Below are 144179 nucleotides of genomic sequence, written 5' to 3' on the forward strand. Positions count from 1 at the left end.
AATCACAGAGAAAAATATTTAGGATAGCATGCGTCAGTGTTGTGTGCGAGTGGTATTCTGTGGTTCCTTTTCATGACCAATTTGCTAAGAATAATTAATCCATCGAAGACAAAAATTATAAAAGCTCTGATGTACGATCTGTAATTTTAGTGATATGAACTCAACTTACAGTCAAAATTATTACACTATGTCAGTAGGAATTCTAGTGCAACTTGAACAAAATAATTATCCAGGAGAAGTTGTAGTATGAATAATGCATTATACACGTGTATAATATTGTCAGTATCATTTACAAAATCAAATCAATGCAACTGCAAAAAAAAAAAAAAAAAAAAAAAAAAGAAAACAGAGTGAATTCAAACTGCAGAATACCACAGAGTATCGTATCATCTATATTCATTGCATTTGTCCATGTTGACGATAAACAATAACTGCCACACGGTGCTGCACCTTTCTTCATTAGTTAGTATTATACATGCTGTCCAACGCTCATATACATAGAGTGTTAAGAAAAATTCACGTACTGGACTTCGCAGCATGATTCTTCACGTACTAGTAATTCAAAAATGTATCTCACAATATTTCTACCTTTGCATTTTCCGGTGGTAAATGGACGATAGATATTGGTAATGTGGCAACACTGTTATCACTTGAGCCAATGGCCTTGTTGCAGTGGCATCACCGGTTCGTGTCAGATCACCAAAGGGCTTGACTAGCACTCATATGGGTGACTGTTCAGTCCGCCAAGCGTTGTTGGCAAGTTGGGTGGACACAGCCCTTGTGAGGCAAACAGAGGAGCTAGTTGACTGAGAAGTAGCTGCTCCAGTCATGAAAATTGCCAATGGCCAGGAGAGCAGTGTGCTGACCACACACCCCTTCATATTCGCATCTAGTGACACTTGTAGGTTGACATTGACATGGTAGTCGGTTACTACCATTAGGGTCTTTCGAGGCCTGTTCAGGTGGAGTTAATTACTCATATGCACTGTAACTACTTCTGTCAGTGTATGGAAGCAGTAGTAGGTGTGTACATTGAGTGCAGTAGTAATATTCAGAATCAGTGATATAAGCAAACTGTAAATATATTATCTGAAAGAATTGAGTGTGCTAACTCTTAGTTTTGGATGGCTGATCATGAATTTGATTACATATGTATATTTAAATTCACTTTCTGTGTGTGCATATTTTATATCTTAGTGTGGTGAGTATATCCACATACTGCTGCTATCGAGATAATGCAATTTTCGTGAAAAAAGTTTCAAAGCCACTTACTATTTCACTTGTACAACCAAGACAAAAAAGGACAAAACTTTTCCTAACGAACGCCTTCCACTCAGTGATGACCAATTCGCTCACTGAGCTGCAGACCTCTGTCCTCCTGAACTTCGGCGCGTCATGGAGGCCTGCTTCTGAGTTAACAGAGTGCTCCTTTAATTTGGGCTCAAACACATCATTCTCCTCTTAGAACAGGTCTTAAAACCCACCTGGGAGATGACAATGAATTGTTCATAAGCGAAGAAAAAAAATGATTCGTGTAATATAACATATATCAAACTTCTCGAGATAATAGCCGCATTCTTCGATCAAATATCTGTATAGAGTTTGACAGAGTACAGTAGCTTGCAGCTTGTATATATAGTTGATATTTGATAAACAAAGTTGAATCAAATTAAGTCATTTTGAACAGTTTATTTTGGATGAAAATACATTATTTTCTTTGCATTAATTGGTTTATTTGAGTACCCAAAGTGTAAAAAACATAAAAACCAATATTTTACGTGAAAAATGAAGTATATTCCTGCAATGTTGTGAATGGAAACAACCTTAGCACCATCTCTAAAGAACTTAACAACTAGTAAGCGAACGGTACAGCCAGACTGTGAAGTGAAATGGAGCAAAAACAAGAAGTTGCGGTCTTGATAGCTAGAGGCAGTGTACTGAAGAGCTACATCAGTGCATGCTTCCAGCTGTGGTCAGTCGAGTTAGAGCTCTTGTAGAAGCAGGAGCTACTCTTTTTTGTTCAGCTGAGCACCGCACAGGACGCAAAAACGTAATTTTACAGAAAGATGCCTTTCACTCATTTAACATTCCATTACTTTTTTGCTTCATAAAGCAACTTCAGAGACAAATTTAAACAAGTTGTTATTGTACAAATAACTTTTCATAATTTTCACACATTTATTTATCGATAAACCTTGAATAAAATATTAAACATTAAATGATACAGTTTCAAACAGCAAAGGTGATTGACACCCTTGTACTATCTGTATCTAATGAACAGGACTTTTTTCATAATTGTGTGCAGTGGTCCAGGTAATAAATGTTAAAACCGTTATCCTAGAAAACCACATCCACATAACAATCAAATATATAGATTCAAAGATTTTCATAATCATATTCTGAATATGTATAAAACTACTAATGAAAGAGTGCAGATGTTTATGTTTAAGCCTGATGAAATGGATTGTATTGAAAAGTTTGAGATATTTAACAGATGTTGCAGAGGTAAAATTTTACCTTACAAGTATATATTGCAAAGATAATAGAGTTGTTAAATATTGATCATCAAATAAAAGTATGTAATACAAAATCTAATATTAATTTATGGCTACGATTTTTATGCATGAATCCTTTCGATTTAATAAAAAAAGGAAATTGATACATACTTGGATGCTCAGTTTAGAGCTCATAAAATACCTGTAAAACATGATGACCTAGATTGATCAGTATTAAAAATTTTCATTTCGTATGCTACATTGTGCGTCATAAGGTAGATGTTTCTTTCCACACATAATTCTCTAGGGAAGTGTATCATCTGGTATTTTATTATTGAAAGTAGCACATTATTATATTGTTGCTTTTTATGTAGCTACTGTGTTTTATGTGTCATATTAATCACTTACGTTGGATAGTTCGCTACAAAATTATATGGTTTTATATCAATGTCTGCTTCCAGTTATGTAACACCTTTAATTCGCAAAATGCATCATAAGCTTTCAAATAATCATATAATGGATCTAAATTCCACATTTCTTGCGGAAATACTACATTTTACCCATTTTTCCAATATAATGTACACAGCATTACATGGTCATACAATGATGATAATCAACTGATTATTTTTTCGCATAGTTTGAAACACAACAAACACAAAAAAAGGCATACCAAACTCTACTGAATTATAATTGTTAATGAAATATAGCTCAAAATATTTCTTGCCATATAAGCCAGCTACCCCTGTAGTTTGTAGTTAATAAAAGGATATCGGAATTCTTGGATTTTTCAATATACTTTCTCTTTGTTCCAGTTGATAATTAGGTTCATATTTGCCAATTGGTACACGAATTCCATATTTTCTAAAACAATTTAACCTTTATTTGGTAATGTATCTTCACTTCAATTGCAGCATCATTGTAATCAGCTGATCTTACTATAGCATCTCCAGAATTGGAACTCTCTATAATAATTATAGTAACATCACCTTCAGAAATTTGCTCTTTATAATCTTCGATGAATTCACCTAACTTTTTCAGTGGATATAATACTTTGTTTTTCTTCTTTCTTATTTTACCATTGTCTAATATATGTCCTTCCATACGTATTTTATTAGCAGCAGACGACATTAAACTCAATAAAACTAATCATGAAATTAAAGGATGTTCAGTACTAGATGAAACATTATTTCCCCTTCTCCTGGTTATGAAGTCAGGTGCTACATAGTTACCAAACAGCTTTTTATTGGATTTTCTGTCAGATATTGGATCATCTGTGCCATCAGCTTCAACAAACCTAAAGTTCATCTACAACTGAGAATGATTAGAATGCACTGAACTAACTCCAAAATATATGTTAATTTCTGTATCCCTCCTGCAAATATTTAACTTATTTTCTGTATCTCATGTAAAGTAAATGAGTAAAACTGACAGCTTTCAATTTTGTTCATTTATTAAGAACAAAATTCTAAAATTACTGTTACATTAGCACCATTGAAATCGATTCTATCATCATTTTCATCAATTATAGTTATTACTAAATCCTGAATTTTATCATGAATTGGAATAAATAGGGGATTATTTGCTCAGAGTTTTAAGTACCCCATTCCTCCGTGAAGGGTGGTGGCAGCTGTCTGTGGGCAAATACAGATCAGTGTGCGTTGTCTTCCGATACACCCCATGAGCTAGGGTGCCGTCAGCCCTTCTCTTGACCAAGACGTCAAGGAAAGGTAATTTACCCTCCATTACAGTCTCCATATTGAATTTCATGTTGGGGTGCGCACTATCTGTGACGCAGAGAGTCTACCCCAGGAATTCGAACATCTGAGAACTGTATTTCGAAAAAATGGGTACTCAGAGTGGCAGATTCAACGTGCTCTCCGCCCAACCACTACAGCACAACCTCTAGAGATGGATGAAATCACGAGGGAGGAGGTGGGCACTGCGTTTATTCCACATACAGGCGCACTCTCGGGGAAAATCGCCCGCATTTTGGAGAAACGCCGGGTCGGAACTGTGTTTTGTCCTCCGAATAAAACTCGTGCACTCTTGGGGAGCGCCAAAGATGACCTCGGTTTGAGGAAGGCCGGTGTGTACCAGATTCCCTGTCAGTGTGGCAAGCCGTATATTGGTCAGACGATGCGTACCGTCGAGGATCGATACCGTGACCACGAGAGGCGCACTCGACTGATGTATCCGAGCAAGTCGGCGGTCGCTGAACATTGTTTGTCGGAAAATCACACTATTGAGTATGAATGCACGAGGATTCTGGTACAGACGTCTAGATACTGGGACAGCGTTGTTAGAGAGGCCACAGAAATTCGCACCATTGACGACCTCATAAACCGTGACTGTGGGTATAATCTTAGCAAGGCTTGGGAACCAGCGATTGGGTTAATCAAGAGTAAATCGAGCAAACGTATAGTTGTGACGACCAGGGCGTACAGAGCCATCACACCGACGTCATCTCAGATGCCATCGCAATCTGTTCCACAGCGTGACCGTGGCGCGGGGCGCGGACGGCGGAGGGGGTGCGCCGCCGGCAGAGGGTAATTAAATCAGCCGCCGCCGCGACCGAACCCAGTTCCCCCTGGGCAGCCATAGCGTACGGATCTCCGCACCGGCACATTCACAGGTGGTCAGTCCGTCAGTTCACCTGATGATGGCGACATGTATGAGCGCCGAAATATTGTGCCCGTTGGACGCTGTAGACCGGCAGTACACCCGTGGATATTTTGATTATCAAATACGCCAGGAGAAACTCAAGAATCACAGATTTTGAATAATTTACAACACACATTTTGGAAAAGTGAAAAATGTGGAAAAGGATAAGTAAACACAGTAAATAAAAATGGCCATTCGATATTCATCTACCAGGATATAATTATTGTGACACAGGTGACAAATTAGATGAATACTAGCATTCTTAGAATCATATTACTGTAGTATATGCAGAAGACATATAACAACGAAAATAGACAGATGTAAAACAGAAGAAAAAGTGTGTATATTATGCAACAGTGAAGAATACAATACAACAGAAAATAAGACATACTGTGAAGACCATAATACATACTGTCACATAGAAGAATGTTTAAGCTGTCATCAATCTTTTTTTGGTACAGTGTATAAATGTGAAGAATGCAAACAAATTAGTTTAAGATCTGAAGACATAGTTGTGGTTTTGAAAAATGTCGAAATTGTCTTATTGAAGTTCAAATTAAAAATCATAAATGTTACATGCTAAATAAAGAAAAAGGTGACGAATGTGGATTAAAGATAATTGATAATGAATGTAAAAAGTATAACATCATTGGATGTCAGAAATGTAGTAAAACTCTTATATTGTTAATGGTGAAAATGAAAACCATGAATTACAGTGTTCCAAATGCTATAATGTAGTTACAGGTGAACAATTTGAATATTGTGAAGATGCTGACCCAATGAAAATTAACAGTTGCTACACAGAAAGCTATATGTGGTTTGTTTATGAAGCTCAACAAGAGACAAGAATACATATTCCAAATCTCATAATAGTTCACAGTTTTAATGATGGTATTGTTTATAAATTTAAGACAAATGATAAATTCTGTAGGTGGATGGTATCTGAGGAACTTCAGAATTTTACTTTTATAGCTCCTTACAGTAACGGATATGATTCACAACTTATTGAAAATACAATAAAACCTTATAGTATCCACACAGGCACTAAGAGAATTATAGATATCAGTAACTTTCTACCATGTACACTTTGCAAGTTACTGGAAACATCTGGTTTTAAAGAGCTAAAGCAGGGAAATTTCCCACATTTGTTCAACACATGAGAAAATGAAAATTACATAGGGCATATTCTTGATATAGATTATGATTGTGCTGACACTACAGAACCAAAAGAAAGGGGAAAATTTCTCAAATGACATAGCCAAAAAGTTAAAGAATATTCTGTATTCACTATGACTACAGAAATTAATGATTACTGTAATCCAGATATAGATATATTGAGAATATGCTGTTTAGAACCAAGGAAACAACTTCTAGAAATAGCTGATATTGATCCATTCTGTTATCTAACACAACTGCTGGAGTTTATATGGCTACATACAGATCAAAATATTTGCCTAAAGGAAGAATTGCTGTATCCGATAAAGAACGAAGGGAAAATTATAGTAAAGAATACCTAGCTTGGTCAAACAGTTTAAATAACAACAGTATTCAAAACGCTTTTAATGGTGGTGAAGTAAATATAGCTGGAGCAAAAGTAGATCATTTTGATAAAGAAGTCAATACTATTTAGCAGTATTATGGATATTTGTGGTGTGGTTGTAAACAATTTTTTAAACATATATTGGTAAATTCCTAGTATCAACGAGACATTAACAAGAAGTGCTGAATTTTGAAAATCAGGATATAATTTAGTGGAAATATGGGAATGTGATTGTATTTTATCAGCAGAATATAAAAATCTTAAAAAATTCAAACAGTTACCTGAAATTATTGAACCATTGAATCCAAGAGATGTTTTTTGTGATGGTCATACAAATGCAGAAAAATTAAAAGCTAAAACTGATGTTGGTAACACAAAAATGTAATATATTGATGTGTATAGTCTTTATCGAACTGTACAATATTATGATTATCATCCTGTAGGTCATCCAACAAAAATATATGAACCAAAATATTATATATATTATACTAAAAATCGTATGTGTAATATTAGCACTTGGGGGATTGTATTTTGCTGCTTTGCCAGTACATACAAAAAATTTAAAACTTATTAATTCCTTTATCCATAAAATGTGCAGAAGAAAGAGTAAATAAATCTAATCATAATGATGAAGACAGAAGTTATGTTGGAACTTGGACACCTGATGAAGTAAATAAAGCTATAGAAAAAGGATATATAATTATAGACATCTATGAAGTGTGATATTTTAAACATAAAACAAGAAGTTATTTAAAAACTACATGAAAAAGTTATGAAAATAAAATTAGAAACCAATAAACATACTTTTGAAAACAATGAGACATACAAAATTGGAATCAAAGAAAAAATGGATATTGAATTAGGTTTGGATAATATAAAAGAAAATCCAGGAAAATGTTCTGTATTTAAAACATGTCTTGTTTGTTTATGGGGAAAATTTGAGCAACAATACGAGTAAAATTAAGTATGTTACAGATTTACAAAGGTTTTGTGAGATACTACTGGACAAATGATTAAATAATATAGAAATAAATTTTATTAATAATAATATAGTTCATATGAATTACAATTTCAGGGGTTATTATAATGAAACTAATACAGCTACAAATATTTTAATAGCAGCATACATTACATCAAATGTAAGACTTGGCTTGTATGATATAACTAGCAGTTATTTATTTTATAACGATTCTGTAGTATATACTGATAATGGAACAAATACAGTGGAAACAGGTTGCATGTCACGTGAATGGAATGATGAGTCATGAGATAATAAATGGATTGCCATCTGGCCTTCGTCTGGTCCTAAAAGTTATATTTACGAGAAAAAGGACGTAGCTAACGGGCTTCATTTTAAGCTATAAAAACCTGCAAGAGTTCAAGGGTGAATGTGTGATATGATTAAATGATAGTGAAGTGAAAGAAAATATACAATTAAAACACAATCAGGTAGCAAGAGATGATAATACTAAAAATTTATTAAAGATGGAAGTTAAATAAGAATTCTCATTTGAGTATAATAAAAGAGTTGGTCTAGAACATTATGGTGGCTTCAATATGGGTATTACATGAAATATCATCATCAACTGTAAATATGTATATATATCAGTAGTAGGTGGGTATGTTGAGTGCAGTGGTAATATTATTCTCAATCATTATTGTGTGCAAACTGCAGATACACTGTCATTGCTTGAGATTTAGCGTAGCACTCTTGAAAGCTTTAACTGTGCTAACACTTAGTGTTGGATGACTGATGATGAATTTGATTTCGAGTATCTATTTATATTCGATTTTTGTGTGTTCAGATTTTATATCTTGGTGAGCTCAATGTACCCACATACTACTGGGAGCCATGCTGTGCTGCTGGTACAGTGGATTACGTTTTGTGTTAGCATTCGAGAGGTGCAGGATTCTATTCTGGGTCGAGGAGTATTTGTTTTTATTTGCTAATTGTAGTCTGCGTTGTACAATATCTGGAATCTTAATCGTCATAGAACGACTACAGTGAATCTTCTACAAAACAAACGCACTTACGAAATATGAACAGAGAAACGGAAGATGAATCGTTTCAACAGTCAGCTTTTAAAGAAACCATTTAAGAACTGTTTCGCTCCACTGTATCTACCAGATTCCATCCTGTTTTCTGTGTACTCTCCGCCAACGGTCCCACAGATGAGTACCACAACGGTCCCACCGATGAGTACCAACAATTATTCTTGCCACGTTCAGGTCCATTACGTTTCATTAGGGCCTTACGTATTTGTACATATACCTTGTTTTCTAAAACAGTGCGGCCGACGTACGGCATACACAAATGATGTGTATGTGATGAAATCGTTTCGGGTTATCAGCCGAGTCAAGACATTGTTCCGCAGGAACGTTTCAACAAATTTCCTACTTGCCATGTTCAGGCGATGCGTAGGGTTGTGTTGCTGTCTCTCCTTTGGCGATCTTTCCCTGCTCGGCATGTTGAGGAGTGAAAGCATGAAAATGATGTTCCTGTTCTCCTGCGGAGAAGAAAAGAAAAGAACCTTACCTATACGAATTGTCCTTTGGCGACTTGGTGATGGTATCCAGGGTCAGCTGTGAGAAAATTATTTCCGCAGTAGGTCAGGCCGTCGTGTTGTTAGCCTATGGTGTGGTTGGTGGCCCAAGCTAAAGACGAGCCGGTTAAGGAATCTCATAGGAGGACCTCGCCATGATCTTGAATATGTTCTTCAGGAGCCGGATGCCTGTGTCTTCATACAGCAGGCGAGTGGCATATTCCCTCAGAAGAGGTATAGCGGTCTTCAGAGATCGATTCTGGATCCTTTGCAGCGGACGATGAGCGAATCTGCGGCCTTACCTCACACCATAGCTGCGAATTCTAACAATGGTTTAAAAATGGTGCAAATTGCTCTAAGCACTATGGGACTTAACATCTGAGGTCATCAGTCCCATAGACTTAGAACTACTTAAATCTAACTAACCTAAGGACATCACACACAACCATGAACGAGGCAGGATTCGAACCAGCGACCGTAGCAGCTGCATAGTTCGGGACTGAAGCGCCTAGAACCGCTCGACCACAGCGTCCGGCTAACAATGGTCTGATCAGTGAAAGGTACATCTTGATACCATGTTGGGTAAGACGACTGCTGGTTTAGCAACTTGTAAAGAGCACGAAGGCACCCTATGGTCCTGTTTTTAACATCTCGGACACAAGTCGCCCAGGAGAGTCTATGATCCAGGGTGACATCTAGGTACTTCACAGACTTGCTGCATGGGATATGTGCTTCCCGGATCTCGACGGACGGGAGATCTGGTGGCATCAATTTTCCGGTGAAGATTACTGCCTAGCTCTTCACTGCACTGAATTTCAGCCGCCATTTCGTTGACCCTGAAGCCAGGGTGCCGCACCCAAGTTGGAGATGACGCGTCTGCTCGTGCATTCTACGCGTGTACAGCGCTGTGTCATCCGAGTAGGGACCCAGTTCGACTCACGTCAGGTGTGGTATGTCGGCAATCTATATTGAGCACAGCAGGGGACCGAGCACCGGCCCCTGTGGAACCCCAGCACGTGTCTGTCGGTCTGTGGACGTACTGTCGTCTGCCCTGACGTGGAATGTCCGCTTCAATAAGTAGGACCTCAGGAGGACCGCATGTGATATAGATACCGTACTATAAGTAATCTGTACACGAGACTGTCGTGCCAGACGCAATCTAACGCTCTGGACATGTGGAGGAACACTGCTCAAGGTATTCACTTGTTTCCAGTGCTCTCATCGCCGGCTCTACCAGTCACAAAAGCTAGTGAGTAGTAGAAAGACTGCTACGAAAACCAAACTGCCCGTCTGGAATAACTGCCTCATGGGTGACGTGTTCTATCAGCCTTTTCGCGCACAGCGTCTGGAAAACTTTCGATAAGGGTGGGAGCAGGCTGATGGGTCGGTAACTGGTGACCTGGCGTGGGTCTTTGCTGGTTTTCGGGATGGCCACAACTTCAGCGTGTTTCCGCGCTGACAGGTAGCTGCCTCTGCGAAGTATAACATCGAACACGTCAGCTAAATGTTGGTGTGCTTCTGATGGAAGATTCTTCAGCAGTTGGTTGTTCATTCAGTCGCTGCGACTGCTTTCCTGGTGTTCAGAGAACGAAGTTGTACCGCAACTTCTTCCTGTGTATACGGCTCAGTTATGTCTTCTTCATTCCTTGCTGCTGGGAAGATCGTGAACTGCTCATCGACTGCGCCCGATGCGAAAGTAGCAGCGACACCGGCCGCAGCCGCTGTAATTTTACAGGAGGGAAGCTTGTCGTGTGTTGACTGGGAACCGTCCGCCCAAGTGTAACATTACAACAGCTGAGGCGGCTGCTTTACGTTCACTCAGAATGGACCCTGATATTGTTATTTTATCTGCGAACAAGAGAAATGCCACGGTTTTGTTGAACAAGACGATTACATTCAAAAGATGCAGTGTCTACTTTCTGATCCGGCGTATCGCAAAAGCGGTGATGACCCTGCTAAGAATGTTAAGAGAAAGACTAATGTCCTCCCCAAGAAAAGTTCTTTGTCACAGGAGACTATCAAAGAGTCTTACTGTACAGTACCACCTAGATTATATGGCCTCCCTAAGGTACCAAAAGAGGCTGTCCCGTTTAGGCCTATTGTTTCTAATACTGGTGCTCCGGCATATCGTGTAGCTAAACATCTTGCTAGTTTCTTGAGCCCACTAGTAGGTAGGTGTGAACACCACATTAACGTCTTACGTCGATTGCAGGGATTGCGTTTGAATGACTCTGATATTTTAGTCAGTTTTGATTTGGTTTCTCTTTTCACTCGCGTTCCTCTCTTTAATTCCTTGCAGCTAATTGAGGTTAAGTTTGGTGTCGAGTTAACAAATTTGTTTCGACATGTGCAGACTTCCACTTACTTTTTATTCAATGGTCAGTACTACGAACAGACTGATGGAGTTACAATGGGAAGCCCATTGTTACCTATTGTGGCCAATTAGTTTATGGAGGTCTTTGAGGAACGTGCCTTGAAGTCAGCGACCTTGAAACCTGCGTGTTTTTCGGATATGTAGACGATACTCTGGTTGTTTGGCCTCATGGTAGTGAGAATTTAAACCGGTTTCTGGAACACCTGAATTCATCCCTCCCCCCCCCCCCCCCCCCACAATATTCTGTTCACTATGGAGTTGGAAAAGAATGGATGCATTCCCTTCCTTTACGTGTTGGTCAGAAGGAAGACTGATGGTACGTTAGGACATTCTGTTTATAGGAGGCCTACGCACACTGACTTGTATCTGAGAGCTGATAGTTGTCACCGTCCAGCTCTGCGTGAAGGAGTACTTCGTACCTTGGTTCACAGGGCCCAAGTTATCTCAGACCCTGAAAGTTTGGCAGCTGAGCTATCACATCTCGAAATCATCTTTCATCACAATGGTTATAGTGAGAGGCAGATCAAACGTGCGTTCCGCTATCAGCCTTCTCTGCAACGGGTGAGTGACGATAGCAACGAAGTGGCACCTAAGTCTACGGCTTTTTTGCCTTACACAGGAAGCATTTCCAACAGGATTGGCTGTGTTTTGCGGAAAAAAGTTGTGAAACATGTTTTTCGATCACCTTCTAAGATTAAGGCCCTGTTGTCGTCCGTAAAAGATGATCTTGGTTTGCGTATTGCTGGTGTCTATCGTATTCGTTCCAGTTGTGGCATGTCATATATTGATCAGACAATCAGGACTGTGGAAGACGGGTGTATTGAACATAAGCGTCACACATGCTTACAACAGCCGACAAAAACCGTTATAGCGGAACATTGCCTTGACACCGGTCATCCTATGGAATACAAAAAAACGGAGAATCTGGTTTGCACGTCAGCTGTTGGGATAGTGTTATTAGGGAAGCCGTTGAAATCAAACTATCAAGCAACTCTATAAACAGAGATGGTGCATTTTGTTTAAATGCTGCTTGGAATCCGGCTCTGTCTCTCATCAAAAAACAGAGGGACAGAATTAGTGCTACCTCACCTGTTGATTAATTGTCACTATCGATACTTCTGATGTTCGTTACCTTTCGTTGTGTGTTGACTCTGCGGTTACTAGTTCTGTGTGTGGTATCTTCCTTGATTCTCCTCTGTGAACCGAGGTATTAAATTCCCTTGCTCATTGCTTCCACCTTGCAGTTGTGCCTTGAGAATGGCAGGGTGTGATCCAGTCGAAATATCGGCGGTGGTCGACCATGTCACCTGCCAGCAAACCCGTAAGTTATTTGAATTCTGTGATACTGCCACACAAAACAATAAAGGGTGCAGGCCCCATCCATGAAAAACACGATCACACCATGACATCACCGCCGAAGAATTTTACTGTTGGCACTACACACGCCGGCAGATGACGTACGCCTGGCATTCGCCATACCCACACCAAGCCATCAGATCGCCACATTCTATACAATGATTCGTCACTGCACAGAACGTTTTTCCACTGTTCATTCGTCCATTGTTTACGCTTCATACACCAAGCGAGGGGTCGTTTGGCGGTTTGCGGCGTGATTTGTATCTTATGAGCAGCCGCTCGACAGTGAAATTTAAGTTATCTCACCTCCCGCCTAACTACCATGGTAGTTGCAGTGGATCCTGATGCAGTTCGGAATTCCTGTGAGATGGTCTGGATATATGTCTGCCTAATACACATTGTGACCCTCTTCAACTGTCAGCGGTCTTTGTCAGTCAAGAAACGAGGTGAACCTGCACGCTTTTGTACTGTACGTATCCCTTCACGTTTCCACTTCACTATCACATGGGAAACAATGGACCTAGGGATGTTTAGGAGTGTGGAAATCTCGCGTACAGACGTATGACACCAGTGACACCCAATCATCTTGCCACATTCGAATTCCGTGAGTTACGCGGAGGGCCCCATTCTGCTCTCTCATGATGTCTAATGACTACTGAGGTCGCTGATACAGAGCACCTGTCAGTAGGTGGCAGGACAATGCACGTAATATGAAAAACGTATGTTTTTGAGGGTGTCCGGATACTTTTAATCACATAGTGTAGGTGCGACAACCGCAACGGCCAAGACCGCGACCGATGCGTTGGGGTGGCACAAACCCGCCCATTCCGGATGAGGGGATGGAGGTGTCCCAAACCTCGCGTAAGAGCAATGCCGTCGCCTTAGCGGAGTCCTACCGCACTCAGCCCAGCAGCCCCAAGCAGGAGAAGAAGAGGGCGAAGAGGAGAGGTCGTGCACATCCGCATCAACCCGATGAAGACGCCTCATTGCTCCCGACAGGAAGCACACTGCCAGAGCTGTTGAGCTCCATCAAGTCTGACCTGCTGGTGTGGAGGCTGTGAAACAGTACGGTGACATGCTGGGGGCAGCCGACGAGTACAGGACGACGCTGCCACAGCTGAAGAAACCACCATCCGGTGGTCTGAAGGGTACGCACACTTCTGGGAGAAGATATACTCCGTAGTCAAACCCCATGGCGTTTATCCGACCGGAGTGTATCGGTGACTATTAAAAGCTGTTGAAGCTTATGGAAGATGAAAAATGGCATTGCTGCACACACAATTCTGAGCTGCAGAAGGAACTGGAGGTGATCTTCCACCACCTTCCAAAGAAGATGGAATCGGTCTGAAGCCGCAACTCGCTACTCTGCGTTTCACAGTTCGCTCTGCAGGCCTGATGAAGTTACCTAGGACACACAGGAACATGACTCTGTTCGTGGTTGTCCTGGCCAACAACGTCGAAATTGGAAAAAAATTCTAGGTGAAAAGGATGCAAATTTTTCGTCGAAGGTTGAACCCTTTCGTGAAAAAGTTAGAAGAGCCCCGTGCTACTCCTGCCCATACACAAACCATGTGGCATGTTACTGCCACATGCCAGCCTGCTGCACGAAGTATACCAGACCGCACCACACCAGGAAGTGCGGCAAGAAGAAGCAATACCCGCTGACTTGCTATAACTGTGGCAGACCTCATGTGGCAAGCTGAAATGCCTTCTGCCGAAAGATAGCCACCAGAAGTGTCCAGCCGGGATGAAGATTTGAAGACGCCGCCATGGGGAAAGCGCCACCCGCGAACAACATATCTGCGCCGCCAACTGCGCCACAGACTGCAGGAGGGGCCGCGGTTGTCAAACGTTGCAACGCGCCACCTCTCATCGTGTAGAGCACATGCAGCAGACAGAACACCAACAACGAAGAACGTCGCAGCCGCCGGAACAGACTCCAGCGAGCCCACAATGCTCGTGTGAGCACCGAGACAACTTCCAGCACTCGTCCAAGCATCAATGACGACCCTCCAAACCAACACCGTAAAAATCCAGAGACACCATGGATGATGCTCATATAGATGATTTGACCATCTGCACGTTCAGTAGCAACGGACTGTGTTCCCAGCAGCGAGCGTTCCTATGGGACGAGTATGTTGACACCTCTCTGGTGCAGGAACCATTCCTCAAACCCGGTGTGAACGTGCGATGAATGAACTACTGCTGCTACCGAGACGGCAGAGCCACTCACAAAGGCAGCACTGTCGTCTACGTCAAAAAATCGCTGCGACGTCATCGAGTATACCTGCCGGAGTTCGTCGTTTTGGAGGTCAGTGGTGTGGCCGTCAACACCACCACCGGAAAGATTCTGTTCACGTCGGTATATCGGCAGCCCGAGAGACGTATGCACGAAGCAGACTTCAGTTCTCTGCTGTCCCTTGAGGGACGACGTAGCATTGTGGGAGATTTCAGTGCGAGAAACCCTGAATGGAACTCTTGCCTCAGCAACTCCAATGGGTGCCGGCGCTCCCATGTTGTTCATCGAAACGGCGAAGTCTGCCCGGTGTCATTTGACCTCACACACTTCCATGCCCAAGGCCGACTGGTTGTGATCGACTTCGCACTAGTGAAGGACATCTCTAGACAGGAGCCACGTCTCAACGTCAACGATCGTGTGCTGCGAGACACGCAGCTGCCTTGTTACGCCACGTGAACTTTGCTAGGTTTCACCTCCAGAATCAGTCCCTCAGTAGCTGGAGTACGGTGAGTTCGTGGACGACCACTGTCACACGATGGTGGAACAAGAGAACCTGTCCCCTGAAGGCAAAGCTCCAGACGACGAAACACATTTTAATCTGAATGACGACCACCAGGATATCCAGCAACAGATTCACGGGCGGCAACACTTGTCCGGTTATGAGATGCAGCAAGGACAAGAAGCAGTCCACATATTCATCGAATTTAGACTTTCTTGGTGAATCTTGAAGATGAAGCCTTCTTTGGTTATTGCCCAAGTCAAGGCGTCTTTCTTCGGCAAGTCTCTAAAAGTTTCCTACTTGTCATCTCCAGGCGAAGTGTCTGGCTCGCGTCGTTCCATTGGGAAGCTTTCCTTGCTCAGCGTGTTGGACAGCGTAAGCATAAAAAAGCTGCTCCTGCTGTTCCTATGAGGAAGAAAAGAAAGAAAAGAACCTTACGTATACGAATCGTCTTTGATGATATCTGGTGTCTGCTGCTAGAAAATTATTCTCGCAGCAGATCACGCCAATGTGTTGTTGGCCTGTGGCTTGGTTGGTGGTCCAGGCCACGGGCGCGCCGATACGGGATAGCACTGCATTCTCATAGAAGAATCTCGCAATGATCCTGAATCTGTCCTTCAGGAACTGGGTGAATATGTCCTCATGCAGCAGGCTGGTGGCATATTCCCTCGGAAGACGTTCAGTGGTCCTCAGAGTTCGATTGTTGATCCATTGTGGCGTTGCGATGAGCGAATTTGCGGCCTTTTCCCACACCACAGTTGCGTGTACTAACACTGGTCGGACCAGTGTTAGGTACAGCGTGATCCAGTGTTGCGGTGGCAGTGCCGACTGTGGGTTCAGCAGTGGGTAAAGAGTGCGGAGGAGCCCTATGGCTCGGCTTCTGACGTCTCGGATATAAGGCGCTCAGGAGAGTTTTTGGTCTAGGGTAACACGTAGGTACTTCACCATCTTGCTCCATGGGATAGGTGCTTCATGGATTTCGAAGGACGGCAGATCTGGCGGCAACATATTTATGGTGAAGATCACTGCCTGGCTCTTCACTGCTTTGAATTTCAGCCGCCATTTCGTTGACCCCGATGCCAGGGCGCCGCACCCAAGCTGGAGATGACGTGTGTGCTCGTTCATGCTGCGGGTGTACAGCGCTGCGTCATCGGAGTAGAGACCCAATTCGACTCGCATCCCCTGCGGTATGTCGGCAATCTACAGTGAGTACAGCAAGGGGCCGAGCACCGGCCCCTGTGGAACCCTAGCACCTGTCTGTCGGTCTGTGGACGTACTATCGCCTGCCCTGACGTGGAATGTCCGCTCCAATAGGTTGGACCTCAGGAGGACCGCGTGTGATATCGGTACCCTAGTACAAAGAATTTGTACCGAGACTGTCGCGCCAGACGCAATCTAACGCTCTGGACATGTCGAGGAACACTGCTCAAGGTATTCACTTGTTTCCAGTGCTCTCATCGTCGGCTCTACCAGTTACAAAGGCTAGTGAGTAGTAGAAATACTGCTACGAAAACCAAATTGCTCGTCTGGAATAACTGCCTCCTGTGTGACGTGTTCCATCAGCCTTTTCGCGAACAGCCTCTCGAAAACTTTCGAGAAGGGTGGGAGATGGCTGATGGGTCGGTAACTGTTGACATGGCGTAGGTCGTTGCTGGCCTGCGTGATGGCCACAACTTCAGCGTGTTTCCACGCTGCCGGGTAGCTGCCTGTGCGAAGTATCTCGTTGAACACGTCAACTGAATGTTTGTTTGCTCCTCGAGGGAGATTCTTCAGAATTTGGTTGTTTATTCAGTCGCTGCCCCTGCTTTCCTGGTGTTCATGGAAAGAAGTGGCACGGCAACTTTTTACTCTGTACTGGGTTCTATATATCGTCTTCACTCCTAGTTGCTAGGAAAAGAGGGAACTGCTCGTCGGCTGTGTGCCTCGCCCACGACGTCGGCCACTGGCGTGAAGTTTTTGGTGAATGCGTCGGCCATCACGCTGGCTTTTGCATCTGGCTCACTGAAGTATTCGTTGCCGATTTGTAGGGGTGGGGCGCCCCTTGAGGTTATTCACCATCCTCTAGGTGCTATCGTCGTCTGGTTGAGCAGGACACTAAGTCTGCCCACTCTCCGTTCCTATGTTTTTCGACTGTTGCCTTTACCTTTCGTTGCATGCTTTTGACGCGGACTTCCGTTAGCGCTTCGAGTGGATTGCCATTCACGAAACAGTCGATTCTTCTCACTGATAGCTGTCAGGATGCGTGGCGGTAATTGCCGCGAGAAGTCTCGCGATTGCTCCTGTCGTCTCGGCTGAGTTTGCTGCGTCAGCTCTGACTACTGAGGGGTTAGCAGCCTCTTATGGAGACTCCTGTATTTTCACTTGGAAATGCTCGCAATCCTAGTTTCTGTAAGTTGGGCGCTGATCTGGAAGGGAGGCGGCGATCACATCCATATCGTAGATGACTTGAACACGGTCGGATGATATGGCGTTCCGCGTTTCGGCATATGTGAATTCTCCGATGCCCTCCAGTAGTGCGAAGTCGATCACATTCAGTCGGCCTCGGGCATGGAAGTGTGTGGGGTCAAACGGCCCCAGGCAGACTTCGCCGTTTCGATGAACAACATGGGAGCGCCGGCACCCATTGAAGTTGGTGCGGCAAGAGTTCCATTCAGGTTTCTCGCACTGAAATCTCCCACAATGATACGTCGTCCCTCAACTGACATATGTGAAAATTATAGAACTATCAGTTTAATAAGCCACAGCTGCAAAATACTAACACGAATTCTTTACAGACGAATGGAAAAACTGGTAGAAGCCGACCTCGGGGAAGATCAGTTTGGATTCCGTAGAAATACTGGAACACGTGAGGCCATACTGACCTTACGACTTATCTTAGAAGAAAGATTAAAGAAAGGCAAACCTACGTTTCTAGCATTTGTAGACTTAGAGAAAGCTTTTGACAATGTTGACTGGAATACACTCTTTCAAATTCTAAAAGTGGCAGGGGTAAAATACAGGGAGCGAAAGGCTATTTACAATTTGTGCAGAAACCAGATGGCAGTTATAAGAGTCGAGGGACATGAAAGGGAAACAGTTGTTGTGAAGGGGGTAAGACAGAGTTGTAGCCTCTCCCCGATGTTATTCAATCTGTATATTGAGCAAGCAGTAAAGGAAACAAAAGAAAAATTCGGAGTAGGTATTAAAATCCATGGAGAAGAAATAAAAACTTTGAGGTTCGCCGATGACATTGTAATTCTGTCAGAGACAGCAAAGGACTTGGAAGAGCAGTTGAATGGAATGTATAGCGTCTTGAAAGGAGGATATAAGATGAATATCAACAAAAGCAAAACGAGGATAATGGAATGTAGTCGAATTAAGTCGGGTGATGCTGAGGGTATTAGATTAGGAAATGAGACACTTAAAGTAGTAAAGGAGTTTCGCCATTTGGGGAGCAAAATAACTGATGATGGACGAAGTAGAGAGGATATAAAATGTAGACTGGCAATGGCAAGGAAAGCGTTTCTGAAGAAGAGAAATTTGTTAACATCGAGTATAGATATAAGTGTCAGGAAGTCATTTCTGAAAGTATTTGTATGGAGTGTAGCCATGTATGGAAGTGAAACGTGGACGATAAATAGTTTGGACAAGAAGAGAATAGAAGCTTTCGAAATGTGGTGCTACAGAAGAATGCTGAAGATTAGATGGGTAGATCACGTAACTAATGAGGAAGTATTGAATAGGATTGGGGAGAAGAGAAGTTTGTGGCACAACTTGACCAGAAGAAGGGATCGGTTGGTAGGACATGTTCTGAGGCATCAAGGGATAACCAATTTAGTATTGGAGGGCAGCGTGGAGGGTAAAAATCGTAGAGGGAGACCAAGAGATGAATACACTAAGCAGATTCAGAAGGATGTAGGTTGCAGTAGCTACTGGGAGATGAAGAAGCTTGCACAGGACAGAGTAGCATGGAGAGCTGCATCAAACCAGTCTCAGGACTGAAGACCACAACAACAACAACAAGTGACAGCAGAGAACTGAAGTCTGCTTCGTGTACAGGTCTATCGGGCTGCCGATATACCGACGTGAACAGAATCTTTCGGGTGGTGATGTTGACGGCCACACCACTGACCTCCAAAACGACGAACTCCGGTAGGTATACTCGATGACGTCGCAGCGATTTTTTGACGTAGACGGCAGTGCCGCGTTTGTGAGTGGCTCTGCCGTCTCGGTAGCAGCAGTAGTTCACCCGTCGCACGTTCACAACGGGTTTGAGGAACGTTTACTGCACCAGAGACGTGTCAACATCCTCGTCCCATAGGAATTGTCGTTGCTGGGAAGAATGACTAACGCGTGCACAGTGACAGACGGTCTGAAGCGGGTTCAGTCGAGTACGTAGTTCTAATTTTAAACTGTTAGAGGACAGCACTGCAAAGGCACACTGAAGAAACAGGTAAAGAGAATGTTTTTGTGAACAGCTCTGTTTATTTCTTGATAGCTTTTTTGTTTATTTATGTTTTTACAGTTTTGTATACGCTTTTAGTAATGTGAATGAGGCGTGAATGTGGTCTAAAGTAAATATGTAGGTCATTGTTTTACTGATGAACGCTGTACGAACTAGTGTGAGAAAGTTTCAAGACAGTGTGAATACAGGCGATGGGGAATTTTATATCATAATTCGTAAAATAATTTTACTGTAATAGGAAAGGTAATTCGAGTGCAAATGAAAGTAGTTAATAATGTAAAAGATAAATAAAATATCAGAATGTTAAATATTTATTTCCGAAAAAAGTACAGTTAGAAAGTGTGTTATTTGTTGATTGGTTAGCCACGAAAAGCACAGAATAACGCGGGAGAATAATGTTTTTCTATGCCCCTTAAAGAAAGTTGACCAATCAGAACGGAGTATTCTTCATGTGTCTTTTCTCTTGGAGATATAGAATGCTTACAGGAATCCAAAGTAGCCCCGCCTTTCAATGATATGGTCGTGTGTAGTATAGCTCCGAACGAAACTATATTTTTCCGGTGTTAGTTGTGGTATATGTTTCAAAAGTGTTTTAAAGTGGAGGCATATTTATTCCGTTGTGTTTTTTTAGAAAGTACGTATTTTTAAGTAATTTTGTGTATGGCAGTATACGTATGTGACAGGAATTCCGCGTGGCATAATGAGCAGGCTGCCGACTAAAAACTTGAGTGCATTAGCCACCAATAAACTTAATACACTACTGGCCATAAAAATTTCCACACCAAGAAGAAATGCAGATGATAAACGGGTATTAATTGGACAAATATATTATACTATAACTGACATGTGATTACATTTTCACGCAATTTGGGTTCATAGATCCTGAGAAATCAGTAACCAGAACAACCACCTCTGGCCGTAATAACTGCATTGATACGCCTGGCCATTGAGTCAAACAGAGCTTGGATGGCGTGTACAGGTCCAGCTGCCCATGCAGCTTCAACACGATACCACAGTTCATCAAGAGTAGTGACTGGTGTATTGTGACGAGCCAGTTGCTCGGCCACCACTGACTAGACGTTTTCAATTGGTGAGAGATCTGGAGAATGTGCCGGCCAGGGCAGCAGTCGAACATTTTCTGTATCCAGAAAGGCCCGTACAGGACCTGCAACACGCAGTCGTACGTTATCCTGATGAAATGTAGGGTTTCACAGGGATCGAACGAAGGGTAGAGCCACAGGTCGTAACACATGTGAAATGTAACGTCCACTGTTCAAAGTGACGTCAACGCGAACAAGAGGTGAACGAGACATGTAACCAATTGCACCCCATACCATCAGGCCGTGTGATATGCCAGTATGGCGATGACGAATACACGCTTCCAATGTGCGTTCACCGCGATGTCGCCAAACACGGATGCGAATATCATGATGCTGTAAACAGAACCTGGATTCATCCGAAAAACTGACGTTTTGCCATTCGTGCACCCAGGTTCGTCGTTGGGTACACCATTGCAGGCGCTCTTGTCTGTGATGCAGCGTCAAGGGTAACCGCAGCCATGGTCTCCGAGCTGACAGTCCCTGCTGCTGCAAACGTCGTCGAACTGTTCGTGCGGATGGTTGTTGTCTTGAAAACGTTCCCATCTGTTGACTCAGGGATCAAGACGTGACTGCACGATCCGTTAAAGCCTGCCATCTCGACTGGTAGTGATACGAGGCCGTTGGGATCCAGCACGGCGTTCCATATTACCCTCCTGAACCCACCGATTCCATATTCTGCTAACAGTCATTGGATCTCGACGAACGCGAGCAGTAATGTCGCAATACAATAAACCGCAATCGCAATAGGCTACAATCTGACCTTTATCAAAGTCGGAAACGTGATGGTACGCATTTCCCCTCCTTACACGTGGCATCACAACAACGTTTCACCAGGCAACGCCGGTCAACTGCTGTTTGTGTATGAGAAATCGGTTGGAAACTTTCCTCGTGTGAGCACGTTGTAGGTGTCACCACCGGCGCCAACCTTGTGTGAATGTTCTGAAAAGCTAATCATTAGCATATCACAGCATCTTCTTCCGGTCGGTTAAATTTCGTGTCTGTGGCACGTCATATTCGTGGCGTAGCAATTTTAATGGCCAGTAGTGTAGTATGGCGAGCATTTCCATTTACGAACAATCCGTGCTTAGTAGCTGTTCAGTTTTCGGGAAATACATTACCATAAACTTGCTAACGTGAATGAAAGCGTTTGTGCATGATCGTGTTAAAATTAGTACGGTCTTGGCAGTATCGAGGTTCAGTCAGAAGTTTTGTCAATATTTCCACCTTTCATTCAAAATTAAGACCTTTTCCCCATCTTTGGAATAGTTACGTTGTATGCAGCCTGGTGCGAATTGCAGTACGTAGGTTTCTCCTAGGCTTTCCTACCAGCGATCTGCTGCAACGAGTTCACAGGTAGGTGAAGGTAAAGGACTCAGGGAACCGCGCCGCGGCAGCGTGCCGCAAGAGCATTGGGTGCACCCCTGTCATTATTCTTTAACGCAACACGTGCACTCAGCAGATTGCCGTCTGCAGAAGCAGTTCTGTGAATGGTTTCAACAACAAGATGAGGCCAACGACGACTTCATAAACACTGTGATATGGTCAGATGAAGCAACGGCCACTTTTGAGAGTGTCTTTAGTATGCAAAATGCCCACTATAGGTTTGACGCTAACCCGCACGTCAATCGTAACCGTAGATTCAAGTTCTTTTTGGCAGCAATGTCTGGGACGGAATATCGGGACATAGGAGTTTGGGTCCCTAATTAGTGCCCGATTGGTTTACTGCACGAAGGTATCATGCATTTCTCTCAAACTATTTGCCTGATGCACTGGAAGATATTCCATCTCATGTTCGGTAGAAGTTATGGTTCCAGCATGTGTGCACATCCATACTTTGAAATTAATGTGCGACGGTATTTAGACGGAACATATCCAGGGAAATGACACTGGCGGAGACGTCCAGTTTTATGGCCTCTGCCTTCCCCTGATCTAAATCCCCTAGATTTTTTCCTATGGGGATACTTGAGGAAGCACGAATGTTCTACTCCGCCGAAACATGTGGAAGATTTGATACTGCGTATTCGTACTGTTCTTTTGCCTATGGATGCACTCACCATGCGGAGATGCCAGAGCTGTAGGTTCCAGCGGGTCGCGCAATGTTTGGAGGTGCTGGGGAGCTGCTTTTAGCATCTACTCTGAGGGTAACGTATTCGCTTGAATACGTCATGCTGTCATCAGTATGTAAATTATTATTGTCACTGGTTGCTAATGTGTTACATTTGAGCACATGTACAGCATGTATTATGAATGACTAGCGGATGTAGAGTTACTTTACTGTGCAATCATCAGTAGCAATTCGAAATTTATATGGTTCTTGTAGTTATTATATCTTATGACAGGTCATTTGTCTCAGCTGTCTATTTATGACTTGTCCGGTCACGTTTTTGTTACGTTCGTCGTTGCAAAACACTGTACTATCTAACTGACGGATAAGCGTGGCTTATGTATTATATGACAGAATGAAATTAGCTGTAACACCCCAACCGTCACTTATCAGGATTTGGCGTCTGCTCACCCCAGCTAACTGACTAACGGATCAACAGCGAGTGCAGAACTGCCGCAATATCGGATTACGCAAAGAAAGTAATAAGGCTGACTCCTGATCAAACTGCGGTGGCTGTGTTGACAATAATTGATTCAGAATTGATCACTTTTCAATAAAAAAGGGGTGTACATTGATTTTATATTCAGCTATTGAACACCAGATGCAAATGTCGAACATAAAATTAATGAGGAAAGTGACTTGGGATTCCAACTACTTGACTGAACATAGATGCAGTCGATTAGCACAAATTTATTTTAACTCCCGACCTTCAATCATCACATTACATGACTCTCCTATCACGCAGTGGTAATTAATTGCATTTACATGGAGTAAACCGCGATAAATCAAAATTAATTCCTATTGACTGAGCCAGGCGTAACGCAAAGTGCGAGAAGAATTCCCCAATACACAGCCCATGAAACCCTCGTGGAAACTTTGCTGATGTGATCCAACAAATTAATCAGTGGCCTAATTCAAGCCGGAATGGGCGCAATATCACCGAATTCAGCGTGGGGGGGCGTCGTCGTTGTGAGGACATCAGCCGGCCTCATGGTGCTGCAAGGCTGCGCTCATCTATTCACTCCTAGCTATCTTGCTCAGTACATAGCTGAACCAAAACTTTCTATCTCCAAACTCAATCGTTCCATTTCCTAAGTCCTAAACTGCAGAGATACTCACTGATTCTCAGGTAAGCTGAGAACAGAAGACCTCTACGGAGACTTCTCCCAGTCCACTCTACACCTCGGTTTTCCCTCCAGCAAAATCACTTTCGCCAATTGCAGCGCAAGTCACATTAATTATGCGTCGCTTCCCTGTGCTGACCAATGCCTGCTCTGGGAAGTGAAGAAAGTCCCACAAAATTTCCCTTCCTCTCAACTTCTGCTATTTAGCTCCTCCCAGGCGACCCATCAAGTTCAGCATCTGCACAAAACACCAGTTTTTCCCGGATTCTGACTCCCAGAAGAGTACTTCAAATTCCTTGGTCCTACGTTCCCATCGGAGGCGGCCGTATTTCATTCTGTTGCTTTTCACCTGATTTACTTCAGACTCTGCGGACCGTGAATTCAGCGTGAAGTTGCTATAGTCACAAACACGCATATTTTGGCCTCTGTTGACCGCTCCACTGTAGCTTTGCGCAGCTTTCTCACATGTTTCACTGAAAACGGGACGATGGACATTTGTCAACAGGCATACAAGTTCTCCGCCTGCTTCCCGGTACACCAGCATGGGGTCAACCATCCACTCACTGTCACTCATCTTAAGGCAGCTGGAAGCCGCGCCCCATTACCAATTTCTCAGACCTTGAGCCACCCTAAGCTGCCTATTGCCACTTCCCTTTGCCGCTTCCCAGTCAGCCACCGTCAACTCTGAATACTTCCCTGCGATAAACTAGCCACCAGTAAATCGACGCATTTCAACGAAGTTTTCATGTCGTGTGAATTACTTTAAAACCATCACCCGACGTTAATTATTCTAATACTTCTATACCATACCCTCTAAAAGATGCATTGTGCCTTGTCAGTCATTTTTGTTCAGCCCTACTGCTCGCACTTTAATTACTTCATGTAAAGCATGTAGTTCTTGCCATCTTACATAGCAAATAAAAACAAATACGCCTCGACCCAGAAGCAAACCCAGACCCAAAACGCTCTCCACTGCACCAACCGCACAGCAATGCAATGTTGACAAAGATAGTTACTACACAAGGAATTACAGTGTACGCAGACTGCCAGTCCTTAACGTCCATTTACTACTGGAAATATGCACAGGACTAAATTTTGTGACACACATTTTTATATTGCTAGTGTGTGAGGAACCGCACTGAGAAGTCCGAAGAGCGAATTTTTCTTCATCTATATATATATATATATATATATATATATATATATATATATATATATATATATATATATATATATATATATACACACTGCTGGCCACCGTAAATGCAACACCTAGAAAGACAAGAGGTAGCTCAACAAAATTTATTTTGTAGATAACATGTTGACCACGTATCAAATGATTATGTTTACAGACGTCTGTGACATGTGGCTCTTGCCAGAATCAGTAGCCAGAGTAGCCGCCATTGTTGGAGATCACCGCTGCCACACGTCTGGGCATTGAGTCAAAGAGACGTTGGATGTGTTCCTGGGGTACAGCAGCCCAAGCAGCTTCCACACGTTGCCAAAAATCATCTGGTGTGGCAGCTGTGGATGTAATCTGGGTCACTCATTGAGCAACCATGGACCACATGTTTTCTATCGGTGAAAGATCCGGAGAGCGAGCCGGCCAGAGAAGCAATTCAATCTGGTTATTGACGAAGAATCTTTGGACAATGCGTGCCACGTGTGGTCGCGCATTATCCTGTTGAAATATGGCTGTGGCCGAGCCCTGAAGGTAAGGAAGGACAACTGGCTCCAGCACCTCGGATATGTAGCGCCGGCTATTTAAAGTACCGGCAATGCGTACTAGAGGCGTGCGAGAGTAATATCCAATACCGCCCCATACCATAATACCCGGTGCAAGACCAGTGTGGCGGTGCATCATGCAGCTGTCCAGCATCCTCTCTCCACGGTGTCTCCACACTCCAATCCGACCATCGTGGTGCTGCAGACAGAAGCGTGCCTCGTCAGTTAAGACAACGTCATTCCATTCTGCCGTCCACATCCGTCTGTCATCACACCATTGGCGACGGAGACGTCTGTGGTTCTGCGTCAATGGTAGACGAAGCAATGGACGTCTTGCGGACAGACCACTCTGCTGTAAACGGCGTCGAATGGTACGTGCAGACACTGGATGATGCGTTACAGACGCGATGTGCTATGGTTCGGGATGTCGCTGAGCGATCCGTCACTGCCATGCGCACATTTTGCCTATCAGCACGTGCAGTGGTGCACCGAGATGAATGCGATCGACCACGTCGGTCCATCGTACCCTTCTGCATCCAACGGTCACATATCCGCATTACAGTTGTTTGGTTTCGTCCAACACGACTAGCGATTTCTCTGTATGAAAATCCACAATCTCGGTAAGCCACTATCCTTCCTCTGTCGAACTCGGATACTTGATCAAACGATGTTCACTGTTGTCTACGAGGCATAACTGATCGTCTTGTGAAACAACCACAAGGTAAACACACGTGCCGCACGTACACTCGTCGAAATCGCCAAGCCTTAAATGGAACTATGAGGTGGCGCCACAGGCGCGCGTGATGTGCGTCTGCGCTGAAATTCTAATCAGTTGCATATCTCATCGCTGCAAACCCATGGTGTAAATTTCACTTGATTCGGATGCTTCCTTCAGGGTGTTGCGTTTACGGTGGCCAGCAGTGTATATAGGTCCATTGATACTGACCGGGCCAAATATTTCAAGAAATATCCATCTAACGAAAAACTACAAAGAACGAAACTCGTCTAGCTTGAAAGGGGAGACCAGATGGCGCTATGGTTAGCCCTCTAGATGGTGCTGCCATAGGTCTAACGGATATCAGCTGCGTTTTTTAAATAGGAACCCCCATTTTTTATTACATATTCGTGTAGTACATAAAGAAACATGAATGTTTTAGTTGGACCACTTTTTTTACTTTATGATAGATGGCGCTGTAATAGTCACAAATGTATAAGTACGTGGTATCACGTAACATTTCGCCAGTGCGGACGGTATTTGTTTCGTGATACATTACCCGTGTTAAAATGACCGTTTACCAATTGCGGGAAAGGTTCGTATGGTGTTGATGTATGGCTATTGTGATTAAAATGCCCAACGGGCGTGTGCTATGTATGCTGCTCGGTATCCTGGACGACATCATCCAAGTGTCCGGACCGTTTGCCGGATAGTTACGTTATTTAAGGAAACAGGAAGTGTTCAGCCACATGTGAAACGTCAACCACGACCTGCAACAAATGATGATGCCCAAGTATGTATTTTAGCTGCTGTCGCAGCTAATCCGCACATCAGAAGCAGACAAACTGCGCGAGAATCTGGAATCTCAAAAACTTCGGTGTTGAGAATGCTACATCAACATCGACTGCACCCGTACCATATTTCTATGCACCAGAAATTGTATGGTGACGACTATGAACGTCGTGAACAGTTCTGCCACTGGGCACAAGACAAATTACGGGACGATGACAGATTTTTTGCACGAGTTGTATTTAGCGACGAAGCGTCATTCACCAACAGCGGTAACGTAAACCGGCATTATATGCACTATTGGGCAACGGTAAATCCACGATGGCTGCGGCAAGTGGAAAATCAGCGACCTTGGCGGGTTAATGTATGGTGCGGAACTATGGGAGGAAGGATAATTGGCCTCCATTTTATCGATGGCGATCTAAATGGTGCAATGTATGCTGATTTGCTACGTAATGTTCTACCGATATTACTACAAGATGTTTCACTGCATGACAGAATGGCGATGTACTTCGAACATGATGGGTGTCCGGCACATAGCTCACGTGCGGTTGAAGCGGTATTGAATAGCATATTTCATGACAGGTGGATTGGCCCGCACGTTCACCGGATATGACGCCCCCGGATTTCTTTCTGTGGGGAACGTTGAAGGATATTTGCCATCGTGATCCAGCGACAACGCGTTGTAAATGCATGTGCGAACATTACGGAAGGCGAACTACTCACTGTTGAGAGGAATGTCGTTACACGTATTGCCAAATGCAATGAGATTGACGGCCATCATTTTGAGCATTTATTGCATTAATCTGGTATTTACAGGCAATCACCATGTAACAGCATGCGTTCTCAGAAATGATAAGTTCACAAAGGTACATGTATCACATTGGAACAACCGAAATAAAATGTTCAAACGTACCTACGTTCTGTATTTTAATTTAAAAAACCTACCTGTTATCAACTGTTCGTCTAAAATTGTGAGCCTTATGTTTGTGACTATTACAGTGCCATCTGTCACAAAGCGAAAAAAGTGGTCCAACTAAAACATTCACATTTCTTTACGTACTACACGAATATGTAATAAAAATGGGAGTTCCTATTTTAAAAAACGCAGTTGATATCCGTTTGAACTAGGGCAGTGCTATCTAGCGGGCCAACCGTAACGCCATTTGGTTTCACCCTTCAACCTAGACATGTTTCTTTCTTTGTAGTTTTTTCGTTTGACGCTTATTTCGTGAGATATTTGGCCCGGTCACGATCAATGGACCACCCAGTATATTTTTATATTGAGAGAAATACAGGCCTCAGCCGCATTTGGGCACACAATGAAGTTCAATGGCGACAAGTCAAAATTTTTTCCAGACTTGGGCTAGAGCCCAGGTTTCCTGCTTTATGCGATCGGTGATCTTCGGTGTTCCGGTTATCCGCATACACTCATCTTCTCCTTGTTCGCAGCTTTACCCGATTCTCACTAGAGTTCGGACCTAGTGTGCGTCTGCACTGAGGTTACCATTACCACCATGGCGAGTAACGTAAATTACTAGCGGGGAGCCCAGCGCTGCCCAGGTAATTGCCTATTAGCTGTGTGTCCACGGCTTAACACGCAGCGTCTGGCCTTGTGCGTAATGTCTATGACGTCATATCTCCTGAACCATGTGTCATACAATGATAGAATTTTGTAGGTACATTCAGATTAATTCGTGTGCCGGCTGCAAAATGTGCTGTGACTGGAGTTAGTACCACGAAGAAGTAAATTTATATGTCACGCGTGATGTGGCAGTTTTTCACACATCTCACTTAGTCGTACAATGGTATAACTTTGCTAGAAAATTCAGTAGGACATGCAAATATTGTCTGCAAAATGTGTCACGAATACCGTTAGCAGTAAAGAATTAATAAATTATAAAACGTCATGCCTCATGCAGTACTTTTATCGCGTGAGCAGCAGAAAAGTATTGAGCGATAAACGTTTTTCCTTTCATCATTTCTTAGGGGTTGTCAACTGGAAACAGTTTCGTCACGGATTGAAAATATGTGTAAAGTTTCATGCAGATCGCTAAGAGCTCTCATCCTCAAATACTGGATGAATAAAATCTGTGAATTCATTTGTTGCAGGCTACGTTTCTTTTTCACCCCCACCCCTTTTATAGGCAGAAGTAAACAAGTGCTACATGCATAACTGTAGACAGAAATGTTCTTCATGTTTTCCAAGTTAACGGATTTACACACACATTTCGACAACTGGTTAATGCGCTCAGTATGGTGTGTGGCCACCTCTGGCAGCAATACATGCCTGACAAAAGACGGGCATGTTGTGAATGATACCGTCAATCTCATGTTGAGGCAATAACGCCCATTCTTCCTGCAGCGCTGCTGGCAAGTCTTGGCCGCGCGGGATTAGCCGAGCGGTCTTGGGCGCTACAGTCATGTACTGTGCGGCTGGTCCCAACGGAGGTTCGAGTCCTCCCCCGAGCATGGGTGTGTGTGTTTGTCCTTAGGATAATTTAGGTTAAGTAGCGTGTAAGCTTAGGGTCTGATGACCTTAGCAGTTAAGTCCCATAAGTTTTCACACACATTTGAAAATTTTTGGCAAGTCTTGGAGAGTGGTTGGTGGCTGCTGACGCAATACAACTCGTGTCCCTAGTCCATCACATACGTGCTCTATGGGATTCAAATCGGTGGACTGAGAAGGCGACGCCACGCGTGTAATATCTTCCGCTTCCAAGAAAGCATCAACCACATGTGCTATACGAGGTCCAGCATTATCGTCCAGCAATACGAAGCCTGGGCCCACAGCACCTCGCAACAACCGCATATGAGGTCCCAAGATCTCGTCACGATACTTGACAGCAGTTAAACCTTGCCGATTTAACTGTACAATTTCATGAAGAAGTGTTCGTGTGGTCAATGTAATCCCTGTCCACACCATTAGGAATCATTATCGATATCAGTCTCTTTTTCACAATGGTGGGGTCCTGAAATCGTTTCCCACGTTCCCTCCAGATGCGGATCCATTGCGAATCATTCTCCAGGTCAAATCGGGACCCACCTGTGAAATGAACTTGGCCCACAGTTCGACCATCCAGGTGGCATGTTGACGGCTCCACTCTAGACGCTCCCTTCTGTGAAGACGCGTCAGAGGTACACGTACGCCAGGTCTCCGAGAATAAAGGGCGCTCTGCCGAAGCCTTCTGTACACCTTTGCCTCGCTACAACACGTCCAGTGGATGCTGCGAGGTCCGATGCCAGTTCTCGTGCAGTACTAGGGCGCTACTTTCGTGCCCTTATAACCAAATAACGGTTCTCTCTTTCTGATGTTACACGTGGTCGGCCCCGTCCTAGTCTTTTGGATGCAGTTCCAGTCTCTACAAACTGTCGCCACGTCAGAAAAACAAAAGAAGGATTCACATTAAGCCATCTGGCCATATCGGTTTTCAACTGTCCTGTGTCCATTCTACCCATGGCCCTCAATCGCAGAGCGCCTGGTAGCCGTCTTATCTGTCCCATAATGCACTCTAAAAGAAATGGCTCTGAGCACTATGGGACTTAACATCTATGGTCATCAGTCCCCTAGAACATAGAACTACTTAAACCTAACTAACCTAAGGACATCACACAACACCCAGTCATCACGAGGCAGAGAAAATCCCTGACCCCGCCGGGAATCGAACCCGGGCGCGGGAAGCGAGAACGCTACCGCACGACCACGAGCTGCGGACTAATGCACTCTCTGTGACTATGTACGCAGTGATTGTGGATGTGGGACTAGCCGGGGAGCACTATGCCGTTTAGCAGGTGCCCTGATGTCATCGTTGGTGTGGTTGTTCGTTGACCAAAATGTCATCTTCCGTGCAGAAGACGATCATAGGACATCTGGTTGGCAGTTCGTGTATTTATATCGTGAATTAGGCATGGGACGGGGGAAAAGCGGTTTGTTGCTTCTATTTTGGACACCAGTGTATGTAGCATGTCTACATAGTAAGGTAATGTATGCTTAAATACATCTCATGTATCTTTCATTTAGAAGTAAAGGTTTCGTAATGTTTGCGGGGTGCTCCTGTTAAACAAAGCAACGCTGTCAAAAATTGAATAACATGTTCCAATCGGAATTTGAGCTAGTGTGCGGACAGGATTTGGAGGTCAGTGGAAGGCAACGGGAAGCCACCACTGAAATCATCCCAAGAAAACCTCATATCTGTACTCAACTCAAAATGTTCCGGAGTTACAAATTCCCCGTTGAATGTCCAGGGAATTTCTATCGAATAAGTGAAACGAGGTGGACCGCCATGGGAGAATATGCTTCTATTGGCTATACGGTATGCTATTCTGGACAGGAGAAAAACAGAAGCAATGGTGTGGCTTTCATAGGTAGTAACACAGTTAAAAAAAAGCTGTAACGTGGTGCAATTATAAAAATAATCGAATCATGTCCATCAGATTTCAAGACCCACTTATTAATAGCACAATCGTTCAAGTTTGCACGCCAACCACTGATGCTGGGCAGAATGTTATTGACTAGTTCTATGGAGATTGCAAAAGTTACTGCTGTTGATGCGAAGAAAGGACGTCATCTTCAGAGTTCCAGATTGGAACGAGTGGAAATGAGACTACAGAAGATGTGACAGGAAAGTTTGGTCTTTCCGGAAGAAATGAAGCAGGACAGAGACTTTTAGATTTCTGGCAAGACAGTTCGCTGGTTATAACTAATACACTGTTCCAGCTACCCAAACGAAGCCCGTACACCCGCATTTTGCCAGACGGCCAGTACTGGAATCAAATTAAATGCATACTTGTAATTAGAGTTGGAAGAGTGCTGTCCAGTCAACTACAACAAAACCTGCAGCTAAAGGCTGAACGTATGATGAGCTATTAAATGCCAAATTTCCGCTGCATTTGAGGAAAGCAGTCGAAGTTATTTCATCTTATAGAAACGACTATAACAGTATTCTTTCTGATTATAAGTCACAAGGCAAGAACAGATTTAATGTATTACAAATAGAAGATGAAGTACCACAAGATCTGTGGATAGAAGTAGTCTACGCAGCCAAGGAGGTAGCAGAAACACACATTTCCAAGGGAGAAAAAAGCAAAATGGCAAGATGTTTATCGGCAGAGCCATTGTAAATTACACAAGAACGAAGTAAAAGAAAATCAAATGGAGTAGATCGGCAATTTTAAATTAAAAGCAGCATTTCGGAAATTAGTTAGAAGAGACAAGAATGTCTTCTTAAATGAACAGTGCACTGAAGCTGAAGAGAATAACAGAATGAAGAAGGCGAGGGCTCTTTATAAGAAAATTAAGATATCAAATAATAATCCCAGCTGAAAACTATAGTGATAGAAATGGTAACTATCTAACTGAAGCAGAGGACATTAAAGAAAGCTGGGCAATATATGTAGAAGATCTACTTCAGAAAAAATTATACACTGAGGATGATGATTAATGGTATTTTAGAACTAAAGCCAGATATTTTGGAGAAATATGCCAGAAAATATGGAGAATCCATCAGTGGCCAAAAGACTGGAAAAGGTTAGTATTCATTCCAATCTCGAAGAAGGGAATTTTTATAGACTGTTCAAATCACCGAACAATCGCAGTTGCCACACATGTTAGCAAAGTCATGCTTAAAATCTTACAAATTAGGCTTCCCCCAGTACATACACGGAGAAATATCTGAAGAACAAGCTGGAATTCGTAAAGGAAGAGGAACCAGTTATCAAATTGGCAACATCCGATGGATAATGGGGAAGACAAGTTGACTGAGTCGAGTGCAATAGATTATAGAAGTACTCAAAAACATGGGAGTACAAGGTCATCTTATTTACCTCATACGGAACTTATACTTTAACAAAGAAACCGTGGTGAGGACTATATATGGAGCAACTGAAGGGTTCAAGATTCAGAAATAAGTGCGGAAAGGCTTATTTATACAATGTCTTTGCAGGCACGTTATGATGAATGCTGGATTAGATGAAGAAACATGAATTAAAATAGCCCATATAAATGTAAATAATCGTACAAATACAGATGTTACCATACTGATGGCAGAAAGTAAAGAAGAGTTAAGGATACTCTGACTGAAAGTGAAAGAAGAAAGTGAAAAAGCTGGTCTGGTGTTAAATATAAATAAAAAGAAAATTATAGCAAATACAACTTTCACTTCACTGCAAATAGGAGGAGGAACAAGGAAGATAGTTTCTATGTTCAATTACCTGGGCTCACAGATTTCTGCTGGTGGTGACGGTAGCCACTAAATCAAGAGACGGGTGTTACTTGGAGAAAAGCAATATCGAACGTTGACAGTGTTTTGAGGAGCAGAGAAATAACTTTACCAACAAAGATACCTATAGTAAGGTTATGATCTTTCCAGATGTAAAGTATGGATGTGAGACCAGCACATCAAGAAAGACTTCACGGCGTAGAGACCTTTCAACTGCTACTTTGAAGGAAACTCTTTAGAGCTCCATGGACCGAAAAGACAAGGAATAGTTTAGTATTACAGCAAATAAATCAGATTACTACTTGGAGCGTACTGACACTGAAACCAAAACTGACCTGTTTTAGGCAAATGATGAGAAGGTGTGATTCGCTCGAAAAGACGTTAATGCTGGGGAAGATTCAAGATACAATTAAAAGAGAGAGGTAAAGGTTGAGAGGGATCAATGGCATCTGAGAAATAATGGACTCCATGATGGAAAGTCTGCAAGAGAAAGTGCTGGGCATAAGAAACTTCTTCAAGTACAGTTACAGATGAATTGGTGGTTTTACACTTGCATTTTCCTGCATGAAAGAACCATACACATTTTCTTTCATTGGCAGTTTTCTGAGAAAGTTCGTGTTTGTAATTGTTAGAGATACTAGTTAGGCGGAAGTACAGCGGTCGATAAAGAAATTAATGAGGCTGCACTGGTTGAGAGAGTATGCAAGTGATTACAAAGTTGTCACATTAACTAAAAACTTCGCAGTGGGAGCCCACTTATCAGTGACACAATGCACCTCCCCTGACCTGGACGCAAGCAATGAATCGTTTGGGATGTATGCCACAGAGTCTTTGTTTCATCTCCTAAGGCACGGTATAGCAACAACTGCAAACTGGTCATTGCTGTTCTGGGTATTAGCACTGGGGCGGAATTAGCGTCCGAATTGGTCCTTTACATGCTCTGTCGGGAAGAGATCTGACGATCTTGCTCCCGCTGGAGAACTTCAATACAACGCAGATAGTTCATAGAGACACGTGGCGCCTGTTGATGAGAATAGTCCGGTTGAAAAGTGTCGCCATGATAGTCTCGTACGAGCTCTGACACATGAGGACGCAGCGTGTTCGTTCCATATCTTTGTGCCATCAGAGTTAGCTCAGTCACTACCTGACAGCAGCGGTAGTTATGCCCTGCGCCTCCCCACATCATGACGCTGGAAGTAGGAGCACTGTGCTTCTCCAAAACACTGGAAAATTAGGCCTTCTCCCCAAGCAGCCACCTCACTCATCGACGATGTTCGTCCGGGGTAGTGCAGAAACTCGATTCAACGCTGTACAATGTGTTACGCTATTCGTTAGCAGCCCACGCTTTCCGGTCACGGCAACATCCCAAACGCAGCCTTTTGGGTCGAAGTGTGTTAACTGCAGCCTACGTTTGGGACGTGAACTGCCTGGTCCGCTACTGCTAGTCTCCGAGCAATGGAGCGGTATGACAAAGAATGTTGCGGGAAGCCCGTTACTTCTTCTTTGGTGGTGGGTGCAGGTGTGTAGGGGTTACAGAGTGCTTGGTGCACAATACGGCGAAACTTACTTGTCGTTGTCAGACATAGTGGGCAGGATTATTGAAGGCGAGTATGCCCTCAATCACGTTTCCATGGACTCCAACATCGGGTTGCGGTCGTACCCCAATGTCCGCATTATCTCATTACTGTACAATTAGACTAGCCGATCAAATGTAGACCTACCATTACTTCCATTTCAAACGCTTTCAGATGCTTTCACCGATATCTGGAAAGAGTAAACGTCACGTCTGTGTCTTTCACAGTGACCACTAGTCACCGCACGCTGTTCACGGCCATTATACACCATCCCGTCACATTAATGTCATTATCGCCATGTCGGAGTCAACTTGCAACAAAACTCACAGCCGCCAGCTGACAGCACTAACAGAGGAGGATATACGAAGCGTGGCAGAGGGACGCAAAAAAGAAAAAAAAAAAAGCAGATGTCGTGGTCGTAATGTGGAGAAAGGTCGATTTATTTGACGTCCTAAAGACGCAGATGTCGGAATGCGGAAAAAGAGCCATTTATCTGACGCCCAAAAGTGTATGATTTGGTTTTCGGGCCATGGTGGAAGCATATTTGAAACGGCTACGTTTGTAAACTGTTCGCGTGTCACCGAGATTTAAGTATACCGTGAAAGTTACAACGGCGCTACCCAAAACTGCTACCGAGGAAAAGGTTCTGCACCGAGGCCCACTGATGACAGGCGTGAATGACGGCTGTAGACATGTGTACGGGCGAATAGGCGCGCACCTGTTGAGCAGCTGACCGCCCAGATGAACCAAGAGGCTACGAACAGTGTTTTCTCAAAGACCATTGAGCACAGTCGACGGTACAATTGAGCAACACAAGTATGCATCTATCCTTGTGAACCATTTCCACCCCTATATGCAGTTTGTTTTTTCCTTGGTATCTACCAGCAAGAAAATGCAGCATGTTACACAGCGCGCAATGTACATGCGTGGTGCGGAGAGCTCCTGGATAAGTTTACCATAGTCCCCTGGTCACCAAACTAACCCATCTAAATCCAGTCGTGAATCAGGAGGACCACCTCGTCCTGGCAGTTGGGCTACAGATCCTCAACCGAGAAACCTAGATCAGCTGCCCACGGCACTGGAGTCGGCATGGCTCCATATCCGTGTCGGAAACTTCCAGAACCTCAAAGACTTTCACTCTGCACATCCACGCTCCAAAAGATGCTTCTTCTACAAAGATGGTTATATTAATGTGACTGAACCGCGTATATCGTACCAGGTCTGGTAACAGTATTAAACAGGAGCAACACTAATGGCCTTTAGCCATTCTATACGTCATACAGAACTGTAATGGCTCTGAGCGCTATGGGACGTAACTTCTAAGGTCATCAGTCCCCTAGAACTACTTAAGCCTAACTAACCTAAGGACATCACACACATCCATGCCCGAGGCAGGATTCGAACCTGCGACCGTAACGGTCGCGCGGTTCCAGACTGTAGCGCCTAGAACCGCTCGGCCACATCGGCCGGCATACAGAGCTGTAACTCTAATCAGTTACATGCCTGCTAATGGTGTCTACACATAGAAAGTTACTTTGACACCTGACAGTATCATCTGGGTTCTTCACTTTTTTTTCCTCAGTGTATATCGGTCCAAAACGCCACACTCCTGTTTTCACACCAAGCGGAACCTGCTAATTTCATTGATGAGGGCATGAAGAACTTCAGTGGTGAGTGTTCCGCGAACTCACGTACCCTGAAAAAAGCATCCATGCTGCATCAGAAAAAAAATAGTAATCTCAAAATGAACCACGCCATCACATCCAGATTGCAATAGACAGCTGCATAACTGATGTCGACTAGTAGCGGCTGAATTTGTTAGCGGATGCACTACCATTTCAGTTTGGATTTTTCATAACTCCGCGAGCAGATGTAGCTGACATAAGAGCGTGGAGTACTAAATGTAGCAACGTTTTATCCGAATTTCTTCCTCAGTCCTCTGCCAGGACTTACAGTTTGTTCTCGGCTAAGCCCGGTGCGTCTCACAATGTAAGAGCCCGAAGAACATGCGTGAGCGGCGTGTGATGGTGGCAGCCTACCTTTAGGAGTGTCGGTTTCCCGTTGACGACGAAGTCAGTGTTTGGGTCTTGCCTGGAAGTCCCTTTCTTTCGAGAAGTGTATTAGTTCTTTCTAAGAGCTTTTTTTTTACCGATTTCAACCATAACGGCTAACAATATGTCCTAGAGGACGACATAGTACTCTTTACACAAGAGTGTTTGATCCCAAGTGGTACTAGGCGCTAAGAGGGTGGATGCATAGGATTACTCTGTCAGAGACAGTCAAATGGAAACGAGACAGATGGAAAAATGTAGGTAAGGTATTAATTATTTCAAAAGTTACCACCATAATTGTTAATACATTTATCCCACTGTGAGACCAGACGATCAGTACGTTCATGGAAAGATGCTTGCGGTTTTCTATAAAACCGTGACTATACAAAGGCGTGGACCCCTTCGCCCGAAACCAATGAACGGCCACAATTTCTTTCTTTAGGGCTAGGGATCGGAACTGTATGGAGGATGTTTGAGGGTTTCCCAGTGAAAGTTCTTCAGCACAGTCGAAACTACCTTGGCAACGTGTGGACGTTCTGCACCCTGAAACACAATGTCGCCGTCCGTCAAAGTTCCTGAGCATCTGGACCTTCTGATACGGTTGACTTTCTGCAAAATATCCTCGTATCGTTGTGCGAAAACTATAGTACCAGAAAGTCAATGAGAAGCGGGTTCTTGCTCTCAACGAAACAGGTCATCATGACTTTTCACGGAGCTGGAGTGCCTGTTGTCTCGACGGTGCTGCAGAAGTTTGGCTGGCAACTCCTTGCACATGGTCCATAGAGCTCCGACCTCTTCCCATGAGATTTTCGCATCTTCGGACCCGTGAAGAAAATCATCCGCGGTCATAGATTTGCTTCGAACGATGAGGTGCACACCAGGGTGCAGTGACGATTCCGTAGTCAACTGGAAACATTTCTCCATGAAGGCGCCGATCGTCTTGTGTCAAAGCGGGCTAAATGTATTAACAGTAACGGTGAATACTGTTGAGGTAATAAACAGTTTACTTACTTTATTACCAACAGTCTCGTTTTCATCTGACTGCGCCTTGCACACTTTTCAAAATAATTAGGAGAACACGTATATCAGCGTGTGGCAAGTTAAACATATTTTGATACAGGCGGTACCCGTGATCTTATTGCATGGCTTGGGATCTTCGCTTCCAGTGTAGGCAACAATTAAAATCATTCGCCATCTATCGGCTGTGTCATGCGGTACAATGTCAGGTGTTGGGTGTCGGAGGACTCCTCAGAAGGAAGCAAGTACCGGTGTCTCACTGTTTTCTAGCGAGCTACGTCATTGTCGACGTTGTATTCAACCAAGCACATGCAATGTGACATATCAGTTCAATGTAAGCTGCAATGGCGGTTTGCTTTATCCAAAAAGGGTCGACTTTCATTCGTGTTGCGCAGATGTCAATGGCTCTCCATTTGTCATCCATAAGTCGTGAACAAACTACAGGGTGACAGGTCAGTACACAAGGCGGGTTGGATAAGGTCGCCGGCGCATTACAACCCCTCATGAAGAGTTTTATCTGAGCATCTCTGCGTTGTGGCGTCGTTTGGATAGCGCCAGAGCTCTATCACACCATCTCAGAAAGGCCACTGGTACCGCTGTGTCTGAGCAGAGTATGATGAACAGGTTATGAAACAGGACCTTGGGACACAGACGTCCTGTTCTAGTACCGCGATTGGCACAACAATATATTGCAGCTCGTCTTCAGCTTTGCCGTTATCATGTCCACTGGCAACTTCGCCACTGGCGAAACCTGTTACTGACAGACGAGTCCACATATATCCTGACGCGAAGTAATGGCCATGTTCGTGTGCGGAGATCCGTGGTGAGCGGTATCTGTCAAATGTTGCCCAGGAAATCGACAGATTTCCAAAGTTCTGTGACATTGTGGGGAGGTTTCAGTGTTAACAGCCATGCGGATCATGTCGTTGTCCATGGTCGCCTTATTCCTAGACAGTACATAGTAAAGAACCTGTTGGAAAGTGTAGTGGCTGCTGCATATGCTGGTGACTCCGAATTATTTCTAATGCCGGTGCCTATGTACCGGCAGGGATGTCTTGCGAAAACTGGACACTAAAGTAATGGAATGGCTGGCGGTGAGTACCGACCATACCCCTTCGCGCATATGTGGGACATGCTAGGCAGACGACTTCGTTTTCGTCCTGTTCCACCACAGACTGTCCAAGAAGAGTTCCTAGATAACAGAACGCAGCATGCCATTCTCAATGGAGAGAAGTATTCCGAAGTAAGAGTGATTTCAGGTGAGCCGCAGGGGAGTGTCGTAGGACCGTTGCTATTCACAATACACATAAATGACCTTGTGGATGACATCGGAAGTTCACTGAGGCTTTTTGCAGATGATGCTGTGGTGTATCGAGAGGTTGTAACAATGGGAAATTGTACTGAAATGCAGGAGGATCTGCAGCGAATTGACGCATGGTGCAGGGAATGGCAATTGAATCTCAATGTAGACAAGTGTAATGTGCTGCGAATAGATAGAAAGATAGATCCCTTATCATTTAGCTACAAAATAGCAGGTCAGCAACTGGAAGCAGTTAATTCCATAAATTATCTGGGAGTACGCATTAGGAGTGATTTAAAATGTAATGATCATATAAAGTTGTTCGTTGGTAAAGCAGATGCCAGACTGAGATTCAGTGGAAGAATCCTAAGGAAATGCAATCCGAAAACAAAGGAAGTAGGTTATAGTACGCTTGTTCGCCCACTGCTTGAATACTGCTCAGCAGTGTGGGATCCGTACCAGATAGGGTTGATAGAAGAGGTAGAGAAGATCCAACGGAGAGCAGCGCGCTTCGTTACAGGATCGTCTAGTAATCGCGAAAGCGTTACGGAGATGATAGATAAACTCTAGTGGAAGACTCTGCAGGAGAGACGCTCAGTAGCTCGGTACGGGCTTTTGTTGAAGTTTGGAGAACATACCTTCACCGAAGAGTCACGCAGTATAATGATCCCTCCTACGTATATGTCGCGAAGAGACCATACGGATAAAATCAGAGAGATTAGAGCCTACACGAACAATACGAGATTGAAATAGAAGGGAGAACCGATAGAGGTACTCAAGGTACCCTCCGCCACACACCGTCAGGTGGCTTGCGGAGTATGTATGTAGATGTAGATGTAGATGTAGATGTAGATGTAGAACTCTCATCGGGTCTCATTGAAGAATTGGAACGGCTACCACTGGGTGACCTCCGTAGACATATACTGAGCATGTCACGTACGTTCACGGATGGCATTCACGCTAGCCAAGCTGTCAGAGTCCAATGAAACGCACCCAGGATGACGGTATAAATGACTGTGTCCACTTTGTTTCCGACACCTGTCAGACATTTCAGTTCATTTTATGTAAACGACTGAGGATGTAATGATGTTTTGGTGAGTACTTAATTTGTAAGAGGCAAAGGTATATTATGGTAACTTATCCAGGCCTCGATTATTACTCAGTGGCGTGGGGCAGACGCCAGAAGTCGTTTTCCTCTAATTCGTCTGAGCAGTGTAGTACAGCTTAGTTGCTGTCGTTCAAATGAGGCAGCCTTCATCTGGCTGCCGACGCAAGCGGTATGAACGCCTTGTTCGAATGTCTGCAGGTATCGGACGGACTCATCATACGTGAAACATTTAACACGCATCCTCAGTCAGTAGTTCAAGGAGTTGAGATCATGCGATCGGACGATCAATGGAGCTAGTGTGTATTTTTCGATTCGTAAGCTAAGAAGACATCGTCAGTGTGCCACCTTCACAGTAAAGACGATATACACAGCGAATCAGTGTGCAGCAGTCATAGGTCTGCTAATAATGACAAAGGCACTGCCTCGAACAGGGCAGGTAGTGCGTTCCGCATCATTCGCAGATAAGCCGCCTTCGTGGAAGGATGAACAGTTCCACAAACCCGTCTATAGCTTCCTCCCACAAACTGCTACGGAACATGTTCTGATGGTGACAGGATTCGAGGATTCTGCGTAGCATCTGAATAGCAGCAGTCAAAGTGATGAAAACTTCCTACAACTAGCGCATATCGCCAGCAGCTAGGATAGCTGATGTTAATCCTGTAATTGAGGTGACACGATGAACAAATTTGCGGCGAATTTGAGCCCATTCATTGTTAAACCATTAAGAACAATAGGGTAGTTGTCTGCTACGGAATGATAGCTGTCACACGCTGAACAGGATCCAGTAAGATATGAATAAGAAGGCCTCTGCCAAGGAATCACTACATATCCGGACGTACGGACACGAGCTATATTACCGCAAACTCCCGGTGATAACGAACAATTAACACTGCTTGAAGTGAAGAAGGCACTAGGCCCTGACAATGAATGTGCTAGATAACTCTAAGACAAATAATAATAACAATAATAATAATAAAAACATACCATGAAAGAATTATCTGAATGGGACGGAAATCGGAAGATACGATGTACGTATACAGGCAAACAAATGCTTACAGTTGCAGAAGAATTGGGTGATTTACTCAAGAGAAAGAGCTTCACAAGTTGAGCAAGCCATTCATGTGTTGACCCTCTCTGGCCGTTAGGCAAGGAGTTGTTCAAAGTAGCATTGATTGATAGAGTTGTTGGATGTCCTGAGAGATATCGTGCCAAATTCCATTCAACTGGTGCGTTAGATCGTCACAATCCCGAGCTCGTGTGAGGGCCCTTACCATAATGCTCCAAACGTTGTCAATTGGAGAGAGATCCGGCGATCTTTCTGGCCCAAGTAGGAACTGGCAAGTATGCACGCAAGTAGTAGAAAGACAAGCAGTAGAAACTCTCACCCTGTGCAGGCGGGCACTATCTTACTAAAAGTAAGCCCAAGATGGCTTGGCATGAAGAGCAACAAAACGAGGTGTATAATATCGTAAACGCTACGCTGTGCTGTAAGGGTAGCGCAGATGACAACTAAAAGGATCCTGCTACGACATGAAATAGCATTCCAGATAATCACTCCTGGTTGTTGGGCCATATAACGGGCTAAAGTCCATTTGGTACCCCGCCGCTGTCGCGGGCATCTCCAGTCACATTTTCGCTGGTCATCGAATCACAATCCGAAGCGAGACTCATCACCAAAGACAATTCTACTCCGCTTGTTGAGGTTCCAGGCCAAATCTATGATATTCTACGCCTCGTTTTGTTGCCCTTAATATCAGGCCATCCTAGGCTGACATTTCAGCAATATAATAATTTCCCGCACACTTATCTTCGTGCTTCCTAAACCTTACTTTCGCCATCACGGCCGCCGGATCTCTTCCCAGTTGAGAATGTTTGGAGCATTATGGGCAGGCCCCTCCCACCTGCACGAGAGTTTGAAGATCTAACATGCCAATTGGACAGAATTGGGCACGATGTCCTTCAGCACGACATTCAACAGTTCTATCAATCAACACCAAGCCGAATAACTGCATTGCATAAGGGGCAGAGGTGGACCAACGCGTTATTGAGTTGCTCAGTTTGTTAAGTTCTTTCCATTGAATAAATCATTCAGCTCTTGTGAATTTGTAAGCCATTGTTTGACAACAAATGTACATCACATCTACCGATCTCCGTCCCATTCTAGTAATTCCTTCGTGTTGTGTTACTTTTTTTTTCCTTTAAGATGTCATACATTAAGTACCTTGCGGCGGCATTAGCTCATATGCGGAGTCATATTCATGAAGAATATCTCGCACAGCGAAATAACCAGTGCGACTGAAAAGGAGTGCAGGTTACTCCTGTTTACAAAGAGGACATAAACTGAAAGCACTGCCTAACAGACCACGTCAAACTGTTGCAGGGTACTGCAGCATAGCCTGAATACAAATACTTTCAAGTTACTATAGGAAATCAAACTTATCTCAAAGAATCACTACGGATTCAGGAAAAACCAATATTTTGAACCACACCTTGGATTACTGAGACACTGCATCTCGCAAACAAATAATTTAGGTAAACAGGCTGATTCCGTCTCCCTAAGTCTGCAAAATATGTTTGACAGCGTATCAACCGCCGACTACCATTGTGAGTAACTCGTGGACCATTTGATAAGTATAACACTATACATTTTATTGGAGACTGAAGTAACATGTGCCTCAAAGAAGCACAATGGGGTTTCTGCTGTTATCAATGTACATAAACGATTTATCATATACTACTAGCAGTACTTAAGATGGTTCGCTGACGGTGCTGCTGTATCCAGAAAAGTATCGTTAGCGATTGAAAGGAATTGCATAAGTGCATTGGGCAACATTTTCATTGAATGGCAGTTGGCTTTGAATGTGGATACGTTTCAGATAATGCCTTAAACAATGAGAAGGAAGTAAATAGTATATGATTACAAGATCTGTGGTGAACATCTTGAGCACATTACATAGTGTAACTATTGGTGACTAATACTAGTAAGTGATGTGAAATGAACTGATCACATAGCATCAGTATCCCCGAATGTAATAACAAGGAAATCGAAAATATCGCACGATGTACCCTTCCCCATGAGCTGTACAGAGCCTTAAGGTGTACGAGTGTATAGTGTGTGCAAATTTAGAAGCTGAAAATTAGTAGTAATGAGCATGAGACATTGTTTACTGTTTCAACGTAGTGAATAAACATTCATTTTTTCATCACGCAGAAAATGTGGTTTCCATTATTTCTTTGTTTTTATACAGAGATTTAATTCCTATTTTGGGCGACATTTTTGCTAAATGAGTATAGAGTTTTAATTTAAACTGTTCTATCGTAGCAATAACTGTAATTTTAGACCGAATATCTCTCATTTTTATTTCTTTTGTCACATCTACAACTATAAACAAAAAGTTATGACCACCTTATTAACTGGAACTGATCAACCTTTGGAACGCAGTACAACAGTGATTCTTAGTGGCATGGATTCGAAAAGACTATTGCAGGTTTGTGGAGGTGTTTGGAAGCAGATGTCTACGGATGAGTCCCGCAGTTCCCGTAAATAACGTTTCGTTTGTTTCTTGGGGTGGAACTGAGGCGCGATAGCGCTCCTGATCTGATCCTTCCGGCACAGGTCAAGTAAATCTGGTAGGCAAGTCATCAACCTTAGTTTACTGTCATGTTCTTCAAGCCATTGTAGCACTATTTAGGCTATGTGAGACACACAGTTATCCTGAAGGAAGATGACATCGCCGTCGGGAAATACATCAAGGATTCCGTGAGGCTGATGATTCACAGTAATGTCCACGTGCGCACGATGCCTGCGACTACAAACACAGGTCAAATGAAGCCCAGGTGAATGTGACCCACAGCACAATAGTATCCTCACTGGCCAGTGTCCATTCGAATGGAAGGTTCTTTCCTTAGACGCGAAGGTCGACGTGCTGCAAAAAGGAAAGTGATTCATCCGTCTAGCTTAAACGTTTCCATTGATCCACGGCCCAAGCTTGATCCCATAACTACTGCGACCGTGATCGGCGATGTCTTTGGACAACATAGGATCCCGTAGGAGTCGTTTGCTGCGGAGCCCACTTTGTGTTGAATGGTGTGCTCACGACAAATTGTGCCTGCTCCAGCACTGTACTCAGTCACCAGAACTGCCGTAGAGTCCTGCCTATCCTGCTTTACAGAGAGGGCTGACCGCGTTCTTAGATGAGGCGTGGATGTCCAACATCTTCTCACATACTTGTGATTCCACCACACTTCAGCCACTTTCCATAGATGCTCACAACAGTAATACGTTAACAGCCGACCACCTTGGTCGGTTTCGAGGTTCTCGTTCCCACGTACTGCGATAAAATATTCCTCTCTTTATCGAAGTCTGTTACGGTAGTGGATTTGCCCATTAGTGGCGCGTATAGTCGCTAGCATTACACCAAGTCGTTTCTGCTTCGCATAAATGCCTTCGTTGCCGCACGGCACGCCCACAACGCCAGCAGGTGGCATTCAGTTTCACCATGGGTAGTGGTCATAATGTTTTGCCTCATCAGTGTATTTGTATCATGCAGAGACGCAGATCATCAGTTTTCACCCACCACTAGGTCTATTGTTCATTTTTTGGTGTGAACTGACCAACACACGTCTCACAACACCAGTGTCATACTTTCTAAGACGTTGTTTTTTATCAGAGGATAGCTGACGTTTTGGTATAAGTAAATAAAAACAAAAGCTATCAACACAAAACTTTATTTACAAAGTTACAGTACATTACTCTATTTTTCAGTGTAGTTGCCATAACTGTCAGGGTACTTATTATAGCATACTACCTTTTTCAGTTCCAGTGTTGTACTCCTCTACACCAAAGACTTAAGACACTTTGTCAGTGCTCGTTTGCCTTCATCTTTTGCGAACTGTTCTACTCTCAAAATTTTCTTACGTTTCGCGAACAGAAGAGAATCAAATGGTGCCAAGTCAGGCCCGTAAGACGAATGTCCAAAATTTTCCAACTTTCTGTACTAAATTGTTGCTGTGTTCGTGCTCACGCATGAGGCCGTGAATTGTCATAAACCAAAAGCACCTTTCCCGACGACATTCCACGTCGCTGAAGACTCGTTCGTTGCACCATCACCATAAACATTCCTTATTTGTCTATAAATTTCGATAGGCCGAACGATCTACATCTACATGCACATATATACTCCACTAGCCACCAAGTGGTGTGTGGCGGAGGACACTATTCGTGCCAGAGTCATATTTCCCCCCTCCCTCTGTTCCACTTGCGAATCGCACGAAGAAAAAACGACTGTGTGGACGCCTCAGTGCGACCTCTAATTTCCCTCACCTCTGAATGGTGATCATTTTTCGATCTGAAAGTTGGTGGTGATAATATATGCTGAACATCCTCGGTAAAGATCGGATCTCGGAATTTAATGAGCAGGCCCTTCCGTTTAGCGCGTCGTCTACATGTAAGTCTAACCTACTTCAAACTTTCTATGAGATTTGTAACGCTCTCGCGATGGCTAAATGTAGCTGTTACGAATCTAGCCGCTCTTCTTTGTGTCTTCTCCATCTCTAGAATCAGACGCAACCAGTAAGGGTCCCATACAGACGAAGAATACTCCAAGACTGGACGAACTAACGTATTGTAAGCAACTTCCTTCGTTGAAGGACTGCATCGCTTCAGGATTCTAGCAATAAACCGCAGTCTAGAGTTCGCCTTGCCCGGTAATTGTGTAATCTGACCACTCCATTTGAGATCATTTCGAATAGTCACACCCAGATACTTGACGGATGTTACCGCTTACAAAGACTTGGCGTTTATTTTGTACTCGTACATTAATGGGGATTTTCGCCTTCTTACACGCAGTAGGTTACACTTACTAATATTGAGAGATAAGTGCCAGTCATTGCACCACGCATTTATTTTCTGCAAATCCTCATTGATTTGTTCACAACTTTTTGTGATACTATTTTCCTGTAGACTACAGCATCGTCGGCAAATAATCTAATGCCGCTGTCAGTACCATCAGCCAGATCGTTTATGTAAATCGTGAAAAGCAGTGGACCTATTGCTTTGCCCTGGGGCACACCTAAACCTACGCTTGTTTCTGTTGAAGTCTCCCCATTCAGGACGACATACTGCTCTCTGTCTGTTAGAAAACTTTCTATCCAAACGCGTATGTCATCGGATAGACCGTACGCGTGCACTTTTTGACGCAAGAGACAGTGCGGAACTGAGTCGAACGCCTTTCGAAAGTCGAGAAATATGGCATCAACTTGGGAGCCGGTATCTAGAGCCTGTTGTACACCATGCACAGAGAGGGACAGCTGTGTCTCGCATGACCGCTGTTTCCTAAAACCGTGCTTGTTTCGGCAAATGGGCTTCTCAGAGTCTACAAAGGTCAGCATGTCTGAACACAAATTATATTCCATGATTCTACAGCAAATCGATGTCAGTGAAATTGGCCGGTAATTATGGGCATCCGATATATTGAAAATAAAGCAGCAGACGCGTTATAAAAACCATCATCTATGAATAATTTTCTTTCATAATAAACGGTCCAAATAAAGTACACTGAAACAGTAGGGGCTTAGCTCAAAGAAACTGAACGAAAGATGCAGGAAACACAATCATTTTAAAATGTCCAGTAAATAAACAAATCGTAATCATTTTAAAATGTCTAGAAATTAAATACATTAAGTTGAAAATATTGACTCTTGAGTCACGCAATATCGCTACATACAGAAACGTAGCAAAAACATTTGATTTATGTCAATGGCTAAGATACTTCAATATTTCCACCATTTTGCGCACTGCAGCTCGAATAAAACTTTGTGACAGGTTGCAATGGAGGCGGAGAGTGGTTTTGCAACCGTACAGTCCGCCATGCTTGACAAAGCTCTGCACGTATCTCCGAATAAGGCAACACGTCAAGTAACTGGTGTTCAAGAAGTAACTAGATTTACTGGTGGCTGGCCCCGTATCACTCAAGTCACAGAAATGCCAACCACAAAATTATTTTAATCGAAGTCTGTAATACATCATTTATTTTTCTTACATCGAGGGGGTATCTCTCTACACTTAGAACCCTCTCCCTAGGACAAGGAGAACACCACAGTCACGCATGCTGACGTTAAAGGTACGCTTTCTCGAAGCCGTTGCATAATTTTGGCGAAAAGGGTAAGCGAAAGGAGTCGGTCAGTCTGGGGAACGATCTTGATGAAGGCGACGAACCACTATCGCTTTACCGCGAGCTTTGCCGTTCAGAAGTATCATGTCGGTGTATTCTGGGAACATGTACTCGGCCACGTTGCTCTAACACTGTGAGACACGTGAATGTGATTCGAACCATGTCAGTGAGGTAGGACAGACATCAAACGCCATCAGCCCGTCCCATGTAACCACCATCCAACCATCCCCCACCATGACTACCCTGTTGCATACCTACTTAGAAGGCAAGTTTTCAGACGGCTGTACCAAGGATATGGTACGTTTCCCGACATGGGTTCATGTTCAAAGTGTTATGTACTCACTCCCCTCTACAAATCCAAGAAATTTGTAACGGGAATTTCCGAACATCCTGTTGAGGTGCGCGTACACGTGCAGAGCCCTCTACCAGGCAGTACTCTTAACCCACCGGCACACGGACCATGCATCCGAAAGTTGAGAGCTGAGCGTGTCGAGTTTCTCACTTGATAACGTGGAATAAGACGTCGGTGAGCCTCCCGAACGTGCAGGGCATATCTAGCATGTTATATATTCTGAACGTGCGTTTCAACGTTGACCAATGATATTGCAGAGCCCCACCTACGTCACATGCACGCCATCTCCCTTTAGTGCAGAGTTCTGAGGCGCCATATTCGCTTCCAGTGGAAGCCCGTATGTATATATGCCGTTTCTGAGCACCAGCAAACTCGGGGTCTGTCTAAAACCCTCCTTTACTTGTATGATTCGTTGTAATTAAAATGATGGGAAACGTTACTGTTGTATCCACGGACCCAACCAACCAACCAACCAACTCGCGCACGCGCGCCCTGACCGTGACATCGCTGGCCGCAGTTACTGTCGCGGCCGTCAGCGTCTCAGGGCGTTACCGCCGACGGAAGAGGTCGCTCCATGGCTGAGCTCGGGTCCGCAGCGCCCTCTGCCTTTCGCATATGAGGAGGAGCGCTGGCCCCGAGACGGACAGTCTATTGTCGATTGCCTATTGCTTGCCTTTCGTGGAGATTATAGCGGAGCCATTGCAGTGTGATATTTGCTATTGTATTCGACTAGGCTCAGTACACTGATTACTCTTGGATATTACTTAGACTTGTATTGCTGGAGCACGTTTCGTCAGAAATAAAGTTATCTCTTCATTCTATCTGGCGCAATTCTTGTCATTAATTATTTTTCGGCCAACAGACATGGCCACATCCTGGTCACTACCCACGCTTTATACAATGTGTGGCGGCTGCCCCGAAAGTACCGCCGAGGACCTTGGGTTTGGGAGCCGTCACAAAAGTCACATTCTGGATAAGACAATTATTGTAACTTGCATATTATGAGAGATTTTCATTTGAAATGAACAGAATATAGAGAATCCGTTAAAAACGTATTGTTCTTGGTACAGTTTGCTATAGTTTAATTTCAGTTGGTAATATAACTACAATTAACGCTTTCAGGTCATGTGACAAGCTAGTTACTCTCAATTAATATCCACGCACGCGGTGGACTGCCGACATGGTATCTCAGCGCGTTCCGTCAGAACGTTAGCTGCCCTCTGTAATAAAAAAAAAAAACCTGCGTTAATGGATCAACGATGAATTTGAACGGGCGTCATGGGAAGTCCGCGCAGAACAAATGCAACGAACAATAACGAAGAAAAGTAGTCAAAAAAAGGATTAGCGTCACAAGGATTTAGAAGTGTTGGAGGTTAGCGTCACGCGACTCAAAAACTTTTTTCCCCTAAGGTTCACGTTTTTAATTGCTTCTGATACTGTCATATTAGCTTATAAGTACATGCTATAATATTCGATGTTCCGTAAGTATAAGTGGGCCGTTTTTGAAGGGTGAGTTCAGCAGCATTTAGCAGAAATGGTAAATCCTGTTGTCACGGCGATCAGGAACAGGGTGCCAAGAAGCATATTCCAGCAGGACAATGCAAGAACCCACACGACATTTCACACCGATGACACCTTCCGAAATATATGGCTCTCCTGTGACGTTCCTTGGATCTGTCGCCCACATAGCTTATCAGGGACAGGGGAGTGCTTTCCGGCTGCCAGTTGGGATCCAGATCACATGGCGGGCAGAGCACCCAGCAGCCAATAGCAAACTGCTACAGTCTGAATGCTTTGCTCGCTTTGTTCGCGATTACAAGTGAGTCTGGCGGTGTGCGATGCTTCCGTGAAGCAGTCTTTTGCTCGAGATAACCAGCATTACCCGGTTATTCATTTTGCATGTTTTCAATTACAGACGGAATCGAAAACTGAACTGTTTGTAGTGTAATATCGAAAAAAACAGAAAATCATTTCCACGTATTCGTGTAAACACCTTTGAAATTATGTAGTAGTCTTACAAGTGGTCCATTGATAGTGACGTGTACAACAAAATGCTGGCACGTTTCCACGCTCACATTCAGCATTCTGGCGGTTACACTGGATATTAATATACCAGCATTTCATATTTTCAATGGCTTTTCTCGATTGTACATTAACCTGTGATCTGACTACGTTAATCGCTTACGTATATAATGTATGCAAACGTATTCTCGAAGTTTCATTACTCTGCTTTAATTACATTTTGGCTTCCTCCTTCAAGATAGACGAGTTTCGTTCTTTGTAGTTCTTTCGTTTGATGCTTATTTCGTAAGATATTTGGCCCGGTCACTATCAATGGACCACCCTGTATACATATACACGAATGTATGTATGTATGTTATGTACGTACACTGCCGGAAAATATGATGACACCAAAAAGTAATTTAAAGTAGAGTAATGAAACTTCGAGAATACGTTTGCATACATTATATACGTATGCGATTAACGTAGCCAGATCACAGATTAATGTATAATCGAGAAAAGCCATTTCAAATGTGTAATGCTGGTACATTAATACCCAGTGTAACCGCCAGAATGCTGAAGTGAGCGTGGAAACGTGCCAGCATTTTGTTGTACACGTGCCAGATGTCAGTTTGTGGAATGGAGTTCCATGACTGTTGAACTTCGTCAGTCAATACAGGGACGGTTAATACTGTTTATCAAAGACGTTGAAATTGTCGATGCCCCATATGTGCTCGATTAGAGGCAGACTTGGTGATCGCAAAGACTCCATATCTACAATCTGTACAGCAGGATGTGTTACAACACTTCTGTGTGGGTGAGCGTTATGCTGTTGAAAATCACCCTCTGGAATATTTTTCATGAATGGCAGCGCGACAGGTCGAATGACCAGACTGAAGTGCAAATTTGCGGTCAAGGTGCGAGGGATAACCTCGAGAGTGCTCCTGCTGTCATAAGAAATCCCATACCGTAACTGCAGGTATAGGTCCAGGTTGGTTGTACGCCTTCAACTCGCCTTCTCCTAAGCCACACACGGCCATCACTGCGACCGGGACAGAAACGGATTTGTCAAAGCTCATGCTTGACACAACTGAAGTTATAGGGTTACAATCATTGACCTATATGATAGAAAACGGAAATTCGTTACAAACTACGGCGTCACACACTTTATTCGACATGTAAACTCCAATGCAGATATTGGCTCTGAGCACTATGGGACTTAACATCTAAGGTCATCAGTCCCCTAGAACTTAGAACTACTTAAACCTAATCAACCTAAGGACATCACACACATCCATGCCCGAGGCACGATTCGAACCTGCGCCTAGAACCGCTCTGCCACAACGGCCGGGCGCAGATATTGGGATTTAGGTTATGGCGTATTCTCTATGCTTGCCATCACTGGCGATGATGTGGCGCAGAGTAACAGCGAAATTCTGCGTGACCCGCTGAAGTGTCAGAACATCGATGCTGTCGATGATAGCGCGTATGGCTGTTTTCAGCTGAGCAATGATTTTTGGAGTTATTGCTGTACACCTTGTCTTTCATATAGCCCCACAAAAAGGAGACGCTTGTGTTCAAAGCCGTAGAATATGGCAGCCAATCGAAGCCCATGCCAGTGGCCTCTGCGTACCCCAGAGTCAGATACGGTCCCAAATGTGCTCCTCCGGGACATCAAACACACTCCTGCTTCGATGGGGTCAAGCTCCGTCTTGCATGAACCACAACTTTTCGAAATCAAGGTACCTTTGGATAATGGGGATGAAGTCATGTTCCAAAATCTTCACGTTGCGCTCAATAGTTACCATGCCATCAAGGACTATAGCACCAGTTATTCCATGACTGGACGTTGCACACCAGCACCCGTGAGCATGAAGAGACTTCTCGATCGCGAAATATGGAATCTCACTAACCCAAATGCGCCATTTTTGCTTATTGACGTACCCATCCAGATGAATGTGGGCTTCCTCACTAAAGCGAACAACACAGCGCATACTAATTCCCATCTTGCGCTGCGGTCAATCGTTGTCCCGTGAACCGATCAGAAGCTATGACGATTTTATTTCATATAGTTCAATAATTGTCACCCAGTAGAGTTGGCGGTGGTTTGGTGTTAGTGGAATGCACGCCACAGGGCGTCTGGCTCTACCCTTGTAGTAACCGATTTGAAGTGTTCGTTGCTTAGCTGTGGTGGCAACTGGTGCCCATACTGCTGCTGCAGATCTACATCTACATCTACATGATTACTCTGCAATTCACATTTAAGTGCTTGGCAAAGGGTTCACCGAACCACAATCATACTATCTCCCTACCATTCCACTCCCGAACAGCGCGCGGGAAAAACGAACACCTAAACCTCTCTGTTCGAGCTCTGATTTCTCTTATTTAATTTTGATGATCATTCCTACCTATGTAGTTTGGGCTCAACAAAATATTTTCGCATTCGGAAGAGAAAGATGGTGACTGAAATTTCGTAAATAGATCTCGCCGCGACGAAAAACGTCTTTGCTTTAATGACTTCCATCCCAACTCGCGTATCATATCTGCCACACTCTCTCCCCTATTACGTGATAATGAAAAACGAGCTGCCCTTTTTTGCACCCTTTCGATGTCCTCCGTCAATCCCACCTGGTAAGGATCCCACACCGCGCAGAAATATTCTAACAGAGGACGAACGAGGGTAGTGTAAGCTGTCTCTTTAGTGGACTTGTTGCATCTTCTAAGTGTCCTGCCAATGAAATGCAACCTTTGGGTCGCCTTCCCCACAATATTATCTATGTGGTCTTTCCAACTGAAGTTGTTCGTAATTTTTACACCCAGGTACTTAGTTGAATTGACAGCCTTGAGAATTGTACTATTTATCGAGTAATCGAATTCCAACGGATTTCTTTTGGAACTCATGTGTATCACCTCACACTTTTCGTTATTTAGCGTCAACTGCCACCTGCCACACCATACAGCAATCTTTTCTAAATCGCTTTGCAACTCATACTGGTCTTCGGATGACCTTACTAGACGGTAAATTACAGCATCATCTGCGGACAACCTAAGAGAACTGCTCAGGTTGTCACCCAGGTCATTTATATAGATCAGGAACAGCAGAGGTCCCTGGACGCTTCCCTGGGGAACACCTGATATCACTTCTATTTTACTCGATGATTTGCCGTCTATTACTACGAACTGCGACCTTACTGACAGGAAATCACGAATCCAGTCGCACAACTGAGACGATACCCCATAGGCCCGCAGCTTAATTAGAAGTCGCTTGTGAGGAACGGTCAAAAGCTTTCCGGAAATCTAGAAATACGGAATCAGCTTGAGATCCCCTGTCGATTGCGGCCATTACTTCGTGCGAATAAAGAGCTAGCTACGTTGCACAAGAACGATGTTTTCTGAAACCATGCTGATTACGTATCAATAGATCATTCCCTTCGAGATGATTCATCATGTTTGAATACAGTATATGCTCCGAAAACCCTACTGCTAACCGACGTCAATGATATAGGTCTGTGATTCGATGGATTACTCCTACTACCCTTCTTAAACACAGGTGCGACCTGCGCAATTTTCCAATCTGCAGGTACAAATCCATCGGTGAGCGAGCGGTTGTATATGATTGCTAAGTAGGGAGCTATTGTATCAGCGTAATCTGAAAGGAACCTAATCGGTATACAATCTGGACCTGAAGACTTGCAGTAAGATGTGCCAGAGCCATACGTTGAACACGTTGGTCTTCCCTCTCGGTAGTTCTACGTGGTCGTTCGGTGCCCGGTCCTCTTGCGACCGAACATTTTCGTGAGCACTGCTGCCCGCAAGCTCGTACCGTGATTATATTCGTGCTTAGTCTCTCTGAAATACCGGAGAAGGAACGTCCACCTTCTCGTAGCCCTATTACTCTACCTCTTTTAAACTCAGTGAGGTGCTGATTATAGAGTCTGTGTCGTCCTATAGGCAATCTTAACTAACACCATCTCATCACGTCCAACCTCAAATGTACTAATGCTCAAGAACGCTTCAGCGTGTATTTCAAGCAAATCTGATTCGCATCCTCATACTGATGCTACCAGCGCCACTCTAACACGACTGGCACGAAATTTTAATAAAGATTGTCTTTCAGATTTAGAAGCACGCCTACCAACTTCCATTTATGTTGCACAGCTCCGTGTTGGTGTTGCATTTTTTTTTCAGCGATGTATGTATATACGAGGGTGAGTCAAATGAAAACCTTAAATTTGTAATAACAAATGGAAATTTCGCGCCGTTGTCCTGTAAGTTGGTAAGCGTGCTACAAACAGCGTGCAGAATGGCCTGTAGGTGGCAGCGTAGTGCAGATGCACACATACCGTCGCAGCATCAGCATAAAGAAGTCCGCCCCACTTGCGTCTTGCACCAGGGAAGAACAGCGTTCTTTTATTCGGTTTTTGCGTGGTGAAGGTGTGAAACCCATTCAAAATCATTGACGAATGAAGTTTCAGTACAGTGCTACATATCTGTCACAGCAGAAAGTCTACGAGTGGAGTAGGATGGTCGCAAATGGTGTGACTTGAGTGGAAGCTGCTCCTCGTCCAGGTCAGGCACAACGAGTTGTGACTCCACAGAACAACGCAGCAGTTGAAGCCGTAGTGAAGAAAACCCGACGAGTGACACTGAATGACACTGCAGCATGTTTACAGATTAGTCATGGGTCAGCACACCACATTGTGCATGATGAGCTCCTGTTTCACCAAGTGTCTGCAAGATGGGTGCCACTTCAGCTGACTCCTGAAATAAGAGAACGACGTGTTGATGCTTGTGAAGAACTTCTCCGGCGCTTTGAACGGGAAGGTGATGGCTTCGTTGCAAGAATTGTTACTAGCGACGAAACCTGGGTTCACTACCACCAACCGGAAACTAAGAGAGCGAGAAAAGAATGGCGCCATTCCTCATCACCAAAACCAAAGTAGTTTCGAACAGAACCATCAGCAGGGAAGGTTACGCCGACTCTCATTTGGGATGAAAAGGCGTCATTTTGGAGCATTACATGCCTAGAGGGACCACTGTCACCAGAGCACCATACACAGATCTCCTAAAAAATCATCTGCGGCCGGCAATCAAATCAAAGCTACGTGGGTTGCTGTCAGCAGGTGTCCTTTTGCAACATGACAATGCAAAGCCCCACACTGCCCGTACAACAATTGCAGCAATCACAGACCTGCATTCTGGGTGTCTTCCTCATCCACCATACTCACCAGACCTTGCCGCAAGTGATTTGCAATGGGAGGAAAGAAGTCCCGTTCCGATTAAGAGGTACGCCACGCGGTGCATGAGTGGCTGCGCGGACTACTGAAAGAATTTTATTCTAAAGGAATTTATGCACTTGGTAAGCGCTGGAGGACTTACATTGAGCGTGGGGGAGATTATGTTGAAAAGTGATACAGCTTTTTACCACTTCTGCACAATAAATAATATTTTAAAAAATATTTAAGGTTTTCATTTGACTCACCCTAATATAGTTCGTAATATAAATGTAATTCGAGAACATTTATGTTAAAAATAATACTTTCTTAAACAAAACGCATGTGTTAAAATATTTGTTATCTCATTCTAGCTCATAAAAGAAAGAGAGGGCTGGTGTTATAGCAAAGCTGTTCGACAGAGTGCTGTGATTACGTTACATTCGATTTCTCTGAAAAAGTGAAAAGAGTTCTGGACCATCTCCACAGATACATTTGACGATCCAGAAATATCTCAAAAATGAAATTAGGGTCCTAAAGAAAGAATTGTCTTTTCCCAGAGCAAGAAATACTATCATGGAAAAAAGACACAAGACGGCGAAGTTCCACACCTCTGGCAATGGAAAAGGAAGTGGTGACATCGTTTCACGGGAGACGAAGGAGTAAGAGAAGACGTGTAAATCGAAATAGAGAAGATGTACCGTAGTTTAATGCACTAACGCTGAGATCGCTTTATCCTGAGGCATATTATTATTTGAGGAGGTTGGGATATAATTTGCCCTGACGATAAACACTCGAGATATCGTCAGAGCAAGGTAAATGTAGCGCAGAAATTCTAAACACGTGATAAATTTTCTTCAAGCCATGGCATTTCCACTTAACAGATTTACCAATGGCTGCTCTCAGTTTCGACGAAATGAACAGTGACGGACGAATTAGTAATGATTCATCTGATGATGTGGTTGCCGATACTTGCGAAATGTGAGTCAAAATTCTCAAGATATGGAAAAACTAAACTTAACAACAGAAAAATATATTCCAATCCTGTGGACAGCGATCGGAACATACGGTTGTTCTAAGACGTACATCACTTGTTGGTTGTATTCCAAAACCCTTTGCCGACGAAGGATTTTTTGGTACCTAACGGAACATAAGCATCAAATATTGTATGTTTTGAGTCTGCAGTGCTTTGAAGTATTTAACTAGTTACGTCCCCAGCAAATGTAAAAATATTGATAGTTCATTAGGGACAGCAGTATATTTTCCTTCAGATACAAAAGAATTCGCGATGAATATTATATGCGAAGAAGGTCTCCCTATCCTGTCAACCGAAGGGCTAACAGTAGTGGTCGAATTCTAAAATACTTTCTCAGTTTTTCATACATTAAGTGTGTCAAGTGCAGCAGAGTAACGAAAAAATTAGTATCCGTAGTATATAAAAGTATCCAAAAACAGGAAGAGAAAGTATCTCATTGTATGTGATGGCAAGGAGCTTAATCTGAATTAATTATCTTAACAGGCGATCTAAATGAGAGGCAATTAAAAAAAAAAAAAAAGAGAAGAAAAAATGCGAATAAAAACCAGTTTTGACTGTGTCACCTTCAGCAAAAACAGATCAGTTTTTCAGCGCAACTGTTGTAGATAAGGGATGTATCGTCATAACATTTTATTTTTCAATATGTGTGTAATGAAATGTAGGTTACAGTTGCATACTGTGGTTGAGAAAACTAATTTTCCTTAAAGAGGCTACATTTGTACTTGAGGAGAGCAAGGAAAAGTAAAGAAATATGTTTTCATTTCGCCTGTGGCTATATAATATGTAGTTTATTTTATTTTTATCTATTTATTTATTTATTTTTGAGTCGCCTGTTGTCTGACTGGTTTGATGCGGCCCGCACGAATTCCTCTCGTTTGAGAAACTTTTCTTCTCAGGGTAGCTCTAGCAAACTACATCCTCAATTACTTGCTGGACGTAGTCCAGTCTCTGTCTTCTTCTTCAGTTTTTGCCCCCTATAGCTCCCTCTAGTACTATCGATGTTATCCCCTGATGTATTAACAAATATAGTATCGTCCTGTCTTTTCTTCTTATCAGCGTTTTGCATATTTTCCTTTGATTGTCGATTTTGAGTAAAAGCTCCTCCTTTCGTATCTTATCAGTCCAGATAATTTTCAACATTCTCCTGTAGCATCACATCTGAGATGCCTGGATTATCCTTTGTTCTGGTTTTTCTAAAGTCGATATTTCACTACCATACAGTGCTGCGTTCCAGACGTACTTTCTCAGAAACATCTTCCTCAAACGAAGGCCTTTGTTTGATACTAGTAAACTTTTCTTGACCAGGAGCGCTAATTTTATCAGATTGCTGGTCTGCTTTTTATGTTGTCCTTGTTCCTCCATCATGGGTTATTTTGCTGCCTAAGCAGCAGAATTCCTTATCTGCACGTACGTCGTGATTACCAATTCTGATGTTTAGTTTCTCAATGTTCTCATTTCTGCTGCCTCTCATTACTTTCGTCTCAATCCATAATGTGTATTTATTAGACTGTTGTTCCTATTCAACAAGTATTGCAATTCTTATTCTCTTTCACTGAGGACAGCAATGATATCAGTGAATCTTATCGTTTCATCCTTTCATACTGTATTATAATCTCACTTTTGAACCTTTCTTTTGTTTCCGTTATTGCTTCTTCGGCATATAGATCAAAGAGCAGCGGCGATAGAGTGCATCCGTGTCTTACGGCCCTTTTAATCCGAGCTCTTCGTTCTTCGTCTTCCACTCTTATTGTTCCCTCTTGGTTCTTGTACATATTGCATATTGCCCCTCTGTCTCTACAGCTTACCAGTGTTTTACTCAGAATTTCCATCGTCTTGCACCATTTTAGACTGTCGAACGTTTTCTCTAGATCTACAAATCATGTGAACGTGTTTCAACTTTTCTCCAGTCTTGCTTTCATCATCAACCGCAACTGAGAATTGCCTCCCTGGTCCCGTTACCTTTGTTAGCGCCAAACTGATCGGGAACTAACAGATCGTCAATTTTCTGTTCCATTCTGCTGTATATTACTCTTGTCAGCAACTTTGGTGCGTGAGCTGTTAAGATGATTTCTGGTAACTGTCGCACTTGTCGTCTCTTGAAATCTTCTGTACTGTGTGGAGGACGATTTTGCGAAAATCTGACGGTATGTCACCTGACTCATACGTTCCAAACACCAAAGTCAACAGTCTTTTGTTGGAATCTCTTCCAATGATTTTAGACATTCTGACGCAATGGTCTCGAGCCGTCCTCCCTCATTAGCTGTCGAGTCTTCCAAAGCTCTATTAAATTCTAATTCTAATACTGGATACCCTGTTTCTTCTCTGTAGACTCTTGTTTCTTTTTCCGTCACATCATCACACAAGTCCTTCGTCTCCTAGAGGCCTTCATTGTATTCTTTGCTCCTCTTTGCTCTCTCCTCTGATTTATCAGTGGATTTCTCATTGCACTCTTAATGTTACCGCACTTGGTTTTAGTTTCATTGAAGGTCTTTTTGACTTCTTTATGCTGAGTCAGTCCCTCCGAAATCATTTCTTCACATTTTTCATGCAGCCATGAACAAGCCATTAGCCAGGCACGATGGGAAAAATAAGTCGTGTTTTGTGAGCCGAGTTGTAGAAATGCGTTTGTGGCTAGCGTGAGGCGGGCGCGGCCGGTATCTGGGATATATGGCCGGCGCAACGCCTTATGAATGCTTTTATGCCGGCCTCCGGGCGGCGGTTTTCGCCGGATGTTATGTTATGGGTTTCCGGGGCGGCGGCCGATTCTGCGGGTTGCGCTCGTGGGCGAATACACACCTAACGCAAGGTTAAAATTTTTAAAATAGAGCAAGGTAGTGCATTTCGCCTGTGGGAGATGGGCGTTTACTCCGTGACGTATAGTTCCTCCAAGGTGAGCGGATCGAAAGGTGAAAAATTAACTATCAACGGGGACTCTTGTTACAGGAGATGGTAGCGTGAATACGTGTGTGATTCTTATGCTAATAACTGTCTATTGTTAGAGGGCGTTTGTAAAATAGATTGGAATTGAATTTTTGACGAGTACAGAAAGAGATAAAGAAGCCATTAGTGTCAGTTTCAGCAAGAATATTATGATATGTTAAATGGTTATTCTACCAGTCGTAATTATGTCCAGAAGTTTAACTTAAGGAAAGCGAATTTGTGCCAAACTTTTATACAGGAACTTCGGCCATCTGGTTAGAGATGTCTGTTTGTGAATCTGCAAGCCAGGGCAAGGAAATCGGGACGTACTTCCTGCAGTTAAGAGAAATCTGCTGTACAGCTACGCATCTTATAACCAAATGTTAACAGGATAGCACCAAATCAGTAACCGAGGAGAAAAATGCCTGTTGATGAGCAGGAAATTGACAGGCGATCATGGGCAGCTGCCTAAGCACTACGAGATCGACGAATTTCCATAACTGCTGTTTTACTGTTATTGGCAGGTCGCAATTTTATTTCAGTACATTGTATCACGCTGTTTCGGCAAAGACCTCACGATGAATGCTTGTGTTCTGCGAGACTTTGACGATATGATGCAGAACCATTAGGCCTTGCTACATTAGTATGCACTTCGGATAATTAAGGATAATAATTTCATTTAGTTACGAAATTAATTTTTTTCACTGTAGAAGCAGCAGCCACAAGACGTTATAATTATACATCCTTACTAATCAAAGTTTGATTACTTCAGTCAATCTATAGTGTCCCTTTAATGTATCACATACAGGGTGAAAATTATTAAACTATTACAAGAAAAAACCTAAGTTAGTCACAAACTACAACCTGCACACACTTTATTCAACATGTAAACGCCGCAACAGATACACGGATTTAGGTTGTGACATGTTCGATAAGCCAGCCATTATTGGCGATGATGTGGCGCAGACGTATAGCGACCTGCATGACTCGCTGAAGTTTCCGAACATCGATGATGTCGGTCACCTCCTGAGAGGCTGTTTTCAGCTCAGCAGTGGTTTTGGGGTTATTGCCGTACACCTAGTCTTTAACATGGTCCAACAAAAAGAGTTGCATGTGACCAGATTCGGAGAATAGGGCGTCCAATCGACGCCCATGCCAGTGGTCTCTGATTACACCAAAGGCAGAACGCGGTCCCGAAAGTGATCCTCCAGGACATGAAACACTCTCCTACTTCGATGGGGTTGAGCTCTGTTTTGCATGAACCACATCTTGTACAATGCAAGATCACTTTGGATAATGGGGATAAAATGATCTTCCAAAACCTTCAAGTACCGTTCGGTAGTCACCGTGCCATCAAGCAATACCGCACCGATTATTCCGTGACTGGGCATTGCACACCACACAGTCACCCGGTGAGGGTGAAGAGACTTCTCGATGGCGGAATGCTGATTCTCAGTGGCCCAAATGCGCTAGTTTCGCTTATTGACGGGTCCATCCAAATGAAAGTGGGTTTTGTTGCTAAACCAAACCATATAGTGCATACTAATTCACATCGCATTCTGCAGCCAACCGTGCTGTTTGAACGTCCTAGCGCAAATCGTTCAGATATTATGACGATTTTATTTCATATAGTTCAATAATTGTCACTCTGAACATTGCACACGTACATATATACATACGTACATCTACACAAGCTAGGGTGATTCTCTATGGTTTATCAGACAGGTGAAGCTGAGAGTGATAAGGTGTTGCTAGTGTGGAATATGTGAAATTCAATCGACCGGCTTATACTCTATGAATTTTTAGTATGACAGTCCGATTTTTTCAATACCAGAGAAGGAAACCTGCTACTCATCTTATAGCGGAGATGCTGAGTCGCGGTAGGCACCACAAAAATATTCACACAATTATAGCTTTAGGCCATTAAGACCTTTGACAGCGTAGACACACATACACACATGCACACACACATTATATACAACCCAAATTCCTGGAACCCATAACACACATTGAAACTCTTGCCCTGCAGGAACGTGAGCAACATGCACATCGCCACCTCAAAAAACTGTACACCCTGCTCACTTCCAACACCGCCCCGGAGTAGCACTGTCCACCACATCTACAACAACCTCCAACACCCCCCCCCCCCCCACACCCCCTCATAGCTGACAAACCCTGTGTCACAGACCTCCACCCTCCACCCTTCAAAACTCCCTCCCACCACCACACACAACCCACAACCTAAACAGGCTCGCAACACAGTTATGAACCTTTCCTCTAGAAGCCTTAATCCCACAGAAATATCAGTCTTTTCCAGATGCCTCACCTTTTGCCCCACTCTCAAATTCAATCATGCAGGCCTAGTTAAAGATCTTCTCTCCTTCTCCCGGTCCCTACAGTGGAAACACTTTTTCGACACCAACCTGACCAATCATACTCAACCAAAGACCAATATTGAACCTTGCCTAACTCCGTTCACTCCTCCATCCAACCGTGATGCACTCAAACTGCCTCCAAACAATCCCCTGTTAACTTTCCAGTATTTCTTAACCTCAAACCTTGCTTCACCATCATACCCCAAATCTCTCAACATGCAAACTAACCTTATAGCCGCAGAAAGAACCGCAGTCCACCATCCAAAAACTGATCCCAACCTTATAATCCTACCTGCAGTCAAAGGCTCCATCACCGTTGTTTTATACTACATGGATTGCGTGGTAGAAGGACTCCATCAGCTGTCAGATACTTCCAACTACAAACCATGCCACAGTCATCCCATTCCAGTAATCCTGCAGGATCTCCAATCACTACTGAAATCCTTAGGCCCATCCCAGAACCTCTCCCCTGAGTCCATCTCTCTACTTAGCCCTACCACTCCCCGCACTCCCACCTTCTACATGCATCCTGAAGTCCATAAACCCAACCACCCAGGATGCCCCATTGTTCCCGATTGCTGTGCCCCCACTGAGAGAATCTCTGCTCTTGTAGACCAACACCTTCAACCTATTCGCTGGAACCTATCCTCCTATATAAAAGATACCAACCATTTCCTCAACTGACTCTCCACAGTTCCTGTCCCTTTACCATAAGGTGCCCTGCTCATCACTATTGTTGCCACCTCCCTGTACACTAACATTCCTAATTCCCTTGGTCTTACTGCTATTGAACACAACCGTTACAGACACCCTATGGATTCCAAACCAACAACCGCCTTCCTAGTCTCCAAGACCAACTAGATCGTCACCCACAATTACTTCTCCTTTGAAGACCTTACCTACAAACAAATCCGGGATACGGCAATGGGCACCCACATGACACCATCCTATGCTAACCTATTCATGGGCCATCTAGAGGAATCGTTGCAAAAAGCAAAGAATCCTAAACCTGTCACCTGGTTCAGATTCATTGATGACATCTTTGCTATCTGGATTGAACGTGAGGACACCTTATTCACATTCCTCCAGAACCTCAACAACCTCTCCCCCATTCGCTTCACCTGGTCCTACTCAACCCAACAAGCTACCTTCCTAGATGATGACCTCCACCTCAGAGATGGCTACATCATTACCTCCGTCCATCTCAATCCTACTAACCATTTACCCCGGTTCTCTTCGAATGACTCATGCGAGCTGCGTGACATCTAGCATTGTCCTGCCGATAGATGAGCGAAATTGGGAAATGTCCTGCCGATTGATGCCATACTGCCGAGGAAAAACTAACTCCATTTTGGGGTGGACATGTAAAATTAGATGCATGTTTGTGTTTATCCATCGTGTCTTTCAGAATGCCAGGAAGAATTCTCTAAACCATAGCGCTCCCTTCTCCTGCCTGCGCCCCTCAGACAGTCTTTGCTTGGTATCTGCTTTCAGACGCTTCACTCTGATGCAGCATAAAACGTGATTCATCTGCAAAGGCCACCTGTCCCCACCTAGCGGACCTCCGATTGCGATACTGGCGTGCAAAGTCCAGCCTTCGTCACCGATGTACAGCAGTCAGCGTGGGTGCATGAACGAGGCGCCCTCTGCGGAGGCCCATATGCTGTAACGTCCACTGAGGAAACACTGTCGGTAGACCCTTGTTTCAGGCGGGCGGTCAGTTGCTCAACAGTTGCAAATCTATTCGCCTGCACTCATCTCCGCAGCCGTCATTTACCCCTGTCATCTGTGGCCCGCTGTGCACCAAAGTTGCCTCGGCGTCGATTTTGAATAGCGCCATTTTTCCATCCACGGTATACTGTAACCAGGGCGGCATGCTAACACTTACGAAACCTTGTTATTTCGGAAATTCTTCCACCATTGGCCCTATTGCCATTGAGCAAGCCCTTTTGGACGTCAGATAAATCACTCTTCTTCCGCTTTACGACAACGACTACGCTGTTTCCGCGTCCCGCGACAAGCTTCATTATCCTCTAATGCAAGTGTTGCCGCCGGACATCTGAGAGTGGTTATTGCACGTTGACGTCAAACAGTGCCACTGGTCACATTGATGTGACTGGACCGTGTATTATGTTAAAATCTTTCTATCTACGAGGGGTGTCCGTAAAATAAAGTTCCCAATTTTTTTTTCACAGTGTAAAGCATGTTTATTTAATGAACGCGTACAATTTTGGGAAGTTCAGACTTTATCCTATTTTTCTACATAGTCGCCACTGAGGTCAATACATGTTAGCATGTGGTGTACGAGCTTTTGAATGCCCGAGTCAATAAAATCTGCCTCCAAGCCGCGCAGATACCTGAGAACCGCTTCTTCCAACTCTCCTCCGTTGCCGAAATGCGTTCCACCCAGGTGTTTCTTCATTTCAGGGAAGAGATGGTAGTCACTTGCGGCTGAGACCGGGCTGTAGGGGCGGTGTTGGACAACACCCCATCCAAGTTTTGCGACGAGCTCGTTGGTGGCTTTAGCGGTGTGCGGTCGAGCGTTATCCTGATGCAAACGCACCCCTTTGGACAGCATACCCCTCCTCTTGTTTAGAATTGCAGGGCGTAATTTTTGCAGTGTCTCGCAGTACCCGGCAGCGTTGATTGTTGTACCGGTGGGCAAGAACTCGCACAATAAACAAACAAAACAAAAACACTGTTGCCATCACTTTGTCGACACTTCACGTTTGTTTGAATTTTCGCGATCTCGGCGATTCTAGGTGCTTCCATTGTTTGGACTGTTCTTAGTTTCGGATGCACCCAAGTCTCGTCTCCAGTGACGATGGAGTCGAGGTATTCCTCGTCATGAGTTCCGTGATCTTGAAGAAGTTCTTGGGCCGCTTCAACGCGTTGACGTTTGTGGTCTTCGGTCAACATTCTTGGCACCCACCTCACGCAAGCCTTAGCATATCCTAGATGCTCCGTCAAAATCTTGTCAATAGAGGCTTTGCTGACATCAGGGATCATTTAGGAGAACTCACGAACCGTCACTCTTCGATCTCAGAGCACCGCTGCCTCTAGTGTTCCGATTGTTTCGTCGGAAACAGATGGCCATCCGGAACGCTGCTCATCATGGTCATCAGTACGCCAGTTCTTGAACTCTCTGCGCCATGTTGCGCACATGTTGTACGCTCATATAGTTGTCTCCATAGATTTCGCTTAGCTGGGAATGGATTCCTGCCGGCCCAATGTTTTTTGCAGACAGGAAACGGATCACCGAGCGCAGCTGACACCTGGCGTGCGAAGCGAGGGGGAGATCCATTACGTACGGCTGCCAACCCAAGACTGAGCTCTGCAGGCAGCTCGCTAGGGAGGGGATTTGGAGTGGGGGAACCAAGGAACACCACAGAATCGCGCAATCCACCGTAACAGCGTATTTCAGGACTGTAGCGGCATGAGAACCTTATTTTACGGACAACTCTCGTACAACGGCGTACATAAGGGTAGTGCGTCCGTATTATTTATGTGAAGACTCGTACAGGTTTTTACATAAAACCAACTTTAACAGAATTATACACCTCTATTATTCATGTCTACATTTGTATTTCCAAACAGTCATCCTAGCAACGTACACATTTCTCTCAATGAGAGTTAACTTTGTTGATACCTTCGATGTAGGATGTTCGACATTTCTGACGAAGACCCTACCTCACTTCTGCCTGCATCGCTTCGTCGCTATGAATGTGGAGTTCTCGAAGGTTATCCTTAAGATTTTGCAGCTGACGAAAATCGGATGGGGCCATTTCGGGACTGTATTAAGGATAATCGACGACAGTGAAACCAAGGCGTCGTATTGCTGCAGATGTCGCGGTACTCGTGTGAGATCTGGCAGTGTCGTCTGAAGGAGAAGGTTCTCCATGTGCGGACGAACTTTCCCAATTGGAAACTTGACAACAGCACACTGTCTCTCACGCAACGACATTATTACGTTACAGACCGCTGTTTTACACGTTACAATTCAGCACCCTCTAGCGGCAGAAGGCTGCAACTATGTACACATGAAGAAAAATTATGCAGAACGTTAATAACTATTTTTCTGGTTTAAAAAGCTTTAAAAATTTCCACATAAAAAATTCAAAGGTATCAGCTCTCAGCACACCCTCGTAAAAACAGCACTGTTGATGCAAATCTATAAATTTTAAAGTCTTGTCCCTGTTCACACTGAACAATAGACAATAGAGATTCAAGAGAACAATATTTGACGTAACAACAAAATGCGTAAATGAAACGTGTAAATTATTGTTTGTGTGTATAACGTGGTTCTGTTTCTTGCTTAAATATGAGTCATTCAGAGTCCCTACAGTGAGTTACAAAATGTGATTCATATGTGCAATGTCGTTTTCTGTTCACTGATTTACTAGGTTGTTCGCTGTTTTTTTGCACTGCAAATAGAATGTTTGAAAATTATACGATCAAAATGTAACGGAATTAATATTGCACTGTATTACAATTACTACGCGTAAAAGATGCTCGTTTATATCAAAGTCCGTTTATTCAACTGAATCAGACCAGTAATTTCCACAGTGGGGATTACAAAAATAGCAGCCACTTGAAAAACAATAACTATACAATACTTATAATTATAAATCCCTTAGGTTGCTGCTGAGGTGGTGGGCATGTTTGCTTCTTCCTGCTCCACTTTCATGCCCATCCCGCCGTCGCACTGCACTAAGCGTCCATCACTCACTGCTGCAAACTCCCCCTGCCACTGCCACCCCCAACGCCACACCGTTCACTCACGCAATAAATCGCCACCTACCCTCTACCGTGAGCTCTGCGCAGTGGCCGCCAGGTACTGGTGAGGGGGTGTGGTGGAACAGCCGCGTGACAAACGATCTCTCTCGTCACGATAGCGGCAACGCAAATGTGACAGATTGCTGAAGCGTCCTGCTAATCGAAGCGATACGAAATACATGGGTTGGTTAACAATTGAGCACATAGACATAAACCGAAGACAGAGCCTAACACAGGGAACTGAAACATTTGTGTTTATTGGTATTTTTATAAAAATTGTTAGTCATTTGTTCAATTAATATTTAAGCAGACATAGCGTCTAATAGCTATGATGGCGAATCCGCTTGAAGAACATACGAGGGTGAGTCAAATGAAAACCTTAAATTTGTAATAACAAATGGAAATTTCGCGCCGTTGTCCTGTAAGTGGTAAGCGTGCTACAAACAGCGTGCAGAATGGCTTGTAGGTGGCAACATAGTGCAGATGCACACATACCGTCGCAGTATCAGTATAAGAATGGCCGCCCCACTTGCGACTTGCACCAGGGAAGAACAACGTTCTGTTATTCGGTTTTTGCGTGGTGAAGGTGTGAAACCCATTCAAAATCATCAACGAATAAAGTTTCAGTACGGTGCTACATATCTGTCACAGCAGAAAGTCTACGAGTGGAGTAGGATGGTCGCAAATGGTGTGACTTCAGTGGAAGGTGCTCCTCGTCCAGGTCAGGCACAACGAGTTGTGACTCCACAGAACATGGCAGCAATTGAAGCCATAGTGAAGAAAAACCGCCGAGTGACCCTGAATGACACTGCAGAATGTTTACAGATTAGTTATGGGTCAGCACACCACATTCTGCATGATGTGCTACAGTTTCACAAAGTGTCTGCAAGATGGGGGCCACGGCAGCTAACTCCTGAAATGAAGAACGTCGTGTTGATGCTTGTGAAGAACTTCTTCGCCGCTTTGAACGAGAAGGTGATGGCTCCCTTGCAAGAATCGTTACTGGGGACGAAACATGGGTTCACTTCCACCAACCGGAAACGAAGAGAGCGAGAAACCCAGACCTTGCTCCCAGTGATTTCCGTATGTTTGGACCACTCAAAGACGGAATGGCAGGAAAGAAGTTCCTTACTGATGAAGAGGTACGCCAGGCGGTGCATGAGTGGTTGTGGGGACTACCAAAAGAATTTTTTTCTAAAGGAATTTATGCACTTTGTAAGCGCTAGACGACTTGCATTGAGCGTGGAAGAGATTATGGTGAAAAGTGATAAAGCTTTGTACCACTTCTGCACAGTAAATAATATTTAAAAAAGATATTTAAGATTTTCATTTGACTCACCCTCGAACTTTCGATCAATAGCACCTTTGGTCCGATTTATTATTTTCTGAATGTGTACGAACAACAGAAACTTTCTCTGGAACAGACAATTCAACAGCAGTTGCACGAACCGCGCGAAATATTACACGTGGGTAGAAAAGTCTGAACTAGGCCGCAAATGCGTAAATGAGCACCTTTCCATGAGTCCGCTACCAGTACCGATCTCGGCCTTCCAAGCTGGAACTGGTTCACTTCCAAGATGACCAGAAGCTTACTGTTTTGCAAATTTCTGAAACGTGTAGTGTAAGCGTTAGCACAATTCATTTTATCATTCGAAAAAAAACGAACTTACGTAAGTTTTGTGCAAGATACGTTCCCAGAGGGCAATCGATCACCACAAAGAACAGACGTTTCGTTTTTGCACAGGTTCTAAAAATAGTTTCAGCAGCTAACGTTATGTATTTTCAGACAACAATCTGACCTGTGACAAATACTGCAGGGGAAACACCTAAATCGTTTGTCCATAAGAAACTCGAAACATAACAATCGGCTGGTAAGGTGAAGTTAACCCTCTTTCGTAGTGCCCACAGTCAGATTTTCTGTGACTATTTTGGAGGAGCAGCGGGCAATTAGCGGAATATACTACTCAGACGTGATCGAGAACGAAGTCCTGCTGACGCTGAAGTGGGAAGTGAAAATGTCAGGAATGAAAGAGGAAAGGGGTGCTTCTTCTTTAAGACGACGATCGATCTCGTACGACACAAGTGATGAAGGAAACTTCTAGTAATGCTCTTACCTGATCCTCCTTACAGCCATAGACTTGCCTTTCGGGCTTTCATCTGTTTGGTTCGATGAAAGGAGCTCTGCGTGGCATCAAGTGCAATGTCAACGAAGAGGCAAAGAAACAAGTATAATACTTCCTTCCAGATCACGGTAAGAAATTCTTCACTGAGGGGAGAAGAAAACTTGCAAGGAGACTGCACTGAAGCATTGTCGTTAGTGGGGATTAGGTAACAAAACGGGCAGATAATATATAGAATTAATTAACCAATACAGCTGTCCAGTTATTAGAGTGGTTAATTAATGAATGACTCTCGTTTATGGTCCGCCTTAGAGACTGACAAAGTTTCTAAATATTTACTGTATATCAGAATATTTTATTTAGGCAACTTATGGCTAGTGTAAACTCCAAGCAATATTCTTTCAGTCGTACCGAAAAAAAAAAAACAGAATTTAATGGCCGATAGCGCAAAACAATTAATATATAAATCTACTTCTGGACATCGTTGTCTGATACCAACTTAAAAATGATAAGAAGAGTCATAATCTCCTAAATTTGGTTATATTACAGTACGTCTAACGAAAGACCAGAGATAAATGAAAACAGTACCCACCAGTTCATGCTTCGTCGAAAATTAAAAATAAAGCTTCTGAAACATGTTCCTGATATTATAATCCTAAGTACTAGCAGCAACCTGATATTCTTCTATACACATGAACATCAAAGAGAGAGAAATCATGTCACACTGCATAACAATCCACTAAGCGGATCGACACAAATGCCCTGAAATAGATGAATCGCAATGACATTGCCGTGGAACACTGTATCCTCCTCAAACATTTTGGCTGCACCAGAATTCTTCCGACTGTAACCATTATTCCGCCGGATGGGAGTGTGAGATTACCATGTATTTTCTAAAGTAGCTACAGTTACGAAGTCAGAGCGTTTGAATATCGATGCCAGAATATCCCCGTAGTGCGCAATCGATATGTGCCGGCTATTATATAAGATGGTTATGACCGAACTTTCACTATTGAAGCTAGTGTGGACGGAAAACTATTTGTCCTACATGTTCCCGGCTTCATAGGAATGCTGTTCAGACTATGCGCTGCAGGACTGGCGTTGTTAGTGGCGTTAGTGTGAAGACTTACCGTTAGGCGCCGGTACTGTTACGTCGACATGGGGTTGGAACACCAACACCACTGTGCATTGCAGTTGTAGAGAGTCAGCACTGTCGGGACAAGGTGAACAGGGCTTTAATCAAAAAGCTATTTTATCAGAACAGAAGCAATGGCGCAGCTGCTCTTCGCTCTTCTTTCCGCTCCGGAGTTGAAGAACATGATTCGTAGTTCGAATTAACTGACGATTTGGGAATTGCTTCTGGGAGAGGCTGGCGTCGAATTGTGCCACGAAATGTAGCAGAAGTTTTTGCTGCCATGGCTGAAAATGGCAGACACAGTGTGTGATCTTCAAGCAGTGCACGTGCTGTGTCACGACTGAATATTCCATGATCCACCGTCCAGAAACTGCTGCGGACAACTGTGAAATGGTGTCCGTACCAATTTCTATATTGTCGTGGTTGCATATGTTCGTCTCATTGCAAGGCCTGCATTTCGGGGAAAGGTAGGGTTGGGGCCGGTGAGATGCGCATTGGAGGGGTGTTTTTGTTTCAAGGAAATGATTTAAAAATCGGTATTACGAATTTTTTTTTAACAGGTTCGGAGTCGGAACTCTTTTATGGCTACTTAAGAGTCACCATTCGTCCTCCAATATATGCAAAACGTTTCACACTCCAGTTCTAGCTCCTCGTTGCCCCCTCCACCCCCCCCCCCCCCCACTACCCACTATCGTATGAGTGCCCTTGTCACACAGAGCGACGTTTGTGATCTGGAACGTAAATATGGTACGTAACTAACTAACATTTCCCCCTCATTTGTAAATTAAACTGTGTTTCCGTCAGTGGTTTATTAATTATTTCTCTTCGGCATGCCTTTACAGATGTTTCCACAAAGTTTCATTGTCCCACGATCACTCGCTTTTCATGGGGGCTTTCTCAAGTAGCGGAAGTTTAATTATAACCACCTTGTACTTCTGCTGGCAGCTGACGTGATGGCTCGGTGCGCCTACCTTCAGTTGAGCGTAAACTAAGACGGAACGCGACTAAATTAAGCTTAAGCTTATTTACTACAAGAGCTCGAAATGACGTCTATCAGTGCCAAGAGCAGCCTGACACTTTCTGAACACAGTATAAAACGCTCGTCGAATAACGGCTGCAAGAATTCTTGAAACAAGCCGTCTTCTAGCTCTTCGAATCTATGAGGATTCTTTGGGTGCACTTTTTATTTAACATCGCCCAGTAATAATAATTATGTGGGGAACAAGGGCGCTGGTCAGGTACGCTTTCATCAAAAACCCTTTGTAATAAAATCATAGGCGCTTGTCCATGAATGAAATAAACGCAGTACCTTTCGTTACTTGTAGGTTCTCTGGAAATAATGACTGCATTTTGTTAACGTATTTGTCAGAAACCATGTTTTCGTAGAACAAGTGGTGCAATATTTCATTTTCTACAAATTTCGCATCATGTTCTTGTATTTACATTGTGCAAATGTTCTTCTTGTCACTGACGAGGATTTTCAGAATTCCAGCATCGAGAGTTCTGGAAATCTATTGCTACTAAATGCTTCTATTTTCAACTAAAAAAAAGAGCACTTCAGGCTGTGAGAGTAATAAAATTGAGGTCATAGCGTACGTGAGTAGTAGTCGTACTACCTAATATACAGACAGCCTTCATGTCGAATAAATATTTTGCTATAATTTTCTTATAATTTAATGTCCGCCCCTGGTAGGTGAGTGGTCAGCGCGACGGAGTGTCATACCTAACGGCCCGGGTTCAATTCCCGGCTGGGTCGGAGATTTTCTACGCTCAGGGACTGGGTGTTGTGTGTTATCCTTATCATCATCATTTCGTCCCCATCGACACGAAAGTCGCCGAAGTGGCGTCAACTAGAAAGAATTGCACCAGGCGAACGGTCTACGCGGCGGAGGCCCTAGCCACACGGCTTTCCATATAATTTTGTAAAATTGTTATCCTTTCTTGATATAGATATTGTGATTCAGTGAGGTAAATTTTATAACAGTTCTGAAGAGAAATATGAGAGAGAGAGATTTGGAATGTCCGACACAGAGGTTCAAATGGTTCAAATGGCCCTGAGCACTATGGGACTTAACTGCTGAGATCATCAGTCCCCTAGAACTTAGAACTACTTAAACCTAATCAACCTAAGGACATCACACACATACATGCCCGAGGCAGCATTCGAACCTGCGACCGTAGCGGTCACGCGGTTCCAGACCGTAGCGCCTAGAACCGCTCGGCCACTCCGGCCGGCCGACACAGAGGAAATGAAAGCAAGTTGGACGCACGCTCCGTTTTAAGTTAATGGACGCCCTTGGCATCGAAGGTGCTAGCTAATTAGGATACAGAATGTTACTACCTCCAGCATTGCTATGGTTAGAAGTGTTAATAACGCTGTTGCTTTGCCTTTTTATCGTTAGGGCTCTAGTTAAGAATGCTTTTTTGAGCAGTTGAGTTTTGATTGGTAGTGGACTTGATGGTTGAGCCAGCTATGTAAACTCCCTTAAACAGGGGTAAGTAAGCTTATTCTGATCAGCTGAGTACAGTATGCTGTGTCTGTTGATCATTTCCCACGAAATAGTTTTCCGGATCAAATTCCTAAGTTTTTCGGAAAACCGTGATCCAGAGAGACGTTCGTAGTATGACATAATCCAGGTAAATAAAGCATTTGTTGAGTAAAATCAGAGTACTCATTAGTTGATCTTTGAGTCAATAACGTTACGTACAGTTTTTGTAGATGTCTGAATGGGAATAATGTTTGAACGGTAATATTTCTGATCATTATCCAGTTTGAGGTAGCTATCAATAGACAGAACCTTAACCACTGAGAGACGTTAGTCTTTTATTTTGTATGCTAGATGGTTTGCAGGTAGTTTGAAGGCAGAAAAAGTCTCAAGTTCAAAGTAGAGGTAAAATGCGGGCTACTATCGTTATTTATCGGACGGTTCGAGTAGTTGTGTGACTTCATTAATAGTAAACCGAACTTAGAAACAGTCAGATTGCCCTTTTCTCTAGTAGTCATGAAGAACTGTATACAAAATCTAAGAAAAGCATAATAACCCTACTTAAAGAAAGAACTGCTTGAAGTGTCCACAAACTACTCTAAGAAATTTCTTCGGGTGAGTATTGTTAGTCGCCTACTTGTTAAGTGGATGAAATTCGTTAACGTAATTTGTAATCCGTAGTGTTAAAGCCTGGTGGCAAACAACATGTGCTTCACAGTGGAAGAGTGTAGTTAATATCGTTGGGGAACACACTGGAGGTCCAAGGCAGCGAATTTATACCTGAAACGGAAAGTATACTTTAATGCGCGTTTCAGATTAAATCCGATTATGAATGACTGAGGATATCACGGCGGTCGGTCGACTGTCGCATGGTCCGCAGCGTTTGATTGCAGGAATCCCTTTCGTTTTATTTCGGAATTAAAATATTGCTCTGACCTCGTTTTTTTCTTAGATCTCATACCAAGCACAAGGAGTGAAAAGACAAAATGTATATATTTCGCTTCCCTTTAGCATAATGCTTATAAGAATGCTCTAATGGTTGTAAAAGTCACAAACAGAATTTTCGTATGGATATCGGAATAGTTAGGAATTCATAAATATCTCTGATATGAAGACAGAAAATCGGAAATACGAAATGAAATATAAATTAATGATCCGAATTCGGTAGTGAAACATACAACACACTTTATCGCAACTTTGTTTAGATTTATAAGAGAATATTGTTTGTGAACAATCAGAAAAATGGTAGATTTCTCTGACTTGAAGGGGATAACACAGCTAGATTATTTGTTCCGTAAGTATGATCTTCATAGTATTTTAAAAGGGGATATTTACTAGTAAATCATGTTACTTTAAATATAAAATCTCTTCGCCGTCGAGATGAAGCAAGCGCCTTGTGTATATTTAGTAAAATATAAGCCAGAGGTTAATATTAGCTTAACGTAATTCCCAGCTATACGATTTTAACAGTTTTCAGTATTTGCGAGTTTTGGCATAAGAGTTAATTTTCCTTAAAGTATCTTTTACAATTAAACATCAATAAAAAGCTACAAAGAAGAATAACATTATTGTTCATGGGTGTATACATGATTAAAACATTGTTGTGGTAGTATTGACATATTGACGTTAGCTACAACCTGGTTACTTTTCTGAGACAAAATTAAGAAGTCCTCAGATAAAGAATCCCATAGGTTGGATGTTCAGTCCTTGCATCAACCACAAGCTGGCTGTTTAAAGATACGGTAAATTTTGTACATTGCTCCTAAGAGTAGATAAAATAATAGAGAAGCGCCACGGTATAGTTTGGGGAAGTACAAGAATGAACATCTCCACCATGCACTAAAGCAATTGGCAGTTACAGGACTGATGTCGAGCAGCAATACCTGAATTAGTCAATAGATTTTGAACCACCGTTAATTTTTTAATTTTCGGTTTAAGCTTGAGGTGAGGTATGTGAACAGATGCAGCCGAAACGCTAATCGGAAGTGCTAAATTGCGCAATGACGTTCTCGGCCCTAACTTGGGTACAACGTTTTGTTGTTGTTGACCTGATTTTGTGCTACGAAACTCCAGACCCTCAAAATTACTGTACAACTGTGCGTACCAGTATCATCGAAGCATTGTGAATACGTTTAACAGGACTTTATTGCATGAAGGCAAACAGACATTCGTCATACGATTCTCTACCTGCATAGTACATGCACAAAAAGAATACTCTTTCATTTATCACTTACATCATAGCGATCGGGAACTACACAACAGCGTATAATCGTTCTCACAGCACAAGAGACACAACACACGCTGGTAACGGGAACACCACCACCGGCCACTGCGTCAGAGAAACAGCCCGGGGCATCATGCAATGTCTGCCGCCTGGAGCCTGCTTAGCGGACTATTACATGCCGCGCAATGCCGGCAGCAGCACGAGCGTCGCACGTAAGGGACCACATACAACGCAGGTCTAACGACTGATGGAAAATACGTAGAATTATCTGTATCGGGTGTGCACCGACTTGGGAGTATCGACGGCAACAAACCCCCACTCTGACTACGTGAAGTGCTGCAAGAAGGAAAATAATTACTTAATTAGTTCTAATCATTTGTTTCACAATTATTCCCTTTATTTGACATACGTAGTTACAACACTGTATTAAAAAAAAAAAATATATCGGCGCCCACGCATTCTTTCTCGGGAAGGACTGAAAGATAAGTAAAAAAAAGAAAAAAAAATTACAAGAACTGAAGTTGAGCACCCAGCTACCATTAGAAAACTGGCGCGATGCGACCATGGTCTGTGCATCCCTGATCAGTATTATAAGCAGGGCAGCTGAGGGCAATCGAACGAGCAGCTCTGGTCTTATACACCATCGCACTCCTCTAAGGTTATATCCCGGAATCACACAATACCGCAGAAATATTCTGGTCGACAGCATGGAGACAGAAAATGCAAATTCGTGAAATTCGGTATGTGTGAGAGAAGTGGACCATTCGCAAAATATATCGCAGAAATCTAGTCGCAGTGTATAGGAAAAATGATTTCTGCATCGTATGTCTCAGAAATTGTAACAATTAGACATTCTGAAGTAAGAATTCGAAATATGTTACTGTGATATCTATGTGTATAGCTGTGTTGTTAACTTCTTACACGAAATACCTGGTAATAAAAACTTCAGACCTACCGGCGAACTTCTTATTTACTGCCTTAATTTTGCTGATTCAGTGAGTGTATCGTTAAGGTGATTTCCAACAGTTGCTTCAAATAAGCAATACTCTTCTGAATTATGAGAAAACATCTAACTCAGTGCATAACGCATTTTATAACGAACTTCTTCACTGTGAAAAACAAAACCAACAAAGTCCTGTCGTATTTTCAAAAGCTCCATTATTGTCGTGTTTTTCGTGTATCGAAACCCGCACAAAAAAATACTGTATACAAATGGGACAACGATGTTGTATTAAAAAGAGAATAACATTTTCATTGCTTAAGACTTCAAGCATAAAATTCAGTGAAGTTAACTTACTTATTATCAGGATTTTCATATTTTCTGTCCGGCAAACCGGGACACATCTCTTAAACTGGCACAGAACGGAAGTAATTTGGTAAGCCGAAACCGAAACACTTCTCTTAAGCTTAAAAACCATGAATTAATGAAGGAAAATACTATCTCGGCTTTGTGATTACTATCGTCTGCAGCTGTACCGAAATAACGGACATTTGAAAGAGCGTCGCATATTTGTTTGACAGTGTCACACGCTAAGACTGATTTCATAGCTGCCGCTGATTTTGTTCTGACCAATGTCACGTCTTTTGCTGTTTAGGAATCATTAAAAAGTTCGGAGCTTAGGCGAGAAGAACAATCTACTGATATCAAAACATCTGATGTTTAACTTTCAGATAGCACGTTGCTAATTGCGCTGCTATTACTAAATTGCCCCCGTTTGATGTATATTATACGCAAGCTAAATGACCTTTAATATCTGCTCTACCCCATGTTCGATGGGAAAATAGCACCTACAAATTACACATTCTACTTCATAGTTGATTCCCCCTCGCTTTATGAAAAACCATTCTAATGAATATTTTTTTTGGAATGAACACTTTCTCTTTGGAATTTTGTGTACACTTGGAGCAGTGAAACGCTTTAATAACAAATTAAATGTCATAACTCCCAGGCAGAGGAACAGAGAACCACGCTGGTAAAAAGCTTAAGGTAAACTGGGATAACAGACAATACAGGAGACTCAGCAGCGTTACCGCTCACTAATACTCCTTAACGGACTCGAATCAGCTTCGACAGTAAAAACTTTAGTTATTTAGACTAACAGCTGAAGTCGAAATATAGATCCACGCATGAATATGGAGAAAAAAAATAGATAGGATGAGAACATTTCTCTGAAATCGGAAATCCGGGCCAAACTGCCGTCCCGAAAGTATTTTTTGGGACACCAACTACTTTGATCTGAAACCGGGAATGTCCCGGTGAACCGGGACATGCGACTACCCTACCTATGATAGTATTTTGCAGTTTCGTGGCTGTTATCCAGTTAACGGTTGTTCAAAGAATTTGGAGCCAACCAAAACTGCAACGAGAAAATTGCGTTGTCTGTGCTCTTGTTTTAATGTCCCTCTCAGATCATACTACCTCCAATGCTCTTATATAACTCAATTAGTTTAGCATATTCGTACTAGACACACGACATGGCTAAATAAAGCACCATATGGAAAATAACACTAGCGTTCGATGTCTGAAATGCCAAACGTAACTCCCACGATTTTAGAACAAACACTCCTCTTTTCAGAATTACCACAAATAATCGAAATCTTACCGAAGAGGGAAGTAAACACACATGTAGCCCTCTTATAATAGATACCGACGGAGAACTAGTTACGATAGGCTGCAAAATGACTGCAAAGCATTTGCAGCTTATTGTGCATAATATCAATAGCCTTTATATACCTCCAACTGCTTAAATTTTATTGGGTAGTTCAGCAAAAGAATTTATTTTTGGTGCTAATGTATTGTTGATAAAATTTAGTTCCCTTGTAAAACAAAAATTTAAATGGAAAACATCTTAAGGTCAAATACATCAGATCTAATAAAATTATCATTAGTATTGATTCCGCTCCATCGTTGGCTGATTGATGCAGCAATAGGTTTTGATGGTTAGATTAAAAATAAAAGTAAAACGGTCACGACTACAATGTTATTTATATTTAAAAACAACGCGTTTCTCCTTGCTTGCGTATCATCAAATTTTCTAACATGAAAAAAGAGGCTAATTAAACACCTGTTCCATAAACAATATATGACAATTGAATGTGAGTGTTGTTTGAGGTTTTAATAAAATTTTTGGCACAGCTTGGAACCATGCCTAATAATGGTTGTATGATAATCATTTAAGCAGCGTCCTTTCTCGTTAGATAAATCACTCTTCTTCCGCTTCACGACAACGACTACGCTGTTTCCGCGTCCCCCGACAAGCTTCAAAAAAATGGTTCAAATGGCTCTGAGCACTATGGGACTTAACTTCTGAGGTCATCAGTCCCCTAGAACTTAGAACTACTTAAACCTAACTAACCTAAGAACATCACACACATCCATGCTCGAGGCAGGATTCGAACCTGCGACCGTAGTGGTCGCGCGGTTACGGACTGAAGCACCTAGAACCGCTCGGCCACAGCGGCCGACCCGACAAGCTTCATTATCCTCTAATGCAAGTGTAGCCACTGGACCTCTGTGAGTGGTTATTGGTTGGGTTGTGTTGGGTTGTTTTGGGGAAGGAGACCAGACAGCGAGGTCATCGATCTCATCGGATAATGGAAGGACGGGAAAGGAAGTCGGCCGTGCCCTTTGAAAGGAACCATCCAGGCATTTGCCTTTAGCGATTTAGGGAAATCATGGAAAACCTAAATCAGGATGGCCGTACGCGGGATTGAACCGTCGTCCTCCCGAATGCAAGTCCAGTAGAGTGGTTATTGCACGTTGACGTCAAACAGAGGCACTGGTCACATTAATATGACTGGACCGTGTATTATGTTATGTTAAAATCTGTCTATCTACGAGGGGTGTCCGTAAAATAAGGTTCCCAATTTGTTTTTCACAGTGTAAAGCATGTTTATTTCATAAACGCGTACAATTTTGGGAAGTTCAGACCTTAAACTATTTTTCTACGTAGTCGCCACTGCGGACAACACATTTTTGCATGTGGTGTACGAGCTTTTGAATGCCCGAGTCAATAAAATCTGCCTCCAAGCCGCGAAGATACCTGAGAACCGCTTGTTCCAACTCTTCTCCGTTGCCGAAATGCATTCCACCCAGGTGTTTTTTCATTTCAGGGAAGAGATGGTAGTCACTTGCGGCTGAGCCCGGGCTGTAGGGTCGGTGTTTGACAATACCCCATCCAAATTTTGCGACGAGCTCGTTCATGGCATTAACGGTGTGCGGTCGACCGTTATCCTGATGCAAACGCACTCCTTTGGACAGCATACCCCTCCTCTTGTTTTGAATTGCACGGAGCAATTTTTGCAGTGTCTCGCAGTACCCGGCAGCGTTGGTTGTTGTACCGGTGGGCAAGAACTCGCACAACAATACCCCCTTCCTGTCCCAAATCACTGTTGCCATCACTTTGCCGACACTTTACGTTCGTTTGAATTTTCGCGATCTCGGCGACACTGGGTGCCTCCATTGTTTGGACTGTTCTTTTGTTTCGGGTGTGCGGCAGTGCATCCAAGTCTCGTCTCCAGTGACAATGGAGTCGAGGTATTCCTCGTCATGAGTTCCGTAATCTTGAAGAAGTTCTTGGGCCGCTTCAACGCGTTGACGTTTGTGGTCTTTGGTCAACATTCTTGGCACCCACCTCGCGCAAGCCTTAGCATACCCTAGATGCTCCGTGTAAATATTGTCAATAGAGGCTTTGCTGACATCAGGGATCATTTTGTAGAGCTCACGAACGTTCACTCTTCGATCTGAGAGCACCGCTGCCTCCAGAGTTCTTATTGTTTCGTCAGAAACAGTTGGCCGTCCGGAACGCTCCTCATCATGGACGTCAGTACGCCAGTTCTTGAACTCTCTGCGCCATGTTGCGCACAAGTTGTACGCTCATATACTTGTCTCCATAGATTTCGCATAACTGGGAATGGATTTCTGTCGCCCCAATGTTTTTTGCAGACAGGAAACGGATCACAGAGCGCAGCTCACACCTGTACCCGACGGGAGGCTCTAGCCACACGACATTTCCATTTTACCTGGCGGGCGAAGCGTGGGGGAGATCCATCACGTACGGCTGCCAAGCCAAAACTGAGCTCTGCAGGCAGCTCACTAGGGAGGGGATTTGGAGTGGGGGAACCCAGGAACACTACAGAATCGCGGAATCCATCGTAACAGCGGTTTTCAGTACTGTAGCGCCATGGGAACCTTATTTTACGGACAACCCTCGTACAAGGGCGTACTTAAGAGTAGTGGCTCCGTATTCTTTATGTGAAGACTCGTAAAGGTTTTTACATAAAACCAACTTTAGCGGAATCATACAACTTTATTATTCATGTATACATTTGTACTTCTGAACAGTCACCCTAGCAACGTACAAATATCTCTCAACGAAAGTTAACTTTGTTGATACCGTCGATGTAGGATGTTTGAATTTTCTGACGAAGACACTACCTCTCTTCCGTTTGCATCGCTTCGTCGGTATGAATGTGGAGCTCTCGAAGGTGATCGTTAAGTTTTCGCAGCTGTTGAAAATCGGATGGGGCCACTTCGGGACTGTATTAATGATAATCGACGACAGTGAGACAAAGGCGTCGTATTGCTGCAGTTGTCGTGGTACTCGTGTGAGATATGGCAGTGTCGTCTGAAGGAGAAGGTTCTCCATGTGTGGACGAACTTTCCGAATTGGAAACTTGACACCAGCACACTGTTTCTCACGCAACGACATTATTGCGTTACAGACCGCTGTTTTACATGCTACAGTTCGGTGCCCTCTAGCGGCATGGGCTGCAATATATAGACATGAAGAAAAATTATGTAGAATGTTAATAACGTTTTTCTTGTTTAAAAAGCTTTAAAAGATTCCACATAGAAAATTCGGACGCATTAGCTTTTAGCACATTCTCGTAAAAACAACAATGTGGATGCAAATCTATAAATTTTAAAGTCTTGTCCCTGTTCACACTGAACAACAGACAATATAGATTCAAGAGAACAACATTTGACGTAACAACAAAATTCGTAAACAAAACGTGTAAATTATTGTTTGGTTGTATAACATGGTTCAGTTTCTTGCTTAAATATGAGTCATTGAAGTCCCCACAGTGAGTTACAAAATGTGATTCATATATGCAATATTGTTTTCTGTTCACTGATTTACTAGTTTGTTCGCTGTTATTTTGCACCGGAAATAAGATGTTTGAAAATTATTTGATCAGAATGCAACTGAATTAATATTGCACTGTATTAAATTGGTTCAAATGGCTCTGAGCACTATGGGACGCAACTGCTGAGGTCATTAGTTCCCTAGAACTTAGAACTACTTAAACCTAACCTAAAGACATCACAAACATACATGCCCGAGGCAGGATTCGAACCTGCGACCGTAGCGGTCTTGCGGTTCCAGACTGCAGCGCCTTTAACCGCACGGCCACTTCGGCCGGCTGTATTATAATTACTACACGTAAAAGATGCCCGTTTATATCACACTGTGCCCGTTTATATCAGACTGTTAATTTCCACAGTGGGGACTACAAAAATAGCAGCCACTTGAAAAACAATAACTATACAATATTTATAATTATAAATCCCTAAGGTTGCTGCTGAGGTGGTGGGCATGTTTGCTTCTTCCTGCTCCACTTTCATCCCCATCCCTGCCGTCGCACTGCCCTAAGCGTCCATCACTCGCTGCAAACTCCCCCTGCCACCGCCATCACCAACGCCACACTGTTCACTCACGCAATTAATCGCCACCTACACTCTACCGTGAGCTCTGCGCAGTGGCTGCCAGATACTGGTGAGGGGGTGTGGTCGAACAGCCGCGTGACAAATGATCTCTCTCGTCACGATAGCGGGAACGCAAATGTCACAGATTGCTGAAGCGTCCTGCTAATCGAAGCGATACGAAATACAAGGGTTGGTTAACAATTGAGCACATAGACATAAACCGAAGACAGAGCCTAATACAGGGAGGTGAAACATTTGTAAGTGTTTATCGGTATTTTTATAAAAATTGTTAGTCATTTGTTTAATTAATATTTCAGCAGACATAGCGTCTAATATCTTAGTTATAATGGCGAATCCGTTTGAAGAACATACAAGGATGAGTCAAATGAACACCTTAAATTTGTGATAACAAATCGAAATTTCGTGCCGTTATCCTATAAGTGGTAAGCATGCTACAAACAGCGTGCAGAATGGCCTGTAGGTGGCAGTATAGTGCAGATGCACACATACCGTCGCAGTATCAGTATAAAAATGGCCGCCCCACTTGCGACTTGCACCAGGGAAGAACAACGTTCTTTTCCAGGTTAGAAACAACGAGTTGTGGCTCCACAGAACATGGCAGCAGTTGAAGCCATAGTGAAGAAAAACCGCCGAGTGACACTGAATGACACTGCAGCATGTTTACAGATTATTTATGGGTCAGCACACCACATTGTGCATGATGTGCTACAGTTTCACAAAGTGTCTGCAAGATGGGTGCCACGGCAGCTGACTCCTGAAATGGAGAACGTCGTGTTGATGCTTGTGAAGAACTTCTTCGCCGCTTTGAACGAGAAGGTGATGGCTCCCTTGGAAGAATCGTTACTGGGGACGAAACCTGGGTTCACTTCCACCAACCGGAAACGAAGAGAGCGAGAAACCCAGTCCTTGCTCCAAGTGATTTCCGTATGTTTGGACCACTCAAAGACGGAATGGCAGGAAAGAAGTTCCTTTCTGATGAAGAGGTACGCCAGGCGGTGCATGAGTGGTTGCGCGGACTACCAAAGGAATTTTTTTCTAAAGGAATTTATGCACTTTGTAAGCGCTAGACGACTTGCATTGAGCGTGGAGGAGATTATGTTGAAAAGTGATAAAGCTTTGTACCACTTCTGCTCAGTAAATAATATTTAAAAAAATATTTAAGATTTTCATTTGACTCACCCTCGAACTTTCGATCAACAGCACCTTTGGTGCGATTTATTACTTTCTGAATGTGTACGAACAACAGAAACTTTCTCTGGAACAGACAATTCAACAGCAGTTGCACGAACCGCGCGAAATATTACACGTGGGTAGAAAAGTCTGAACTAGGCCGCAAATGCGTAAATGAGCACCTTTCCATGAGTCCGTTACCAGTACCGATCTCGGCCTTCCAAGCTGGAACTGGTTCACTTCCAAGAAGAAAGAAGCGTACTGTTTTGCAAATTTCTGAAACGTTTAGTGTAAGCGCTAGCACAATTCATTTTATCATTCGAAAGAAACTGAACTTACGTGAGTTTTGTGCGAGATACGTTTCCAGAGGGCCATCGATCACCACAAAGAACAGACGTTTCGTTTTTGCACAGGTTCTAAAAATAGTTTCAGCAGCTAACGTTATGTATTTTCTGACAACAATCGGACCTGTGGCAAATACTGCAGGGGAAACACCTAAATCGTTTGTCCATAAGAAACTCGTAACATAACAATCGGCTGGTAAGGTGAAGTTAACCCTATTTCGTAGCGCCCACAGTCAGATTTTCTGGGACAATTTTGGAGGAGCAGCGGGCCATTAGCGGAATATACTACTCAGACGTGATCGAGAACGAAGTCCAGCTGACGATGAAGTGGAAATTGAAAATGTCAGGGATGAAAGAGGAAAGGGGTGCTTCTTCTTTAAGACGACGATCGATCACGTACGCCAAAAGTGATGAAGGAAACTTCTAGTAATGCTCTTACCTGATCCTCCTTACAGCCATAGACTTGCCTTTTGGGCTTTCATCTGTTTGGATCGATGAAAGGAGCTCTGCGTGGCATCAAGTGCAATGTCAACGAAGAGGCAAAGAAACAAGTATAATACTTCCTTCCAGATCACGGTAAGAAATTCTTCACTGAGGGGAGAAGAAAACTTGCAAGGAGACTGCACTGAAGCATTGTCGTTAGTGGGGATTAGGTAACAAAACGGGCAGATAATATATAGAACTAATTAACCAATACAGCTGTCCAGTTATTAGAGTGGTTAATTAATGAATGACTCTCGTTTACGGTCCGCCTTAGAGACTGACAAAGTTTCTAAATATTTACTGTATATCAGAATATTTTATTTAGGCAACTTATGGCTAGTGTAAACTCCAAGCAATATTCTTTCAGTCGTACCGAAAAAAAAACAACAGAATTTAATGGCCGATAGCGCAAAACAATTAATATATAAATCTACTTCTGGACATCGTTGTCTGATACCAACTTACAAATGATAAGAAGAGTCATAATCTCCTAAATTTGGTTATATTACAGTACGTCTAACGAAAGACCAGAGATAAATGAAAACAGTACCCACCAGTTCATGCTTCGTCGAAAATTAAAAATAAAGCTTCTGAAACATGTTCCTGATATTATAATCCTAAGTACTAGCAGCAACCTGATATTCTTCTATACACATGAACATCAAAGAGAGAGAAATCATGTCACACTGCATAACAATCCACTAAGCGGATCGACACAAATGCCCTGAAATAGATGAATCGCAATGACATTGCCGTGGAACACTGTATCCTCCTCAAACATTTTGGCTGCACCAGAATTCTTCCTACCGTAACCATTATTCGGCCGGATAAGAGTGTGAGATTACCATGTATTTTCTAAAGTAACTATAGTTATGAAATCAGAGCGTTTTAATATCGATGCGACAAAATGCCCGTAGTGCGCAATCGGTATGTGCCGGCTATTATATAAGATGGTTATGACCGAAATTTCACTATTGAAGCTAGTGTGGACGGAAAACTATTTGTCCTACATGTTCCCGGCTTCATAGGAATGCTGTTCAGACTATGCGCTGCAGGACTGGCGTTGTTAGTGGCGTTAGTGTGAAGACTTACCGTTAGGCGCCGGTACTGTTACGTCGACATGGGGTTGGAACACCAACACCACTGTGCATTGCAGTTGTAGAGAGTCAGCACTGTCGGGACAAGGTGAACAGGGCTTTACTCAAAAAGCTATTTTATCAGAACAGAAGCAATGGCGCAGCTGCTCTTCGCTCTTCTTTCCGCTCCGGAGTTGAAGAACATGATTCGGAGTTCGAATTAACTGACGATTTGGGAATTGCTTCTGGGAGAGGCTGGCGTCGAATTGTGCCACGAAATGTAGCAGAAGTTTTTGCTGCCATGGCTGAGAATGGCAGAGACAGTGTGTGATCTTCAAGCAGTGCACGTGCTGTGTCACGACTGAACATTCCATGATACACCGTCCAGAAACTCCTGCGAACAACTGTGAAATGGTGTCCGTACCAATTTCTATGTTGTCGTGGTTGCATATGTTCGTCACATTGCAAGGCCTGCATTTCGGGGAAAGGTAGGATTGGGGACGGTGAGATGCGCATTGGAGGGGTGTTTTTGTTTCAAGGAAATGATATAAAAATCGGTATTACGAATTTTTTTTAACAGGGTCGGAGTCGGAACTCTTTTTATGGCTTCTTAAGAGTCACCATTCGTCCTCCAATATATGCAAAACGTTTCACACTCCAGTTCTAGCTCCTCGTTCCCCCCTCCACCCCCCCCCCCCCCCCCCACTACCCACTTTCGTATGAGTGCCCTTGTCACACAGAGCGACGTTTGTGATCTGGAACGTAAATATGGTACGTAACTAACTTACATTTCCCCCTCATTTGCAAATTAAACTGTGTTTCCGTCAGTGGTTTATTAATTATTTCTCTTCGGCATGCCTTTACAGATGTTTCCACAAAGTTTCATTGTCCCACGATCACTCGCTTTTCATGGGGGCTTTCTCACGTAGCGGAAGTTTAATTATAACCACCTTGTACTTCTGCTGGCAGCTGACGTGATGGCTCGGTGCGCCAACCTTCAGTTGAGCGTAAACTAAGACGAAACGCTACTAAATTAAGCTTAAGCTTATTTACTACAAGAGCTAGAAATGACGTCTATCAGTGCCAAGAGCAGCCTGACACTTTCTGAACACAGTATAAAACGCTCGTCGAATAACGGCTGCAAGAATTCTTGAAACAAACCGTCTTCTAGCTCTTCGAATCTATCAGGATTCTTTGGGTGCACTTTTCATTTAACATCGCCCAGTAATAATAATTGTGTGGGGAACAAGGGCGCTGGTCAAGTACACTTGCATCAAAAACCCTTTGTAATAAAATCATAGGCGCTTGATCATGAATGAAATAAACGCAGTACCTTTCGTTACTTGTAGGTTCTCTGGAAATAATGACTGCATTTTGTTAACGTATTTGTCAGAAACCATGTTTTCGTAGAAGAAGTGGTGCAATACTTCATTTTCTACAAATTTCGCATCACGTTCTTGTTTTTACATTGTGCAAATGTTCTTCTTGTCACTGATGAGGATTTTCAGAATTCCAGCATCGAGAGTTCTGGAAATCTATTGCTACTAAATGCTTCTATTTTCAATTTTAAAAAAAAGAGCACTTCAGGCTGTGAGAGTAATAAAATTGAGGTCATAGCGTACGTGAGTAGTAGTCGTACTACCTAATATACAGACAGCCTTCATGTCGAATTTATATTTTGCTATAATTTTCTTATAATTTAATGTCCGCCCCTGGTAGGTGAGTGGTCAGCGCGACGGAGTGTCATACCTAACGGCCCGGGTTCAGTTCCCGGCTGGGTCGGAGATTTTCTACGCTCAGGGACTGGGTGTTGTGTGTTATCCTTATCATCATCATTTCGTCCCCATCGACACGCAAGTCGCCGAAGTGGCGTCAACTAGAAAGAATTGCACCAGGCGAACGGTCTACGCGGCGAAGGACCTAGCCACACGGCTTTCCATATAATTTAGTAAAATTGTTATCCTTTCTTGATATAGATATTGTGATTCAGTGTGGTAAATTTTATAACAGTTCTGAAGAGAAATATGAGAGAGAGAGATTTGGAATGTCCGACACAGAGGTTCAAATGGCTCTGAGCACTATGGGACTTAACTGCTGAGATCATCAGTCCCCTAGAACTTAGAACTACTTAAACCTAATCAACCTAAGGACATCACACACATCCATGCCCGAGGCAGAATTCGAACCTGCGACCGTAGCGGTCACGCGGTTCCAGACCGTAGCGCCTAGAACCGCTCGGCCACTCCGGCCGGCCGACACAGAGGAAATGAAAGCAAGTTGGACGCACGCTCCGTCTTAAGTTAATGGACGCCCTTGGCATCGAAGGTGCTAGCTAATTAGGTTACAGAATGTTACTACCTCCAGCATTACTATGGTTAGAAGTGTTAATAACGCTGTTGATTTGCCTTTTTATCGTTAGGGCTCTAGTTAAGAATGCTTTTTTGAGCAGTTGAGTTTTGATTGGTAGTGGGCTAGATGGTTGAGCCAGCTATGTAAACTCCCTTAAACTGGGGTAAGTAAGCTTATTCTGATCAGCTGAGTACAGTATGCTGTGTCTGTTGATCATTTCCCACGAAATAGTTTTCCGGATCAAATTCCTAAGTTTTTCGGAAAACCGTGATCCAGAGAGACGTTCGTAGTATGACATAATCCACGTAAATAATGCATTTGTTGAGTAAAATCAGAGTACTCATTAGTTGATCTTTGAGTCAATAACGTTTCGTACAGTTTTTGTAGATGTCTGAATGGGAATAATGTTTGAACAGTAATATTTACGATTATTATCCAGTTTGAGGTAGCTGTCAATAGACTGAACCTTAACCACTGAGAGACGTTACTCTTTTATTTTGTATGCTAGATGGTTTGCAGGTAGTCTGAAGGCAGAAAAAGTCTCAAGTTCAAAGTAAAGGTAAAATGCGGGCTACTATCGTTATTTATCGGACGGTTCGAGTAGTTGTGTGACTTCATTAATAGTAAACCGAACTTAGAAACAGTCAGATTGCCCTTTTCTCTAGTAGTCATGAAGAACTGTATACAAAATCTAAGAAAAGCATAATAACCCTACTTAAAGAAAGAACTGCTTGAAGTGTCCACAAACTACTCTAAGAAATTTCTTCGGGTGAGTATTGTTAGTCGCCTACTTGTTAAGTGGATGAAATTCGTTAACGTAATTTGTAATCCGTAGTGTTAAAGCCTGGTGGCAAACAACATGTGCTTCACAGTGGAAGAGTGTAGTTAATATCGTTGGGGAACACACTGGAGGTCCAAGGCAGCGAATTTATACCTGAAACGGAAAGTATACTTTAATGCGCGTTTCAGATTAAATCCGATTATGAATGACTGAGGATATCACGGCGGTCGGTCGACTGTCGCACGGTCCGCAGCGTTTGATTGCAGGAATCCCTTTCGTTTTATTTCGGAATTAAAATATTGCTCTGACCTCGTTTTTTTCTTAGATCTCATACCAAGCACAAGGAGTGAAAAGACAAAATGTATATATTTCGCTTCCCTTTAGCATAATGCTTATAAGAATGCTCTAATGGTTGTAAAAGTCACAAACAGAATTTTCGTATGGATATCGGAATAGTTAGGAATTCATAAATATCTCTGATATGAAGACAGAAAATCGGAAATACGAAAAGAAATATAAATTAATGATCCGAATTCGGTAGTGAAACATACAACACACTTTATCGCAACTTTGTTTAGATTTATAAGAGAATATTGTTTGTGAACAATCAGAAAAATGGTAGATTTCTCTGACTTGAAGGGGATAACACAGCTAGATTATTTGTTCCGTAAGTATGATCTTCGTAGTATTTTAAAAGGGGATATTTACTAGTAAATCATGTTACTTTAAATATAAAATCTCTTCGCCGTCGAGATGAAGCAAGCGCCTTGTGTATATTTAGTAAAATATAAGCCAGAGGTTAATATTAGCTTAACGTAATTCCCAGCTATACGATTTTAACAGTTTTCAGTATTTGCGAGTTTTGGCATAAGAGTTAATTTTCCTTAAAGTATCTTTTACAATTAAACATCAATAAAAAGGTACAAAGAAGAATAACATTATTGTTCATGGGTGTATACATGATTAAAACATTGTTGTGGTAGTATTGACATATTGACGTTAGCTACAACCTGGTTACTTTTCTGAGACAAAATTAAGAAGTCCTCAGATAAAGAATCCCATAGGTTGGATGTTCAGTCCTTGCATCAACCACAAGCTGGCTGTTTAAAGATACGGTAAATTTTGTACATTGCTCCTAAGAGTAGATAAAATAATAGAGAAGCGCCACGGTATAGTTTGGGGAAGTACAAGAATGAACATCTCCACCATGCACTAAAGCAATTGGTAGTTACAGGATTGATGTCGAGCAACAGTACCTGAATTAGTCAATAGATTTTGAACTACCGTTAATTTTTTAATTTTCGGTTTAAGCTTGAGGTGAGGTATGTGAACAGATGCAGCCAAAACGCTAATCGGAAGTGCTAAATTGCACAATGACGTTCTCGGCCCTAACTTGGGTACTACGTTTTGTTTTTGTTGACCTGATTTTGTGCTAAGGAAACCCCAGACCCTCAAAATTACTGTACTACTGTGGGTACCAGTATCATCGAAGCATTGTGAATACGTTTAACAGGACTTTATTGCATGAAGGCAAACAGACATTCGTCATACGATTCTCTACCTGCATAGTAGATGCACAAAAAGAACACCCTTTCATTTACCACTCACATCATAGCGATCGGGAACTACACAACAGCGTATAATCGTTCTCACAGCACAAGAGACACAACACACGCTGGTAACGGAAACACCACCACCGGCCACTGCGTCACAGAAACTGCCCGGGGCATCATGCAGTGTCTGCCGCCTGGAGCCTACTTAGCGGACTATTACATGCCGCGCAATGCCGGCAGCAGCACGAGCGTCGCACGTAAGGGACCACATACAACGCAGGTCTAACGGCTGACGGAAAATACGTAGAATTATCTGTATCGGGTGTGCACCGACTTGGGAGTATCGACGGCAACAAACCCCCACTCTGACTACGTGAAGTGCTGCAAGAAGGAAAATAATTACTTAATTAGTTCTAATCATTTGTTTCACAATTATTCCCCTTATTGGACATACGTAGTTACAACACTGTATTAAAAAAAAAAAAAAGATATATCGGCGCCCACCCATTCTTTCTCGGGAAGGACTGAAAGATAAGTAAAAAAAAAAAAATTTACTAGAACGGAAGTTGAGCAGCCAGCTACCATTAGATAACTGGCGCGATGCGACCGTGGTCTGTGCATCCCTGATCAGTATTATAAGCAGGGCAGCTGAGGGCAATCGAACGAGCAGCTCTGGCCTTATACACCATCGCACTCCTCTAAGGTTACATCCCGCAATTACACAATACTGCAGAAATATTCTGGTCGACAGCATGGAGACGGAAAATGCAGATTCGTAGAATTCGGTATGTGTGAGAGAAGTGGACCATTCGCAAAATATATCGCAGAAATCTCGTCGCAGTGTATAGGAAAAATGATTTCTGCATCGTATGTCTCAGAAATTGTAACAATTAGACATTCTGAAGTAAGAATTCGAAATATGTTACTGTGATATCTATGTGTATAGCTGTGTTGTAAACTTCTTACACGGAATACCTGGTAATAAATGCTTCAGACATACCGGCGAACTTCTTATTTACTGCCTTAATTTTGCTGATTCTGTGAGTGTATCGTTCAGGTGATTTGCAACAGTTGCTTCAAATAAGCAATACTCTTCTGAATTATGAGAAAACATCTAACTCAGTGCATAACGCATTTTATGACGAACTTCTTCACTGTGAAAAACAAAACCAACAAAGTCCTGTCGTATTTTCAAAAGTTCCATTATTGTGTTTTTCGTGTATCGAAACCCGCACAAAAATATACTGGATACAAATGGGACAACGTTGTTGTTTTAAATACAGAATAACATTTTCATTGCTTAAGACTTCAAGCATAAAATTCAGTAAAGATAACTTACTTATTATCAGGGTTTTCATATTTTCTGCCCTGCAAACCGGGACACATCTCTTAAACTGGCAAAGAACGGAAGTAATTTGGTAAGCCGAAACCGGAACACTTCCGTTAAGTTTAAAAAATTAATGAAGGAAAATACTATCTCGGCTTTGTGGTTACTATCGTCTGCAGCTGTACCGAAATAACGGACATTCGAAAGAGCGTCGAATTTTTGTTTTACAGTGTCACACGCTAAGACTGATTTCATAGCTGCCGCTGATTTTGTTCTGACCAATGTCACGTCTTTTGCTGCTTAGGCGAGAAGAACAGTCCACTAATATGAAAGACATCTGATACTTAACTTTATGGTAGCACGTTGCTAATTGCTCTGCTATTACTAAATTTCCCTGTTTAAATGAACTTGGAACAAAACAGCTGTCCTTTGTTTAATTGCTTGCGGAGACCTCGTTTGATTTATACTATACGCAATCAAAATGATCTAATTGCTCTACCCCATGTTCAATGGAAAAATAGCACCTACAAATTACACATTCTACTTCACAGTCGATTCCTCCTCGCTTTATGAAAAACAGTTCTTGTGAATATCTTTCTTGGAATAAACACTTTCTCTTTGTATTTTTGTGTACACTTGGAGGAGTCAAACCCTTTAATAACAAATTAACTGTGATAAAACCCAGGCAGAGGAGCAGAGAACCACGCTGGTAAAAAGCTTAAGGTAAACCGGGATAACGGACAATACAGGAGACTCATCAGCGTTACCGCTCACTAATACTCCTTAACGGACTCAGTCAGCTGCGACAGTAAAAACTTTAGTTATTTAGATTAACAGCTGAAGTCGAAATATGGATCCACGCATGAATTTGGAGAAAAAAAGATAGGATGAGAACATTCCGGGCCAAACTGCCGTCCCGAAAGTATTTTTTGGGACACCAATTTCTTTGATCTGAAACCGGGAATGTCCCGGTGAACCTGGACATTACCTATGATAGTATCTTGCAGTTCCGCTGCTGTCATCCAGTTATCGGTTGTTGAAAGAATTTGCAGCCAACCAAAATTCCAACGAAAAAATTATGTTGCCTGTGCTCTTGTTGCAATGTCCCTCTTAGATCGTACTAACTTCAATGTTCTTATATAACTCAATTAGTGTAGCATATTCTTACTACACACAGGGCATGGTTAAACGAAGCACCATATGGGAAATAACACTAGCCTTTGATGTCTGAAGTCCACGATTTTACAACACACAGTCCTCTTTTCACAATTGGCACAAATAATCGAAATCTTGCCGAAGAGCGATGTAAACACACGTGTAGCCCTCTTATACTAGATACCGACCGAGAACTAGTTACGATAGTCTGCAATAGGACTGCAAAGCACTTGCAGCTGCTTGTGCACAATATCTATCGCCTTTATATACCTCTAACTGCTTAAATTTTATTGGGAAGTTCAGGAAAAGAATTTAGTTTTGATGCTAATGTATTGTCGATAAAATTTAGTTGCAAAATAAAAATTTAGATAAAAAACGTCTTAATGTCACAAACATCACATCTAACAAAATTACAATTAGTATTCATTCCGCTCCATCGTTGGCTGACTGATGCAGCAATCGATTTTGATGGCTAGATTAAAAATAAAAGTAAAACAGTCACGACTACAAAGTTGTTTATATTTAAAAACAACGCGTTTCTCATTGGTTGAGTATCATCAGATTTCTAAAATGAAAAAGAGGCTAATTAAACACCTGTTCTGTAAACATTATATGACAATTGAATGTATTGTTTGAGGTTTTAATTAAAATTTTGGCACAGCTTAGAACCATGCCTAATAATGTTTGTATGACAGTCATTTAAGTAGCATCCTTTCTCGTTATAGATAATCTGATGATGCCTAACCACAGCAAAGTGTTTTTTTTAATAAAAATTATTTTGCAGCCGTGACTGTTTTATTTTTAATGTAAGATTGAAAGTCGCATTTGGTATAGACAACATAAAGGTGCTAATATCTTTGTTGTTCATCAAGTATTTAGACAGTATTTCAGCTGTTGGTAATCCTTAGAATTTTAAAATATATTGTAAAACGTGCCTAAAATTTTAAAATACCTCGTATATCTATTTAAAAATAAGAACGTAAGCAGGCCTAGAGCATTTTAACTTTTCACTCCTTTAAACAAGTTTATAATATATTTGTAAGTAATGGGCAAGTGGTATACAGCATTTTAAAATTATTAAATTTGCTGCATGACATATACTGTCAACAGTCGTTGCAGGAAAGTAAAGATTTTTAGCAGCTTTATGGTGGTTACATATAAATAATTTATTTTATAGAGGCTGTGGACCACAATTTGAAGAAAAACGATGACAATTAATAAATAAATTAAATTATGTGTAATAAACAGTATTTGTTATCGGGTTTTAGAACTAAAAATGAGGAACAACTATTTTTCAAATAGAAAAAAAAAAAAAAGCCAGCTTTCCCGAAACTGGGCCGTTTTGCCACAGGCTAATTTTGCTACGAGATGTTTGCGTAAGACGCATATCCATCAATTTTAATCGCAGTGACTCTGCAATGCCCGCGGTCCTGCTAGTGCACCGCGCGCTGTTGCTCCGTGTACTCACCGGCGCCCCGACGCGACGTGGCGGTGGCAGCGCAAGAGGCTGCGGCGCGATCCGCTCGTTGCCGGGCGACCGGCTAGTCGGCGCGGCGTCCCGTGCACCACTGAAAGTCGGCGTCGCGACGCTCTCAGAGGAGAGGCGCCTCACAGGGCGCGCATGCGCACCGCGGCGCCGGGTGGGCCCGTCTGGTGCCAGACGCCGGACACGCCTGTCGGGAACGGACAACGTCGTCACGACTGCCACAGTCGGATACATGTCACTACAAGGACCTCCACTTCTCTCGCACTCGATACATTACTCATAGATTGGCCTGTTACCTTAAAGCCTCTAACGCTTTCATTTCAAATAATTAAAATTTCATCTACTACAGGCTGTATCAAAAAGAATTATCCGATTTTAAAAAAAATCATAGCTGTTATGTCATTTGAGATATGTGTGTGAACAACGGGGTCTAGTGAAGCAGGGGATACAACCCGTCGGCTTTGACCTATCTTCACTTTGAGGCATAGATAATAAAACAGTCCTGTGTTCCGGATAAGCGCTATCATTGTACATTAAAATTATTCGCAATTATATTGAGATAATTTGGAGTATTAGTTTGTTATTGTAGAACAATAGATACTGTGTTATTTTCGTTTATAGGAATGGATTTTTCTGTTTGTGGGTATGCAATATTCGTTACTGTCTCTCTAGGTGAGCTTCGGTTATTCCTCGATATTTCCGTGTGGTAAGTTCACTTTTCCATTTGCTTCTTTCACTGTATTTCACTATTTTGACATATTTCACTGTTTTATTCCACCAATGTGTGTATTTTCGTGTTGTGAAGTACGCAATAGAAATTTCTCAGCTGTCGATCTTCTTTCGTTTCCCAGCGCTAGTATCAGTACGACATTTTCGAATGTGTACTTGCTGTATCACAGGCGAAACCCCTGACACAACTGAAATTTGTATCCCGTCCTTCACTTCGCCTTTACACTGACGACACAACTAAAATTTGAATCCCGTCCTTCACTTTGCCTTTGCACCGACACTATATATGTCAATTGGCGAGCAAGGCACAAATGTTGCGTATAGCTATATAGGCAAGTAACGAATGGGATATTATTAGCGTCCAAGGCAACAAGAAAACTGTACCCCATAGTGAAGAGCGGGATACAAATTCTACATGTGTCGTCTTCTTGTCTCCGCGTAGTTCAGTTGTGGTACTGGTTGCAAATGTAACTTACGTCCATTTCCACCTTTTCGTTACCAGCGTACATATATAGAGGTCAACGGGAGTATCTTATACATATATTACATACGTAGGTCCTTCTGTCATGCCGGCCGAAGTGGCCGTGCGGTTAACGGCGCTGCAGTCTGGAACCGCAAGACCGCTACGGTCGCAGGTTCGAATCCTGCCTCGGGCATGGATGTTTGTGATGTCCTTAGGTTAGTTAGGTTTAACTAGTTCTAAGTTCTAGGGGACTGATGACCTCAGCAGTTGAGTCCCATAGTGCTCAGAGCCATTTGAACCATTTGAACCTTCTGTCATCAGTAGTACTGATATGTACGTAAGAAAGGACTGTTAGTAATAGCGGAGAGGAAATAAAAACACATCTACAATTTGTATTCCCTGTTTCATTTAGGGTTTAATGAAGCGGAAGATACATCGTTGAAGAGACGAACAGGACAGTAATGCTAGTGAAAACGAAGAAATCGACTTACGACACACTCGTATTCCGTACTGTACTTGGGCAACAAACTTCGAATGAGCTTTTAATTTGTATCTGGTGTTTCCTTTACGGTTTAGTGAAACAGGCTATACATAGTTCAAGTGGACAACAGGACAGCAATGCTACTTAAAGCTAAGAAATCGACGTACGCTAAACTTGAGCAATTCAGTTCGAAAGGGTTTCGAGATACAACTGACATACATGTAACGTGATGTATTCTTGTGCTAGTAATATATTTCATTCATTTCTTTCCATTGAATTTTGCGGAGAAATACTAAGATACAAACACCCGATATCGTTAACCTGAAAATACTACTGGCCCTTATATATGTGAAGTACAGTTTTTATCTCTCGCATTCCTTTCTTTCTGAATATTCTCCTCAACTCTTTCATCTTTGTAATACATGCTCTGTGACCAATTCTGACGTCATTGGTCAAAGCCGACGGGTTGTATCCCCTGCTAAACCAGACCCGAACAACGTACTGTTGGAAACTCTCGAGTTTTACATGGTTCCCGCTAGGTAGCAGCAGTGTGTGGCCGCTTCAGTTCTAGAGAATGGTGTCGGGACAATAGAAAGCGTTTTGTGTTCCACATTTTGTACAGTGCGGGTCGGTAAAAACTACTCAGCGCGACTTTCGTAGGAGGTATGGCACAGCACAGAGCATTAGGCGATGGCATGCGCAATTCCTAGAAACAGGTTCTTCCTGTAAAGGCAAATCGTCGGGCCGTCCCCTAGTGTCTGACACAGACGTCGGACGCGTCCGCCATAGTTTCACAATGAGTACGCTGAAATCGTTCACCCTGCAGCTCGACAGTTCCCCTATGTCCGTTTGACGTATGTTGCGTCGACGTTTACACATGATGCCATATAAAATTCAGATACTGCGAGTTCTGCGTGAAGGTGACAAGCAACAACACGTGTAGTTATGTAATTTCGTTCTTTGCAAGATTGAGGATGGGACTTTTCTTCCACGCTTAGTTGCACAACATGACAGAGACTCTCCAAAATTTAGCGTGTTTTGTGCAGTTTCATGGCAAAAGGTGTATGGTCCATTTTTCTCTGCCGAGAACATTGTTACAGGAGGCAGGTATCTCGATATGCTTGAGATTGGTTCAGATGGCTCTAAGCACCATGGGACTTAACTTCTGAGGGCATCAATCCCCTAGGACTTAGAACTACTTAAACCTAACTAACCTAAGGACATCACACACATCCATGCCCGAGGCGGATTCGAACATGCGACCGTAGAGGTCGCGCGGTTCCAGACTGTAGCGCCTAGAACCGCACGGCCACCACGGCCTGCCGATATGCTTGAGAACTTTGTTTTCTCACATTTGGAGACTGATTCGAACGACTTCATTTACCAACAGAATGGGGCACCGCCACAATGGCATCTGGAACCGCGCGAATTTTTGAATCAAAGGATCTCTGAACGATGAACTGGTCGCACTGCACCAAATCATTAAACCACACATTACTGGTCTCCATGGTCACCGGACTTGACTGGATGTGATTATTTCTTGTGCGGATTTATAAAAGACTCTGTTTATGTGCCTCCGTTACCAACAACAATGAATGAAGAGTGACATCGCATAACAGCAACTCTGGAAGCTGTAACTCAATACATGCTCGTTGCAGTGTGGGAACAATCTGAATACCGCATAGACATATGCCGTGCATTTCAAGGTGGTATACTGAACACCTATGAAAAAATATGAAAACACACTTTGAATCTCCCGTTCATCAAAAAACAAATTCATTGTATATGTTCAACAGCTTATGAAATACAGACGTTCCGAATCGGATGATTCTTTTTGATACACCCTGTACCATAAAACTTGGTTAAAAGCTTTTGGAGCTGTTACTGAATGAGAGCAGTTATTGTAGTCGAGTGGCATGAAAGGGAAGCAGTCGTTAAGAAGCTAGTGGGACAGGATTGTGCCCCATATCAGATGTTTTTCGATCTGTACATTGAGCAAGCAGTAAAGGAAACAAAAGAAAAATTTGGAATAGGAATTAACGTTCTGGGAGAAGAAATAAAACTTTTAGGCATGTCGATGACATTGCAATTCTCGCAGACACAGCAAAGGACTTGGAAAAGCAGTTGAACAGAATGGACAGTGTCTTGAAAGGAGGATATAAGATGAAAATCAGTAAAAGCAAAACGAGGATAATGGAATTTAGTCGAATTAAGTTGGGTGATGCTGAGGGCATTAGATTAGGAAATGAGATACTTAAAGTAGTAGATGAGTTTGGCTATTTGGGGAGCAAAATAACTGATGATGGTCGAAAGAGAGACGATATAAAATGTAGACTGGCAATGGCAAAGAAAGCGTTTCTGAAGAAGAGAAATTTGTTAACATCGAGTACAGATTTAAGTGTCAGGAAGTCTTTTCTGAAAGTATTGGTATGGAGTGTAGCCATGTATGGATGTGAAACATGGACAATAAATAGATTAGACAAGAAGAAAATAGAAGCTTTCGAAATGGCAAGAAAAGGGTTTCTGAAAAGGAGAAATTTGTTAACATCGAGTACAGGTGCGAGGTAGTCTTTTCTGAAAGTATTCGTACGGTGTGTAGCCACGAATGGAAGTGAAACTGGATGATAAACAGCTAGGACGAGAAAAGCTTTTGAAACATGGTGCTACGAAAGAATGCTGAAATTTGGGTGGGTAGATCAAGTAACCAACGAGGAGGTACTGAACAGAATTGGGGAGAAAAGAAATTTGTGGCACAACCTGACTATAAAACTGGATCGATTTGTAGGACACATATTGAGGCATCAATGGATCACCAGTTTAGTACTGGAGGGAAGCGTAGGGGGGCGGGGATCGTAGAAGGAGACCAGGAGATGAATACACTAAGCGGATTCAGAGGGATTTTGGTTGCAGTAGCTACTCGGAGATGAAGAGGCTTGCACAGGATAGAGTAGCATGGAGAGCTGCAGTAAACCAGTCTTTGGACTGAAGGCTACAACATCAGTTGACTGAGGGCATAAGTGGAATGTATGTTTTGCTGAGCTCAAGGAGGAATAGATGGTTCCTTAAACTCGTTCCTCCTCCAGACTAGCGGGACATATACACCCCATCTGAAACAACTTTTTTACTGCGCTTTGGGATGTGTAAAGGGAAGAAGTAAGTACCATTATTATATCAAACTAAATCCAAGATAATAAGCCAGTTACAGTTTCGCCAAATGCTCACTACCAAAGAGATAACAGACTTGTCACAAGAAAAAACAGAGATGGTTCAACCTCAACGATATCTTGCCCTGCATCCGTAGCCGATTACACAGCTGTAACAGGTGCTGTAGACCCGTTAGACCAGCGGAGAGAGAGGTTTGCTGTTGGAAATAGGTCACTCTGATGGTAGTATCTTATTTTTTCTTTTCTTTTAGACGTTGGAACAGTAAATAATTTCATCATGTTGATCTGAAATAATGGAGGAAAATGTGACCAGTTTTCTTTTCACCTTGGTTTTGAAAGGCAGCTTTCAGCTGGGAGAAATACGAAGGAAAGGGGAAGGCCAGCAGTCACCAAAAAAGAAAAAAAAAATTTTGTTAAGTTTTCCATTTCATGCCGTTTTCATGTAACAAACCTGATAAAATGGGCTTCAATCTCGTATCTTAAAGGTCTGTTTAGCTTATATGTTTTAAGTAATGAATGTCAGGTTTTTTATGCAGTTTTTGCACTTGTACTCTCCGCAGTGGCGTTTTCTTGTAATAAATTTTAATAAACAAACTTGAATTTCGTTCCTTAACTATCTGGGCAACTTACGTTTTAAGTGTGTAAGAAGTTCCATTATGTACTGTTGTATAATGATATGTATGACATATAGTCTAATGGCTACTACCAGAATTTGGGTAACTGGCGTATTTTATTTTGTAATAGAATACGCAGCGGTGTAGCTTCAGATGTTATATGTATCATACTGTACTGCCACCTGATGACGATAACTAAGACTGAAGGTCTAAAAGACCTGCGGCAGTTAGTTTGCCTATTGGTGTCAGGAGGACAAATTCAGCTGGTTCCCGTGCTATGCAAGGTTGTGTGCTGCTTCTGATTATGATGTCAAAAATTTCAGTACTAGTACCACCGTACGCATGGGACTCTGCCCCGGTTTTTCTTCTCTCTCTCTCTCTCTCTCTCTCTCAATCTCTCTCTCTCTTTCTCTCTGTCTGTCTATATCTACCCCTTTTTTTCCACTATATGAGATTGCTCACCATTCTATGCAATCTGTTGCAAATTCTGGTGGGTTTATGGGTAGGAAATGTACATATAGCACAGTTATGTAAAGATGACTTCGTATAAGTTCCTTAAATTATTGTATTTTGCACGTGGTTAAATACCCTTCTTAATTGTATTATATCGCCTTTGGATTAGGTAGTGCTGAACTGACCTACATTTCGTTGTAAGCCTTTACAGATCAGAATACGGCCACTGAAATGGCTAAACCTGGTTATTTATGTAAGAAAACTTGCTGTCTAGGCAATAATGTGTTCTAAAAGGATACCAGACTTTCTTTTATAAGCGGTGGTAAAACAAGTGGCAGACAGTCACGTTTAATAATATGGATTCGCCAACAATTAGTGCTTCAGAGAGCCGTTTTTCACTAGGAGAGTTGTCTTACATCATTTAATTTTCTCAGCAAAACGATAGATTCCATCTCCGCTGTCTCTACGGTGAATATATTAAATACATCGGCAAACCTATCAACAACGTAGCTAATTTTACGTACAGCTAATCAAAATATACGTACTCAAGCCTACTGCAGACTGTCTTCATTTGTCGTATAAATTTTGTTGAAATTGTCAAATTAACCGCCAACTCATAAGTATAATTTTAGTCTCCTCCCTATTATTTACCAATTCAAACAGATATTTTTCTTTATTTCTTTTCCTATTACGGAAATTCTTACCAAATATTTCGTTTATCTTCGTGGACTGTACTCATTAATTATTGTAAACTTCTGTTCCTTCCCATCAAACAAAATATAAAGAAGACTGTTACCTTCTTGATAGACATAATACGTGTGCAGTGTGTCTATGTATTGTTACTCTCTAATGTAGTTAACAGTAAACTACTACTATTTGTGCCTTCGCTTTCTTACGTATTTTGAAAATTATTCACCCTTTGGGGCTCAAGACATATTCAAGAAAAATTCTATTTACTTTATATAAGAAGTCGGCAGGTTAATTTTAATTTTTCCAATACTGTATGATTTTCGTGATCTACAGTATTGTACAGAAGTTTTTCGTCGGTTGCGGCAACTACCAACAAACTTAATTCCCCAAAACAATAATGAAATAAATTTTAAACAATGGAGACAAAAGTTTCTAAGTCCCAACACAGCTTCAGATTCTGAAGTTATTTAACTGAATGAAAATACAGCCTCCTCCGGTGTTGGGCCAACACTTCCCACTAACGTTTCCTTACTGAATGGTCATTCCCCATAATAAGACTGCAAGTAATAATAATTCTACAGAAAGTTGGCATTTATTTTTCCTTTTGGGTACAATTACTTAATAATTCAGGGAAAAATCTGTCAGAATTTGCGGCCAACATATGCTTAGTCTAACGAAAGTTCTGTTTTATGGTCTCTAGTGCCTGTTAAAGAAAAATCTCGTAGTTGGGTTAGTACCTCCCTCAGTGCAAAATGCTAAACCAGTGCTCAACACAAACACAGCAACGATTCAGCTTAGATGGCGCCAATTCCCTGCTCAGATACGGCAGCGACTCAATTACCGTAGAGAGAGCCGAAGAAGGCTACTAGCCACGAGATATGTAGCAGACCGGATCATTACCTGTTCGCAACATCTCTTCACGTCAACATATCAATTATAACTGCTTAGTCTAGATACAGATCCACAAACACAGTGCTGCAATAATCTGACCATTCATAAACAACCGCTCTTTATACTGCTATTTCAAAAGATATCGTTCTATTTAAAATCAATGTTGACAATGTGACAATGATAAACGGTATGCGCTCTACGTATTTTACTGGTAGAAAATTGAAGGGGCTACAGACTTTCCTTGTAGTCACAACCTCAAAAACGGTTCAAATGGCTCTGAGCACTGTGGGACTTAACATCTATGGTCATCAGTCCCCTAGAACTTAGAACTACTTAAACCTAACTAACCTAAGGACATCACACAACACCCAGTCATCACGAGGCAGAGAAAATCCCTGACCCCGCCGGGAATCGAACCCGGGAACCCGGGCGCGGGAAGCGAGAACGCTACCGCACGACCACGAGCTGCGGACTCACTCCCTAAATAGTTGACTTACCACACAACCAACTCGCTCCCAACTAGTCGGACTTCCAGTACATAAAATCAGTACCTACTCTGACCCCATGAGTATCTAAAATTCCGCTGAAACTGTCCATAATACCTATGTTAACCCTTTTTGCAACCATTAAATCGAACAAATCTACAGCGTTTCCATTACTTTTAACAATTACTATATCATTAAGGATTACTGCCGATTCATCTTCAAATAGTCAGCTGCTGCATGATGTAACATCTTTGCCTCTCGAGGTGCTGTTGTGCTGTAGGCATTCGTTACACGAATTTGCAGCGACGCTCTACAACATACATTAGAATAACTACGCATAAATAAATATTTACAATGACACTTGATAAACATAATTTCTATGACAATAAACACCATAGCGCTGAGCCAAGAAGATAAGGCGATACCGAACACCATCAACTCTTTCGACCCGTCAGAGAGCTTCCTACTCAACTTATTGGAAGACAGCTGGTAATTATTTAATATTAACTTTCCTACCTCTACTAACACTTTCTGTCTTTTATAAAAGACTGTGAGAAGACTGGTTTTCTCTTTTCTGAAAGAAAATTTATGTAACTTCATACTCCGAACAGCTGCAATTTTTAATCCACAGACCTCTCGAAGCACACTTCAAAAGTTAAATTAAATAAATAAAAAAATCAAATAAAATAAAATAGTAGCATAATAACCATTCGAAAGGTTTCCTAGATCATCGACAACCCTAGCTAACAAAATAGAAGGAAACCCAGTTTACTTAGATTCTGTTGAGTCAGTACAGCCTCCTTCAATTCCCACTGAGAATCCTGACTCTAATAAACATCAGCTATCAACTAGTACTGTTAGATTGTTCAGTCTATATCAAGGAATTAGTTAGATTCTTAAAAGATAGTACTTACACATTTTACATGGTATCAGTCACTTAGTTTCACAATATATTGCTGAAACTGCCGCAAGATAGAAGGGTGTGTCTAGCACACTGTTTATTGTGGAAGACTGAAGATAGTAACACGGTCCCTCCTTTCAATCAACGTACAAACGTCTAATTGGCAGATATTCAGATAACCGATCGCGGAAAAGAAAACCAGCTACAGTCGCTTAACAGTGGAACAGCTTGAGGACCAGATGAGATAGCAGATGATGTTCGTAGATTTCACCACATTCTTATCGTTGCACATTTGTTGGACGAAAACTATGAAAACAAATACTCCAGACCGACATTTCAAGTAATTCACATCCCAGTGAAACTCTGTAACGCAACCATCTGCGTCGAAAGCTTATAATTATGTATTATTTATATTTTAGGACAACTAACCAATAAAAAAAACGCACCACATGTTCTAATGAAAGCATGAAAGCCGCCTGACGATGAACTGTAATGATTCGAAACCAGTAATGGTACCTTCTTGTGTAAATGAACTTAAAATAAATTTTTGGCTCGTAACACTTGCTTCGGAACCTCTTCAAGGCCGATTGCAGGTGATACGATTGTCTATAAAGCCCTAAAACTGTACCAAGTAGCAGAATGACCTGAAGAGCACTGATGGTTGGTGCAGGCTCTGATAGCTGACCTCCAACACAAATATATGTAACATACTGCGCATACATAGGAAAAGAAATCCACTGTTGCACATCACACCATTGATGACAAACTGCGGAAACACTATCTGCAGTAAAATACCCAGATCGATCTTAAATGGAAAGACTTTGTAACAAAAATAGCAGGGAAAGCAGATGCCAGACTGAGATCCATAGCAAGAATCTTAAGGAAACGTAACTCATACAAGAAGGAAGCGGCTTAGCTACAAACGATTGCTCGACTGGTTCTTGAGTACTTTTCATCAATCTAGGATCCTTAATAGGTAGGACCGACAGAAGAGATAACGAAGATCCAACGAAGAGCGGTGAGTTTCGTCACGGGTTCGTTTAGGTGGCGCGAGACCGTTACAGAAACACTCAACAAATTAAGTGTCAGACGTTACAAGAGAGGAGTTCTGTGTCACGGAGAAGTCTACTACTGATATTTCAAGTCAGAACTTGCCGGGAAGAGTCGGCCAACGTAAGCTCTAAGACCCAAAATACGACGGGCCACGAATAAATTATCTGAATGGGATGAAAATCGGTAAATTCAATGTACATGTACAGACAAGCAAATGATTTCAATTTCAGAAACGATTTGGTTGATTTACCCAAGAAAAAGAGCTTCCTACATTGAGCAAGTCAGCAACGCATTGGTATACCACTGGCGATTACGCAAGCAGCAATCCGGCTTGGCACTGATAGAGTTTTTGGATCTCCTGAGAGATATCGCGCTAAATTCTGTCCAACTAGCGCGTTAGATGGTCAGTATTCTGAGCTAGTTGGAAGACCATGCCCATAATGCCCCAAAAGTCCTCTATAGGGGAGAGATCCAGTGAACTTTCTGACCAAGGTACGGTTTCGCAAGCGAAGACAAGCAGTAAAATCTCTCGCGGTCTGCGGCCGGGCGTTATCTTGCTGAAATGTGAGTCCAGGATGGCTTCATATGAGGGCAACAAAACTAGTTGTAGAACATCATCGACGAACCGCTGTGTTGTGAGGCTGCGCGGATGACTACCAAAGATGTCCTGGTATGAAAAGAAACTTCACCCTAGACCATCAATGCTAGTTGTCGGCCCGTATTCCAGGCGACAGTCTCGTTAGTATCCCGCTGCTCTCCAGGGCGTCTCTAGGCACGGCACCTCTGATCATTGGGGCTCAATTCGAGGTGGAACTCATCACTGAAGACAATTCTACTCCAGTCAATGAGTTTCGAGGTCGAAGACGCTTCTCTGTCAAATACTGACCGCAGGTGGACAAATGCATGATTGACTTGTTCATTTTTGGAAGCGCTTTGTCTTTAATAAATCATCCAGTTTTTCTTAAATTCTAATCATTTGTTTGTCTATAAATATGCATCTCTCCTGCGATTTCCGGCCCATTTGGATCATACGTCTGTGATTCGTAGTAGTTTTTTTGTTTTTGTGCCCATATACATCTCACGAAAGGACAACAAAAAATTTCGAGGAACTAGAGCTAATACAGACACCTACCGACAGTCATTCTTCCAGTTCGAAAGTGGATTAAAGGGGGGGGCGGGGGGTGGAGAAGTAATCACTTAGTGGTACCTGAAGTATCCTTCGAGGTACATTGCAAAGTGGTTGCGGTGTATGAAGTATATGTAGAAGCTTGGAAATTAAATTTTAGAGGTAGAGAAAAAGGAATAATAACGAAAGGAGGAGCTCAGAGCTGAAGAAAAAAAGTGTCCGAATGATTATCACCCATACCAATAACCACCGTGAGGAAACCCTACCCAGACCGTGTTTCACTGGCAAAACGAGGGCAGAGATGCTACAGAATGGTTGATTCCACCTTAACATCACTGACTCCTGGAAAGCAGCGCTGATCACTCACTGTACCAGATATATCCTACTCTCTATAACGCATGAGTATTTTCTAACAACTTAGACATGAGATACTTGATCCTCGGCCCTTGAATTCTGATAAACATCCAAACTAAGATACTGTCAGGTAACCTACAAACTGGATACTCTTCTTAATGTGTGTCATTAAAACCATCTTCTTACTCTTTTTACCGTACCTTGTCGTGGGCAGTGTCTTCAGTCAAACACATTTGAAACATCAACAAAGTATGCTCTAAGACAAAAAGAAACGATGCAGCATGAAGAATTATCTGCATGGGATGTAAATCGGTAGATATGATATACATGTACAGAAACAAAATACTTACTATTTCAGAAAAAAATTAGTTTTTATTGTAAAGAAAGAGCTTCACAAATTGAGTAAGTCAATAATGTGTTGATCCACCAATGACCCTTACACAAGTAGTTCTACGGTTTGGCATTGATTGGTAGAGTTGTTGGATGTCCTCCTGAGAGTTATCGTAACAAATTCTGTCCAACTGGTGCGTTAGATGGTCAAAATACCGACACGGCTGCAGAAACCTGCCCATAATACTCGAAAAGATCTCAATGGGGGATAAATCCTGCGAGTTTGCTCGCCAAGTTAGGCAACCTTGAAGACAAGCAGCAGATGTTCTCGCAGTATTCAGGCGGGGCACTATCCTCCTTAAATGTATGGCTGTAATGGCTTGCCACGAAGGGCGATGAAAGGGGGTGTAGTGTATCATCGGCCTACTGCTGTGATGTAAGCGTACAGCGGATGACAACCATACTAGCCCTGTTATGATAAAAAAGGTGCCCCAGACCACCATTCCCGATTGTCGGGCCTTACGGCGCACAACAATCAGGTTAGTAACACACCGCCTCCCAGGGAGTCTCCAGACACGTCTTTACTGGTCATCGGGGCTCACGTCGAAGCAATACTCATCACTGAAGACAATCCTAGTTCGTATTACTCTTGAAGATTGAAGTTAGTCAAGATTTTTTTTTTTTTTTGACAAGCTGTTGATTCCTGCCAAGTTTTATTTGACACATCACTAGGTGACTTCCAGTGTTGTGATAAGCATGTACAACCAATACGACGACGACAGAGTAGATCTGTCGAAACTGGTCATAGTAACAAAAAGAATTGCTAGCTACCTTGTCGAACTTGATTCTTCAATAATAATATAAGTATCAGATCTCTCCCATACTGACGCAATTTTAAACACCTGTAATCCTATTGCAATCAGTGTGATTTCATGCTGAAGATGTGTCTGCAGACAACCCGGACTGTGGTGGGATACGAACAGACCACCACCGACCATACAGCCGGACAACCTGGAGCGATGGTCTGAGGTGTCACTCCTATTCACATCTACATCTACATCAATATGGATATTTTGTAAATCACATTTAAGTGCCTGGCAGAGGGTTAATCGAACCACCTTAACAATTTTCTATTATTTCAATCTCGTATAGTGCGCGGAATGAATGAACACCTATATCTTTCCGTATGAGCTCTGATTTTCCTTATTTTATCGTGGTGATCGTTCCTCCCTATGTAGGTCGGTGTCCACAAAATATTTTCGCATTCTGAGCAGAAAGTTGGTGATTGGAATTTCGTGAGAAGATTTCGTCTCAACGAAATACGCCATTCTTTTAATGATTTCCAGCCCAAATCCTGTATCATATCTGTGACACTCTCTCCCACATTTCGTGATATTATAAAACGTCCTGCCTTTCTTTGAACGTTTTCGATGTACTCCGTCACTCCTATCTGGTAAGGATCCCACACCGCGCAGCAGTATTCTAAAAGCGGACGGACAAGCGTAGTGTAGGCAGTCTCCTTAGTAGGTCTGTTAAATTTTCTAAGTGTCCTGCCAACAAAACGCAGTCTTTGGTTAGCCTTCCCCACAACATTTTCTGTGTGTTCCGATTTAAGTTGTCCGTAATTGTAATACCTAGGTATTTAGTAGAATTTACGGCTTTAGGTTAGACTGATTTATCGTAACTGAAGTTTAACGAGCTCCTTTTAGCACTCATTTGGATGACTTCACACTTTTCGTTATTTAGCGTCAACTGTCACTTTCGCAAAATTCAGATATTTCTTCTAAATCGTTTTGTAGTTTGTTTTGATCTTCTGATGACTTTATTAGTCGATAAACGACAGCGTCATCTGCAAACAACCGAAATCGGCTGCTCAGATTGCCTCCCAAATCGTTTATATAGATAAGGAACAGCAAAGGGCCTATAACACTACCTTGGGGAACGCCGGAAATCACTTCTATTTTACTCCATGACTTTCCGTCAGTTACTGTGACCTCTCTGACAGGAAATCACAAATCCAGGCACATAACTGAGACGATATTCCATAAGCACGCAATTTTACTACGAGCCGCTTGTGCGGTACAGTGTCAAAAGCCTTCCGGAAATCCAGAAATACGGAGTTGATCTGAAGTCCCTTGTCAATAGCACTCAAAACTTCGTGTGAATAAAGAGCTATTTGTGTTTGACAGGATCACTTTAGATGTATCCGTGACACCCAGACAGCACATCAATACAGCGATGATATTCTACTCTCCATTTTGTTGCCCTTCATGGAAAGCCATTCCGGGCTTACATTTCAGCAACATAATGCACAGCCGCACACTGCGGGGCTTTCTACTGCTCATCTTCGTGACTGCCCAACCCTACCCTGACCAACGAGCTCACCGGATTTCTCCCCCACAGAGAATGTTTGGAGCATTATAGGCAGGGCCCTCCAAGTTCAAGATTTGGACGATCTAAAACGCCAATTGGTCAGAATGTGGCACTATATCGCTCAGGAAGACATCCAGCAACTCTCTCGATGAATGCCGATTCGAGTAAGTGCTTGCCTAAAGGGTACAGAAAAGATCAACGCGTTATTGACTTGTTCAATTTGTGAATCTCTCTCTCGTGAATAAATCACCTATCTTCTCTGAAATTATAATCATTTGTTTTTCTGTACATGTACATCATAATAACCGATTCCCATCCCATTCAGATAATTTCTTTGTGATGCGCCGTTTTTTTTTTCCTTTTTTTTTTGGCTTAGACTGTAAATCTACATACAATTGAAATGGTGCCCATCCACGGAAGAACTGACGTGGGTTTCGGATAAATATCATTTGTAAAACATTTATTACAAAACATTATATAGTGCAAATTTCCAATTTTACAGTAAGCAAACTTACATCACATACCCAACGGCTATCGCCGCTCGATAAATTCAAAGTAGAGTGATTCCAAAAAATTCTTTAACAATTTAAAAAAAAAAAAACCAAAAGGTCCTTTAATAAAACTTGATCAAGAAATAACAGAATTTAGTCCAATTTTGATTTCACACAATAGGAAAATGATTAAAACCCTCAGTGTCAATATGTAGATTAATTATTATGATAAAGAGGACCAGCTGGCGTTCTAGAATCTCACACCACAATTCGAATCTACAACGGGATCCTGACTAATATGAAACCAAGAACATTATTGGTAATTAAGGCAATAATTTATAAGTGAATCCCATTAACATGCTACGTCTACATCCAAAAACACCTTTAATTAAAAACTTCGCTAGTTAGTGATAACTACACCCTTTAGAAAAATATTAACAAACTAAGAAGCCGAATTGCGGATCATCAAAAATTGAAACGTGTTCAGCGCCAGACGATAAAATTTAAAAAAATTTAACAATCTGGGCAATGCCAACAAATTCAAACTCTTAAATTCACTTTAATTAAAACGCGAGACAGAATGATTTCTGCCTTTTTCTTTAAAAAAAAAGGGAGAATAAAACAAAATATTACAATTATTGTAACAGAAGTCCGTAAACATGTTATATAACTTAATTCCTTGCGGCGTGAGGAGATGCAAGAGGCGGCAGGCTTGCCGAGGAAGCCGATGCACACAGGCAACAAGTGCATAAGAGAGCTATGGGGCCAAAAGGTTCGATTCTCTGTGTGTGTCACAACAGCCGTAGCGTCTAAGTTGCCGCACCGGCAGCGTCGTTCACAATCCGCTGTAGTTGCGTCTTCAGTCAGGAAACGATTCAATTAGTAAGGGCGACCCGCACCAAAGTCAACAACTTTCCGCACACGGAATCACCAATCATTTATACACTTTTATACATTTACATTATCAGATTTTTTGCTGAGCATACACTTACTAGGACCACATCTCAGGCATTGCAGCCCCCTGATTCTGCTCAGCAACAAGAGATGAGATACCGAGACTGGAAACAAATTCAGGCGCCACCAATACTGCCTTCTCCTGACTTAGCCGGTCTAACGTGCTCAACCAACCTCAAGCTCATGGGAGGCTAGCACAGTGAATCCATAACTAAAAGGCCAAGGGAACTGGTGAATCACACTCTCCAAAACACCAGACCTTCTGTACTTTAGGTCACACAGCTGAGAGAAGAATTACTTAAACCTACAACTGAAACAGATTTGGCGCTCAGTGAACACATATAATAATACGCACTCGAAAATAGCGTCCGAAAGTCGACGTGTAGACAAGTCTCGTGCCAAATCCTAACGGCCAACGCGACCAAACCCGGGCCCCACCCTGCACATCACTCCGAGCGGAACCACGTCCAAATTGATGGCGCAAACCACACTGCAGCTGAAACCAACTCCTGGCACGGCCGCTCCATATGGTGCTCTCTGTGGCGACAAACTGCTAGTTCTCTAGTCCGCGCGACAGGAGATTTGAAAGAAGGAAGCCGCCTGGCTCAGCAATTATGAGCTACACTATCTAAACAGGCACTCTGCTTTCCGCTTGTGCTACCGAACCTCCGTTAACTACACTTCACACTTATCGAGCCACAATAAAACTTTTGGTAGGAACGAGGCCTCCGTACTTCAGTTTCAAATCTTTTTATTTGTTGTAATCAAACCTTTCACGAATTCCTTGTTTCTGTGTCCCTATTTCTAGCACTCCGTTTGTTTCTCTTGTACTTCCAATATCGTCATATTTTTTCTCTCTTCAGTTGTCGGAGGGATAACTCAAACACTTTCCTTACCATAGACGTGCTTATCTCCTTAATAATAACAACAGATAAAGATTCCTTTCCTGTTTCTACATCTGACTCAAAACATTTCCCTTCCCTGTTTATTTCTTGATATAAATCTGACTCTTGTAGGACACAACATGCTCCTGAACCAAGTTTGTTTCCTTCACTGTCTTCTTCTAGAGTTCTCCTCCTACAAGTTTTGATATTATGGAATACACATTTCTACGTATATTTTTAAATGTTATTTCCCTACACCTTTATTAGAGTCAATTTCGTTCAGGATCACGTTTATAATGTGTTAAGTAAATGTAATCTGATACAGAATATCAAAGAGGTACCAGAAGTTCACAATATGTTAATTCCTCCTGCTGATTTTCGTATACCCTCTTACTATGACTTGTCCTGAGTTTTGTGACTTCCCTTTCCCAACAAATCTCTTTAAGTGGGTTGTTATGTTTTATCTAATAGCCAATTTCCTACAATTTCCCTTGACGACATCACTGGGAGATAATCCACTTTTGTCATGCAGAAGTTCGTTTAATATTCTCTCAAACTCTCCCTGATACGTTGGTCATTTTGTGTGCTTCTTTGCACAGTATGTTATACCTAACGGCATCGTTCTCTCGTTATCTGGTCAACTTGACTGGCTTAGGGCTGGAATTTATCAATTAGGAAGTGTTGTACTTCTTGTATCCTTAAGAATTCCATGGAGTGCTGTGCTATAAGCTCCATACCCTTGTCTGAAATCAATAGTTTTCCTTTTCCACCTACAGGAAGTACACCGATTTTAATATTGTATTTACTAGTGGCTGCTTTAATAGGATTTAATTTCATGAAATTAGACCACACTTCCAAAATTACTACTATGCAGACAACATCAGCAGTTCAGGCAACGGCCCAAAAATATCTAATGCTGGTGACTCCGATAAATGTAAATGTCTGATTGGGTGTGACTGCATCTTCATCTTTTGGGCGTTACACTTTGTGACATACTTTGAAGTTCGCAGATCACCTCGAACAGTTCTGCTAATCCTTACACAAATACAAATTCTGAGTATGTGTTAAGCACTTCTTAACACCAAAATATTTGTACATCTTGTGTACATACCACACCAGCTTCAAATGTATGCTTAAGTACACATACTCGCCACGGAATTAAACCATTACGTCTATTAAATAACATCACCTATAAAGCTTCCAACGTCTTTTTCCAAATACAGTTGTCATGAACCACTAAGAACCTGCTTTCCACTTTATGTAACGAGTGATCCCTCCGTCGTTATTTACCGATATTTTTCGATAATCGTTTTAATTCCTTTTCATACACCCAGCTGTTAGGTCTGTAGACTGAGAAATCATTCCCAATTTCTACACAATTCGCATCACCTATTTTCCCCAAAGGTAAACGTGACAGTGTACCTAGTTTTCTTGACACCTTATATATCTTACTCTTAGATCACATTCCTGTGAAGATAAGGTCACCCCTTTAGCAGTTAACCTCTGTAAAACGTGTTCATCTAGTTTAATATGTTTGCCCCTCTTCTTCGCCCCATTAACACATCATCTGCATATGAAATTTCCTTTTCCAACAAATCACCCATAAAGCTAGATGTCGGGCTCATATGAATTAAATCACCAAAACGTTCAAACCAAATGGTCAAAGTCTTGAACTGTTAAGATCTCCATCAAAAAGAAAAGCTGTATACTTCCATGATTCTTTACCAAGAGAAACCTGTCAACGCCCAGTCAATAGTGCTTACAACTAAGCATTGTGGACTCAAACGAACATCTCTTTCATAGGAAGTGGTCGATCCCATACAAAATCTATGACCTTGTTACCATCCCTGCGTCCAGTATCAATCTAACATCCCACTTGGGCTTTTCCACCGAGATAGTTGGGGTTTATAAGGGATGTCAGATTTTTTGATAATGCGCCAACAGCCCATTCTGTTTATTTCATTTCTGAATGCTTCATGTATACTTAAAATAGTAGGATATGGTGGCTTGAAAATGGTAAATGATCTTTTTTGCATAGCTTACATTCATATCCCTCTGTTATTCCAAGTATCTCGTTAAATTCTAGTTCATTCCTTACTATTATCTTTTCTAACTGTTTTTTTCTGTCTTTAGTTAAACTGGATGATTCGGAACACTTCTCTCTAACTTGCTCCTCTCACTCCGTTTTCATATTACTATTACTATCTTCATTTAAGTCTTCATCTTCCCTTATCTCTCCGATTTTATCTATCTTTGTATTCCAGCTCCTAACATTTTCTTCCTGGTCTCTTCCTGAATTATTTTTATTCAGTTTCTCCCATTATTTCGATTGTCGATATTTACCAGCAACCTTGTATTTGGTAAGTCTAATAACCTACTGTGGATGACCCCCAGCACATTCGTAATAGAACAGGTGAATGAATATTAGCTTCCGTCAGCAAAGACCACTGTAGTTTTATTCCTGACTGTATGAGATTCCTCTTTCATCTTATTACCTTTGATTCCTGTTAAATCTGCTACTTACACATTCGTTACAACGAGTGATAAATACCTCTCAGATTTCTTTAGATAAAAAACTGTCTTAACTACTAGTTTCTAGTATAAAATCTATCTATTTATTTTCTGTTAATCCTTGGATATATCTAATTATATGTTTTGGATAGGTTCCTCCAATTCTAAGAGTAATTCTTCATTTAAAGGTTATTGGCACTGTTACCCCGGAAGGCGCTGTAAAATTAATTACTACTCCATGAAGAAAAAGACATTAGAATGACATGGTTATTTTCCATAATATCCTGCATTACTACTCCATCATAAGCTGCACTAGAACTCACAGTGTTATAATGGAATTGATTATAACTGTGCTATATCTATGGTGACAGTTATAATATATATGGTAACTGTTATGACCACAACCACTATTGTTATTATTATTATTATTATTATTATTGGTATTATTAAAATATTGCTGGCTCTTATATTTATGAAGCTGATAATTTCATCCTCCATGGTTCGTTCTGCTCCTGCACCTGTATCTGGAATCGTTGCAATTAATGTAATCTCCATATTCAAATTGGTTGTTCCTGTTTTGTCTTCGGATTTCGCCCTTCTGATTATTAAACCTATCACTGTTATCGCTAACTTCAACTCAAGCAAAAGTTTTAATGTTTGTGTTTTCTCTTTCACTCTGTTTTGTTATACTAACTGGTGTAACAACAACAAGATAGGTTTGGATCTTGTATATCTGTCACCAACTTATCTTTCCCTTACTAAGCGGGTTATAAGCACTTTTGTCAATTGTAATTCATTCACGAGTTCAACCAGAAGCAGAGCTTCATTGGAGTGATACTTCACAAAGTTACAATATTCTCCCCAACTACGATTATATTTGTAAAGGCCAACAACCCCAAGTCTCTGTTTTCTCTATGCGTTTTCTGAACAATAGTTAGCCTTGAAAGCTGAAATTAAATCATCATCAGTGGAAAATTGACTAAAATTTATAAATTATGGTGAAATTTTAAATACTTGTTACTTACAATTATCGAAATATGAAGACTTACTGCAAACCTTTCTTCTTTTGTCCCATAAATTTTGGCAGTTTCAAGCAAAGATCAAATTTGTGAAGTCGGAGATTAAAGTTTAGGCCCACTCACTGTTATTTATCAATTTCTAACAGATATTTTTCTTTATTTCTTTCTATAATATAAAAATTACTGTCTAATACTTTATTATCTGTATTGCATGCACTAATTAATTATTTTCCACTTTTATTTCTTTCCATCAAATAGCATTTAAAAAATTATTTCCATCTATATACGTAATACATGTAAACTATAACTCTGGAATGTTACTCAGTCTATGCTTAAACAGACATAACGCAAGTACACTGTATCTCTGGAATGTTCCTCTAATGAGGCTAACAGGAAACGACTGCTATCTTAATCTTCTCTCTGTAATGTATTCTGAAATTTTTTCACTTTCATTCTTTGGAGCTCGAGGTAACTTCACGGAAAATTCTGTTTGTTTCATACAAGAAGTAATAATAAATGTCGTGTGATTAGGGCCTCCCGTCAGGTAGACCGATCGGCGGGTGCAAGTCTTTCGATTTGACGTCACTTCGGCGACTTGCGCGTCGATGGGGATGAAATGATGATGACTAGGACAACACAACACCCTGTCCCTGAGCGGAGAAAATCTCCGACCCAGCCGGGAACCGAACCCGGGCCGTTAGGTTTGACATCCTGTCGCGCTGACCACTCAGCTACCAGGTGCGGACATACAAGAAGTCAAAAGCTTTTCAAATCTTTCGCTGCAGGAAGATTTATTTGATATCCATTTTCATACAGCAGGTTATCGTCAGCTGTCGACGACCGGCTGCGACACTGATTTCCTAAAACAATCATAGAAAATAGGGGAAAAAAGCAAACAGAAAGTCTAAGTGCGCCACCACCACTTTAGGCTCTGAAGTTAATCAACTGGATCAAAATTTTACCTCTTCAGGTGTTATTCAACTATTTCCAACAATATTTCCTTATTGAATTCTGGTTCAAATGGTTCAAATGGCTCTGAGCACTATGGGACTTAGCTTCTGAGGTCAACAGTCCCCTAGAACTTAGAACTACTTCTACCTAACTAACCTAAGGACATTACACACATCCATGCCCGAGGCAGGATTCGAACCTGCGATCGTAGTGGTCGCGCGGTTCCAGACTGTAGCGCCTAGAACCGCTCGGCCACCATGGCCGGTTATTGAATTCTGAACAAAGCATGCATTAATGGCCTCTTTCCAAGGTACAGTTAGAGAACAACCTTTGCAAACGCACGCTGTATGGCCAAAACGAAGTTTGGTATTAAAATCTCTAGTGCCTGTGAAACAAAATATCTTGTAATACGAGGTGCATTCAAGTCATAAGGCCTCCGATTTTTTGTCTCCGGACTTGAAAGAGATAGAAACATGCGCATTGTTTTAAAATGAGACCGCGTTCATTGTCAATACCTCCCAGAGATGGCAGCACCATACGGCAGATGGAATTTTACCACCAGCGGCGAGAATGAGTACTGTTTTAAATACTTAAAATGGCGACGTTTTCCTTACTTGAACAGCGTGCAATCATTCGTTTTCTGAATTTGCGTGGTGTGAAACCAATTGAAATTCATCGACAGTTGAAGGAGACATGTGGTGATGGAGTTATGGATATGTCGAAAGTGCATTCGTGGGTGCGACAGTTTAATGAAGGCAGAACATCGTGTGACAGCAAACCGAAACAACCTCGGGCTCGCACAAGCCGGTGTGATGACATGATCGAGAAAGTGGAGAGAATTGTTTTGGGGGATCGCCGAATGACTGTTGAACAGATCGCCTCCAGAGTTGGCATTTCTGTGGGTTCTGTGCACACAATCCTGCATGACGACCTGAAAATGCGAAAAGTGTCATCTAGGTGGGTGCCACGAATGCTGACGGACGACCACATGGCTGCCCATGTGGCATGTTGCCAAGCAATGTTGACTTTCTTTTCGTCGGTTGTGACAATGGATGAGACGTGGATGCCATTTTTCAATCCAGAAACAAAGCGCCAGTCAGTTCAATGGAAGCACAAAGATTCACTGCCACCAAAAAAATTTCGGGTAACCGCCAGTGCTGAAAAAATGATGGTGTCCATGTTCTGGGACAGCGAGCGCGTAATCCTTACCCATTGCGTTTCATAGGGCACTACGGTGACAGGTGCATCCTACGAAAATGTTTTGAAGAACAAATTCCTTCCTGCACTGCAACAAAAACATCCGGGAAGGGCTACGCGTGTGCTGCTTCACCAAGACAACGCACCCGCACATCGAGCTAACGTTACGCAACAGTTTCTTCGTGATAACAACTTTGAAGTGATTCCTCATGCTCCCTACTCACCTGACCTGGCTCCTAGTGACTTTTGGCTTTTTCCAACAATGAAAGACACTCTCCGTGGCCACACATTCACCAGCCGTGCTGGTATTGGCTCAGCGATTTTCCAGTGGTCAAAACAGACTCCTAAAGAAGCCTTCGCCGCTGCCATGGAATCATGGAGTCAGCGTTGTGAAAAATGTGTACGTCTGCAGGGCGATTGCGTAGAGAAGTAACGCCAGTTTCATCGATTTCGGGTGAGTAGTTAATTAGAAATAAAATCGGAGGCCTTAGAACTTGAATGCACCTCGTAGAGTCAGTTATTGCGAATCACCGAATCAATCCTCAGTACAAATACAGGAACCACTAAATTACCTTAGAGGATGCCAGTTGGCAACACAAATACAGTATCCACACAGTAACAGGACCACTAGCCTCGAGATACGTGGTATATCGATAGCAAGAAATATTGACACCCAAGTAGCAATAATAATTGTTTGAGTAAGACACTCTCTACTATCACAGTGCTGCAAAAATATAGCCTTTCGTATACACCACCTGTTTATACCGTTATTTCACAAGATCTCCTCATACCGGCAGTGCTCTCATACATTTAAAACAAACTCTGACAACGATAATCAAAACCCCGCTCTACCGTATAACTCAAGGAGATACAAAATTTCGTAGTAGTTAGTCTCCCTGTATTTGATATACCACACTTGCAAGCTCGTTCCCGACTATGTTTGGACTCACAGTGACATGTAGTCAAGGCCTACTCTGACACTGTGAGTACCCAAAGCTCAACAGCAACTGTCTATAACACGCATGTAAAATCTTTTTGCAGCCGTTAAAGCAAACCAAACAGAGCTACCATATCTTTTAATTATTATTAAGAATGACTACTAGTTCATCCACTAGCGACCGTTTCTGCACGCTGTAATATCTTTTTGCCGGACGGGTTGCTGTTATACTGAAGGCAATTCATATGTGATTTTGCAGTGGCGCACAACAACAAACATTTGAACAACAGCACACGTGCAAACATGTGTACTGACACGTGATAAACTCCCTGCCTACGACAATATACTTCTAAGTGCTGTCACTAACACTAATGCGATAACATCACTGTGACATAAAATACTGTAAAATCTTTGACCTACCACATGTACCACACTTGCAAGTTCTACCGACCTTTAAACTGAATACTTCCTCTTCTAAAGTAACTGTATAACAGGTTATGTACACAGCCAGCAAGCTTACTGTAAGATGCAGGATATGCACCAATATTACTCTCATGCCTTAAACTCGAAATAGCTGAACAGACTTTGCAAACAAATAAAATATTTCCGCATCTAAATTGTCTGCATTTAACTTCTTAAAACACATGCGGCATTAACTTCACCTACAGCACTACTGCAAGTCTAACTTACAGCCGAGAATTAGCCAAGCAGACAATGTCACATCCATTAAAACATTATAGTAGGCCCACGCTAGTCTTCTAATCTTATCTTTCATTACAAAACGTAGTAGTCTTTCCTGCTCTTGAATGGGAAGTTGTATTCTCTCTGCAGTGTATTATGAAAACAGTATATTATGAGAAATCAAAGTAATCACTACAGTCTTTAATTCTGTCTGGAATATACAGGATGTCAACGGTTAAAGTTCCAGTGGCAAAACGCTACAGAAAGAGAACCACTGCTCAGAACGACGTCAGATTTGAAAAGCATATTATTGATGTTGGGGAAAAATAATGGAAATGTGACGAACATTTGATCTTTATATAGCGTTGTAAGCGTCAGAATATGCGCACCAACAGTTTCCTCAATGTGTTCGGGATTCCAAAGGTGACTATCTCCATGGATGCTTGTTTGCTGCCGGTAAAGTTCTTTTAAAAGAACCTAGGCTGTATGCCAGTAGCCCCACACAAGTTATGGGCACTGAAGGATATGAAAAAAAGCATTGGTCAGATCCTCGTTAAGAGCATGGAGAAAATTACACAAAAATACGAAAAGACAAGATCTTTCGAAGTGCAATGTGGCAGGGTTCATCCGACATCCGTCGAAGATGCGGCCACACATTGCAGAAGGGGTCAAGCCGTGGTGTGGAAACAAGCAGTTCACAGGAAATCGTCCGGACGCTGGACATGCCTGCGAGCATGATGCATAAAATCCTACGAAACATTCTGCGTCACTACCGACATAAAATCACTCAACTTCATGAGTTGCTTTCTGCTGACCTGTCAAAAAGACAGGCATTCTCTCTGAATATCTTTCTCCCATGGAAGTTGACAATCAAAGGCAATGGAGCATTCCTTGGATAAATAAAGCCCACTTCCTTCCCCAAGGACATGTCAGTACGCAGAATTGGAGAATGTGGGCAATAGACAACTCGCAAGCACATCAACCAGTACCACTTCATTCTGCAAAGATGGCTTGAGCAGCGCGTTGACGGCGTCGTTTATCATAGGGCCACATTCATTCAAGGTGACTCTTTCGGGTCCTTTTACCTATACTATCACCGGTAAACGCTATGAGAATGTTTTGTGGCCTAACTTCAGTCCAACCCTTCGACAATGGAATGTGTGAGGATCATTTTTATAGAATATGATACTTCTCCCCACTTCTCCACACAATGTACAACCAGTGACGGGACTACTGCAGAGGCATTTCAAAAATGCTAGAATTATCAGCTGTCATTTCCCTATACCCTGGCCGTCCAAGATCATCCGATCTTAATCCATGTGACTATAGGCTGTGAGGTTATCTGAAAGACATTATGTTCAGTGCTGCGATTACGAATACAGCTGAATCGAAGGCAAGCATTGCACAACGTATCCTGAATCCCAAAACACTCTGACCTTTTGTGGAACACAGTATTTCTGGATTTCAGCTTTTGGCAGAAAATGGTAAACACCATGTTGAACAGGTTTTGACCGTAACTTACGCCAGCTGAGAGTGATGCAACTTTGCTTTTTATGCAACGTTTGGCCTCAAGACGATTTAAAATCGATTTTTCCATCCATTGTGGTATGACCTTGCTATGGCGGATGGACTTATCTAACCAACATTGCCACAACACTTGAAAGCTGAACTCGTGCAGTCAGGTAGATGGTACGGTATGGGTTGTGTGATGTGCAACTGAACCAACAGCTGTCATATTGGGATTCACCTTTTGCTTGCAGCCCAAACCATTTGCTTTAAAACACTTATAGTTCCATCTACTGGCAAAATTTTCATTACTTTTTTTTTTGTTCTATAAGATTTCCTTCAGTGTCAATAATACACTCCTGGAAATGGAAAAAAGAACACATTGACACCGGTGTGTCAGACCCACCATACTTGCTCCGGACACTGCGAGAGGGCTGTACAAGCAATGATCACACGCACGGCACAGCAGACACACCAGTAACCGCGGTGTTGGCCGTCGAATGGCGCTAGCTGCTCAGCATTTGTGCACCGCCGCCGTCAGTGTCAGCCAGATTGCCGTGGCATACGGAGCTCCATCGCAGTCTTTAACACTGGTAGCATGCCGCGACAGCGTGGACGTGAACCGTATGTGCAGTTGACGGACTTTGAGCGAGGGCGTATAGTGGGCATGCGGGAGGCCGGGTGGACGTACCGCCGAATTGCTCAACACGTGGGGCGTGAGGTCTCCACAGTACATCGATGTTGTCCCCAGTGGTCGGCGGAAGGTGCACGTGCCCGTCGACCTGGGACCGGACCGCAGCGACTCACGGATGCACGCCAAGACCGTAGGATCCTACGCAGGGCCGTAGGGGACCGCACCGCCACTTCCCAGCAAATTAGGGACACTGTTGCTCCTGGGGTATCGGCGAGGACCATTCGCAACCGTCTCCATGAAGCTGGGCTACGGTCCCGCACACCGTTAGGCCGTCTTCCGCTCACGCCCCAACATCGTGCAGCCCGCCTCCAGTGGTGTCGCGACAGGCGTGAATGGAGGGACGAATGGAGACGTGTCGTCTTCAGCGATGAGAGTCGCTTCTGCCTTGGTGCCAATGATGGTCGTATGCGTGTTTGGCGCCGTGCAGGTGAGCGCCACAATCAGGACTGCATACGACCGAGGCACACAGGGCCAACACCCAGCATCATGGTGTGGGGAGCGATCTCCTACACTGGCCGTACACCACTGGTGATCGTCGAGGGGACACTGAATAGTGCACGGTACATCCAAACCGTCATCGAACCCATCGTTCTACCATTCCTAGACCGGCAAGGGAACTTGCTGTTCCAACAGGACAATGCACGTCCGCATGTATCCCGTGCCACCCAACGTGCTCTAGAAGGTGTAAGTCATCTACCCTGGCCAGCAAGATCTCCGGATCTGTCCCCCACTGAGCATGTTTGGGACTGGATGAAGCGTCGTCTCACGCGGTCTGCACGTCCAGCACGAACGCTGGTCCAACTGAGGCGCCAGGTGGAAATGGCATGGCAAGCCGTTCCACAGGACTACATCCAGCATCTCTACGATCGTCTCCATGGGAGAATAGCAGCCTGCATTGCTGCGAAAGGTGGATGTACACTGTACTAGTGCCGACATTGTGCATGCTCTGTTGCCTGTGTCTATGTGCCTGTGGTTCTGTCAGTGTGATCATGTGATGTATCTGACCCCAGGAATGTGTCAATAAAGTTTCCCCTTCCTGGGACAATGAATTCACGGTGTTCTTATTTCAATTTCCAGGAGTGTATGCTCTTCAAATTTTATATCATTGTGAGTAGTGGTTCTCTTTCTACAGCATTTAAAGTAGAATTTTAATTACGGACACCCTGTTTGTTGCAAGATTATAACAGTAAGGGAGTAATTTGATACATTTTTGAGGATAAATTAATACTTTTTGGAGTAATTTGATACATCTGGGGGTGATGTGAAATATAGCTGGGGGTAATTTGATACAGTTTGAGGTAATCTGATAAATTTTGGGGCAATTTGCTACAGTTTTGTGGTACTTTCATACACTTTTGAAGTAATTTAATATACTTTCAGTGTTTTGATACAATTTTTGCATAATTTGACACAATTTGTTTCTTTGCAGCCAAACTTTTTAAAGTATTGGAGTGAAGAGTATTGTGTTGGTGTAATGATTCCTTCAGAAACTTCTTAACTGAAGATATTTTGGGAATTTTCTACTAAACAGTTCGTAAAACTAATTTAAATTACGCAGTTAAAATCTCAGCTGGTTACGATGCTAATGACCTGAAGTACAGTCATTTGTGACTTTCCAACATTACAACTTCATGACCTTAAGTTTGGATATTTAATACCGGGGAAGTGTAGCAAAAAGAAGTCATACAATACTGGAGAGTCATTCAAGTGATTCTCCACAAGCCGATTATACTGAGCATGAAATTAACACTGTAAAAGTGCATTTATCTGAATATACTTACTTTGCTGATCAGAGAAGATGATCGATAAGATACGCTAGGAGCTATGCCTGACTTCCAAATTTTGTGAATGTACTGGGTGCGGCAGCGCTCATAGCGTAATTTGACTTGCGTAGTGCAGTGACGTACTGCAGGAATGCGCGCCAGCTCGTGCCGCATTCGTGTACCAATGAGCTGCCATTTCGAGTGTAGCAGTGAAGTGGAGCAGTGGAGTGTTCAGCATCGTACCTTTGCTGTTGAAAGTTATTTCAAGAATAACGACTCTGTTATTGTTACCCAGCGTCTATTTCGCCAACGTTTCAACTTGGGACGTCATGAGAAACTTGCAGATGGACGGCCATTGTGAGGTGGGTACGTGAATTTCGAACAACAGGTTCTGTTTGCAATGGCAAACGGGGAAGAAGTGAAAGAACTGTGCAGACACCAGAAGCCATAGTAAATGTTCGTTCTGCACTATTGTGTAGCCCAAAAAGATCTGCTCGTCGCCATGCGCAAACTGTGCATATGTCTGGTCGCTCATTCAGGAGAATATTGCACAGATGCTGCAGATTGTTCAGGAAATTAGGTTTCCCGATTGAGTTTCAAGCGAAACATTCTGCTTAATCATGCATGATCTTCTTCGCCAAAATCCACAAATGTTGCTCACCATCCTGATGTCAGATGAAGCTCATTTCGAGTTATGTGGTTCAGTGAAAAAACAGAATATGCGTTATTGGAGTGGTGTAAACCCGCATGAACTGCGCATCAAGCTCTTGCACTGTTCTCGTGTCACAGTGTGGTGTGGAGTTGCTTCCTTTTGGATTATTGGCCCTTACTTCTTTGAGGATGGCAGCGGTGTGGCTGTAACTGTCACAAGTGGACGCCACCTAAAGATGCTGCAAGACTTTGTTCTTCCCAATTAGGTATGGTCGATGTAGATGTGGCACAATTATGGTTTCAAAAAGACGGAGGGACCTCGCATACAGCCAGAATTTGCATGGATTTCTTGCGACAGACATTTCCCAGTTGAGTAATTTGCCGTTTTGGTGACATTTCCTGGCCGCCACGCTCAACTGGCCTTTCATGTGCAGAGATGTGGCACCTGCAGGTGGCCTTCGGTTATATAGAAAAAAACAGCTAAACAAATTATCCAGCACATTTTAATTGACTAAACTGTATTCCCTGCTGCAGTGCTGCAGCAGTGAATTCCTCGGATGTCAGTGTTGGGTGATCTTCAGAGCGAAGTAGAAGATTGAAAAGTGTGGCAGCAGTACGAATGTCACACACTCACAGCCAACTCAAAACGGTACTGTCCCATAACAGAGCTTCGCACCAATGCACAACATGGCGACCAGTTAAAAGAACGGTCTTTGCGGGCATAAATAAAAACTATTTATTAATGAAAAATGACTGGGCCGAGAAGATACATCCGGAAGAGAGAACATGCAGTTGGAAGAATGAACAGTGCAAGCAGAAGAAGAAGATTAAGATTAGGCACGAGAAAAAAAGAGGCTGCTATTTGGAGGGAAAAGAGGAATTTATCTGTACAGGTGGTGATACCGTGAGAGTTGCACGAATTCTGAGTGATCTGGGTGCTGCCAACACTGATTCGATGCCGTCGAAGTACGGTTGGTGGTTCTTGCTGAAACAACCGGTTTTCAGTTATTTCGATTCTTTCCAGGACAGTTTAACATGAGTGCCCAAAATAATTGATTTCTGAAATAACCGATTTTTCTTTTTTTAATTCCTATCATTTCCCACAATAAACGTAAAAATCGAACAAAGCTTGAAAATAATTATAGAAGCTAAAGAAATGAATTAAAATTTGTGCCGCGGCCACGCCTACTACTTACTCGGCAGATGCGCCATTGCACTACTGCATCAGCATAGCTAACACAGCAGTACGGACTATTGTAGGCCTACGAGCTCCATAACACAAACTTCAATCCACCTCTTAAGCCTATTTTCCCCTTTCTTAAATCGTCAGTATTCAAATGGTTCAAATGGCTCTGAGCACTATGGGACTCAACTGCTGTGGTCATAAGTCCCCTAGAACTTAGAACTACTTAAACCTAACTAACCTAAGGACATCACACACATCCATGCCCGAGGCAGGATTCGAACCTGCGACCGTAGCGGTCGTGCGGTTCCAGACTGTAGCGCCTTTAACCGCTCGGCCACTCCGGCCGGCCAAATCGTCAGTATTGCCGAGGCCCTCCAATACTAGAACAGACCAGGGTTCTAGTCCAGGCCATGGTGAAAATTGTGTCATTTCTTGAGCTTCAATCATTATCGAAGATAAAGTTGAGACTGATATGCCTAATGAAAATTTAATTCCGTCACATCAAAAGATTCAAAAATTTTGACTCGCAGTTTCAAGATTCATGGAACCTAAATATTAAATCACAGAGATAAATAACAGAAAACATTGTCCGTCCACCGTTTGCTATGTTTGTCGTAAACCGAATCCTCTTGATTCTTATCTTTCGAAACTCTGCTCGGAAATCATTTTATAATTGGGCATCATATTATTATTTTTTCATTACAAACAGTCAGTGCTAAAGGTTGAGAATTGATTTTGAAAGCTCTGGTTTTGGTGTTAATTTGTCCATTTTCAAGCGTTATAAGCAGATAAGGCATATTATTTAGACACCGGCAGCAGATCAGCTTCTTTCTGTTTTTATTGTACAATACGAATTGTTCTTAAGGTTTCAATTTAGTACTTTTATCATAATTTTCTTGTCCTTTCATTATTTTACAGAAAAAGCGGACAAATTTTTAATCTTTTAAGCAAAAGAAGCATTGTACTTCATTGCTACATCACTTCGTAAAACTAATTCGAGACTGGGCTGGTGCCGTTCTGCAGTGCAACGGATATCCAGCAAAAACAGCGAGGAAATCCCGTATCGACCAAGTGGGTGCAAGTCTTGCAAATTGCATGCACACGCAAACGTTGAGCCACTACACACGGCAAACAAATACATTATGGTCTCAGAAATGCTGTAACAATTTTTATGCCATGTGTTTGTAGCTCGTTTCTGTCAGCATTGTTATTAAAATAGCACTGGTCGCTTTCCCCTTTTTTCATAATAACGCAATATCTCAAAACAAGGCATATTTAATAAATAAAAATAACCCCTTAAAAAAGATAATTTCAGAAATGAAAAACTTTACTACAGCTACTGCTATGACCAATTAATAGTTCCGTTTTTAGTAAAAAAAACACCTTTTATAACCGAGACCGGGATTTGTTTCCCGGAAAATAGCGATAACCACAACGAAAACAATGGCACTGGTTTTAATCGGTCGGTTTCTCCCACCCTTACTACCAACGCTCCGATTTGGTGCCGTCGCAGTTCGCAGTATTGACTCAACTAGTAGCCATCACGTTAATGAGGCTATCTGCCAAACCTCGCCGTCGCATTCTAACAACACCTGGCCACACTCTCAGCTGATAAAAACTCACTAATCTGCAAATGGCGCAGTGAGTCAGGTCGATGAATGGGAAGTCTGTTACAATCCCTGTGGCTGTGGAAAAGGCTTTTGTTACAAGTTTTAAATAAGTATTTCTGGGAGAAGAAGATTACAAGAGACAATAGTAATTCATCACGGAGATTCAGAGATCGTTGTCTGACCATCCACGTATGGTGAGGGACGCAAAAGAAAATTCGGCTTTTAACAGTGCACAAGAAAGTGATAGTTTACCTGCTAGTGATGAGAAAGTACAAAAAGATTTGAACGAAATGATGAATGGTTTATATCCCTTAACTCACGGGGTGTGGTCTCTCAGACCGCGAAAGAATTTTCCAAGTCGCTCTCGTGGGTCAATTATGGCGGTATGGCTTTGTACACCACCTACCCTCTTTTAATCACCAACCCTACAAATTACTATTGTCAGTTGCGTTATTCGCTGATTTGATTGTTGTTGACATGTGTTTCTGACATGTGATGGGGTCCCCTAGACCGCGCCTCGCGAACTACGCACCCATTTTCGTTAGTTCAGTACAAAATGTATTTGAATTTTTAGTCACTGGATGGAGAATGATGTCAATGACATAGAACAAGAATGAGACAAAGAAGATAACGTCTTTCGATAGCCAGTGATCAGAATTCTGCTAGAGAACAAGAGGACCATTCAGAGGAAGCACTTCAGGACAATGGTGACGAGGACCTTTCTCTTTCTCCAATAAAATAGTTACTCTGTCAGCTAAAATTAAATGTTCCCTGAGTGGTGGTGAAGAAATATGTATATCTCAGTACTGAATATTAAATTTTCACCTTTCCTTTTTCTGACTATCGACTTCAGTTCTTATATGCAAGTTGAAACCACGGAAATCAGTTTTATGTGAAAACTTGCTTTCTACCGAGATAATTTTTCAGAACGTAAAATTAAGTTCTCTAACAGTTTCGTTTATGTTGTCTACTGAAGAACCTTCCAAAAATGTGATTTCAGCGTATGCAAAGATAAAATACTGCTGGCTTTATTTAGTGCAATAAAATCAACAAGTAGTATTTAAAGAACACTTATATAAATTAAAATAAAATCCAGACCCTTAGCTGCTTACAGGCGTTGATAAATATCAACGGGGACAGTTCAAAGTGTGTGGACAGTAAGTTATGAATGTGGGTCAGAAATGAGTCCCTGCAGTCGTCCTGTCCTCTGTGTTCTCTGTGGCTCAGACGGCCGACACGGTAGCTCAGCGTGTTCGGTCAGAGGGTTAGCTACCCTCTGTAATAACAAAAATAAAAATAAATAAAAAACTGAGTCAACGGATCAACGAACAACCTGAACGGGTGTCATCGGACATCCGCCCCGAACAAATTCCACGAACAATATAGAACAAAATGGGATTTAAAAAAAAGATAGAACGTTTGCCATGTAAACAGGAGATCCCGGGTTCGAGGCCGGGTCGGGGCACACAATTTAAACTGCCTCCGTTGACATTTATCAACCCCTATAAGCAGCTGAAAGTCTGGATTTCATTCTAATTTCATTCTTCGAGAGCTGCAAGATCACCAGTGGCATCTTTTCTGTCCGAAAGAACAGATACCATCTTCATATAATCACTTATATACATACATGCTCATAAATTAAGGATAACTGCAGAATGTGGTGCCACACAACGTGCCACTACATAAATCTGGCGCTAATAGCATAGGCACATAGAGAACACCCACGACACATATCTGTAAGTCCACGGTATTGGTGATAAGTTTAGAAAACCGTCCCAAAACACATATGCTTCAAAACGCCGCTGTTTCCTGCGCATGTTCCCTGATATCAATATGGGATATGATCACCATGCACACGTACACAGGCAGCACAACGGGTTGACAAATTCTGGATCAGGTGGTCGAGCAGCTGCTGGGGTATAGCCTCCCATTCTTGCACCAGTTCCTGTCGGAGCTCCTGAACTGTCGTAGGGATTTGAAGACGTGCAGCGATACGTCGACCGAGAGCATCGCAGATGTGCTCGATGGGGTTTAGGTCTGGAGAACAGGCAGGCCACTCCTTTGACCTGACATCTTGTGTTTCAAGGTACTCCTCCACGATGGCAGCTTAGTGGGGCCGTGCGTTATCAGCCATCAGGTGGAAGGTGGGAACCACTGCACTCCTGAAAAGGGGTGCAAAATGACGTCCCGATACACCTGACCTGATACAGTTCGTCTGTCAAAGACATGCAGGTGTGTACATGCACCAGTCATAATCCCACCTCACACCACCAAACCACGACCTCCATACAGGTCCCTTTCAAGGACATTAAGGGGTTGGGATCCGGTTCCTGGTTCACGCTAGATGAAAACCCGGTGAGAACTACTCTTCAGATTATATCTGGACTCGTCCGTGAACATAACCTGGGACCACGGTTACAATGACCATGTACTCTGTTCTTGACACCAGGCTTCACGGGCTCTTCTGTGACCAGGGATCAGTGGAATTCACCTTGCAGGTCTGCAAGCGAATAAACCATGTCTCTTCAGTCGTCTGTAGTCTGTGTATCTGGAGACATCTGTTCCAGTGGCTGCAGTAAGGGCCCGAGCAAGGCTATCTGCAGTACTCCGTGGCCGTCTGCGGGCACTGATACTGAGATATCGGTCTTCTTGTGGTGTTGTACACTGTGGACGTCCCGTACTGCAGCGTCTGGACACGTTTCCTGTCCGCTGGAATCGTTGCCATAATCGTGAGATCACACTTTGTGGCACACGGAGGGCCCATGCTATAACCTGCTGTGTTTGACCAGCCTCCAGTCGCCCTAGTGTTCTACCCCTCGTAACGTCCTCAATATGTGTTCTACGAGACATTTTCGACACACAGTCACCATCTGAACGTCTGAAAACATCTGCACACTTACTCGCTGCACGGTACTCTGATATGCACCAACATACCTCTGCGTATGTGGACTGCTGCCAGCGCCACCGTGCGACGACTACAGGTCAAATGCACCGTATGGTCATACCCCGAGGTGATTTAAACCCACAAACCACCCACCAGAGCGTTGTTTCACTACGTATCAGCATTACCCTTAGTTTATGAGCCTGAGTGTAGTTGTAACCATAAATTTTATACAACACAAATTAAAGTTTCAAATAATTTACAGCATAAAACTTGTTTTAATGATAGGGGTCTCAGAGACCACACCTCATAGAGTACGTTACAAAAAAAGTCACTTCGTGAGTTAAGGGTTTAGCAAAATAGACAACAGCATGAAAATAATTAAGTGCAATGATGATTTGTACAAGTTATGATTTCTGGGGACCGCAGACAGCGAAGTAGTCAAAAACATTAATAATCTACAACTTCTCGGAGACATGTCTGAGGCTGGTTAACACAAATACTCTTTGCTTCCTGCATTCTGACTAACCACTGAATTGTAAATAGGTGACTTCAGTTTATGCACTGTTGTTAGCAATAAAGTGTCTTTTGTCAACCATAATTTCAGGTTCACATACTTCTATTGATTTCCCTATGGCGACAACAATACTGCTGACCCAGGAGTAGAGCAACTGTTGTCAGCTTTCGCATACAACGACGCTATGCTACACCTAATAACGCAACAACCACAACAAACATTTGGACAATCCACCCAAAATAGTGGTCTTCAGAGTGATTTATGAAACATATTCACGTGTTCAGAAGCAAGACCAAGCAGTGAAAATGCAGCTTCGATTTGTCATGCGACCAACACTATCAGTAATAAGACTGGTTGTGAACAATACCGAAAACAACAGGACTCACACAGCAGTTTTACATCATACTATAACAGTGCATCGCACAACAAGACTTATTCCAGCATTGCAGCCAGCTGATTATGATGGACACATGGAAGCGTTATTGGTGGCATCCATGGCGGTCACAGCATGTATCAACACGTTCACCATTAAGTACAGAGCCCAAGTGGCTGGATGTGCAGTGTCAACCGTGGTCCCTAGCGCGCCTCGATAACCTCACAAGCTTTCAGCTGCTGACTTTGTTCACTTGCGTTAGGGAGATCATATCTGTTGGGTTTAGATCAGAGACGAAGCGATCCATAACCTACTAGTCTACCAGCTTGGCCAATGTCCATATGCTTCCTCATCGCTGAAATGATCTAACAGAGCTAGTGCATTACAGACGACATGCAAAGATTTGCAACATTACTGAGCAACATCTCCAAGCACATGAATAAGTTCAATGATATCATAAGTGCACCGCACGTTACCAGCTGATACGAGGCAGCTGTAGCTGCGCTCTTACAATTCTTTGTTAAGACACTGGAGCAACAGCTACAAAGATATTGGGCCTGCAAACATCTTTGCTATTTTGGAGACATTTGAGAGTAACAGTGGACCCTAGCCTCATGCCAGACTTCGCACTGTAATCAGTTTGGATGCTATGATTAAAGTCCATGCAGGATACAGTGGCCAATGCACAGTGACCTATATTGTCCAAAGCACTGGGTGAGTTTATTCGTTTATTCGTAAGGGGAGGCCGACATAGTTTGCTCACTTTCGAATGGTCAGCGACGAGTTGCAGTAAGAGAGGTCTAGTATATATAAAAGTTGTATGTAATGTGAAATGACGATAGTAACTATACTAGATCTTGCATTCACGGTAATTTCTTTATCGATTTTGGTGCAGGTTGGAGAGAGAGAGAGAGAGAGGAGATTTTGTGAACTGCGTTGCGTCGGTTCTCGATTATGTCCAGGAGAAATAGTGTTTGATAACGCGAAGGTGGTTTGAGCCTGACATTTAACCCGGATTGCCTTCACGCAATCTGATTTTTCGACACAAATGCCTAAGGGACCTAACTGGATATTGAAAGGGAAGTGGATGATGGAGAGTGGGTAATGGTAATGGTCACAAAATCTGCGATTGAATAAATTAGTAGCCTCCCGAAAACAACCAATATACCGCTGTAAAGAGCTGCCCTGTAACATAGTTTGCGAACAACGGAAAAACACTGAGGTTACTCAAACAAAAGAATAAAAAAGAGGATTTCATTATAACACATCAGTATATTCGAAAATAATCCATACCACTAAGCGTGAACAAATAACCATGGAGTACAAAACTTAGCATTTTGCATTTCTTGCACACATTCCGTGCTACGACAATGTCCTTTCTTGTATGTCCAATATTTTCTCAAAATTAACTCTAATTGCGTGCGTGTGAATATTTCATAGTGTCGCACTGTTTATCGAAGCGTTAGTTCGAAAATTTACATTACTGGTGCACAAATATTGTATAAAACTAGTAGCGATGCTACACTGCACTTCTTAACACGTCACCATCGAAACAGTGAAAGGTAATCAAGTCTATAGAATTATTCATAGCAAAAGTAAATATTTTTGTGATTCGTATGTTTCGTATCTTACTAGGCACGAGCGCTGCGGCAAATATTTGCATATCTGCGCTCGGTGGGTCATAGTGTTTATTTGAAGCATTTAATGCTGGACTCGCGTCTTTGTGTAGACGCACATTAAACAAAAATATTTCTTTTCCTAACGTTTGCGCTGTGATGCGCAACATTTTACCAAATACAGCTCGTTGGCTGTTCTTCTCTTTTATGACAAATATTTTATATACAGAGCATCTGAAACCCAATAATATTGCAGAGGCGAATGCCCTGCAATTTTTCTCCAACCTTTCAAAGAAATTATTCGGTAAAAAAATCATTTTTTCATTACGTATAGCATCATCAGTCAGCTTCATGATGACATGCCCATCATTTCATTAATCGTCATAGTTATTGTGGTATTTGCACTTAAGTAGGGTCCGCAGCTCGTGGTCGTGCGGTAGCGTTCTCGCTTCCCGGCGGGGTCAGGGATTTTCTCTGCCTCGTGATGACTGGGTGTTGTGTGATGTCCCTAGGTTAGTTAGGTTTAAGTAGTTCTAAGTCCTAGGGGACTGACGACCATAGATGTTAAGTCCCATAGTGCTCAGAGCCATTTGAACTTAAGTAGGACACTGCGTGAAATTCGAAAAACTTTGTAAAGGAAAATAAGGGTCGCTATGATTTTACTTTTGGTTCACATTATATAAGACGTTGCTGTGTTTGAAATTTAGTTAACATATTGCATTTTTTTTTACACTTAGGTGGGGATCTTTATCCGTCACAAATCTCGAGAAAACTGATTCGATGTAGGACACTCATTTGCCATCACCCACGCCAATAAAGCCAGGATGAAATGTCCGCACAACATTCTTTGTATTTCATAAACGTTTTGAGATTTTGATATATGACAGAATGCAAAGAGGTAAGTATTTTACCATGCGGTTATTACGCAAAACTTCTTTATGTGCATTGTTATTCACTAACTACACTCTTTTTCGATAAAAGAATAATTTTTAAAGTCCATCGACCCCTGGTGAAACGAGATATGCTATAGTTTTAGGCACAACGTAAGAGACAGCATTACAAGTTTGTTTTTGTGTTGAGGATGAGCTTTTTCGTAAGCTGCCGACCTTACTTTTCCTCTGTACCTCACTTAGTAAACTTAATAAACCACTGCTTCAGAATTCTCTCGCAATTGTGTGTGCAAAACAGACGAGGGGTGTTTTTTTTTAAGTAAGTACCGTTTTGAAATTAAAAAAAGACGTTCTAAGATATCTCAATAATTTTATTTTTACATGAAAGCCTGTACTTTAATCTACGTTTCTACATAATTTCCGTTAATATTGAGGCAATTATCATAACGTTGTAGAGATTTTTGAATACCCTCCTCATAGAAGTCTGCCACTTGACTTGTTAACCACTGCATCACCACTGTTTTGACTTCGTCATCATCTTGAAGACGCTGCCCGCCCAGGCGTTTCTTCAAGTGCAGGAACAGATGGTAGTCACTGGGCGCAAGATCCCATGGAAAAGATGTGATGAAATCTTTGGTCTGATTCGCCACATGCCGACGGGCATTGTCTTTCAGCAAAACGATGCCCTTGCTCAACTTGCAACGTCTTTTGTTCTGAATTGTACGGCGCAGATTGTGCAATGTCTTACAGTTAGCTGCTGCATTGATTGTCTCGTTATGAGGCAGAAATTCCACAAGCAATACTCCTTTTCTGTCCCAAAAAACTGTGCACATGATTTTCCGGGCAGAAATTGTTTACTTGAACTTCACTTTTCTGGGTGTATTTGAATGCCGCCATTCCATGGATTGTTCCTTTGATTCTGGTGTGACGTAGGCCACCCATGTTTCGTCGCCCGTAACAATTTGGCTTAAGAAATCATCATCGTTGTGGTACTGCTCAAGGAAAGTCAATGCACTGTCTAAACGTTTGGTTTTGTGCACATCCGTCAACATTTTCGGGACCCAACGTGCGCCCAACTTTCGGTAATTCAAGTGCTCGGTCACAATGCCATACAAAACATTATGGGAAACATTAGGAAAGTCATCCTGCAAGGGGAAAATCACAAAGCCTGTGTTTTCTCTCTCCTTATGGTCCACCTCCTGCAACAAACTTTCATTAACGACCGAAGGACGCCAACTCCGTTGTTCATCGTGCACATTTGTGGAGCCATCTTTAAATGCTCTCACCAACCTCGTTATCATTCCATCACTCCTAATGTTTTCTCCGTAAACTGCACAGATCTCACGATGAATATCGATCGCTTTTAGGCCTTTAGCACTTAGAAATCTTGTAACACCCCGTACTTCACAGTCGGCGGGACTCAGGATTATCCGAGGCATCTTAAACAATGAGTACACAACGTAAACAAGGAAGAATCAAGCTCCCTAGTTCGAGTCTCGGTCCGGCACACAGTTTTCATCTGACAGGAAGTTTCATATCAGCGCACACTCCGCTGCACAGTGAAAATCTCATTCTGGAAAGGAAGAATAAGACTGTAATGACGCAGACAACAGATATAGGTACCCAGTGCGCATGGGCAGAACGCCGACTGCACCGCTGCGGCCGCGGTGTGGCAAAACGGTACTTACTTAAAAACAAGCCTCGTATCAGTGAGGTGGCGTTGTGTAAACTCCACTGTGTTTTGGCAAAAGAAGCAAATTTTAACATGGCAACGAAAGAAGTATAGGTTTTACTCTAAATTTGCGATTCATGACGCTTTTCTGAAAGTTACAAGTGGTTAACAAGCAAAATGAAAATATATCGCAGCTTTTATTGCGTTTTCAAGAGAATTCCTTTTAGATACTACTTCAACCATTAGTAACAGTATATCTGGTCGAATCGTCGCCACACTAGTGTGGGCATGGAGCTTCTCCACTTACTATTTACAAAAATTGACGTCAGTTTAGAAGGGCACTTTCCCTCCAGCGCTCAGCATTTCCCCTACAGCGCCTGCCTGCAACCCCCACCATTACTGCTCTCCCTTTGTGTGTCCTGTCAATTGTTCATCTACCGCCCATGTTAATCTTAGATACTCTACCTCTCTCACTATAGTCTATCCTAATCTCAAGGAGACACGCCCCAATTGATATAAAGCTAAATTTTGTAGACAGACTTTATGCATTCCAACAGAGGCAAAAATATGCGAATTTCATGACACAACAATACTTGGATTTCAAACCAGCCACTCCTTCGTGGCAACCATAACTGCACAACAACACTGAAGACCAAGACAGATCGAGTGCCACCGTCAACAACCGAGCACGAAACGCCGACCTGCAGACGTGCTTTACCCCTGCCACTGTAAACAATAAAAGCTCGACAGCCGAATGGGGCCGCGGCGTCGTGTTAGCAGGTTTTACACACGCTTCGGCAGCAAAGGACGCAGCTGTTCAACTCTCTGTGAGTTCCCAAACTCTGATGGTGACCCATGATGGACACAAGGCACATTTGACTGCACAGCGAAATCAAGACACCTACAGAACGAGTAGAAATACCAAATCTGTTAGCTATTTATACACCCTACAACCGACTCCACATTATTTATCACGTCTTAAAGACAAATCGGCAGTCATTGTCACTGCAGAAATAGAACCATTTTCGACACAACCCAAAGCAGCTAATGATTCACGAGCGGGACATTTCGAAATTGTCAGACTGGTGGCAAGCTGCATATACACTACTGGCCATTAAAACTGCTGCACCAAGAAGAAATGCTGATGATAAACGGGTATTCATTGGACAAATATGTTATACTAGAACTCACATGTGATTAGATTTACACGCAATTTGCGTGCATAGATCCTGAGACATCAGTACCCAGAACAACCACCTCTGGGCGTAATTACAGCTTTGATACGCCTGGGCATTGAGTCAAACTGATCTTGGATGGCGTGTACAAGTACAGCTGCCCCTGTAGCTTCAACACGATTCCACAGTTCATCATGAGTAGTGACTGGCGTATTGTGACGAGCGGACGTACATTATCCTGCTGAAATGTAGGGTTTCGGAGGGATCAAATGAAGGGTAGAGCCAAGGGTCGTAACACATCTGAAATGTAACGTCCACTGTTCAAAGTGCCGTCAATGCGAACAAGAGGTGACCGAGACGTGTAACCATTGGGACCCCATACCATCACGCCGGGTGATACGCCAGTATGGCGAAGACGAATACACATTTCCAATGTGCGTTCACCGCGATGTCGCCAAACACGGATGTGACCATCATGATGCTGTAAACAGAACCTGGATTCATCCGAAAAATGACGTTTTGCCATTCGTGCACCCAGGGTCACTGTTGAGTACACCATCACAGGCGCTCCTGTCTTTGATCACAGGCGCTCCTGTCTTTGATGCAGCGTCAAGGGTAACCGAAGCTATGGTCTCCGAGATAACAGTCCATGCTGCTGCAAACGTCGTCGAGCTGTTCGTGCAGATGGTTGTTGTCTTGCAAACGTCCCCATCTGTTTACTCAGGGATCGAGACGTGGCAACACGATCCGTTACAGCCATGCGGATAAGACAGATGCCTGTCATCTCGACTGCTAGTGATACGAGACCGTTGGGATACAGCACGACGTTCCGTATTACCCTCCTGAACCCACCGATTCCATATTCTGCTAACAGTCATCGGATCTCGACCAACGCGATCAGCAATGTCGCGATACGATAAACTGCAATCGCGATAGGCTACAATCCGACCTTTATCAAAATCGGAAACGTGATGGTTCGCATTTCTCCCCCTTACACGAGGTATCACAACAACGTTTCACCAGGCAACGCCGGTCAACTGCTGTTTGTGTATGAGAAATCGGTTGGAAACTTTCCTCATGTCAGCACGTTGTAGGTGTCGCCACCGGCGCCAGCCTTGTGTGAATGCTCAGAAAAGCTAATCATTTGCATATCACAGCATCTTCTTCCTGTCGGTTACATTTCGCGTCTGTAGCACGTCATCTCCGTGGTGTAGCAATTTTAATCGCCAATAGTGTAGTAGTTCATAACAGCATATGTGTTATGAACTGACCATAGGAGCAGATTTCCTTCACCGTTTTTACCTTGAGGTACTTAGTATAAAAGTACGTAGGCAGACAATTTCAGGAGAAACTGTACACTGATATGCAGATTTCATGGAAGAACTTCATACACCAGATCTACAAGCTTCTCCTCCCGCATAAATACTAAATCACATGTCGTCAGAAGCAGTAATGAAATATGAAGTCAAGCCTGATAGAATTAAACTATCAGAGAAGACTGAGGCACTTGCACACAGACAACAGAAGAAGAATTAAGCAAGGCACAAGCACATCTTGCGAAACTAAGGCGCAAACAGCAACAGCATCACACACTTCAGCATTAAAAGCAGAGTTGTACATCACAGAGGCCACTGCAACAGCCACATTCCTGCATACTGTGACAAGAAGAACAGCCACAGCCCTCACGCAATTTTCAGGTCAGCGCATGCAGTATTCAGAGTGTACAAGTTCCCCCGTCATTTGACGCTCGTATCACACAGTCGCTACGCAGGTAGCCCACAGCAGGGAGTCAAACATGTTACTATATACCATATGCACACTATACTTTGACTGTCAGTGCATTTTCAAGCGTGACGCCTAGCGGCCGCCCGAGGTGGCCGATCGGTTCTAGGCGCTACAGTCTGGAACCACGCGACCGCTACGGTCGCAGATTCGAATCCTGCCTCGGGCATGGTTGTGTGTGATGTCCTTAGGTTAGTTAGGTTTAAGTAGTTCTAAGTTCTAGGGGACTGATGACCTCAGAAGTTAAGTCCCATAGTGTTCAGAGCCATTTGAACCATTTTGAACGCCTAGCGCCAGGTAAATTTTGTGCAGCCAAAGCTGTGACAGATGAATTACTGTATGTGGAAATAATGCTGCCATCTGACAATTCATGGGTCTCAGCTACACATTTTGTACCAAAAAATGACGACTCGCACAGACACTTTTGGTGCTATCAGGCTCTGAATGCATGGACAATACGCAATAGGTATAGAATCCAGAATGTGCAAGATTTTACAAATGCACTGACTGGTTCCACCATGTTTAGCGATACAGACTTTGGGAAAGTATGTTTGCAAATTCCTATAGTGAGAGAAGATGTGTCAGAAGAGGCTGTGGCCACCCTGTTTGGACGCTATTAGTTTTTTGTTTATGTGGTATTGGTTACAAAATGCTCCATACACCTGATATTGATTCACTGACAATTCATTAAATGAGTTGCAATTTTGCTTTCTTACTTTGATGGCATCCTAAATTACTTGGCTTCCCCAGATGAACAGAAACACCTCTGCATGGTTTCAATACGCTAGAAAAACACAACTTGACAGCTTGATAATAAATGAACACAAGTGCCAGCTCCGAGAACCTGAAGTCATATTTCTATATCATCTAGTGGATCAGGTAGGCGTCCACCCCAGGAATGAATGTACATAACTTTTGCAAACAGTACGTCGACCTTCCAGTTACAAGGAACTGAGGAGATTTCTAGCGACAGTGAACTTCTACAGGCGTCATTTGTCTCACTGAACAGCACTGCTAGTTAACACTCACTAATTCCCACGCAGGAAAAAGAAAAAAAAAGACGTGGGAGTAACTGCTGAAGAGGACTCAAAAAATGCAACGCACATGTGAAGGCATTAAACTACGATTACAACGGGCAGTCTCAATAGCACACCCTGGACCTGCAGTTATAGAGCCATCTGTGCAGTGCTGCAGCAATATAGGCACTATAAGGCTGAAGTGCAAGGCAGACAGTTTACTATCTTTACAAACCACCGCGCGATAATACAATAAGAAACCCAGACAATGACCGTTCACAGAGACGTTTTCGAAACCTTCACTATATCAGTCAGTTTACAACTAATGTAGAGATCATCAGGTTAGTCGAAAACGTAGTGTCCAACTATCTGTTATGAATCAGTGCCTTTCCCGTGATCATTGATTACGAGGAGCTTGCAGCGGCACAGGGATGAGATCTGCAGATTGAAGAACGTTTCCACAAAACTAGCGCCAGCCTCAGTTCGAACAAGGAACATAAGCTCGGAGAAGCGGGTTTGGTGTGACATTTTCTAGGGCAGGGCCTGCCAAATAAACAGTGAAAACAAGCGTGTACATCATGTTAGTGGAGCAAAACATGAGATAACGCCACCCCGGCCCTAGATCACATCGACATCCCTAAAAGCAACCTACAACCCGTTCACTTTGACTTGGTCAGGTCCCTTCTGGAGTCAGATGGCTATAAACACATTCTCACAGTGTGCCAGGCTGGGTGGAGGCAGCAAAATCGGGAGACACTTCCACAGAATCAGCATCAAGGATCTGTTGATTTGGTTACCTGGATGTGATCGCCACTGACCACAGTCGTCAGTTTTAGTCTGCCCTGTTCACGAACTACGCAGGTTTTGTGGTGCCAGGCACCTCCGCACCATCATCTACTATCTCCAATGCAAAGGACTGGTAGAGTGGTAGCATCAAAAATGGTTCAAATGGCTCAGAGCACTATGGGACTTAACTTCTGAGGTCATCAGTCCTCTAGAACTTAGAACTACCTAAAACTAACTAACCTAAGGGCATCACACACATCCATGCCCGAGGCAGGATTCGAACCTGCGACCGTAGTGGTCGCGCGGTTCCAAACTGTAGCGCCTAGAACCGCTCGGCGACACCGGCCGGCGTGGTAGCATCCTTAAGGCAGCTTCACTGTGCAGTGGGGTACAATGGTGTGACATACTTCCTTCGGTGATGTTGGGCCATTGCACTTCCTTCGAAGAGGATTTGCAGGCATCACTAGTGGGTTTCTTTTACCATGAACTCTTACATCTCTCGGCAGAATCTGTTGAACCTGATGAACCATCGAACGTGTCGCAGTTACTGCAACTAGTCATCTGAGTACGTAAACACATCTAACGGATCCGCACAGTTCCGCCACAACCACAGTGTTTATGAAACGCTTAGGCACATAAGGCTCTCAGGTACTGTGACTACGTGGTGCTAAGAGACGACGCAATACGTCCAGCACTGCAGCTCCATATTCAGGGCCACAAAATGTTCTCCGAAGGGGAGACAACAGGTTTATCATTATACTGCGTGACAAGGCGCTCATAGTCTCCATTTATCTTTTGGAACCAGCTTATGTCCTCAACGGCGATCCATTCACACATGCACCAGGCACTGCGCTGAGCGCGCCGGAGGAGCCACAACCACGTTCGCAGCGTCACATCGAGCAACAAACATCGCCTCCAGCGGCGCCCACACCCATGCATTCAGACGACGAACTGTGCCCCACTTTCGGCGGCCCCCCGCCTCCCACCGCGGCACTCACAGGATTACATTCTGGACTGTGTGAAGGCAACGCGCATTTCACCCCTCAACTGTACTGCGCACTATGGAGGGGAATGTGGCGCTCTTTGTGAACTGCAGGCGGCGTAGCAGTCCAAAAGCATAACAAATGTACAACCTCTGACAAAGTCCTTCTGTTACGTCCGCCTGAGGCGGCTAAACACAGGAATTCTTTGCTTCCAGCTATCTGACTCTGACTATTAATTATAAATAAGTGGCCTTAGCTCATGCAGTGTTATTAGTAATAAAGTGTCCTGGAAATCACTGTTTCGGGTGCGCGTACTTCTGTTACTTTTCCTGTGATTATAATTACGTTAAATAGCCCACGGCTTGAAGGAAATGAGAGATTTACTCCTAGTAGTAATGAAATAGGTACTAAAATGGTTCCACTTAGCCTAAATCTAAGGAATGAAATTACAGAAACAATAACGAAGTTCTAAGAGGAGGTAAATAATGTCATTGGAAGGTTAGAATCCAGGTTAGCAAAAGTGTCCGTCAACGCGCAGATAGACCTATTTAATGGAATGAAAGGATAGACGAAAACAAGACTGACTGAGCTATATGCGTCGGAGTCGGTTAGAGTCGAGATTAGGGAAAGGGGAAACGAAACAAAAACTACATAATTAGTTTCTTGATGTTTGGGCCTGCAGTGAAATATGTGTCTTGAAAGGACGCTGTAATTAAGGTTCCAGTATCATTGCTTAAAACATTTGTTTATTATTACGACAGCTGTTTCGGGAGACTGTCACTTTCAAGTATGTCTACGTTGTCCTGATGTATGCACATCTGATCACACTATAGATGTGAACTGTCAAAAAAATTACAGGAAATATCTACAGCATGACATCAAAATATTAAGCCGTACTGTATAAAACAGCACAAATCCACGTGAAATCGATATTTTAGAACTTCACCCGATACATAATGTGAGCGTTCACCACAGTCACACCAGATGTCGTATACACGTCAGGACAACGTGGACGTACTTGAAAATGGAAGTCTTGCGAAACAGCTGTCGTAATAATCAACAAAAGTTTTAAACAGTCATATTGGAACCTTACTTGCAATGTACTAGATAATTAATAGAGAAAATTAATAGTTTGAAAGTTTAAACAAAATTCAGCGAGATGGAGTCAGTAGAGTCACAAAAGAGTTACGTAGATTGTAAAATTGTAGAAAGTAATTATGAATGGAACGTCAACAGAGTTTGGAATAAAATGTTAAAATTCATTGAAACAGTCTAGATCTCAGCAAAAGTTTAAAGATTGGCAACTGGTTTCGGTTTATAATTTGGACCGTCTTCAGGCTGTAACCGCTGCAATACAGGGTGATTATAATCAATGTTAAACTTTCAAAACGCTGTAGAAATAACATCACTGCTCAGAATAACGTCAAATTGCAACAATATATTATCGGAGGAGGATAAAACGTATGGCAGAAGAAAAAAAATAGTGTGAAAATTGATCAATAGTTGCTATAAACACGCCGAGTACGCAGCATAAATCCTCCTTTCACGTATGCAAGGTTCGCCACGACTGTCTAAATGCAGGATCGCGCTTTGCTTGTAAAGCTGTATTACAAGAGTGATGACTGTGCACCCATCATTCTGCAGACGTTCCAGACACTGAAGCGTTTGAAAAAAGGCGTTGGTCCGATGGCTGCTGTGGCTCTGGAGAAAATGATTCGGAAATTCGAAAAGACGGGTTCTTTTGGTGTGCAACCTCGTAGAGGGATGAAACGAATTGATTCGTCGTCAGTGGAAGCAGTGGCCACAGCAATGCAGGAGGAGACGAGCGGTGGTGTGCAAACGTGCTGTGCACAGAGAATCGCCCGAACATTGGACATAACCCGTGTACGCGGTGCGTAAAATCCTACAAAACGTCCTTCTTTCCTATCCATTCAAAATTACCCATGAGCACGAGTGTATTTTGCGCAACCACGTCTTTCCAGCTCTCCAACAGCGTGGATGTGTGGATGGGATCATTTTTAGGCAGGATGGCGCACATCTGCACACTGAAAATCCAGTTAAGCAGCTGCTGAAGCGCCATTTCGGAAATGCTAGAATTAGCAGCCACCATTTCCCTACAAATGGTTCAAATAGCTCTAAGCACTATGCTATCTGAGGTCATGAGTCCCCTAGACTTAGAACTACTTAAATCTTACTAACCTATGGACATCACACACATCCATTCCGGAGGCACGATTCGAACCTGCGACCGGAGCAGCAGCTCGGTTCAGGACTGAAGTGCCTAGAACCACTCGGCTCTACAGCCTGCCTGTCTCGTTCACCTGATCTTTATCCGTCTGACTTTTGGCTGTGGGGCTATCTGAATGATGTTCTGTGATCAGTGTTCCGACTGTAAACTTAGCAAAATTGAAGGCACGCATTGCGCAACACGTTCTGAACGTGACCCCGGACACACTTCGATCACTTGTGGAATGTGGTGTTTCCTGATTTCAACTTGCGGAAAACGGTGGACAGCATACTGAACACGTTTTGCGCCAGTGACACGGAAATTAATAATCTGATTTGATTTTCATTAATGCTTTTTAAGCGGTTTTGGCTTCAGGAAAATTAAAACCCGATGTCATTGATGCCTTTATGCAGTTTTTGGCCTCAGGACAATTAAAAACCGATGTGTGTGATGCTTTTTATGTGGTTTTTGGTCTCGGGACAGTTATAAACCGATGTGATGTGACCTTGTCGTGGTTAATGGATTTACGTAACTATGAGTATCACACCTGTACGGCAACGCACACTGAATGCTACAGTTTGTTAACGTCAAATGTGCGGTTTAGGCATTATTGTATGATTCATTTGTCATTTGTAGTCGACCGCTACTAAATTATGACGCTTACAGCGCCATCTATTGCTACATATTGTAACTATTTATTTTTGTTCTGTAATACGATTTCCCCCTTCTCCGATTACATTCCGTTGCAATTTGACGTCATTCTGACCAGTGGTGTTATTTCTACAGCGGTTTGAAACTTTAATTATAATCACCCTGTACAACAGAAACACATATTCAGCGGTATTTATGTACAAAGAAAGGGTTATGTGACTCTAAATAATCTAAAATGAAAGCTACAATAGTAGTAGAGTGTGATATAGTACCTATGATGACTGCTGGTGACTGTGGGGGAGAAATATCCGTGGAGCGCGGATGTTAACTGCTAAATAAGGCAGCATTCCTTGAGAATATACAGTGTAAGCTTCGCCCATCGCACAGTGCATTACACCATTGGCAACCAACCATATGCTTCTTACCTGAGGTGTGCTACACTGAAATCTGTAGTCGAATTTACAAGAAAAATGGATATGAAAATATATACAAGAATTACATACATAAAGGTCCACAACAAACCGTACCATAATTAATTTAAAGTAACGAAACCAAACAACAGGCATGGTTTGATCGGTTTTGCGTGTACCCTCTACGGGTATTTGTATGATCTCGTTGAAAGTAGTTAAGTACAGATGTCTGTACTTGGTTACGACACTAATGACTCGCCAGTGTCGATAGTTCCACGCCAGAGGGTCGAACCACAGACAGCATGGCAGAGGGCGGAACGTAGAGGAGGCCGCCGCTATACGATGCGTCGGAAGTTGATCATCGAGTTTCAGCTTCGATAGCAGCAAAGGCACTAACTCCCATAGTTCGGAATCTAGCAGTCAGAGAAACCACTGATGCTGTCATGGATTGTACACTAGTGTCAAAGAAACTAGCTGTAAATAGAGACAAATGTTTTCCCCAAAATCTCTACGCATATTTTGATATTAACTAAATATTTCCTACAGTATAATAGCTTTTTTGTCATATAAATACATTCCGTGTGAAACAACACGAAAGTATAATACAAATTTGTCACCACGATAAGTGGTGCGACAGAAATTCCTGTAAATAAAAGACCCATGTTTGGTAAACGTAAAATATTCGTCAGTTACAACAATAAGATAACGAATCACTGTTAAAGAAAACAGTTTCTCGAAGGTGGTAATATTTATATCGATAAAATTAAAATCCCAAAATATTTCCTTAAAAGAGAGACAATTTGAGTGTTCATTCGTGGGCATAGCTATGGTGCGATAAAATGTACAGCCATAATCTTGTTAACAGTGTTGTTGATACCAATGGTGATAATGAATGGAGCTACTGACTTCTTTATTATAAAGTATAATGAGAATGCTGCAGCCGTCTTCCAGTAAATCACCAAAAAGTTCCAAGAAGTGTCTTTCTTGAAAAATCACACATTTCATTTAACTGCGAAAGTGGTTCCGTTTTGAATTTCCTCCAGGGTATTACATAATATACCCTTACGGGCGTTATGAAGAATTCTCAAGATACTGTCAAGGAAACCTCCTGAATGCTTATTCTGTGCCAAATTTTCGCTTAATACTCATTTGTTACCAGAAGTACCTACTGTATGTTCCATAAATAGCAAAGCAAAGTTTCTTCCTGTCTGACCAATATGTTCCTCAGCACAGTTTTGGTACGAGTATTACTCCGTGGACCAACACCAGACGTCACTATGGGTTATTATTGTAGCATTTATTTTAGATGTTTTAGCCATATTATCATCTATTTATAGAGAAGTCCCTCTGCATATGTATATCTATTGTATTGCACGGCTTACGACATGAAGATTGTCTAAATAATAGACCGAAACCGGTTGTCAACGGAAATAAACTTCTGTTGCGATCGAGGCTATTTTAATGAATTTTAATTATGTAGATGCTGTTGTAACATTCTTTAAAAAAAACCTTGTGATACTTTAGATTGCGTAAATGAAAGTGTAATGTTCTTTAAAAGAAAAGTTCACGATTACACTGAATGAACGTTTGATCTGTGGAATGGGTAGGCCCCATTGAACTCTAATTATCGTGTAGCGTGTTGCAACTGCAAGGGGTGTCCTTACTCTGTGCTATTGTTAGCAAAAACGTTGGGCAATGCAACTCCCAATACCAACAAAGGAAATACAGTCACTCTTAAATACATTCAGCCCCATAGGCAGTGAGTCCTCTGGCCCTGTTCAGTACTGATAACTTTGATCCCTGTGCACATAACAATAAATTACTGATCTTATTAATTATTAATAATTATATAATTAATTATTGTATAATTAATTATTAATTATAATTGATAATTGCCTTACCTCTAAAGTAGCAATGGAGGAACGCAATATATGCTAGACTCTCACAAAAAATATAAATATGCTAGCTACTGGCTCAGCAGTGTGCAATTCTGGCTGTAATATTTTGAAATGCAAATGAAATTTTTTTGGCTGATAAATGAAGACATTTGTGAAATATTCAACTTCTTTGAAAAACATATGACCTGGACAGAGAGGCGGTACCGACTGTGGTGAATTACAGACACTGATTTTCTTAACAAAATTATATTACAACATAAGTTTGTATTTTCAAGAACAACTGCAACTGAAGTTACATTGGTTTTAACAATATATCATATTTACTAATTGATCCAGAAACAATGAGATTTATACAGCAAGTATTACCCAACCTCACTAGACCAGCACACATGCAAATCGTAAAGTTAAATATAGCTCTGTTAACACATCTTAAAGACATTACAAAAGTGAGATATCTAACTAACCTTTTTATCGAATCAGATTACGTATATTCAGAGGTCACTCAACAATTACAAATTATCAGCCAACTCATCTATACTAACGCGCAGGCAAAACAAAAATCACAGTTATTTAACATCTTTACCTTGCTTGCATGAAGACTTCTGCTTCCTTGTTCAGCAACATTGACATACCTACATTAATCTAACACTCGGTAGCTTCACAGAGTACACGACAAAAACTGACTACTCCATCGGCTTTCGCTCACAGACAGTAACCTACAACTGTGCGCCCAGTGTTCTCTTAATCCAATACTACGATCTCAGAATAAAAACAGTATCTTTGGCTCTGCGGTCGTTCACAGTCAGCGGTCCCCATTATAATGCCTATCAGAGACATACATCGTTTATCATATTCGGGTGCCACATACAAATGTGCCCCGGTTCACTACTTTCACTGTATAACGTATTGCACACACCGACA

The sequence above is a fragment of the Schistocerca americana genome, chromosome 7, assembly GCF_021461395.2.
Source record: "Schistocerca americana isolate TAMUIC-IGC-003095 chromosome 7, iqSchAmer2.1, whole genome shotgun sequence".
Taxonomy (NCBI): Eukaryota; Metazoa; Arthropoda; class Insecta; order Orthoptera; family Acrididae; genus Schistocerca; species Schistocerca americana.